The sequence below is a fragment of the Eucyclogobius newberryi genome, unplaced genomic scaffold (assembly GCF_026437365.1).
Source record: "Eucyclogobius newberryi isolate DKJ021-1_F unplaced genomic scaffold, fEucNew1.0.hap1 SCAF_14, whole genome shotgun sequence".
Taxonomy (NCBI): Eukaryota; Metazoa; Chordata; class Actinopteri; order Gobiiformes; family Gobiidae; genus Eucyclogobius; species Eucyclogobius newberryi.
The window spans coordinates 16,560,511-16,676,368 of record NW_027315768.1 but is presented as its reverse complement, the minus strand read 5'-3'; the positions used below and the strand labels follow the sequence as shown (position 1 = coordinate 16,676,368).

General features: G+C 42.2%; 6 protein-coding genes across 6 annotated transcripts; 1 reads left to right on the top strand and 5 right to left on the bottom strand.

Moving 5' to 3' along the window:
* Nucleotides 1–45,262: 45,262 nt before the first annotated feature.
* LOC140360079 (uncharacterized) lies at nucleotides 45,263–62,481 on the bottom strand. Its single transcript, XM_072445396.1, has 8 exons — nucleotides 62,352–62,481; nucleotides 62,130–62,189; nucleotides 61,495–61,674; nucleotides 61,210–61,413; nucleotides 57,733–57,903; nucleotides 47,296–47,463; nucleotides 46,966–47,136; nucleotides 45,263–45,771 (listed from the first exon to the last, which is right to left on the bottom strand). The coding sequence occupies exons 1-8, from the start codon at nucleotides 62,401–62,403 to the stop codon at nucleotides 45,650–45,652; spliced, it is 1,128 nt and encodes a 375-aa protein (XP_072301497.1). The 5' UTR covers nucleotides 62,404–62,481; the 3' UTR covers nucleotides 45,263–45,649.
* LOC140359263 (uncharacterized) lies at nucleotides 47,827–50,430 on the bottom strand. The gene is made up of 6 exons (XM_072444122.1): nucleotides 50,301–50,430; nucleotides 50,079–50,138; nucleotides 49,444–49,623; nucleotides 49,159–49,362; nucleotides 48,128–48,298; nucleotides 47,827–47,837 (listed from the first exon to the last, which is right to left on the bottom strand). The coding sequence occupies exons 1-6, from the start codon at nucleotides 50,350–50,352 to the stop codon at nucleotides 47,827–47,829; spliced, it is 678 nt and encodes a 225-aa protein (XP_072300223.1). The 5' UTR covers nucleotides 50,353–50,430.
* Nucleotides 50,755–53,245, bottom strand: LOC140359262 (lymphocyte function-associated antigen 3-like). Its single transcript, XM_072444121.1, has 4 exons — nucleotides 53,098–53,245; nucleotides 52,260–52,544; nucleotides 51,267–51,547; nucleotides 50,755–50,805 (listed from the first exon to the last, which is right to left on the bottom strand). Exons 1-4 carry the CDS (start codon nucleotides 53,144–53,146, stop codon nucleotides 50,755–50,757), a joined length of 666 nt encoding a protein of 221 aa, XP_072300222.1. The 5' UTR covers nucleotides 53,147–53,245.
* Nucleotides 62,482–62,805: 324 nt separating the features above from the next.
* LOC140360078 (lymphocyte function-associated antigen 3-like) lies at nucleotides 62,806–65,421 on the bottom strand. The gene is made up of 4 exons (XM_072445394.1): nucleotides 65,373–65,421; nucleotides 64,667–64,951; nucleotides 63,318–63,598; nucleotides 62,806–62,856 (listed from the first exon to the last, which is right to left on the bottom strand). Exons 1-4 carry the CDS (start codon nucleotides 65,419–65,421, stop codon nucleotides 62,806–62,808), a joined length of 666 nt encoding a protein of 221 aa, XP_072301495.1.
* A 1,769-nt stretch (nucleotides 65,422–67,190) lies between these two features.
* On the bottom strand, nucleotides 67,191–77,630 carry klhl6 (kelch-like family member 6). The gene is made up of 7 exons (XM_072444545.1): nucleotides 77,119–77,630; nucleotides 76,692–76,857; nucleotides 70,738–71,187; nucleotides 69,116–69,353; nucleotides 68,463–68,665; nucleotides 68,027–68,240; nucleotides 67,191–67,521 (listed from the first exon to the last, which is right to left on the bottom strand). The coding sequence occupies exons 1-7, from the start codon at nucleotides 77,382–77,384 to the stop codon at nucleotides 67,217–67,219; spliced, it is 1,842 nt and encodes a 613-aa protein (XP_072300646.1). The 5' UTR covers nucleotides 77,385–77,630; the 3' UTR covers nucleotides 67,191–67,216.
* Nucleotides 77,631–78,636: 1,006 nt separating this feature from the next.
* Nucleotides 78,637–84,717, top strand: LOC140359261 (immunoglobulin superfamily member 3-like). The gene is made up of 9 exons (XM_072444120.1): nucleotides 78,637–78,685; nucleotides 79,395–79,811; nucleotides 80,395–80,814; nucleotides 81,421–81,825; nucleotides 82,344–82,715; nucleotides 82,812–83,186; nucleotides 83,282–83,674; nucleotides 83,743–84,156; nucleotides 84,314–84,717. The coding sequence occupies exons 1-9, from the start codon at nucleotides 78,637–78,639 to the stop codon at nucleotides 84,715–84,717; spliced, it is 3,249 nt and encodes a 1,082-aa protein (XP_072300221.1).
* Nucleotides 84,718–115,858: the final 31,141 nt, after the last annotated feature.

The following is a 115,858-nucleotide window of genomic DNA, read 5'->3' as shown; positions in this document are numbered from 1 at the left end:
TTTTCTAAAATAAAAAAAATTGGCGCGTCAGCGCCCCCAAATGTACCAAAATTGCATTGAGAGATGGGAAATGACCCCAAAAAAATCTGATCGTAGAATCATGAAATTTGGCGCAGAGGTAGATGGTGACAAGAGAAGTAAAAAATATTATTACGGCAACGCCGTCCGCCCAACCAAATGTCGGCCATATTGCTTCAAAAATGGCTAAACATGACTTTGGAGTTTTTCCAAACTTTTACGAACTCCTCCCAGGGCGTTGGCCCTAAAAAGCTGAAATTTGGTGAAAATGCTACTGAGGAGTGGGACATCAAAAGTTATCCAAATTACATTGATACCTGTCACGGTGTCTGTGCGGCAAAGCCGCACATTTTGCCAAGAATTCAAAATAAAATTGCTTTTTGATGGTAAAACAAAGGGGAGAAGATGTGACAGCGTCACAGATTCAGCAGTAGGCGTAATAAAAGGAAAATTGGGGCGCGTCAGCGCCCCCTCCTCTTGCGGCGTGGCGGCGGCGTAGCGAGGGCCGATCATTGCCGCTTGCGGCTATATTTTGTCTTGTTCTTCTGCTTTTTGAGCTCTAATTTGACCCCCTGAACATGCTCAAAAACTCACCAAACTTTGCCCAAAATTCAGAATCGGCGAAAAATTTGATTTTTTTCTGGGCCATTTTTTTTTCGTCAAAAAATGGCGCGACAGCGCCACCGACAAAAGTCAAAATACATTGCGCCTATGGGAGACGCCCCGGGGTCAACTTTGCCGTAGAGCTACGAAATTCGGGACACGCATTCCTCTCTTGAGGACAATTTTTTTTTTTTATTGTGGCCACGCCCCCAGACTTACCCTATGCCCGCCATCTTCCTTTGAAAATGAAAACACGCTGTGTTAGCCATTTTGTTCACGTCAAACTTTGACGAACTCCTCCTAGGGCGTTTTGCCCACCAACTTCAAAATCGGCGGACGTCCTCTGGACAAGTGGGGCATCTAAAGTTATCCAATTTTTTTAGATACCTTTACCGGTCTGTGTGCGGCGCAGCCGCAAAGTTGGACAACTTATTTTGGGATATTGCAGATCTAAAAATTGCTCCCATTTGATCAAAACAAGTCCGATTAGGACCAAATTTGAATCAGTTGTTCAACTTTCTAGTTTGGACCAGTTTATGATGACAAAATTGAAATGGGCGCGATAGTGCCCCCTACAGAGTAACCTTTAAATTAACATTGAAGGTCAAAAATTTGTTTTACCAAAATGTTCTAAACTTTACCCAAAATTCTATTTTGCTGTCCCAATCAAAAAAGCCAATCAGAAAAATGCCTTAATTTTTACGGCGTAGTCGTAGCGATGACAGAAACCTCCCATGTAATCCCTATGGGAAAACCGCAAAATCTCTCAAATATCCACATTTTTATGTTTTACACTTTAACGAACTCCTCCTAGTGCGTTTTGCCCACCAACCTCAAAATCGGTGTATGTCCTCTAGACAAGTGGGGCATCTAAAGTTATCCAAATTTTAAGGATAGCTTTTACGGTCTCTGTGCGACGGAGCCGCAAACGTTTCCCAGAATTCTGACTATTTGGCCTTCAGAGTGGCCTATAAACAATAGAGTTTTTCCAAATGACATGATATTTTGAACAAAATTCTAATTTGCCATCCTGATCATAAAAGTATGAGAGCCAAAGTCATATTTTGTACGGCGTAACCGTAGCGATGACAGAAACATCCCATGTTATCCTTATGGGAAAATCGCAGAATCGCTCAAATCACCACATTTTTACGCTTCACACTTTAACGAACTCCTCCTAGGGCGATTGTCCGATCAAGTTCATATTTGGGGAATATCATCTACACAAGCGGGGCATCAAAATTTATCCATATTTATATTCTAAGTGCTACGGTCTCTGTGCCGCGGAGCAGCAAATATATGTCAGAAATGGGAAAACAGCGAAATCTCTGAAATGTTCACATTTACGCTTCACACTTCAACAAACTCCTCTAAGGGCAATAGCTCGATCAAGCTCATATTTGGGGAAAATCATCTACACAAGCGGGGCATCAAAAGTTATCCATATTTTTATTCCAAGTGTCACGGTCTCTGTGCGGCGGACCCGCACATTTGACCGACATTTGTGTTCATTTGCACTGGATTGGCCATGTCCAACGTGTCGCCGTCTGTCAAGTTCTTTTTTAATTCAACACACAATAAGGGCGCCATCTTTATCAAGTCGAAAGCGCAGAGTCGGAAGGCCGGCGGCCCGCGAGGGCCGTTGGATGCCGCTTGCGGCTTTAATGATATAGTTGTATTCGCATTGGAGTTCGCTTGAGAAATATGATGGATTCACAGTAAACGGTCTATACAGGTGTTCGTGTTCGTGTTTTTTTCTTCAATGTAATACAAACAAACAAAACAAAAGACAGAACAAGACCAGAGAGCAACAGACAAAACAAAAAGAACACAAATAGCACAGAACATCCACAGAAACAGAATCGCGACACATCAAACCCAAAATAGTGGTCACACTCAGTCCATTTTTATTCCCATCTTCCATGTGCCCATTATAATGTTTTTTTGTGATGGCCTTTTTCCCAGCTGCCAAAAGTACAAACAGAATTTGATACATATTATTAGCGTACTACATTATAACTTGTTTACAACAACATGTAATAAATATCTGGACTCAACTCTGCTAGTCCGGGTGAATTGTGTTTTCAAAAGCATAAAAAAATCTAGACACTAATTTGAACAAGACAAACAAGACAAACGTTTACTTTTCCTGAACACTTTTAGAATGATCTTTAGTGTTGTAGTGTTGTAGTGTTGCTAGTATGAGAGCACAAAGAAAGTGTTATTATTTTTTTTTTTAAATTTGCTGTCTTTTTGTCACCATTGTGGTTTCAAAATCGGTATAAACCCTGTTCCTTTTAGTGTCGTGACATCACTAGAGTCAGAGCCATCATATCATCATCAAATCACTATTTTGCGATGGTACAATCAAACACTATTGTTAACTTGAATGAACAGAAATGAAGGTTTTGTGATTTCTGTCATGTCTTTGTGATTTTAATGCAATTTCACCAACTCAGCATGTTTGAAATATATATATATATATATATATATATATATATGTATATATATGTATATATATATATATATATATATATATATATATATATACACTCCCTATGTTCTGCTGTGGACAGGACACCTTTGAGTGATGGGACTGCAAGTTATTTTTATACCACATTTTACAAGGCTAAGTAAAAATCTCCAGTCTCTGCAGCCCACTCTGTGATTGAAAAGTGGTTCGAATTGGATCAAAATAAAATAACACAACTGCCATAAATTTGTTTTACCGCCAATGTGTCTCCATGGAGAACTCAATTTTCTTTGTGCCTGGAAAAAGATTTGAAATGAAATGGTGCCATTGTGGGTTGTATGAGGTACAAGTCGGTAGAAGAGATAATAAACTACAGCCAAAGCAGAATCCTTCCATAGAACTGTCTTTATTTGGTACACCTGCACAATCAAATGCTAATCCAGTTTTCCAATAACTCTGAGCGCATAATGTGCATTTTATTTGGCGTCTGGTCCGAGCAGTGATTCAGCGCACTGATAATTTTGTGGTGGCGTTCAGTAGTTATGTTGTTGCAGAGAAAGATGACACCGCTTCATAGTCACTTTTGAATCCAACTCACTCCAAGACAAAAAGAGTCAAGGCCTTAGAGGCAATCTGGAAATACACTTCCTGAAGCCATAAAGGAAAAGTTGTTGAAAATGTAAAACGTGTAGTATACAGTCAGAAGTATCATGTAGTATCATGCCAGAAGCTAAACATTATGTGAAAGAAAGCTCCTTTGCAAATATTAGAAGTACAATATTTCAGTAAATGGTTAATTGAATGTATCCACATTGACTATATTTGAAAAAGTATAAAGTGAGGTAAGATAAGAAGAGGATGGGGAAGCTGATGTGTCTGTTGGAAAGTGGAAGAGGGCGTGGCTGAAAGGGTAGAAATAATTCTTAAAACAACTTTGTCTATGAAGCGTTTATCTTAAACTAACAATCTCTGGCTTCAGTTTAGTTCTGTGAAAATATATATAATACACAAATAATTCATGCAAAGCTACGTTTTTCTCTATCCAAGTCATAGCCTCATCTGTAGGAAAATGTAATCGTGATATGTGGGAATATATGATGAAACACAATGAAATATACATGCTGACAGATAAGACAGTAATGCTGCCTCCTTCTACCAGGAGAAAAGAAAGCACTTTCCCACACCCAATTAGTGGATGAGGATGAGAACTGAACAAGTTTTAAGGCTAAATGCTACTCCTACATTCTGGACACATTCTTATATCTTGTTTGGCACATAGAATATATAAAGACGATTCCCCCCCAGGTATTTAATGAAAAACTACGACATACATACAGATCCTTAATTTACATTTTGTTCATTTTACAAAGCAGTATTGATCTACAACACTATAATACCTGGTCAACACGTACTTTTTATACTGTGAAACCGAACATATTCAAGCACGTCACACTGTGCATCTCAAACGATTCACATGCAGCTCCATAACAACAGCAACACAACATTTGTTATACAACTCCAACTTCGATCAGTCAATCAATCAATCAATCAATCAATCAATCAATCAATCAATCAATCAATCGGACTCTATAAAGTGCTTTTCATCCTCCCACAAGCGCACATACACACACAAACACGCTAAAATACACGAGGCTGAGTACACATGAACCAGTTGAGAAAACACCAGGAGCTGGCTGCACTAGGAGCACAAACACTGGGCCCAGAGAAGAGATGAGGCAGACCCCAAACCTCCACCAGGGGCCCACGAGCCAGGCCCCAGCAGCCACAGCCGACCGCAGCACGCAAAGCCATGTACGAAAAAGGTGAAAGGTCCTTTGGCTCGTTTTCCCTTAAAAAATGCCTCGATGTTAACAATATACAAAAGGATTATGTAAAGAATTCCTCTCCCGTGTCTTCACAGCAGTATCAGCTCAGTAACCATCAACTGACCTCCATTTTGAGTATACATTTCTTTTTTGGCCTGGGTCAAAGGTAGTTGTGAGGTCCACTGTGTATATGTTTACATTACCAGCATCCTTATCCAGATGTGTCTTTCCCGACCAAACATCTTCCAGCCAGGATCACTCAGAAAGGACCAGCTGCATGGTCAGTAAAAGTCCTTATAATCCCCTATGATTAGTGTTAATCCTGCTATTCCCTTTCCCTGAGAATAAACACACTTTGCCCCATGTGACCCTCACTAATTAATGAAGTTAGGAAGTTTTCCCCAGACTTTGCTTTGATATTATCTTTACTGCGCGGTAGTTTCAAGGTTGACTTACAAAAGCAAAGGGTCGTAAGTGCCACTATGTAAAGCTAATAGGTCAGAACTTAACAGCTGACACATGTAAATTGGGTGGCTAAACAAAACAGCCCCCGGGGTACGGGCCGAGGTAGTGACTTTCCGTCTCGTGTTGAGCGCTCTCGTGTGAAGTTGAGCGCGCGGGGGCCTTGGGGGGGGTCGCCGGAGGTCGGAGGTCGGCGTGCACCCAGGAGGACGCACGGCAGCGGAGGAGGCCGGGACCCAAGGCCGCAGGGACAAGGGGAGGGTCAAAAGGTGGAGTTCAGACGGAATCCAAACTGAAGGAGGCTGAAACAGATATCACCAGGGGAGAGAAAACAGGATTTGGGACAGGCTTTTCCTGCCACTGAGGATGAAAGAAGCCTGGGATTTCAGCTAGTTTGACTTTTGAGGAAATGCCATGATTTCAATGTAAAATCAAAGGCAATATAGTTGTAACAATAATATAAAGTGTAATCTATTGCGCAATAGATGTAAAGTAAACAAGATTTGGGAATATGATATGCTATTTAGAGTGGATCTTAACTCTTGTGATTTAAAATGAACCCAATATTGTCAACATACATAAACTAGTTTGACTAACGAGTCTATGAAATATTACTGGAAGTCAAATAATTCAAGCAAAGTGAACATGAACCTGTTTTCAATTTTCTCACCATCTTATGCACATTTCCATTTTCCCATTATATCCTTTTGCACATTATAATTAAGTGCATAAGAGTGGGTGAGTGCTAATTTATGAGCTGGAATGTAAGTGGTGGCGGAGTTAAATATACAATTTATGACATTTATGCATCATTTTTATGTTTCTTAACAAATGGAACATAGCTATAGCCGTGACGCTACATTTAAACTACAAAAGATTCCGTAAATTTCACCTAACAAATGATAACATCCTTATTCTGAGCAAAGTCCTCTCACTATTGTTCCTTTTGAGCTCAAATCATCCATATGTCTGTCTGCCTCAAACATCTGCTTTGTCCCCGAGGTAAATAATGCATTTGAATTTTGACACTCTTGAAATTTAGAGTCCCAATTTGCACATGATCAAAGTGTGGAGTATTTTTCACATTCTTGTTAAATTGATTTGTTGTTCCATCAGGAGAAAATGTGCTGAAATAAGGGAGCCTGAAATGACTTTCTCAATGTGCATTCACTGGACCAAGAGGCAAAAGCTTTGGGAAAACACCACTTTATGGGAATGCAAATAAATGAAGAGGCTGGTGCTAAAAGTAAAGAGTATGCACAGACTTTAATTCAGTCCATTATTGCACTCTGAACGATCTGGGTTTGTTTAGGCACTAACTAACTTTCATGTTTTTGATAAATATATGAGACTTGATGGTGATGTTGGGGTCAGCTGGCTCTCATTAGAAAACATGAGTCAAGCAGAGGCCTGTGGTGGATCAGTCACGTCGAACCAGTCATACCGGACCAGTCATGTCGGACCAGTCATGTCGGACCACTCATGTCGGACCACTCATGTCGGACCAGTCACGTCGGACCAGTCAGCCTCACGAGCCTTTGACTTTACAGCAGCATCAACAATAACAAAGGCGGTGTGTCTATTGTCTTTCAGTCATGATACATTTGTTGTACATAGTCGTTTTCAAGTCACTTTACTCTTATGAAGTTACAACTGCCCCATGGCTTATTCCAAAATTGAATATTTTTATTATTTTCAAAATTCTACAACCAAACAAACTTCTTTAAACTAGGAATAAATTCACATTGAAATTGCGGCCTCTTTCTTTTTCTCATCTATCTGCTCATCGGCTGATAGAAAAGTAGCCAAGTATGTCATAGTGTATGGTTTTCATTAATTTAAAGCATTGGTTCTCAACTTGGGGGTCAGGACCCTTATGCGGGTCACAACATGTGGCGAACGTTCATATTCTATGCAATAGTCTTTAACAGCGTGACACATTCAAATTGATTGGTAAATGTAGATTCATATTTGTTGGGCTACTTCATCATTTTGTGAGTAGCCTATTTTGTGTGTTTGCGTGTCCTGAATGCCAAACCTTTTTAGAATGTGGGTTGCAAAAGATTGAGAAGCACTTTTTAAGGAATGGGGAAATCAGGGTCAAAAACAGACAATCATCTTTTGAGTCCCGGTCAAAAGCACTTGATGAATTTGAACAACTCACAGATGCTCATGACTGAAGGTCATGACTTTTGTCTGACTTCACAGTCAGGCACGACTGTTTCCTGTACCCCAGTTGTACCCCAGTTTGCTCAGAGGCACCCCCTGATCCCCCTAATTGACCCTAAATATAGTTACATCATTGCTCTGCTTGTGGCCCACTCCCTCTTCACCACCTCTGCAAAGTTATGAACTGGAATAGTACGTGTTAATATATTAAGACAGCATTTAACATTTGCAGAGCGGTCAAGCTTGAAACATCTTGATCGTAAATTCACTTTCTCTACTCGGCTGCTCGAAGGCCTATTCCAGTACGGCTAGTGCGGAGGTGCTGAGTGGAGGCGAGATTTAGGCGAGCCCTGGGACTGCTGCAATTCTTAGGACGTTTTGCCCAAGACTGGAAGACGTTTACTGCACTCTGAAGAAGCTAAACACATGGTACACATGTTAAAGAGGTTTACGCAGCCTGGTTAAACGAGAGGTGATCTGTCTTTCCGTGCGCTTTGATGCCGAGTGGCTGTGAGTGCCTTTTAAGCGTGTCCCGCCATCCAAATAAATAACATTATCAGCCACTTATCAGGTACTTGTTCAGTCTCGGTCCATCATCGTCAATGGCGGAAATATACTGCGGACAATTTGGATTCATATTGTGTTTCAGAATATGTACTGGAGTAGCCAGGGGAAAGGAAGATGTCCAAAGTAGCAATATACTTTTCGTTAATCAATCAAAGTACAAAGATTTGTTCAGGAAATGAAGATGTGAGGAAACAAGACAGGATTGGATGATGTTCCCCCAGTAATACTTCATGTGTAAAGTCTTTAAGTATTTTGAAAAGTGGCTTAGTATTAATGAGTTTGTTACATTAGTTTTAATCAATGTATCTGCCTTTTGAAATATCTCTAACCGTCATGTAATTACATCAGAAAACACCATCACCATTATCATTAAATCAAACATATCCTTTATTTTTTTTGCAGCAACCAAACATTGATAAAGATTGTAAGTTTGACCAGCAGACATATGCTGTGGTAAAATCCAGTTTTTATCATCTTCAGCTTTTATCCTGACTCAAATTGGTTTTATCCATTAGTTATCTGGAGTGGGTGCTCCATGCTTTTATCTGCTCATGTCTTAACTACTGTAATGCACTGGACACTGACATTTGGAGACGTTGTGTTGATAAGACTGTGCCAGACACATACACCTGGATTGGATTATACCATTTGTAGATGATGCTCAATTTAATACAAAAATAAATAAATCATACTCAGTGCTTACGAGAAGTATTCACACTTTTTCCACATTTTGTTATGTTACAGCCTTATTCCAAAATTGAACTAATTATTTATGTGTGAAAACGACGCCCATGAATAGATGTGCCAAGTTTGTAGCATTAGACTCAAAAAGACTTGAGACTGTGATTAGTGCTGAAGGTGCTTCAACAAAGTATTGAGCAAAGGCTGTGAATACTTAAGGCATTTTTAGTTTTATATAGTTTTTAATAAATATGCAAGAACTAAAACAACTTGGAGAAATTGAGTTGTTTGTAGAATTTTGATGCAAATAATGCATTTAATCAATTTGGAATACGGCTGTAACATGTAACAAAATGTGATAAAAGTGACTGTATATGCTCTTCACTTCACTGTCTCTCATGCCTTTCCACAATGTTTACAATATTGATCACATTTTTGTCTATTTAGAAGCAAACAGACCCTTGTTTTTCTTGAACATTAAACCTCAACATTTTCTGGGAGTTCCAAAAAGATCCTTAGCCCTTGAACTTCCCCTCTTTCCTATACGTGCTAATGCATACATACACATCCCCTCCTTTTTATTGAGTCACTCGTCAGCTGAATTCTTTTCCCTGACATCCGTGACTGTGATATTCCTGTGATGTCCATAAACTCATCTATCCGCTCGCTCCTTCAAAGCCGAGCTGTTGCAGACAGTGAAATATCGCCTGCATCTGATCTGAACCAGCTTTCTCCGTGCACAGCCTTATGTCATCCCTGCATTTCTCTCGATCAGCCTTTTGAAACATCGCAGTAATGTGATTAAAATGGATTGACGGGCCGCTGAGTTACTGTCAGTGGGCCAGAGTGGGGAAGATTGTGTGTGATTTCTCTGGAGTAGAATCCTTCACCTCCCCAGCTGCTCCGCTAGAACCAGGACGCAGTCTTTCATCTGCGCTTCCTAATGCGATGCAGATCCTCGCGTAGCGCCGGCGATATTTTACCATCATCATTAGTGCGCCGCCGTGGATTGGGTTTCAATTAATCTTTACAATACTAAAATGTGAACTTGTCTCAAACGCAGCCAGCTATTTTAAAAAAGAACAATGAAATAAAGATATGATTAGAAAGAGACATATTTCAAGTTTTTTTTGGACTCATGTTGCGGTAAAAGGATAATAAATTACAAGGTTGTTGTTTCATTGTTTCTCAGTGTTGCCAGAACAAGACTAATGGCCCACTAGAAAGTAATCAGAACACTTAGTATAATTAATGCACTCTCCTTTTTGTCAGTAATTTCATTTGAAGTTGTACTTGTAGTTTTTTTATGGAACTTGCTGACCCTCGCTGAACCCAATTAGAGCAAGAACAGGAAGTCATCACAGCCTGCGAGACAAAACATACAAGACTTTTTATCAACCAAAGAACTCTGAGCCCGATTTAGGTTTTTAAAGTTGTACTATGTAACTTTACAAGAGACAGAGGTCCATCTTCTGCATGTATAAATGGGATGTTGTTGCGGAAAAGCATAACATTGTTATTGTGAGCAAGCTCGCCTCCGCCACTGATCTGACTTGGTGGTGTCACCTGCTTGTCTCCATGGAGTTTAATGTCGTACAATTGAACATTCCAGGCAAAGCAATAACATCTCTATGGAAAGAAGTAGGTGGAGTACTCTTCATCAGAAAAGTAACACACCTTTAAGATTATATTTCCCTCTTTAATTTCAAAGTCTTGAGACGTCATCTTTTATGTCACACATCACAATGATCGGGGAGGACATTCACATTATGGATGTCTATCCTGATGAAGTATAATGAAAACGAGGACTCATCACCATGGTAACCAATAGTGACGTCCAGTTCATCTGTAATATTCGATGCAAGATCTCATGCAAACTAATTGATACTTTTCAAGTGCTTCAATCAACAGGAGGGTGATGCTGATGGGACGCATCGCTGTGTCAGAACGTTGGACCCTTTAATAAAAGAATATTCTAGCCCAGTTTCTACATTTTCTATTAGAATTTGACCATTTACTGCTTTTATAATCACAAGATGGCCACCGCAGTTGTCACATAATATAATCCATGATCTGTCTAGTTTTCATTATAACCTTTGGTCTGTCCACTCAGCCGTTTTAGCCTGAATATAATTTTTAAACAAAAGTTGATGCAAATTTTATCTCTACAAAACTTTAGCCAACCATATTTATATTTATATTTGCTGCAGGCACTTTTTTATTTACATTTGGCATCAGCTTCTTTTCATGTTTTTTGTTTTTTTCCCCTTTTCCTTTTTCATTTCAAACATCGTCATGACATTCTCAATTTGCTTGTGCTTTTTCTTGCACTTGCTGAACCTCTTGACCCACGTTGAACCCCTAGACTGTATATCACACCCAATTAGTGCATCCCGAACAGGGCGCCTTCACACATAGGATAATGCAGAACAAACTCCGCGTCAACTGTGGGCGCTGAGAATTCCCCGGAGCCGTCTTGAAGCCTGCTCTGTCTTTCATAGACTACCTGCGCGCTGCCAAGAATAGCAGTGGGCTGATGTGCCTGGCTCTCGTTAGCGCCGCAAAGGCTCGTGTCGGCCTCTGCGCGGGCCGACATGTTGATGTTGTTGTTGTGGCTGAAATGCTTTTAAATGGAGAAAGTTGAGCTCAGAGTGTGCAATCCATCACAGACAGAAAACATCAGCGCAGCTAAATGGCACACCTTGAGTCCAGCGATCTCCTGCCAGAGTGAGTCATCCCTCTTCGCTGGCCTCTTCGAGCAGGTGTCCGACGCTTGTAGTTGCGTCTTGTCTGTCAACGTCTAATCATTGTTTGTTTCGCTCTGATTTTTTTAAGGTGCAGTCATGGCTCACACAAGGTTAAGCGCTCATGGTCTTTCCCTCCTCTCACCATCATGTGTGTATGTAGCTCATCTAATTTATTATGCTAGTATTTAATTGTGATGCTACAAAACACTGCTATATTATTATTACTTTTGTGTGTTGGATTGTACATTTATCATGGAGCACTTGAATTAGGGTGCACGTCCATAAAAGGCGCTGTACCTGGACGGTGGGCGGAGTTAAAAGTAGGTCAGCCACGCCTATTCATTGTGGCCCAGGTGTGTTCTGGGTGTTGTGACCCTGCATGCCTCAAATGTGTGTATTTTGAACCAAGGACTTATTAAAAGTTGGAAAACGGAACGTGTCATCGTATAATTCGAGGGTGCAACATGTACCAAAGTTATTCTGAGATATGATGGAAGATGAATGTAAATATATAGTGTTAAGAGTGTTGGTCTGAGCTAGCAAACTGAAGGAACACACTGTCTCCTTTTGAGTGCATTGGATTTCTATTTCTGATTTTTTTTTTTTTTTGGGACTGGAACAATTTTCCATATTCCCTCAATTATCTCGAAATTGAAAGAACTGGGTCATATTGAAGTGTTGTGACAGAACCTGTACGTCTATTAGCTCTGCTTCTGACTCTTATTGGTTCTATATCGGGAAAATGTATGTTTGTGCCTTTCATAAAACATTTGTCGGACCCGTGACAGCAGCAGCAACAATATTATGTCAACCTGGAAAACTGTGATTTAAGAAGTGATGATGGAGAAGTTGAGGTGAGTTCTTTATTGCTGTGGAGAAGAGAAGAGAAGAGGTGCAGTTACATATCAACATGACGCCTGACCATTTACATAATCAATCGTTTTGGAAGGCAGGGTGTTATTGGACAGTGTATGTAAGGTGTTGAGTTTACACATACAGCTTGAAAATATAAATGTATGCATAAATTGACAGGTTTTTATAAAAGTGTAAAATCAATTTGTGAAGTGATAGAAAAATTATAGGAAGGAATAATGGTAGTATAGTGTAAATCGCATCGCTTTAAGAAGGCACTGTACCTGCTATAGTTGTACGAAACATTTTGCAGCTAAGACAGGCTGCAGTTCACGCTTAGCTGAAAACAGAATTGAATGACTCACTATGTTGAGTGTGCGTGTTATTTTCCATAAAACAGTGCTAAAGCATTACAGTTTCCATAAGTACAAGTGAAAGTATTACCTAAAGAATCTCCATAAATATTGCACAACAGCAACAACAATGTAATCCTCATTCTTCCACAACGCTCCATGTGAGTTTCTTGTTGCTAACGCCCCATGTAAAGTACTAAAATACCCTACCTGACCTCTTTGGTGTTCTTCCAATCATGTGAACTCTTGTGGTTTAAATCATTATGTCCAATGCCATGGGCGGATTTCTTCAGAACTTGTTGTCAGTTGAGCATTTCAGATCTTAAGCCAGTAATTGAGTAGATGGGCTTTTGATTGATGTTAAGAGGAAGTTTCTTACCTATTTAAATATTCATGGGTCTGTAGCCTGAAGCAGCGAGACAAGAATCCAAAGCAAACTCTATGAACAACAATAGTGGCTCAGAGTTAGCACTGTCTGTTTCCCATTACAGTAAGTGCAGTCTCATAGCAAGCATCCCGCTACAAATTCCTGCTCCACTGTGTGCCCCACCTAACAGCGGGATGTGGCCCTGCAAACTTTTATTGGTAAACAAACTAAAACAATGAGCTTAGAAAGCATGTATTTTCATTGACACGCTTCATCAAAAGATCACATTCATAATTGTAAATACTGACAATACTGACAATACCCTGCTTTTGCTTGGCATGGATCAAGTGCTTTTCATCTCATTATTCACTCACAGCACGGTGTGAGGTGGTGATGTTCTATCGCCACAGCTGCCCAGGGGCAAAGGGCCCGAAACAAGCCAATGACAGGCCCCTATTCTCTCATGCACGGTCCACATTCAGAAAGGTGAAGGAGGAGTCTTCAACATGTACTGGTCCAAGTTAGGATGGAACCATCCAACTTCAGATTAGTGGGCAAATGCATTTATCACTGAGCCACAGCTGCACACACACACACACACACACACACAAACACACACACACACACACAAACACACACACACACACACACACAAACACACACAAACACACACACACACACACAAACACACACAAACACACACACACACACACACACAAACACACACACACACACACACACACACACACACACACACGGTGTTCTCCTCTTATGTGACATGCCGCCAGCTTTTTCAGTGGTTTGTTGCCACTGACCCAAAATGTATGAGATTTGTTGCTCTCAGCAGGTTCTAGAGGATATATAATTTTTAAAGTTTTATTTCTGGCTCGAAGGCTCTACTGGTCAAGACAGATGTAACGACAAATTGAGAGAGAGGATGGAAATATTAGGCAAATGGTTGAGGCCGGGAAGCATTGAGCATGACGTCGACATGGTAACAACCACATATGTGCAAGCCTTTAACAAGTACACCACCAGCAAGTGCAAGGCATACTTGTCTTCAAAGCTGAGTATGTTATGAATATGAATACCGATATATGATTATAAAACATAGTTATTGTGGCTGTACTCCTGATTTTGGCCTTGGTCCTTCCAAACATAAATCACCTTAAATGTCGGGTCCGTGCTGGTGTCTTCCTCGGGCAGAGTCAAGAGGGAAGTGTGTGACCACTTGAATTAAACTGCACTGCTCGTGTTACAGGTGTTGCCGTTGGCCCTTGTTCCCTCTACGAGCACTTGTGGTCTGTGGGTCTGAGGAAATGCCACTTGAAACATGTCAATCACAGCTGGTTGTCATGGTGGCAGCGGTGGACACTTATGGTGGGCTCCTGCACAACAAACAATATTCCAAACCATAAACCATTTACAAGAAAGACATTCTGCTCTACAGCTCTGACCAGAGGAATGTCTTCAAGTTAATAAGGGTTTATTTGAGTTTAAATGTTTGGACTCTTGACCATAAATATAATGTGTAGCACACGACTATTGTCTTTGTCATTTTCATCGATGATCTTGGAAATTTGGTGCATTTAGAAGGGTCTGTTTCTTTAGAATGTCACAGTTTCTGTCTGGAAAAGGTTGATCTGTGCTGTGGGTGCACACAACATTAGACAGGCTTGTGTTTAGGCTTAAGGCTTCAGCTTAAGATTTTAATGAGTTTGAACTCAGCTCGCCTGGCACAAGATAATAATGTTACAAAATACACCGACTTCATATGTTTTAGGACAGAAAGGAATGTGCACCAAATGCCCATTGACGTGCTGGAGCGAGCTGTGCATTGTTCATCCAAAACATGTTTTTATTAGGTGATACACACTGTCCAAATGCAGAATGCTGGCTGTTTGTGGCTCATTATACTCAAATCCCATCACCAGTCGATGGTATGAAACACTTTAATAGCCTGGATGACCCCAGCGCTGTGTAACGGCTCGCTTACACCAGAGCTAAAGTACCACAGCAGTGTTGCAACACAATAAAAGAAAAAAGACAAGTGTGCTGGAGCTGGAAATAAATCCAGCCAGTTAAAAGCCAACAGACAGTGTAAGAGCTGGAGAGAGCGCTGAAGTCTCTGGGAAAACAAAGGCCCGCGAATCGTCTGCTAAAGTGTTTTCTGTGTGGGGTATCTTCTTTCTTTCCATAAACACACTTTTGGTGGAGGATTTAATTAACCAAGTGTGAGCGTTTGTTTGAGAGGACGCCATAATAAAATATCTGTTACAGCGCTGCACAGTGAAACAGCGTGTTGCTAAATACACAGCTCAAATGTCTGTCCTTTGAGTTTTTGCCATGTGAATAATTTGTCTACACGTTTTAATTTATGCATTCTGTCGGTCGGCACATTCCCTCTCCTCATGCAAAAGGAAGCCTCAAATCCACACATTCCCACCTATTACATATTGGACACGTTTACCACTAACAGAAAGGTAATTAAACACGCAACCATGGAGTTTACAAAGAGAGGGAAATATTCACTGAGTCAGAATGTTAAATCCAAACTAAATTAACTGACAAATTATTATATTTCCTTTTTTCTCTTCTTTTTTTTAAGGTTCTGTAGACCACGTACATGTGACGAGTTTGCTCAATGTGAAATATGTCATACAACGTGCAGCAGTTGCTTTGAAGTGTCAGACAAAGTTAAGTCCTAATATCCCCAGGGTCAAGTTTAGCATTTGTGAAAATAAACATTGGCCAAGTCGGATCTGGTTTGACAGACTCTGTTCATCTGGGAAACACGCCAGGCGAGTCTCAGCTATAGCATCAGTAACATAATATGGTATTTGTTTCCTTGACCATTTGTAAATGTTGACTTCATTATTCAGACTGACCTCCAGTTCATCCCTGTCTAAGTGTCCGAAGTCAAAGGTGACCAATGTGGACACTCCACTACTTAGGGGTTGATTAGAAGTCAAATGTAGCTAAACATTGTCCTTGGATGGAGCCTGTGTGATTAAAAGTCTAATCTCAAATGAAAATACTTGGATAATCACTGAATTATTGCATTATTTCCGATCACACAACGTCCAAGTTCTCACAGGTGTGGCAGTACGAGTATTTTGATATTGTTTGAATGGTAAGTTGTCCAACAACGCCACCCCAATTTAAACTGGGGAAAATTAGTAAGGCACGCAGATAAGGATTACTGATGAGACAGAGACAGTTCCATAAATTACAACATGTTTATTATTTAAATAGATAATGCTAACAATCTAAAACACATTTTAACCAAGACCATAATATTTTTAAACAATCTAACCTAAAAGCTAAAATGCTACCACTCAACACCACGCACACACACATACACATGAATAAACTCAATAAGACCGTTGGAGGGGGGGCTGAGGTTTAGCCGTGGAGGTAAACAAATCGGGCAGTAACCTAATAAGAAAACGCCAAAACAACAAAACAGTGCACCACAAACCAAAACGCGGGAACCACCACCAGGGGAATCCACCACGGTGTCAGACCATCAGCCCCTATAACACAGAAACATGTATTAAAAGCGGTACATAATTTGAGTCCAGTGTAGGCACGGCAAAGGGATATGCAGGTAGAGCAGCAGAAAAATGTCTATATCGCGCCCATGCGCGTTAGCGCGACACACCCAGCGCAGAGCTGGTACAGACCACGGGAGAGCACCATCGGGCAGCGTGGGGGCACAATCATGCGCCGGCCTGCGCCGTCAGTCCGACCAGGAGGGTGTTGGTCTGCGCAAAGCGGGTTACTCCGAGCACAGCGGCAGCAGCAAAGCGGCCAAGCGGAGCGGCAGCAGAGCGGAACGGCAGCGGCAAAGCGGAGCGGCAGCAAAGCGGCAGCTCTCTTTGGAGCGCGACTTAGAGCTCCGATGAGGGAGAGGCGAGAGCGAACAGCTACGTCAAAGCCTAAGCTTGCGGTAGTGAGTGACCCGCATCTGTGGTTACAGGTGACTGTCCGTGCTGCCGTGAGGCGCTGGAGGAACGCGGAAGTGTGACGCCGGTGGGCGGGCACAATGCGAGAGGCCAGAGGGAGCGTAAAAATCAGGGGGGGCATTTTTATGAATGGCGACCGGCATGAATGGCCAATGAGAACGCGGGCTCAGATCTAAGGGCGGCCCAAAATGCGATATGGCCACATCCACTCCCCCAATCTGCATCGGCGCCCCGCCGATGGCCTAAAACAGCCTAAAAGCTGGCACTTGTGGAAGGAGCCGGGGACTCTGACTCCCCTTGAGGCTGCCGACTCACCGGTCTTGGGAGATGATGGAGGTTCTGATGTTTGCCCGCTGTTGGCCTTGTGGACCTACGCACGGACCGCTCAGTTGGACTAGTCATGGTGGTAGTGACTGTCACAAACTGGGGCTGGTCGGCAAAGGAATCAGGTGGAACCAAAATGGGTCCAGCGGCATCTGGGGAAGGGCACCATATTGCCCCAGAGGGTGGTAAAGCCTGCGGAAGCAGAAACAAATCTCCCTCGTGGGACGACCCCTCTTCAGGGTTTCGCACCGTGGGCTCCACTGGAGGGACTGATGCTGGAGCGAGATCTGGAACCTCACTCTGGATCAGGCACTTCAACAGGGAGCGGTGCACCCTCTTGATTTTGGTTGGTTGTCCAACTGGGGCAACTGTGTACACAGTTCCACCCTCATGTGGAACTTGCACAACCACATGTTTAGTGGGGCACCACTGGTCATGAATTTTCTGGCGGCCTCTCACACCATAGTCCCGGAGCAACACGAGCTGGCCCTCATTAAGGGGTAACTCCTGGACATGTCGGTCGTGGGTTGCCTTTCTACGGGCAGCAGCTAAACGCAGTTTCTCTCTTGCCCCATCGAAAGCCATTTGCAGACGGGCCTGGTGCTCCTTAACCCACTCGTGTACAGTCCCGCCAAGTGGGTCCTGTACCTGTCCCAGCAAGAAGTCGATAGGGAGCCGCGGTTCCTGCCCAAACATCAAAAAGAATGGTGACTCCCCAGTCGACTGATGTGGGGTAGTGTTATAGGCAAAGAGCACCTGTGGCAAGCAAGCGCTCCAGTCCCTCTTACGGGACACAGGCAGAGCACGCAGCAAGTTGTGCAGCGTCCGATTGAAGCGCTCACACTGCCCATTACCAGCAGGGTGGTAAGGAGTAGTGCGCGACTTCACAATCCCATACAGACTGCACAACTGCTGGATCAGTTGGCTCTCAAAATTACGGCCCTGGTCAGAGTGGATGCGGGCCGGAACCCCAAACTTGCCAAACCACTCCGTTACCAGAACCTGTGCAACCGTGCTGGCACGTTGGTCGCGGGTTGGCACCGCCATTGTGTACTTGCTGAAGACATCAGTCATCACAAGAACATTTTCTAGGCCAGCTGCGGTTGGCTCCAACAGCGTAAAATCAATAGCCACAATTTCATTTGGTCTTGAAGAGAGTAGGTGGCCCATGAAGGCATGTGCCGCATGATCATTGTTCTTTGCGAACTGACACCTCTCACAAGCCTGGCACCACTGGGTGACCTCCTGGGACATACCTGGCCAATAACAGCGGGGGCGAAGCAGAGCCAATGTCCTCTCCACGCCTTGATGCCCATGGTCTTGATGGACCTGATTGAGGACCTCCCGAACCAAGGCCCTAGGCAGGACGAGTTGGCAAACTGCCCCACCGCCGTCGGAGCGAAACACCTGCCTGTACAACAAACCGCCCAGCTCCACCAGATGGTCCCACTGACTCACCAGAACTGAGGCCGGCTGTGAGAGGACACGCCGCTCTTCACGAGTGGGCCGGCGCTGTTCTACCCAGAAAGTCAGGACCTCCTGAATGACTGGGTCAGCCTGCTGGAGTGTATAAAGAGCAGCAGGGGAATGGTGGGGGAAGACTGTTACCACAGACTGAGTTGCCCCCGTCTGTACCCCCTGCAAGGCTTGCTGTAATGGCTGCGGTAGAGAGGTACTTGCTGCTACCCCGGACTCGTCCCTAGGTGAGGGCCATGGCTGACGGGACAAGGCATCAGCATTCCGGTTCGACTTACCCGATCGATACTTCAGTTCAAAATCAAACAACGCCAACTGGGCTGCCCAACGCTGCTCAACAGCACCCAGTTTAGCAGACGCGAGATAGCTCAGGGGGTTATTGTCTGTATAGACCACGCACTTGTGGCCCAAAAGATACTCTCTGAACTTCTCCGTCAATGCCCATTTAAGAGCCAATAGCTCCAGTTTCATGGAGCTATAATTGCACATATTCCGCTCTGTAAGTCGGAGTCCTCTGCTAGCATATGCGATGGGTCTGACTTTCCCTTCCTGCTCCTGGGAGAGAACTGCGCCTAAGCCCACATGGCTGGCGTCTACTTCCAGGATAAATGGAAGAGAAAAATCTGCATATGCCAGCACTGGGGCAGACGTGAGTTTGGCCTTCAAGGTCTCGAAGCTCTGCTGGCACTCCTCAGTCCAAGGGACTGCAGCACGCCGAGAGGTTCTCTTCCCCAACCGACTCCCGGTCAGCTCGGCCACTCTGCGATGTAAGGGAGCGGCCAGTTTAGCAAAGCCGTCGACAAAACGTCGGTAGTAGCTTGCAAACCCCAAGAAGGAGCGCAGGTCAGAAACCGTAGATGGGACAGGCCAGTTTGCTACTACGTCAATTTTGCCGGGATCAGTGGCCACTCCCTGGTCAGAAATCACGTGCCCCAAATAGTGCACCTCCCGCTGGAAGAACCGGCACTTGCTCTGCTTTGCCTTGAGCCCTTCCTTCTGCAACCTCCCAAGCACCACCTCCAGCCTCTCCAAGTGTTGCCTTACCGTAGATGAAAAAACCACAATATCATCCAGGTAGAGGAGGAGAGACTGGCACTGCTGGTCACCAAAAATGCGTTGCATAAGTCGTTGGAAGGTGCTGGGAGCATTGCAGAGCCCAAAAGGCATGCGATTCCACTCAAACAGACCAAAAGGTGTACAGAACGCCGTCTTGTGCCGATCGCCCTCTGCGACAGGGACCTGATTGTACCCGCTGGCCAGATCCAAAGTGGAAAACCAGCGGGCCCCCGTCAAAGCGTCGAGCGACTCTTCGATACGTGGGAGTGGAAAGGCATCCTTTCGGGTCTTTATGTTCAGTTGGCGATAGTCAACACATAGACGAAGGCTGCCGTCCTTCTTCCGGACCAAGACAATGGGTGATGCATAGGGGCTGGAGCTCTCTCTGATTATCTGCGCTTTCAAGAGCTGATGGATATGCTCTTTGACCAGCTCATACTCAGATGGTGGGATACGGCGGTAGCGCTGACGGACTGGGACATCATCCAGTAGTGGAATGTCATGGGTGATCAGGTTGGTACAACCCAAATCCTGATCATTCGCAGCAAACACAGAGGAATATTTCCAAAGTAATGCCCGCACCTCCACCTGCTCCTCAGGGGGCAGGGGGGATAGGTCAATGGCTGCGATGGGGTCCGTGGCGGAGGAAGCGACACTTTGAGAGGAGACACTCGCAGCCACTGCGGGAAATTCCGTCACTCCTGCAGGAAGACTCACCACATTGACATTGTCCAGAGTCCCTACTAGGGTACGCGGGTAAAGCAGCACATCGTTGTCACCGACATTGACAATAGGAATGTACGCCGTGCCACGGACTACCTGGACCAGAGCAGGGGATGCCAGCAGGCCTGCAGGCAATCCCCGCTCCAAAGGCTCAAACAAGACCGTGGCACCTGAATAATGTGTCGAACAGGTAGCAGGGACGATTTTCGTAACACCCCCCGGGATGCGAACAGCTCGTTTTCCCTGCAACTTGACCATACCTGGTTGTTTGGGGGTGGGCCGCAGGTCTGCAGCGTGGCACCTCTGAAACGCTTCCACCAATGGAGTTGGGCATGTGACCACAGGGGCTGTATCGAAAAGTGCAGGCCCATACTGTCCAAACAGTTCCTTGTAACATCTGCGGAGCACATTCATTCCCAAAACTCCAGGGACTTGGGGAGAGCATTGACCAGACGGGTCCCTCACTACTAACACTCCACAGTGGGGCATCACTTTACCACAGAGCTCAATAGGTAATTCTAAATATCCAATGTAAGGGATGGACAGACCATTGGCAGCTTTAAGCTGTAGCCAATGGCAAGCCTGCAAGCGTTCTTCCCCCCATGGCTCAAAATGCCTGCGGAAAAAGCTTTCTGTAATGGTAGACACCATCGACCCAGTGTCCACAAGACATGGCACAATTACGCCATCCATGTCTACATCAAGATGTGGACAGGATGCTATCAACTTTGGAACGTTCCCCCCTCCGTTAGTGGTTGAGCTAGTGGATGCCCCACCCGTGCGTTGGCTCCGCGACACGGTGGGCGCTAGTTTTCCGACGTTTGATTAAAGCGACGGCGGGTCGGCAAAGAGGGTTCGTGGCGACTGGGAACACGAGGGCCATCACAGTCTCTGGCAATATGGCCAGATTGCTGGCAACGATTACACACAATCGGGCCATAACGAGGGGAGCGACTACGCTGGTGTGCAGTTTGCGTGTTCTGCAATAATGCAATGCTTTGCGTCAACAGCTCAAGTTGTTCCTGTTGCTTTTTCAAAATCTCCTTCATTTCGCTAACCTCAGTCCGTGTAGGGGTGGCCTCAGGCCCCGGGTTTCCACGCATGGCATATTGTATACCAAAGGCCGAGGGCACTGAATTGCTTCGACCTCTCATGCCGGCCGGCAGACCTTCAAGCTCCCACCTGATTGCCTCTCCCCTGACCTCAAGCAGAGTCGCCCTAGGGTACCGGCGCACATACTGTTTCAACTCCCGACGCAAGGAACCATCACTCACGTGCTCAATAAACTGGTCGCGCATTAAATCCTCAGCATTTGGTATGTCTCCCGGGGCTTGCATTTTAACCCTTTCCATCAAGTTCAGCAGGGCCAGGGAGAACTCCTGCAATGTCTCACCTTCCTGCTGTCTCCTGGAGAAGAGGGCCTCCTGCAGAGCAACATAGGACTCTGTGCACCCGTATAATTCCTTAAGAATAGAGACTATCCTAGTCGGGTCCTGGCGCTCTACGGCAGATCGATATTTTAGTTCTTCCTTCGCCTCCCCCTCCAGGTGATCAAGAAGGAAGTATGCCTGGTCCGCCAGTGACAGGTGCCGCGCCCTCATACAGGCCTGTGCTTCCTCGGCCCACTCACCCACACTAATCCCTGTACTGCCCCTAAACATGGGACATTTTCGGTCCCTCGGAATAAATACCAACCGGTCTATGGCAGGGGTGGCGGGGGGCACAGGCACTGCAGAGCCACCAGCACCAGAACCAGCTGCAGCACGTCCCTGGCGCAGCTGTACATTATCTGCTTTTAGTTGAGTAATTTGGTTCCTTAATTCCTGCAGCTCTTCCTCCATGGCTGTTGCTCAAAAGAGAGACTTCCGCTTTGCCCTTTAAAAAACACACAAGTTACTTTTGCCGCTTGCCACAACAATCACAAAAATCAAATACACAAATAACTTTGGTGGAACTAGCCTCTGCCTCCAAAACAGCAAATCCTGCCAACCATACGCCAAAAATGTGGCAGTACGAGTATTTTGATATTGTTTGAATGGTAAGTTGTCCAACAACGCCACCCCAATTTAAACTGGGGAAAATTAGTAAGGCACGCAGATAAGGATTACTGATGAGACAGAGACAGTTCCATAAATTACAACATGTTTATTATTTAAATAGATAATGCTAACAATCTAAAACACATTTTAACCAAGACCATAATATTTTTAAACAATCTAACCTAAAAGCTAAAATGCTACCACTCAACACCACGCACACACACATACACATGAATAAACTCAATAAGACCGTTGGAGGGGGGGCTGAGGTTTAGCCGTGGAGGTAAACAAATCGGGCAGTAACCTAATAAGAAAACGCCAAAACAACAAAACAGTGCACCACAAACCAAAACGCGGGAACCACCACCAGGGGAATCCACCACGGTGTCAGACCATCAGCCCCTATAACACAGAAACATGTATTAAAAGCGGTACATAATTTGAGTCCAGTGTAGGCACGGCAAAGGGATATGCAGGTAGAGCAGCAGAAAAATGTCTATATCGCGCCCATGCGCGTTAGCGCGACACACCCAGCGCAGAGCTGGTACAGACCACGGGAGAGCACCATCGGGCAGCGTGGGGGCACAATCATGCGCCGGCCTGCGCCGTCAGTCCGACCAGGAGGGTGTTGGTCTGCGCAAAGCGGGTTACTCCGAGCACAGCGGCAGCAGCAAAGCGGCCAAGCGGAGCGGCAGCAGAGCGGAACGGCAGCGGCAAAGCGGAGCGGCAGCAAAGCGGCAGCTCTCTTTGGAGCGCGACTTAGAGCTCCGATGAGGGAGAGGCGAGAGCGAACAGCTACGTCAAAGCCTAAGCTTGCGGTAGTGAGTGACCCGCATCTGTGGTTACAGGTGACTGTCCGTGCTGCCGTGAGGCGCTGGAGGAACGCGGAAGTGTGACGCCGGTGGGCGGGCACAATGCGAGAGGCCAGAGGGAGCGTAAAAATCAGGGGGGGCATTTTTATGAATGGCGACCGGCATGAATGGCCAATGAGAACGCGGGCTCAGATCTAAGGGCGGCCCAAAATGCGATATGGCCACACAGGCAATGACGCAGCAGCAGCCAATAGCTTCCTAGCTTCTTGTTGCACTGATAAAGAGTTTAACATCTTTACATGCAATATTGTGGATGTTAACACAACTTTTATCCTTGAGGCAAACTGTGGTCTTCCCCAGACAATATCAGATATACATAGAACGACGCCCTGTAAATTACCATATGTCATGCTAAATGCCATGTAGATGTGAGGAGATATTTTCAGAATGACAACAAAGTCTAATCCTTAAGGAAGAGAATGCAAACAGACAGACTGAGATGTACTAAATGAACTCTTATCTGCAATTTTGTCAGGCGAGTTTAAAAAGAAAAAACAAGAAGAAAAAGAGAAAATAAAATTATTCATACGAGCACATATTTTCTATATTTCTCCACATCACACCAGCTAAATGTGCTGATTTATGACATCTGCACAATTTCACAACCTGGGGACAAATTGGCCCCCCAACAAAATGCAACATTGGCCCCTCACAGTGTGAAAATCTATTCCTCATGTGGCAATGAGAGTGTGGGCATGAGTGCGTCACTGCAGATCAGAAGCGATGCAGCGCCGTATGACCTGAAGAACTGTTCCTCATTTGGAGACATCTGATACGGTGCCATTTGTCACAGAGAGACACAAACAGGGCAAAAACATGAGGATGATTGTTCTCCCAGTTCTAACACTCTCACACAAAGTTTGCTCACACTCAGTCTTGGCAGATACTTGAACTCTTATAGGCCACGTTGTTCTATGCATACATTGTGGTAAATCAAAACGATGACCTTCGTTCTCAGGAAATGTGATACTCGTTATGCATATCAATCATCCCTATGAAATTCCTATCAAATTGTATTTTCTGGCTTATTTTAGGCTTACTATTTTTATATGTACTTGTGTATCAGTTTTCATTTGTCTATTTCTACCCCAAATTTGTATTGATGCCATTTTATATTCTGGTCCTGGGCCCTCTGCACCAGGAGCGGTGGTCAGTCGTGGCTGCCGGGGCCTGTCTCGTGGACACCCCGGTGGTGGTCTGCCTCCTCTCTTCTCTGGGGCCCACTGTCTGTGTCCTGTCCCTGCCGGGGCCTGTCTCGTGGACCCGCGGTGGTGGTCTGCCTCCTCTCTTCTCTGGGGCCCACTGTCTGTGTCCTGTGGCTGCAGGCGGCTCTCTTCATGGGGCACGTGGCTCCTCTGATGGTGCTTCCACAATTGTTTATCTTTTTAACTGTTAGATGGACGAAAGTGACAGAATAATAGAACGGGGGTGAAGAACTGGAAGTGCATTCAGCAAATGATCAGTAATAATTTCATGATGCTTGGAAATAAAACATAGTCTGTGCTGCCCCCGGTGGTGGAGGAGATAAAGCGGCAGCACACATCAGGCTACACATGCAACTGGCCACAGTTTGAATCCCGATTTTGACAATTTACTGCATGTCCTCCCTTCTCTCTCACCCCCATTTCTTGGTAGGTTAAGATAAGCTAATCTATTATTGTCCACACATGGGGAAATTTTGGTGTTACAACGCAGTAGATACAGGGGGAAAGGACAGATAACTTATAGGAAGTTTGAAGAACTCTTATAAACAAAACAAAAACCTCTTATTAACAAAACTCCTCTCATATCTTAATAGGGAATGGAGGGGGGAAAAAATAAAAAAATACAAAGATAAAGATAAAATATAATAATAATAATAATAATAATAATAATAATAATAATAATAATAATACGTTGTCCTGTTTAATAAAACATATGTGACAAAATGTAAGATGACATTTAAATTGTCAAAAAAAATTGTTTTGGATGTTACATTGTAATCTTGGTCTCAGTGTAATTAAAGAGTCTGAATGACCAATGGCATCCAATTTGACGAAAGATAATTATTCTGATATACAAATTGAAAAGACAACATTTGTGTTTCTTTAGGTGACAGAAGAAAGTGAGCCAAGCAAAAAACATGACCACAACTACAAAAAAGTATTTATTATGCCCTGGCAGCTCATGGCACATCTTGAGAAATGATCATTGCCTTCTGGTTCAGTTTATGAGAACAGGGGGTCTGGGCTGTGATGCTTCAATGATCTACACATAACAAGTCAAAAATATACTTCAAGCACTCCGGCCACTTATAAACCAAACACAATTCACTTTATCAGCATTATGAAAGCTGAGGATTTGAAATTAGGCGTAACACAATGCAAAGTTCATTTACTACAAAGATCGTTCTCCTATAAAGCATTGTTTGACTTACGTTTTCTCCAGATGTGCTTCAGATCCAACGCATGAAAACCATTTATCCTACTATAAGCTTATGTAAAGTCTGTAAAGAGACTGTTTGTCCCTTGGCACTGCATTTTTCAGATGAAGTTCTTAGTATGTGACTAAACTTAAATGTAAAAAAGCCGTTTTCTGATTCAAATAAATGGAGCCAAGGTTGGGGCCAAGGAGTCTGGACACGGCACTGCATGCAATCATGTCTCACAGCGAGAAGAAAAGCTACAGGGAACACGTGTTTAATAACAAGCCTGCAGCAAATTCATAATCTATTCAATTGACTGAATGTGCTGAAGGTATGAGGAGAAGAAAGGACAAGAAGCTGAAAAACAGGCGAGGTATGTTGTTCACAAGGTCACCAAGGTTTCTTTGAAAGGATGTGCCAGAGAGGTATTTTTCAAAAGAACTGCTGCGCACTTGGAGATGTACATGTGCAATAATGTGTATGCATGCTGGACCACTAGAAAGGTCTGTTTTTGCTTTTAAATGCAGTTTCTTAAATGTGTCTTGAAAACCAGTCAGCATCTGGTGTGACATTTTTTTGTCTGACGCAGTGCAACACATGTGTGCCTTAGGCTGGCCACTCTGAAATGTTCAGTTTTATTACACAGCACAATGCCACAGATGTCATGAGTTCTGAGGAAGCAGGTATGTCCACCAGAACGTTGGTCGACGTTGAAGGGTCATTTCTCTTCCAGAGTAGGCAAGGCAAGTTTATTTGTAGAGCACATTTCATACACAAGGCAATTCAGAGTAAGATAAGATAAGATAAGATAATCCTTTATTGTCCACACATGGTGCTTCACACAGCAGGTGGCTTCAAATCACAAAGAAATTTCAGACACATAAATACAATACAATTAACTAATTAAAAACAATTTAAGTCATAAAAGAGAAGAGTGAGTGAAAGAAGAATCCTTTCAGTCACATGCACAGCTAAACAAAACTGTTTTTACTATTGCTAAAAGTATATCTTTCTGACTCTGAAAATTTGCTGAATGTCTAGCCTGCTCTCACCTCCATTCCACATCCACTGTTTAGCCACTGTTTTGTCTAAAAAAGCCAATGGGCCAGAAAACCCCCCAAGTATAATATACACTAACTATGCTGTAAGAATGTTGGCGTTACTGTGATTTCACACAGTCAAAAGCTTCTGGGCGTAATGTTGTTGCATTAGTGAGAAACCAGAGGGAGCAGCACAAACATTGCAGCCAAATTGAAGAAATGACTGTTATTTATAACTTCTTAGGCTTAATGTTTTAATGTATAACAATAATGACTGCATAAAAGCCACACCATGGCAGTTTTGGAGAATAAGTGTGCTTATAATAATGTGAGACTCCCCAGTACATCACACTTAATATATCCTCCTCTGCAACCTGCTCGTCTCCATGGAGATAAGTCAATGACATAGTGTGGAACATTCCAGACAAGCATCAGAATTTACATCTCCAGGGAGACAGGCATTAGAGAAGTTTCACAGTGTACCTTTGACAAATAAATATCTCGATGAATCTGCATATTGTTGCCATAATAGATCATACATTTGCCCCGTACAAATGTAAAATCAATGTTACGGGTCTGTTTGTTTGATCATTTGTTAAACAGAGGTTTGGACGTTGCAAGCAGGGACTGTCCTTTTCTTTCAAGACTTGTGGAGCACGTAATCCTGTCGATATGTGGAGTGGAAGCCAGGCCTGACACTGTTTGTCAGAATCTCATTCATTACAGCCCAGCGATTCCAAACAGAATCTGACCCTTAACGTGTTTGTCTTAATCATTACATTTTGGCCGGTGAAAGATTTAAAATTCTACTCCATTCTGGAAGAGGGTTAAAACATGAAAGAGTTATTGAAACGTTATGGTTGCGACAGGGTTCATATTTTGGAGATGAATCGACTAACAGGATAAAGCCCGTCAAAACATTTCACTCAAGATTGTCCAAAACCGCAGTTTGTTGAAAAAGAGGAATCAATTTTTAAATGGCACACAATCTGACAATTTATTTAACTTTCAATGAGATTTGCATTTGTCAGAAGTGCCCAGCCCGTTTAGCCTCTTAAAAGAGTTGCATTAACCTCAGTCTGTGGATAGACAGCTTTATGCGTCTCTCAAAGCGCATTAAAACACAAAGGGAATGTCAAGGAAGGAGCATGAGGATATATTATTCCCCTTGGAACGTCGCACATTTTACAAGGAAATTCTCCATTCTTTTCCTAAGTGCCTATCAATAGTTTGTATAAAATATGAAGAGGATTAAACCTGGAATGTCATAAAACTTTCCTGGAACTCGACTCGGAAGTCAACTAGCTTCAGTCCAAAGTCCCTGTGCCACAAACGCTGCTACCTTCGCTTTGGAATCCCACACATTCGTAAATTATGATTTTTCCACCACAAATGACCTCAGTCGAGTGTATTAAATAGCAGTAACAAATAAATGATTTATACAAGCCAAAGTGGAGAGCGTTTAAGACTCCAGTGTAAGAGAGAACTGTTTCTTTACCTCGAGAATACATTCATTTTGAACAAATGTTATGAAATATCATCATTCAAAATGTAAAAAGTGTTATTCCCAGACATATTGAATATAATATGTTTAATGTTTTGCCTTTCACAAAATTGCTATTGCACGTTATTTACTTTTATAGAGGAATGTCACTGTAATGACATTTTGTTGAGATGGAAAGTAATATGGCTTTATATTGAATATATTTTTCATTTCAAGGCGTAATACTTTGAACAAGAATACACAGAATAACAATCATTCAGACATTGTAAACCTGGACACAACTTTCTCTCAAGCAAAGAATAAAGAAATGACTGCGACTATGAATAACACAAAAACACACGTTCCCTCTTTAATGTCAACTCATCCATATGCTCCGTGCAGACAGTGAAAGAGCCTCTTACTCAAGTACAAAGTATAGAGTATGTGATATTAGAGCACAGTGACTGTGAAATCTTAAATGTTCTTTCATTAGCACATTACTATGTCTCAACCAGCTTTATGAGATCAAACTTTAGGATGACAAAGTTAACGTGACAACAACAGCAAGATGAAGAACATACTTTACATTTACGGTCTATTTTTTAACTATAGATTTAATTATCCTCTTAAAATTGTCATGATGATTATATTTTAGTTCTTACTATTGAGACCTGAATAATCACAATTAACAATTTGATGTCTTTTTCTGAACGAACAGACTCAAAAGGTGTTGAAATGATCTTCCAAACAGCAGCCACTGGTCTGAGGCTTAATTTTGATGAGCCACAATTCGTCTGCTTCTTTCCATCAGAGCAAAGATAAAGACTTAGTGATGATCATTCTCTGGAAGACTGGCTGTATGATACTGATGTGATGGTGAGGTGTCCTTAGAGAAAAGAAAAATAGTCACGCTCCATTCACCTTAAAGGAGACTCAGGTGACACATAAAGGCTGGTCAGCTAAAGCCTTTTCTGCTCTTGTTTGTCGGGTCTTTGTGGAGTAAAGTTTGAATTCAACTTATGGCTTTTGCACAAAGACACAGAATCAAGACACAGACAGGGAGGAATTGTTCTATGGGAGAGAAGTTTGATTGTACATCTGGTTTGTTTTCACCATGAGCGCTGATTTAAAAAAAAAATAGCAAAATAAGAAAAATGGCCTATTAATCCTGTTTTAATTTCAGAGACAAAAATGTGCTGAAGAATGTACACATGCTTTTGTTGTTTTAGCAGAAGAAGCAAATGTCATGAAATTAAAAAACAATGACACACTCCAATGTTTCAGACTTCATTGATGGGACGTGTAACTCGCTGGAATGTCACGTCCAATCTCCCTGACAGGTCCGAACTTGGCGACAGGGCAACTCGACCTCCACCCCCAGCCCCTTGTAGCACCGCAGGTCGACTTCCTCTTATTACTTTCCCCATTTATCAGACGCACCCTTCCACACTCTGCACCGACATCCGCCCAACGTGAAAACTGGGACAACTTTGAAATGGAAACAACCCAATTTGTCACTTTGGGCTCGCCAGCGAAACGACATTGATTGTAATTGCTGGCTGTGTGATGGTGTTCCCTTGCGTTACATTTGATTTGACTTTGATCTGACTCTGTAGCCGTGATGACAAACAGGTCTGAAGGTTGCGCGGGGTATCTCTGGTTCTCATTTCTCACGGCGTTTGAATGTAGCTGGAAGGTGTGCGGAAGAGGAATGGCTGTAGTGGCTGCGACGGAGGCAACATCGATCACGAACTGTCCACATGCAAGATGGAACTGCCCTCTGCTCCGGGGCAAGGCAGCGGTGAACATGTGTAAAGCAGAGAGGAGGAAACTGAACGCCAGCCACTGCAAATTTATTGTATCAGGAGGAAAGTAGTGGATAACTGTCATCGGTTTGATCTTCTGTACGAAAACTATACAAGAGATTCAACAACTGAAAACCTTACATAGAAAAACAAGCAAACACAACATGAAAACTAAGATGATTTTGGTCAAATGTGTCAAAATCCATGTTGCGTAGAGGATGTTGTATGACCGGATTCATGTTTTTGTACGACATAATGTGTTATCTATCCATCTGGTCCTCAGGCGTGCTTGAAGGAAAAGGGCCTTAACCTCGATGGCAAGGAAGTGCCGAGCATGTGTAAGTAATTTGTCTGAAATAAATGACAGGATGATCTTATGACAGCCGCTGCCTAGGGCTTTGTTGTTGCCAGGAGAAGAAGCCGTTCTCCCCAGAGGACCAGCGGCACTCGCCTTTTGAGCCATCACCATTGAGAAGTGGTTGTGAAGCATCAGGGCCCCGAGCGAGCGATACGAACACAGAAAGGTCAAGACGTAACAAAAACCAGCAGCCGAGTCGCATCCTCCACAGTCAAGAGATTCCTGCTGTGTTCCCAACTCCTATGCCTGGATGTTATCTGGGCTTGAGATATGAGTAACCATACCAACAAGAGAGCTTTTACTGAAGGTGTGAGTATTACACACAAATGACTTCATATTCACACATGTGCGAAAGCTCTAGAAACGTCTAACAATGTGCGAGTAATGGGTCATATACTTTTGTGTAGTGCCTGCCTTTTTTCTTTTTGATGTATAGACAGTTACAGAATTTACTCTACATGAAAAACACTATGTATAGTCTGATCCCTGTGAGAGTTCAGCAAATGCCTCTTGTCAGATGAAGCGTGAAGTGGTGAGGTTTGATCATGTCATAAATAGCTTTGTTTAAGTCTTAAGGGACATTAATATGGGAATCAAGTATGTCGCACGCCACTTGAGTCAGTATTTTTAAGTATTTAGTATATTTTGCTTGTTCCTAAATATCAAAGAAAGATCAAACCTAATGCTAACACAGGTGTTTGTGTCGACTGTATTGCATTAGCATCTGTTCATTTCCTCGAGGTGAGCCAGAGAGCAGATGGATTACACATTAAAAAGATTTCTGAGCTGCCAACAACCATTTTTAAAAACTAAAGAAAGGGAAGAGGGGACGTGCTTTCAGGAAGGAGTATGATTTAAAGTGGCATGATTTCCCCATGGTCTCTGCAGATAAAAAAGACAGTTTGGGCCTAACAGTGAAACATAGCCTTCCTGCACTTGTCTTCCACGTAACGACTCAGACAAATGAAGAGTCGACGTAATAAAAAACAGAGCCGCTCAAGGTCAAGTTGCTCATTAGTTGGATGCTCATTAAATTACCCAAATCGCCGGGGAACTCAATCAGGTGGATGCACTAAGCAGTCATCAGCCCACATGCTGGAGATTGATACAGATGTACTTGTGTTTTCCGAGTCTTACTTTGGCTTGTTCGGTAGTGAGAGGACGCCACCTGGAGAGATTAAAAACAACCTCGGCTGCACATTTACATTTAGAGGATAATATGAGAGGCGCACATTTCTTATCAGTTCAACCTGCCTAAAAGTCACACACTTGGACCCGAAGCCCGCGCGCTCAACCAAATAATGTCACACGCTGCTACTAACGCTGCGCAGTGACTCGTGGTAAACCAAGGTCCAAGAATACCACATAAAAACCCGAATCATTCTCATAAAGCTGTGCTGTCCCCACCGCTCTGGGCTGCAAGCTTCAGAGCTTATAAAGGGCTTTGCAAAGTCCTTTAAGAGAATTTGTGGCCTCTACTTTGAGGTAACAGCTAATTGTTTATGGTGAGCTCATGAATCAAGCATGTGACTTATCCATCACGCCACGTCCTGTCATTCTCTCAACAAAGTGAGCAGCCGGTGATTTATAGCTGGACAGTGGCCTGCAGAGGTGTTGCGTTCAACGAAATACAAGGGAGAACATCTGGAAAAACTACTATAGGTCCAAATCGCAGCTTGGGTCCTTTTGATAGTGAGGTCTGACGCAAGGCTGGATTTGACATGCTCTTACGTCCACTTCTCGCTGGACGGACATCTTTGAAGCACATTTCTGAGTGGATCAATATTAACGCTTCGACTTGAGGTGAGCTAATAGGAGGCCTAAATCCAGCCTCTTCCTTCTATGTGTCCTAATGTCTACCATATGCCGAAGCACCTCACCGCTGTGTCCTTGGCTGAGAGCTAAAGCACAAACTCTGCAAAAGGCCTTGATAGGACAAAGCGCCCATTACAGAAGGCTGTTTGACACGGCCAGCATTACACAAGTCATCCTAGTCAAGGATAATTGTGTAAGAAAGAATATCGGAGGGGAGTGTCTCAACAAGGTACCTCTGACTGGATCTAGCTTCAGTAATAAGAGAACGGGGAGGTGTGCTGAAATACAAGCCCGCCACCATTCATCCTCGCCCCCTCGATGCAGCAGTGACTAGCATGTGGTCTGCTTTTCATTTAAGGGAATTACCTATGGGAGGCCGGACAGACGTCTCCTGACTTGCTCCGTGTGTGTTCCTCTCATCCCTGCAGAGCTGTCTCATTAACACGGGACCCATAATGCCTTGCTTTAAGCGTAGGCCTGTCTCTGTCCTGAATATAATGACTTGCACATCAGAGTCCCCTGATGCTCTGCTGCCACTCCCCAGGTAGCTCTGGCTCTACTAACAAGCTGACAGTAATGCTGAGGCCACTTAAGTTTAAAAAGTACCAGACTTTTATAAGGCAAATCAGGCTGGTGACACAAGGTACCTTAGTAGCACTAGAGCAGTTTCGATACGCTTGGGGCCTATTTTCCTAAAACTCCTGACAAAATGAGCCCCAATCAAAACTGAAGCTGTTCCTGAATCCTTTGGAGTACAAACAGCTGACCTATGTAATTTTGTATTCTGACCTTTGCTTTACTCTAATTAAGTAGAAAGAAAGAAGTATAGCTGGTCTGATATATACTAGATTGATCATTTGTTGGGTTTTGACTTTTTTGTTCCCCCAATAATTAAGAAACATAAGTAAACAAGTAAAAACGTTGCAGAATCCATATAAAATTACCATCATTTTTTTATTTTATCTTGGTTTATCGTGGGTTTGGAGAGCAAACTAACCTTGATTCTTTCCAGAATTTGACTGGAAATAAGTCATATTTTTACCTACAGCTAAGCAGTCCAACATCCCACACATGGGACATCATAAGCCTAAGGGTTCTGAACAATGTGCAGAAAATGCTCTTTAATCAGACAGATTACTAATACCGTATTTTCTGGACTATAAGTCACACCGGTAAAACCAAAAAATGCATAACAGAGAAGTTAATATATAAGTTGCACTGGAGAATTAAATGCGGTTGCAAGTGTGAAAATAACAAATAATATCACTTAAGTCGCTCCGGAGTATAAGTTTAAGTATATAAGTATAAATATAAGTATAAGTCGCACGCTGGCCAAAACTATGAAAAAAGGTGCGACTTATAGTCCGGAAAATACGGTAATTGGTTCATGGATGCATCCCATATGTTGTTCTGTCTCCTACATAGTTAAGTGGTTAAGATTCAAAACCAAATAGAGAGCATCAATATCATGTCAATAACAACAATATTTGGTTAGAGAGAATCTGTGGCATTATTTCCTCTTTCAAATAGAATGCAATTTTTCTTTTCCGGCGTAAACTTGCTCTCCTGCTCTGACTGTTCAATCAACATTGGCGTGGCATCTTCATATAGAGCACAGCACTTATGAGTTCAGGCGTCCTCCCTCCGGGGTGTGGCTCACATCATTTACATTTCATTAAAACACACTGTGAGACATCATTGATTCTCTGTGAACCAGGAGTTTCCATGATGCAAGCTAACAGGGCAGGAGGAGGGCGCGAGGGGGGCGCAGTGGACGTGCGGCACATCAGGAGCTGTCAGGAGTTGTCACGGGATTGGATCCAGAGCCTTGGCTCCAAAGGCCCGGCCCGCCAGCTGTCACCTCTCTGACACTGTCTGAGACCATCCATCTGGCTGAGAGAGGCCCACCGCGGGTGAGAGGAACAAGCCAGATCCTCCGTCCACAGGAACAAGGAGGCAGGAATGTGCGCTCACCGGCAGACGTGATGGAACAGCAAGAGCATACAAATAGATAGATGCCATTAGCTACGTGCTCACTTGCTCTTCCAAAAGCGCACATCGATTTCATTGCTTTAAACTTTGATCTCGGTCATGACATTTTTGTTTGTTTTTCACTCTCGCACACTTGAGTTATTCTGGTAAGTGAAACAAACAGTGCTGTTGCCTCTCTGAATCGCTCCATTGCACGTTGAGCTGGTGTACAGAAGAGACAAATAAAACAAACCTTTGAGCTCATTGTTCTTTGCTTTGTAATGTTCATGTGCATTAATCATATTCTACAGACAATGACAAGATACCTTTTTCCCAACCTTAACATGTCACAGTGGTGTCTTCATCTTCTCTTGGCAGGTTCTAGGGGAATTTGTACTGTAAACATGATCACGTACAGTAATGTAAAACAATAGCTTGCCTGGTATATCCCAATGAAGCAGGAGCGGTCAGCAGAGTTTCCAGACATATGGAGAGCATTTCGATACGTTCAAACTCAACAACGGCCACAACAAAGCGACGCACAGTGTTGTACATCTTGCTTTGGTAACGTCTCCTTTTCATAAAAATCCTAAACAGCCACAATCATACCTAAAAATTCTGGATCCATTTTGCTAAAAGAAACTGATCTAACACAATTACACAAATACAATCACGGCTCTTTTATAGTGATGACTACAGTTTGATTGATGGCTCCTTGATGTTGGCAACGTGCAGAAAATGACATATTGTAAAAGAGGTTTAACAGAAGCAGTTTCTACAAAAGATGTCTTTGTCTAATCTGCACTCCAACTGCATCATGGCCATGCTCCAGTAGTAAATGCTCAATACATGAAGCTACAAACTGGTCTATACCGCGACTAGTACTCAGAACTATGACATGCATTTAATTACATCTAACTTTGACCTTTATTTTGTGGCAACACAGTGGCACATCAGTTAGTCAGGGTCCAGAAAGTGGGTTTGACTCCCTGGTGGCCCTGGCCCTTTGTGCAGAGTTGGTTCTCCCAGTGTCTCCATAGTTTACCTCTGGGCACTCTATGTACTTCGATTTACTCCGAGTACTCAGGTTTCCCCTCTGAGGCCATGCAGGATTTTTGTAGTTAAATAAAAGGTCAAAAATTCTTCTTGAACAAACGGACAATCAATTTATACCAGTAAAAAGCATGATTTCCTTTAAAATACACATACGCCCAACTGGGTAGGTACACTTTTAAGCTTTACTTTACATTTACCCACCGTCTTCAATAAAAGTGAGACATTCATCACTTTTTTTGTACACCTCATTAAGATAATACGTTCTGAAAATGTGGCCAATTACCAAAACCAAACCATCTCGACACATGAGAGGACCAAATATCCTTGGACACATCGGCGCACTGGTAATTAACTAGATAGAGGCGTCCAGGGCTGCAGCGCATCAGCATCACCCTCATTATCAACGCTCTGAACATGTCCATGGTATTTATAAACAGGCGAGGTTCATCTTGGTGAACTCTAATGGAGCCAGCACAGAGAGGGACGGACACAAATGGAAAGTGCATAGAATTAGACAGATGGAGGTGTTATTATAAAGGTTCAAGGTTTCTTTATATGTCAGATGGGCCCGCTGCACACAAACAAACATTAGGTCAAGGCAGTTTAGTTGATAGTTTGCAGTATCAGTGGAGCATTGTTAAGAACCCAGATACGTTTTTGAATATGAATAAAAGGCAGACCTGGGCATTATGTGGCCGGCCCCTGGCATGTTTAAACCCGGCCCTCCTGTTTTTGATAATAATGATTAAGATTAAAGTGATACATTTGTATATTTAAATAATATTTCACTGGCCACCATTGAAGCTAAACATCTTATACTCCTTGCATTTTAGTTTATCCAAAACTGTTAGAATGACAGATAAGAAATAATGTGCATTTTTAGATCAGTGTGTTTACTTTGATAAAGAAGACATATTGTGCTTTTGTCTGTTTTAGTTTTATTCTATGGCATTTGTACTGATAAAAAACAACTGAAAAAAACAAACTACTGGCTTCCAATTGTGCTGCCTCTTTGCAGTACATCCTCGTAAACATCATCACAAAGAGTAGCCGCAGTATCGACTGCAGGTCATGGCAGAAAGCTGCAGAGCAGCAGCAAAAATGCCTGTGAAATACTGTTCAAACCTACGTGTATCAATGTATAAAAAATAAAAAAACTGAGAATGAAGAAAGTACAAATAGTGGGCCTGTACGGGGTGGGCCAGTGAAAAGCATTGAGCATTGACATCTTGAATGCAGGAGAGTACTTAATTACTCAAACATGCATAAATCACTCACTCATTAAATAATACAACTTCAGGTAAACGAGAAGACAGAAAATCCCCTCTGGTATTTGTTGGTATGAGTATCCTCCTTCAACAACGAACACAGTTAGCACTGAACACGTGTAACTGTCATACCCATGTGCAATACTGACTTTAACCATGTGCAATACTGTAACATTCATGTGCAATACTCAGACGCAATAATGTCATATTCATGTGCATAGAACTGCTGTAAATAAGAGTGTTTACTTTACCACTATGACTAGTATTATCTTGTCCTGTGTTAGCTTATTTTTATCTTTTTATTTTTATTTCTATCCTATTTATTTTTCAATTTATTTATTTATTTTCTTCTCTCTATTCCCTATTAAGAATATGAGAGGTTCTGTACATAGGAGCTTGGTTTATAAGAGTTTTTTTTTTTTTTTTTTTTTTCTATTAAGAGTGTTATCTGTTCCTTTCTTCTTTATCTACTTGTGTTGCAGCACCGGAATTTCCCCATGTGTGGGCAAATAAAGCCTTATCTTATCTTACTAAGACAAAGACGGTTGGATTTCAAAATGTGCGTAATTATGCATTATTCTCTCTGTGTTTTGACTGGTTACTTAAAAAAGACAAACAAAAACACATTCAAAGCATTACTCAAACTTTTACCACATAACAATGCCAACAAGTATTAATCTAAAAGTACTATGCCTTTTGAGATAAACTGGAACACTTTGATTTGAGAGCTGAATGAGCGGTTGGTGGTCTCTTAATAGACAACATTGGAGAAAAGTGAGTGAAACGTTTTGCCACCAGAGATCGTGCCGTCAGGTTTTGAGCGCGCACAGATACGTCAGCGTGGCAGTGACAGGCAGCTTGTTTGAATAAAGACCTCACAGGGTTTGAACGCACACACTTGGCTCACGTAGAGTGTTGTGAAAGTATTTACAATAACATCTATGCACACAAAACAACAACTTTAGTATCATCTAATTATCAGTTCAAGAATAAAGACACGTTTACTGCGGGAAAATACTGAAAATAGAATCTGTGTTTTAAGATCTATCGTGTAACTTTTTTGGTAGAGGGTGCGCATGCTTGTCACCATGGAGATGCAGTTTTTGTTTTTTTACTGGATTGTTTCACGGAAATGTATTAAACTTGTTGTTCTCTATTGAGACAAACAGGTGACACAAGCCAAGTTACAGGTCAGATCTGTGGAGCCCATTCACATTAAAAATACATGTTTTTCAAGGTCGTTTTAAATCATAAAAACATTTTTTTTTTTATAAACGCAACACACTATGACCTCAAATAAATTTAAGGTCATAATGTGAAATATTGCAAAGGGAAATATGACTGTCCAGCTGACGAACACCAAAAAGCATCTGTACAGAAATGTCCAGAGGAAAAATGTTTAAATCTGGAAAGACTCAAACCGAAGGTGATATTTATGATCATATTGATTATGATATGCTGGTATATTAGAATAGATTTTGGGCACTTACACCTGGCAGAAGAATATTGTACCACACATACAGGAGGACGTAGAATAAAGATTATGGAGATGATGAAAAGCTGAAGTGATAAAGTGATGATGTTGAAGAGAGAATGTCCAGTGTGTGTGTGTGTGTGTGTGTGTGTGTGTGTGTGTGTGTGTGTGTGTGTGTGTGTATTTTGCTGAAGATGCTGATGAGGCTTTTGATGAAGGGTGACATTAGCATTCCCTTCTCATATTTTGGACAACAACATCTGTTGTTGGTTGATATAATATGATAAAGAAAGATTTTGTCACTACGTTGTGCAATATACAACAGTTTGGAAGAACGTCAACTAATGTGAGTGTGAAACTAGAGGGTGAGTCCAAATAACTGTGCAAATCAAATAAAATCACGCAAACGTCATCCAAATGACTCTAAATTAATCCCTGAGAGCATTCTGAGGCTGCATGGAGGTTTGTTTTCCTGAAGATCTCTTTGGATTAAAAAAGGTTTACATAGTGCTCCAAATAGTGTAAAAGAAATGGCCCCTACAGTAGTGTTGTGACCCCATGGGTGTTTGTTTCTGAGGTTGCTAAATCTATGAGGGATTTGAAAATGATGCACAGATTTACAGCTGATGCCATCTTTTGATGAAGTTCTGATGTTTACTTAAATAATTAAAGCATATGTCATTTTAGTCTAGTGAGTCTAAAGCAAAGAACAGAAAAACATGCTAAAATTGGTTGAAATGATGTCTACCATGATATTGTTTGACAGATGGAGTGTATGGTGGAGGCATCGGGATGTGACTGCTAACTCAAAGCAGGCTACAGAGACACAGCAGAGCAGCAGCTCCTGTCCTCACGTTGTAGAATGATACTCACGTTATCAGCTGCCACAGCCACACCTTCAGTCCTCCAGCCCGCGGCTTTGATAATACTGTTTACACATTAGGGCTACAAAATGTCAACTTGGAGGCAGCAGTGTGTACAATACTTCAATTAAAATCCCCTAACAGTCAAGGAATAAAAACATGAATCTAAGTTATTTGATACTGTCTTCTTGGCACATTTACAGTATATACATCATAACAAACATGAGTCATGGGCCGGTAGTAGCTACTTGAATGGTCTTGAACTTAACTCCTGTCCAACAGTTTACCGTAAACCTATTTTATCTTCCCCAACTGGGTAATCTAAAGCTGTACAAGCACTTCATTAAGAGTTTCCACCTCACTGGTGGCTTCCATGGGTATAATAATATTAAGCCCAGGGCATATTGGATATTACATGGCATTAAAACTGGGAGAGCAATATACAGTCATAAAATACAAGGCTCATAGGAGAATCTGGTTTGTAAAATAATCAACAATTGACCACAATGTTAGGTCATAAAGGTCATCACAAAAGAGCATATAGAACAGATATTTCAGTGTATCCACTGATCATAAATACAAAAGGTATTTGTGATCTTGCTGCAGATGGATTTGGGTCGTTCTGCAATGCTTGCAGCCATATTCTTTAGAGACTTTAAAGGTCAGAGGTGAACCGATACACTTCCTCTTCCTGAGCAGGCCTGAGCATATGGTGGTTTCTGGAGAGCCAAACTATTTAAACCTTTATCATGTTTTGAGAAAAATACTAATTTGTATTTTTCTCCCCAGCTTAACTAATTCATCTCAACTTAACTTTCAATTGTTTTCTATTGTATGTAAGAGCTGCCTTAAGGCGGTTGGAGCAGCACTGACGGACTTTGTTATTAGAACATGCTTGCCAATCTTGAACACCATCTAGTGTTACATTTGGTGTTGCCGATGGAATAAAGCAGTCAGTGCGTGGTGGTTTTTCTATTTTTTTTCTTTAATATTCAAAATATAAAAAAAAAATTAGAATTAGTTTATACATGACTATATGAAACGGCAATCTGCACAGATGATTGGAGAGACCTACTGCTCCCGATCTACAGTCGAGTCGACAGAGAAGTCTCCAGAGACTGTTTAGTGTTCATTTTCATTTTAATGACTGTTGTAGAGGATCAGTTGCAAGTGATACATGACCAATTAAGAACTTTACAAGCTGAAAATGAGCAGTGAAGGACTATTGCCAATCCCCCAGCTGTAAACCGAAGGGTGGATCGAACTGTGTATATTCCACGAGAAAGAAAGTGTTCCAAGTTCTACGGCTGTCAAGACTCACCAGATAATGATCGTCTTGAGGATTGGATTGAAGTGGAAGCTTCTCTGGAGGTCAGACACCTCTCAGACAAGGAAAAGGCCATTTTCATTCTAGATCACTTGTTAGGAGAACTTCGTAATGAGATCAAACATCGCCCACCCCCGGAGAAGAGGCACAATTGTGGCCATTTTAAAAACTCTGAAAAGAAAAACTGGCAGCAAGATGGTGAGTCACAAAGGCAATTTTCTCATGCTCTAATGACTTTAATGGACTCTGTATTTGACAGTGCCACGATGCAATCTCTTATCCACAAACTGTGCTGAGGGACCAGTTTGTGTGTGAAGGATGGAATGCTGCGATGACACCTTAAAGATGCGGTGAGAAGAGACCCAACAATATCTTTGACAGCCTTTTGAGAGGGGAGGGGGCCATGAAGTGGGCAGAAAGTATAAATGGAAATTATCACTCACTTATGGCTGTAAAGTGGCCAGAGGTGATGTGAAAATTACTCCACTCTTGTTTAAATATTTGTCACCTGCTAGAGTTTCAAACAATCACAGAACTTTTAAAACAGCAAAATCTACTTTCTCTAACTGCCGCATTCTTATCATGGCTACGTAGAGATGGATGTCAATATTCTAGGACGGACATTGCATTGAGTGTTAATTGTAAAAGACCCTGAAGGGCCTACTTCCTTTTTGCTACACAAGCAGAACACCCCAGGACTCTTGGAAATGAATATTATACTGCAACTCCTGAAGTGACCAGGCTGGAGAGAAGCCCTTCAACAGTGTCACCTGATGGAAAGAAAGATGAAAGGGACATTGTTGGTCAGTTGCGGGTACAAGCCTCCGGGCCACTTCTGCTTCCTGCTGGTACAACTATTATAGTCACAACCACTGGTCCTAAAGCATCTACAGGGACTGGAGATGGTTCTGAGCGATTTACAGACGGAGAATCTCAAGATCAAGTTGAGCAAGTTCTGTTTTTTCCAAGTATTTCAGCCATGTTTCAGCAGAAGGGGTGGCAACACACCCTGCCAAAATCTCGACTGTGGCTAATTGGAAGTGCCCAGAGACCGTCCAACTGAAGTATTTTTTCAGCTTTACAGGCGTTTTGTCCCTGAATTCTCACAAATCACAGCACCATTAAACAACTTGGCTGCTGTGCTTGCTTCAAAGCACAAGAACAGTAAGAAGACAACTGTCAAACATCTTTTGACTGAGACTGAAGATCATATAATACTGGTAAGTGAATTCTGTGCCTTTTGGACTAGATGTCAACGACCAAACCTGGAAGAAAGAATTGCACTACCTCAAGTGGTCCTAAAACTGTTGAGGCAATGGGACAGACACCACCCGAAGGAGGACCTCTGCGATATCAACTGTTCCCACAATGCCTGCAGCGGGAGGTACTTCAGTCTTTTCATGACTTACATGGCCATCAGGGAGTAGACCAAACTTTACACCTTCTTAGAAAAGTCTGCTATTGGCCAGGTATGGATAAAACAGTTCAGGACTATTGCATAGATTGCGAACGTTGTATATTGTCAAAACATGGAAACTCGCACCCACGCAGCTTTATGGGACATTTAATGGCTAATAAACCTAATGACATCATGGCCATTTACTTTACTGTCCAAGATGCATCGTCAAATGGCCCAGAAAATGTTCTCATAATGACTGCATTTTCTAAATACACACAAGCAATCCCAACGAGAGACCAGTAATGTGTAGTCAGTAGGTTATAGCGTACAAATAGATGTATTAGTAGAAGCTTGAGTCATTTCCACATACTTTATACTTCTATAATCAAAGTAAAAGAATCCTCACTCCTCCTGCTCTGCTTCTATTTTTGGAACTGAACGATTTATCCTCTTAATTAAAATGTAGCAGGCACCCTGGTTGTACCATCGCAGTAAAGCATGTTCCTGAAACAGCTCACTACTTTTACTGCTCACAAGAATTGATCCGTCCTGACCTCCTGACACCCCAAGGCCAAGCCTCTGTCCCAGCTCTGCATAAAAATAAATGAGAAGCTATGGGGCTACTCGCTAAAGCCGGGGGATATTGTTCGATTTCACGTCAGCGCTCCAGGAGGCAATTTAAACCAGCCAGCATGCTAATCAACCTGCTATTAAAGAGACTACTTTCTCTCACTGTTATTGCAACAAGAAGGCCCAAAGGACAAGCAAGGTTTTGTGCAACTGGACAAATGTGACAATTATCTCAGAGTTAAAAATGAAAGGGCTAAAACAAATCTATGGTCTATTCTTTACATTTTTGTTACACAACATAACTATGGGCATTAAAAGACGGTATAGAAAGCACAGTAAACTTACCATGTGGCACAGAGAGTCAGATGAAGGAGCTGCTCAAATTGACCCAGTTCATAGTGAGAGGAAGGGGTCACACTCACGCATTATTGCAGTGTGTAAAGGGCAAGTAGCCATAGCAACAATGACTGTTGCCAATAGGTTAAATAATATATCGTAATGTGAAGCATCAGTGGTCAACTCCCGTCTTAGAGGTCATTATTATTATTATAGAGGTCATTATTTTTTAATATTACAGTATTAAAGTAGACTGGCTGGGCACAGGTGGTCACTGGAACATGAGCCAGAGGCAGACAGGAGAGTGAGAGTAGGGCAGCAGTATTCTTTGATATCGTTTTTAAAACAGCATTTTACATCTCTGCAGCCTTAATGGAGCAGGATTCACTTCACATTCCATGAGACAATTAAACAAATATCATGTTAGAAGTGAAAGTCTGTGGAATTGTCAGTGCATGATTGGACAGAGCGCCCTCCTGCTGCCATCCACTTGTCTGACTGAACGAACCACAATGTGACCCCAAAGTCTAAAAGCCTGCTCATAATTCAATACTCCTAATATCCCCTTGGTACTGGCTGAAACCACAGAAATGTGATAGCTTTCCTTCCCTGGGCCCGCAGGTCAGGTGGAAGTGGAGCACAGACTGCTGCTGTGAACTAATCAGGCATGACTTTCTCCCATGGTCCCTGCACTGGCCTCAGCTGTGGGAGAATAGGATTGTATCACATGGGCTGGATGTAAATCGGAGTGCACTAGAGGGCACTGGTCATAACAGTAAAAATACGATTTTCAAATTTGGTTTAAAATTCAGCAGACAGGCTTTAGTAGGCCTATAGGCCATTTGAGATTGTGAAATTGTTTTCAAAGCCTATCCAGTATAAAAAGCTGTGACAAACTTGTGTTGGCCTACCAAGGCCAACACTGGCCTACCGATGTGAATATGAGTTAAAGATTTATAAAACAATTTATACTTTTCCTTCTTGGTAATAATGTAACTGTTAAATATTCCCCACTGGGATGCATATAGTAACTATATTATAGCCTATTGGATCTGTACTCACATGGGCAAGAAAGACAATGATCCACACAGTGTGTGTTGTAAATAACTGAATTACCTGAAATCAATTTAGGGAAATGCAAAAATGACAGCGTCCCAATAATCTTCTTGTACATCAGCCCTGCTCTTCTAGTGGACAGATGAATCTGCACAATATTTATTAATTTCAAGCTTACAGAAAGGACTGTAGTATTTTAAGTAATAAGTACCTGCTTGGAATATTCTACACTAAAGGCAATAAACTTACTGACTTAAAGGCCAAATTACAGGTCAAATCTGTGGAGGGAGAACCCTAACCTTGTTGTTCAAGTTTCTGCTTTGGTTTTTCAACCCAATAAATAAACTAGCCAACACGCCTTTATATCAAAGCACAGTGGACTGAAAGTTTCCCTTTTGGTTATCATCATGTTGTATGGCAGCTGATTAAATACTCTGAAAAGGGGAAATTAAGTCACACAAATTCCATTCAGAGATGCTAGTCAATCGGAAAAGATTTTATGATGTTCTGTTTTTACCTTGAAACTGGTGTTTATGATGTGTGCATCTGAACTAAAGCTATGCTCACCACACTGATATTTATCATCCTAACCAGGGATGGAAAATGTAAACTAATTCTCCTCTAGCAGAGGAGAGGTCATAAAAGCTGACAAACACTGCCCCCTACAGAAGAAAGATGTTCTTGCATCACACGTCAGTCTCAAGCACAGATCTACTTCCATTTCAAGTATTGAATTACATTTAAGAGCTCATATTTTGCCTGATAAATGTCATCTTCTGGATTTCCCCAAATAATTTTGGCCTTTATTCTTCTATGGATTGCAAAAGTGTGTTTTAGAGCAAAACTTGAATACAACAATGCTAATAAGAAACTGTGGTCATGAATTATAAACACTTTTACTGGAAATTAAACAAAATATTCATAATTTACAAGATTTAAAAAAACAAAACAAAGGTACATAAAACAAGATATTGCATAAGCACCAATCAACAGTGGAAAGTTATTAAAACACAGAGCTTAAAATGATCTCAATGATTTACATAGTAAAAAGTGGAAGGCTAAAATACTGTTAATGTTAAAAAAGAAGTATTTTAAAGCAGCTTTTGTATGGGCAGTTAATAATGACAATATATACATATATTTACTTCAGACATCCATCAATCATTTGTTAAAAATATAATGTTAGTTAGTATGTTATGTTAAAGTACTCTTACATTAATTAGTTATTAGAAATAACTGATACGTTGCACACATATATCAATAATGGCCTATATATTATATAGTCTATATCAGGGGGTCGCAAAATGATTCCAGGGGGTCCCCAGATGATATGAGGTAAACATTTTGAATTGACACAATAGTTTTAAAACAAGGCTTGGCCTACCAAATAATTAATTTAGATCTATACCTTCAAAATAAAATCAAACACTAGACATGAAGCTACTTTATGAACTTTTTATGTTTGGGGGTCGCAAATGCCAACGGTTGTTATTATCAGGGTCATGGCTGAAAAAAGTTGTGAACCACTGGTCTATATAATGTGCACTTTGGTGCAACAGCGTCGATTTAAATGGGCCATATAAATTGGCTTGGCTTGATTATCTTGTGGTTCTTCAAAACTATTTACCATTACCAAGACCCAAATAATAACATCAAATGACCAACCAAGTCTTTAACACGACTAAAGCTGCTTCTCTTGTACCACGTGTGACATCCACAGCGCTCAGCTTTGACCCGGTCATGCTTTATTGTTTTCATTGTCCCCCGTCGCGTCCGGCTGCTCCACTTTGGACTCACCTACTACATTTCTTTCTTGAGTCAGATTCTTTGTCAGTCTCGTCTTTCGTCTCAGTCATGCAGTGGGTTGTCCTCCTCTGTGAGATCACCATCAGTGCCCTTGGTTTGCTTGTTCTGTTGGCTCCAAGAGGAAGCAGGTGGGTGTGTGGACTCATCGGCTCGCTCCCCTGACCCTGAAAACAGTACAGAGAATAAATAGGTTGTGTATCTAAGAAACTGGTGAGATCTGATCAAAAAAGCATTGTCTCCGATTCATAAAACTGAATTTATGTATTAAGTGTGTCAGGAAATGACTTTTGTCTTTTAAATGACTTATTGCAGTCAAAAGTCATAGGGCTGTCACGTACTGTAGATAGTTTAATTATTAATCCAGAACTTGATACGATTACATTTTCTATTAAATACAAAAACAATCAAAGATTTGTAGTAAGTAGCTGTGGCAAAAATGTGTTTCCATTTATGGAATCAATGTTTCAATAAAGGTAATTTCAAGCTTACAGAAAGGAGTGTAGTATTTTAAGTAATAAGTACCTGCTTGGAATATTCTACACTAAATGCAATAAACTTACTGACTTAAAGGCCTAATTACAGGTCAAATCTGTGGAGGGAGAACCCTAACCTTGTTCAAGTTTCTGCTTTGGTTTTTCAACCCAATAAATAAACTTGTATTTTAATAAATGCAACATTTTAAGTTTAATGCCATCCTGCCATGCCAAGCAAAGCAATAAGAGCTCCATGGAGTGAAGCAGTTAGCGGACCCTCCACCAGAAATGTTACATTGTGCGCCTTAAAAATAAAGGTATTTCACTAGTGTTAAATACAATTTAAAACTGAATGAAAGTATAAATTGAAATAGTCAAACCTGTCTGTTCAGAAGCTGCGGTTGGTGGCATTAAAACAGGCTCATCTGAGTCTTTCTGTGGGTCCTTATCCACTTCATGGTCTGGTGTTGCTTGTTCAGTTAATCCAGTTTGCTCTTCATTTGTAGGTTGCACATTTTCATCACTGCTCTGCTTGTGTCGTTGGGGCTCCAAAACTGTATACAAAATGTTAAGAATACTATCACTTAAATGAATTCTATCAAACGAACATTCAAATAACATTGTCCAGGCAAAACAATAAGAGCTCCATGGAGTGAAGCAGTTACATTGTGCACATTAAAAATAAAGGTATTTCACCAGTGTTATATACAATTTAAAACTGAATGATAGTATAAAGAATGATGATATGAAATAAACAAGTACATGGTTCACTGATGATCGCATGGTTTTGACAGTCAAACACAGCTTATCGTACAGAACATAACATAAGATAAATCTCTCTGTAACACACATGGTGGTGATGAAATCCAAAGTAAATGCTCAAACCTGGCTGTTGTGGAGCTTTGGTGGTCTCATCTGGACCTGACTCAATAGAACTTGAAAGATCATCCTTTTCCTGTTCATCGTCCTCATGGTCTTTGTGAGGCTCATCTGACTTCTTCTCTGAATCCGGCGGCTCACTGCTCTCTTCAGACTCACTCTTTGGAGACTCTTGTTCTGTTGACAATTTACTGATTCATTAAACATTTTACACATGAATATTACTCTTTATTTGTTTTGAAATATGAGGAGGAAATAGTCCAGGAGCAATGCCCAGTATAGATCAGTAAAGTGTATAAACAATGATTTCATTATTATAGCATATCACTTTCATACCTCGTGATTGTGACATGTGTGAATCATTGGACTGTCCAGATTCTTCCACTTCTTTATTGTCTGAGGTCACACTCTCATGGTTTAAAGTGTCGCTTGATGAAACCCTTTTCTCTGTGTCAGTGTTTGATTCTTCATCAGGATTGGTCTGTTCTTTGCTCTCAGGTTCAGCTGCATGAACAGGAGATGCACTGCTCTGAGGAGAGGACTCTGCTCATAGAAAGGTGAGGAAATTATACACTATGTAGTATTTCCTGGTAAAAATGTACTTTATATTGCAAACACATGTTTTATTTACTTTTGACAGTCTAAATATTGAAATAGTCAAACCTGTCTGTTCAGAAGCTGCGGTTGGTGGCATTAAAACAGGCTCATCTGAGTCTTTCTGTGGGTCCTTATCCACTTCATGGTCTGGTGTTGCTTGTTCAGTTAATCCAGTTTGCTCTTCATTTGTAGGTTGCACATTTTCATCACTGCTCTGCTTGTGTCGTTGGGGCTCCAAAACTGTATACAAAATGTTAAGAATACTATCACTTAAATGAATTCTATCAAACGAACATTCAAATAACATTGTCCAGGCAAAACAATAAGAGCTCCATGGAGTGAAGCAGTTACATTGTGCACATTAAAAATAAAGGTATTTCACCAGTGTTATATACAATTTAAAACTGACTGATAGTATTAAGAATGATGATATGAAATAAACAAGTACATGGTTCACTGATGATCGCATGGTTTTGACAGTCAAACACAGCTTATCGTACAGAACATAACATAAGATAAATCTCTCTGTAACACACATGGTGGTGATGAAATCCAAAGTAAATGCTCAAACCTGGCTGTTGTGGAGCTTTGGTGGTCTCATCTGGATCTGACTCAATAGAACTTGAAAGATCATCCTTTTCCTGTTCATCGTCCTCATGGTCTTTGTGAGGCTCATCTGACTTCTTCTCTGAATCCGGCGGCTCACTGCTCTCTTCAGACTCACTCTTTGGAGACTCTTGTTCTGTTGACAATTTACTGATTCATTAAACATTGTACACATGAATATCAATGACTAATATTTCTACAAAACAAAGCATAAAAAACAAATTGCAAGCAATTATTTTTACATTTTGTTGTTTACTTCTGTTGTCTCCTTGAGCTTTTCCATTATGTATTTTGTATTCATTTTACATACATTTTCAATTGAGTATTTTGAAATGCTACAACTTTTCCTCTGTGCATTCTTTCCTGTGTCTCAATCAAATGCTCGTGCTGAGGCAGTATGTGTGCTGCTGGATATCATTTTCTACTAATGGATCACGTCCATCTTTAACTTAGTCAGCCAAGAATTAGCTGTGTAAGAATACTATGACTTTATTGAATTCTATCAAACGTACATTCAAATAACATTATCTACAAAGGAGTGATCTATTACTATTAACTCTGAAGTTACTCACATGTTGCATTTACACTGTGAATAGTGTTTAAGCGACCTGCATCTGACCTCAGAACTTTAAGAGAACTAGAGGAAGTGTCAACACACAGACCACTACAATATTCTTTAACAAGCAGAGACTTGCTTTGGAAGTTGGAATAATGTATAATAAATGTTTTTTAATGAATGAATTTAGATATTTGATTTGATAAAGGTAACTGCCTAAAAAGGCTGGTGCCCCACATAATTCTTTATATATATTATACTAAATAAACATACCTCCCATGTGTGTGGCATGTTTGAACTCTTGATCCAATTATTTAATCAATATCAACTTTGAATGTCACCCTCTTTCTTAAGTGGGAGGACATCAAACTACAGTACTTGGACGAGTAAAAATACTACAATAGAACTAATAAAACATTTTAAACGATCAGGACACAAACCTATTTGTTCTGGACCTTCTATGGACATATCTAGATCTGCCTCTCTAGAGTGTGAAAGACCAGCCACACCCTTTCCCTGTTCATCATCCTCCTCCTCCTCATGGTCGTGATGCTCGTCTGAATCCATCGTCCTGCTGCTCTCCTGCTTCTCTGGCGTAGGCTCTAAATCCTGGTTAACTTCAGTCTCACTGCTTGGAGACGGTTCTATTCACAAATGTACAAACAATGTCTTTTACTTCTTCATTATCAGACTACATGTGTTGAGCAGTTCTTTCATTGTCAAACCTTCTTGAGCATCTTTGTATTCATCCTCATTAGAATGATTAGGGTTTGCATCTCCAGCTTCCTCTAAGTTAGAAACATTATTAGGCTCTTGATTGGGCAGATTTCGCTCTCCTCTTGACACACTCGGCCCTGGACAATGTGCTGGCTTTGGCTCACGTCTGCTTGGAAATGCCGGTCCACCTGTTAACGTCAATATTATCGACTATTTCTTCAGCATGTAATAGTAGAGTAAAGGGTTGTGGTCATGTGACAACACAGGATTCAAGAGCTCCTGTAGTCTAACATTGAGGCGAGACGGGTCAGAATTCGATGGTGGAATTTACTGTTTAACAGATTTGTTGACCTGGTTTATGGTTAAGAACTCTGTAATTACTGAGCTTTTCCAAACTTTCCAACAAAAACTGACACAAAGTTCAATGTCTTCCATGTCAGCATAAATAAATACATCTGTTATTATTTTAAATTGCACTTCAAGATGAAATGTCTGTTCTTGGTCTTGGATTTAATCAAATAAATTTCCCCAAAAATGCGATTTATACTTCAGTGCGACTTATAGGGGTTTTTTTGGCTACCGGAAAATACAGTATCATATTATTTCATGTTGGTGGAAGTTGGAGGTGGGAAAAAGGACTGACCTGTGCGCGTCCCTGTATTTCCGTTGTTTTCAAATACTTTCCGTACATCCTCGACTTTTCCTAGGGACAAAGTATAAATAACTCATAGCATCGATTCTTTTTGCTGCTTGAGCCCTTAAATAATGTATTTTGTGTCAATTTATCACATACAGTACTCAATATGGTGGAATAAAATAGAATTAAATGACTTTAAAACTGAATGAAACAACGGTGTCTCTTTACCTTGAGGAGTCTCATCCACATATTGTTGTTTGGGAAGTCTTTGCGGAGACATAATCGTTTCCTGTCTGTGGATATCACTTTCTATGAATGGAACGCGTTCTTCATCTTCATTTTTGACAACGTTAGCTCTGTTTTGACCTAAAAAAGAATTAGAAAATAGTAGTAATAATAATAATAATAATAATAATGATAATGATAGTGAAATGTTTGGTAAATCACATTTTTGTAAGTAATCAAAACCAACCTGCTGCAATCGGCTGTTTTTTAATGCAGTCATTCGTGCATATTTGTGTACATCCTTCACAAAATGAGGACACAACTATTATGACTTTACTACGATTTAAAATATTTATAAAGAAAAAGTAATATGGTCAACAAAAACGACAGGTACCTCTCTTTAATTCATTTCGAAACTTGAAGCAAAGAAAGCAAACTACCAGAAGGATGACAAGGCTTATGAGTACGAGTACAGGTACAAGTACATCCTGAGTCTGAGCAGTTCTTTCTGCAAAATAAAGAATCAAAAGGTAATGACAGAATGAATAAACAATACATTAGAGTAAAGCGTGTTAAATAAGATAATGAAAGCCACTGACCCATTATGTAATTTAATACTAGAACTGCACAATATGAAAACATGTGATAAAATATTTCTATATTTTGACACAGATAGTTTGCTTGAATGAAACTAACAAGTAAAAATGTGATTTACTAAAGAATAAACTAACGACAAAAAAGGCTGAATTAAGACAAATCAGAAGAAAATCTTGTCTCGTCTTTTTTACATTTTCACTTCTCAGATGAAGAGAACCTTAGTGTTATTATTACAATATAGTTTATTTCAAGCAATCTTGGGTTTTTACTAAATTGCTTTGATATTTGTGCAACATATTGTTATGTAGCCCTGGTGAATACATATCTACGAGACGATCAAGCGATGAAATGATTTAGATTTTTTTCTATAACAGAAGTAGTAGAACCTGTGTAGCAGTCTTTGGCCATGAAGCTGCTGGTTTCCTGTAGCAGGGGGTTATTTGCGGTGCAGCTGTATGTGATGTCGTCCTGCTTGTTGCCCAGGGCGATGGGTAAGGTCTGGCCCTGGTGACTTTCACCGTCCACGTTCCATTTAATCGTCAGAGCTTCAGGAGTGTCGGACTCCGAAGAGCAGAGCAGTGTGGCAGAACGATTATGACCGTCACCGCTCTCTTCGCTCATCTCACATCTTATCACGGGAACGGAAACTTTGTCTGCGCAAGATCAAATCAACAAAGGACTAATAATCATAATAGTCTTTACAATTCAAACAGAACGTTGTAGAGGTGGTGACAAATAGTTATTTTTTATATTTATTTTCAATGAAAATCAAAACTGAAACGGTCTCTGTATGTGTGCAACCACCATGTCAATTCAAGTCAAGTCAATAATGGCATTAATTTAAGTAATAAGAAGGACTAAATTAAAAAATAAGCATTATAAAAAAGGGTACAAGTAAAACGTTTAATTAAAAAAAAAAAAAATCTGGTTGTTTTATTGATATAATTGAAAAAATACTAAAAATATTAAAAACCCCAACATTTTGAACAGTCTCACGCTGTATCAATACAGCTTCTAAAACTAGTATCAGAAAAATAAATATTAACAAAAAGATTTCCTTAGTATTAGTATCAGAAGATTTAGAACTAGTATGAGATCAGATAATTATAATAATAAAATACATAAACAACTTGATCACACTGGTCTTGAACTTTGGATTGCGTATCAACCTTTTTCCTTAGTATTGAAATCAAATTTGATATTTTAGAATTGTAACAATACAATCTGATAACCTCTATTTATCAACCCAAACGTTATGCAACAAAAGATTAAAACTAGGCTTGTCACAACATGAATATTTGCTAGATATAAAGGATTCCGTGTACAATGATTGGAAATAAAGACTCCGCATGACCTTTTACTGACCTAGGACCTTGAGCATGAACTGTGATTGGTGAGGCCGGTCTCCGATGAAGGCTTCCAGCTCGTACTCTCCACTGTCCTCATATCTGACGTCTGCGATGGAGAGTTCAGCTGTGGTCCAGGCCAGCGTGACCCGTCCTTCATACGAGCCAAACACACACTCCTCTGCAGTGTTAAACGTGATGACTTTATCCCCATTGTGCTTCCACAGAATGTCATCAGGAGCTTTGGGGAGGGACGGAGTCAGGATGGCCTCTCTACCTTTAAGGACATAATACTGACCTGCAACTGCACAACAGATTATTACAACATTATTACATAAACAAGTTAGTTCATTTTAATTAAGATGCTACATTGGGATTTGGAATACTTTAGTGCGAGTGAGATGATGACATAAACTCAATTCATTTCAGTTCCACTTGACAAAATGACTAAACATGTCCTAATTGTTTACAGTCTTACAATATATCTATACAATTTGTTGTAGGCAATCTAGTAAAATGTATGTTAAACCTTTTCTTTAGCACCTCTTATAATCATACTAACATTAGATCTACTTATTTTCTTGTTTCCCAATTAGATTTTGAATAAAAGTCAATTGCTTGATTTATATGTTTTGCCATCGGAAGTGTTATAGGCTAGAAAAAGAATGGAGAAACCGAAAGTTAGGCGTAATAAAGCCTTAAAGGCATTTACCATAAGGGGACACAGGGGACAGGTTCTCGCTTCCCAGCAGTCTCAGAAAACAAGTGCAGTTTTATCTCACGGGAGTGCAGTTCTCACGCCTCCTCCAAACACACTTTACTCACAGAAAACCGACAGTGAAGATTCAAAAACTCACCCAAAGTTAGATTCAGGATGAACCACCAGTGGAAATACAGCAGAGCCATTGCGCACGGTCTGGAGACGCGACGCACGTTTAATCCAACTTTCACTTCCACATTCAGACTTCTGATCCAAGAGGACAGTGACCAGCAGCAAACGATGTAAACAGAGCAATGCAAACGGAAATGAGTGGTAAAGTGAGAGGACTAAAGACGTCCCAAACTAATCCGTGCGTAAAAGCGTTTGGGAGAAACTCTGGACCGACACCTGCAGCAGCACCTGTGACTTCCGGTGTGCGTCGGAAATGCCCTTTGGAAAGAGGGCGGGGTTTATGGCACTACTTTACGCACGCGTGTGTCATATTCACTGTGCTGTCCCATGGATCTAGGATTATCTGTCCTTAAAGCCGCTCGATGGCAGAGTGGATAGCACACATGCCAGGATCCTGTGTGCAGTGTGCAGGTCGCAGCGTCAGTTTGAATCCAGCTTCGACAATTTGCCGAATGTCTTTCCCTCTCTCTCATCGCCATTTCACGCAATACTATCACATCTAATAAAGCTTACTGGTCATTTTTTAACTTAAAAAGAGAAAAAATAACTTAAGCTAGTAAAAATCAATCAATGTTTTAATCAATATAGCTATTTTTTTATGTAAATTTTAAATTAACGATAGAATTTTGTGCAACTTTTAAATTAAATTTTTGTAGATGCAAATGGAATTTTAGATGACACATGACACCAATACACAGATTTCCCAAAGAAGTTTTTTAAAATACTTTATTCAGCAGTTTGTAATGAGTCAGTTCAATGAATAATCCTTTTTACTTGTCGTAAAATGTCAACTATAATTCTCTCATTTCTGGTTCTCTGCAGGCGCCTGTGCCACCCTGTGTATATGTGTGTAGGACTTCATGAGAGTGACGCTGCCGTGGTGGGACACCCCCATGGGTGCATATATATACAAGTGTTGAGTTTAATTTCCTCTCCAGATGGTGAAAAGGCATTGCCTTGTAAGAGTTTCTACGTTGATGGCGACAGATAGCAATCAGACTGCTGGCCTTTCCATGTGTATATATATGTATATGTGTGTATATATATGTGTGTGTGTATATATATATATATATATATATATATATATACATATATATACACACATACACATATATATATACACATGGAAAGGCCAGCAGTCTGATTGCTATCTGTCGCCATCAACGTAGAAGCTCTTACAAGGCAATGTCTTTTCACCATCTGGAGAGGAAATTAAACTCAACAAAACGTCCGCTGTGGTCCTGGTCCTTCTTTAATGGTTTAACTTGGTGTCATATCGATGACATTACAAACACCTTTAATGGAAATTATACAAAATATTCACAATTTACAAGATTTGAAAAATCCCAAAAGGTACATATAACAAGATATTGCATAAGCACCAATCAACAGAGGAAAGTTATAAAAACACAGAGCTTAAAATTATCTCAATGATTTACGTTATGTTAATGTTAAAAAAGGAGTATTTTAAAGCAGCTTTTGTATGGGCAGTTAATAATGACAATATATACATATATTTACTTCAGACATCCATCAATCATTTGTTAAAAATATAATGTTAGTTAGTATGTTATGTTAAAGTACTCTTACATTAATTAGTTATTAGAAATAACTGATACATTGCACACATATATCAATAATGGCCTATATATTATATAGTCTATATCAGGGGGTCGCAAAATGATTCCAGGGGGTCCCCAGATGATATGAGGTAAAAAATAGTTTTAAACAAGGCTTGGCCTACCAAATAATTCATATAGGTCTATATCTTCAAAATAAAATAAAATACTAGACATTAAGATACTTTATCAACTTTTTTATGTTTGGGGGTCGCGAATTTTTCGTGATTGAAAAAAGTTGCACATAATGTGCACTTTGGTGCAACAGCTGTCGTTTTAAATGTGTCATATAAATTGTCTTGACTTAATTATCTTGTGGTTCTTCAAAACTATTTACCATTACCAAGACCCAAATAATCACATCAAATGACCAACCAAGTCTTTAGGGATCATCTCAAAATGGGTTGAAGCTGAAAAGAAGTAAAAAAATTTCGTCTCTCTCTGGACCCCCTCCCCCCCTCAAAAGACGAAAGACTGGCTTGACATAAAATTGTATGCGTTGATAAAACGATAGTAGCTTGATAGACCCTGCTTACCTATAGTGAACATCTCTGAACATCCTTTGGTATGTTTATCAGTAGAAGTTATGAATTCTCCAAATAATGTCACCTGTTGCGCATGTTTGTTTACTCAATCCACATGGTCCTCGGCACGCCGTGGCGAGCGCAGGGAGCGGGGCGGGTGCTCCCTCGCACTGGCCACGGCGCGGGGAGCGGGGCGGGTGCTCCCTCGCACAGGCCACTGCGCGGGGAGCGGGGCGGGTGCTCCCTCGCACAGGCCACTGCGCGCCGTAATCACAACGCACCATGCGCACGGTGCTCTTTGCTGAGAGAGTTTTTTAGCATTTCAAAACAATTACTGCCACAACGATGTATTGAAGCTTCAAAGCAACAAAAAGAAGAAATGTAGGTGACGAAAAATATTAAGTCTTTTCAGCTTCAACCCATTTTGAGATGATCCCTTAACACGACTAAAGCCTCTTCTCTTGTACCACGTGTGACATCCACAGCGCTCAGCTTTGACCCGGTCATGCTTTATTGTTTTCATTGTCCCCTGTCGCGTCCGGCTGCTCCACTTTGGACTCACCTACTACATTTCTTTCTTGAGTCAGATTCTTTGTCAGTCTCGTCTTTCGTCTCAGTCATGCAGTGGGTTGTCCTCCTCTGTGAGATCACCATCAGTGCCCTTGGTTTGCTTGTTCTGTTGGCTCCAAGAGGAAGCAGGTGGGTGTGTGGACTCATCGGCTCGCTCCCCTGACCCTGAAAACAGTACAGAGAATAAATAGGTTGTGTATCTAAGAAACTGGTGAGATCTGATCAAAAATGGTCTCTGATTCGTAAAATTTAATTAATGTGTTAAGTGTGTCAGGAAATGACTTTTGTCTTTTAAATGACTCATTGCAGTCAAAGGTCACAGGGCTGTCACGTACAGTAGATAGTTTAATTATTAATCCAGAACTTGATACAATTAAATATTCTATTAAATACAAACACAATCAAAGATTTGTAGTAAGTAGCTGTGGCAAAAACGTGTCTCCATTTATGGAATCAATGTTTCAATATAATAATTTCAAGCTTACAAAAAAGGAGTGTAGTATTTTAAGTAAAGTATCTGCCTAAAGGCAATAAACCTACTGACTTAAAGGTCAAATAACAAGGCCCAATTACTATGTAGAACAATAGAAACTTATTTCTCAGAAATAATTGGAAATAGTAATAAAAACTTCCGCATTCTGTTTGCGACAGTAAACAGATTGACAAACCCTCCAGCTCAAATGCAGTTGGAACTCATTTCCACGTTTAAGTGCAATGAGTTTGCCACATTCTTCAAGGACAAGGTCAATCCTTGGACCCCTTCTGTTCAATCTGTACATGCTGCCATTGGGACAGCTGATAAAAAACAGTGCTGTGTCCTATCACAATTATGCTGACGACACTCAGATCTATGTCTCACTGACAGTCAATTCACTGTCATTGCCTTCAACAAATCAGTGACTGAATGCAAAACAACTTTCTCCAGCTGAACTCAGACAAGACTGAAATCATCGTCTTTGGCCCACAGAAAAAGATAAAGTGTTAGCAATTACCTCCAGTCTCTCTCTAAAACTTGTAAACAAGGTAAAAAATGTAGGAGTAATAATGGACTCAGGACCTGAATTTATACAGCTACATCAATTCAATAACATCAGTAGCTTTCTTCCATCTGAAAAACATTGCCAAAATTTAAAATATAGTGTCCCAACCAGACATGGAGAGACTTATTCATGCGTTTGTCTCCAGTAGATTAGACTACTGTAACGGCTCAGTGGCCTCTCCAAACGAGCTGTAAAACAGCTGCAGTTCATCCAGAACGCTGCTGCTCGGGTCCTGACTAGAACCAGGAAGTATGATCACATTAGTCCTGTTCTCAGGTCTCTGCACTGCCCCCTGTGGCTCAGAGAATAGACTTTAAAGCAGCTCTGCTTGTGTAAAAGTCTCTCCATGGCCTAGCACCAAAGTACATCCCAGACATGTTAGTGCCATATAAACCATTTCGGACTCTGAGGACCTCAGGGACCGGCCTCCTGCTGGTGCCAGAGTCAAGACCAGACAGAGAATCTGCATTCCAGTTCTATGGGGCAAAGGTCTGGAATAGCCTTGAGACAGGCCCCCACCCCGGCTGTGTTTAAATCTAAGCTAAAGACTGTTCTGTTTAGCCGCACCTATGACGGAAATACTTTTACCTGGGTATTAATAAGAGCTCCATGGAGTGAAGCAGTTACATTGTGCACATTAAAAATAAAGGTATTTCACCAGTGTTATATACAATTTAAAACTGACTGATAGTATTAAGAATGATGATATGAAATAAACAAGTACATGGTTCACTGATGATCGCATGGTTTTGACAGTCAAACACAGCTTATCGTACAGAACATAACATAAGATAAATCTCTCTGTAACACACATGGTGGTGATGAAATCCAAAGCAAATGCTCAAACCTGGCTGTTGTGGAGCTTTGGTGGTCTCATCTGGACCTGACTCAATAGAACTTGAAAGATCATCCTTTTCCTGTTCATCGTCCTCATGGTCTTTGTGAGGCTCGTCTGACTTCTTCTCTGAATCCGGCGGCTCACTGCTCTCTTCAGACTCACTCTTTGGAGACTCTTGTTCTGTTGACAATTTACTGATTCATTAAACATTTTACACATGAATATCAATGACTAATATTTCTACAAAACAAACCATAAAAAACAAATTGCATGCAATGAATCATTTTTACATTTCTTTTGTCTCCTTGAGCTTTTCAATTATGTATTTTGTTGTCGGTGTAATCCCTCATTCGTCCAGGCGTGTTCCATTGTAGAAAAAGCTTCAGTTGTAGTCAGAATTTAGGTCAAGAACTCGAAAGTATAAATATCGGAGTTCTCGATCTAAATTCTTTTATTGACAATGACTCTTGGATGAGAGTCGAAACGTCTATTTTTTCTAACTGAGTCCAGATGACTACAACTGAAGCTTTTTCTACTATGTATTTTGTATTCATTTTACACACAATTTTTACTGTTGACTAAATGTTCAACAGTGTATTTAGTGAGAAGTCTCAATCAAATGCTCGTGCTGAGGCAGTATGTGTGCTGCTGGATATCATTTTCTACTAATGGATCACGTCCATCTTTAACTTAGTCAACCAAGAATTAGCTGTGTAAGAATACTATGACTTTATTGAATTCTATCAAACGTACATTCAAATAACATTATCCAGGCAGGAGTAATCTATTACTATTAACTCTGAAGTTACTCACATGTTGCATTTACACTGTGAATAGTGTTTAAGCGATCTGCATCTGACCTCAGAACTTTAACACAACTGGAGCTGAAGCGTCAACACACAGACCACTGTTTTTACAATATTCTTTAACAAGCAGAGACTTGCTTTGGAAGTTGGAATAAACCTTTTCAAAAATAACTGCTATCAATTTGAAACTGGATTAAAATTAATTATCTGAAGATTTTGTCCACATGATCAATTTATTGTGTAAAATGCCAATATTGTCAATATTGTTTGCATTGATATGTAAATGTGGATGTTTTCATTTGTGTCATTTGGTAATATGGTGATCAGCAAACATTTCATCAGGAGGTTACAATGGCTGCTGCTGACTACGTGCACTAGGATGTATTCTGATTGGTTGAACATTAAACAAAACCCAGGGAGCTCGATAAGCCAAACCACCAGGTCAGTTCCATCCAGGTCTTGAAGGACTAAAGACCCGTGACCAGAGAGAAGAGGTAAAGAGATTCTAGAGGAACAAGGAAGCTAACTTCACCCCATAATTTAGCCAGTGCCCATCAGCATGATCTGATTTGGACTGAAACAAACTCAAACAAGATACTTTTTGCAATTTTTTCAAGTCTACAACAATTTGGATCCAGGACTTCAAATTGGCCTCATCTGTGGATCAGTGCAACTGCTTTCTGGTCACGGGAGATCGCCGTAGTATCATCTTTAACCCATAGATAGATCTAGAACATTTGTATCTAGAATCTCCTCCTGTTAATGACTCATTTACAAATTCCATATTCATATTTATCGATTTAGGTGTTTGGTCAGTGTGTTCATTCGTTTCTAAGGGGTCAATGTCACTGTTACGTTCTCACAAACCTTCAGATGATCGAACTATTCATGTTTTTTAATGAATTAATTTAGATATTTGATTTGATAAAGGTAACTGCCTTAAAAGGCTGGTGCCCCACATAACTCTTTATATATTATACTAAATAAACATAGTAGAAAAAGCTTCAGTTGTAGTCATCTGGACTCAGTTTGAAAAAGTAGACGTTTCGACTCTCATCCAAGAGTCATTGTCAATAACAGAATTTAGGTCGAGAACTCCGATATTAATACTGTTCTGTGGTAAGACCCGCCCATTGGGAGGAGCCTTCCTGAAGTAGAAAGAGTTGTTTGTTTCAACAGAAACTCCCCCCTTGTATCTACCGAGCCTATTCAGAATTTTAATGGGCTGTTAAAACCTCTTTGTCTTAGTGAGACCCTGGCTCAACCACCCTGAGTACCTGATTAGCATTTGAATTCCCTGGTCCTGGTCCTCTACCTTTCCAGGGGTTCAGTAACCCATTATAGATAACAGGAAGATTAAACCTAAGCCCTCCATTTCTGTTTAAAGAAGGTCTTTCTTTTTTAACAAAAATAGCTTCCTTGACTCCTCTTTCAAACCATCTCTTCTCCCTGCTTAAAACCTTCACCTCACCGTCTTCAAACGAGTGATTAGAGGCTTCAAGATGGAGATGCACGGCGCTCTGTGGACCTGAACTAGTATTTCTTCTGTGCTGATAAAGCCTCTTGTGTAGAGGCTGTTTCGTCTCACCTATGTAACGTTCTTTACAGCTTTCTTCACTGCATTGGATCGAATAAACTACATTGCTCTGTTTTTGAGTCGGCAATTTGTCCTTTGGGTGAACCAGTTTTTGTCTTAAAGTGTTGCCTGGTTTAAAATAAACAGGGACTTCGTGTTGTCTAAAAATTCTCTGCAGTTTTTCCGACAGGCCAGACACATAAGGGATAGCCGACTCAAAAACAGAGCAATGTAGTTTATTCGATCCAATGCAGTGAAGAAAGCTGTAAAGAACGGTACATAGGTGAGACAAAACAGCCTCTACACAAGAGGCTTTATCAGCACAGAAGAAATACAAGTTCAGGACCTCAGAGCGCCGTGCATCTCCATCTTGAAGCCTCTAATCACTCGTTTGAAGACGGTGAGGTGAAGGTTTTAAGCAGGGAGAAAAGATGGTTTGAAAGAGGAGTCAAGGAAGCTATTTTTGTTAAAAAAGAAAGACCTTCTTTAAACAGAAATGGAGGGCTTAGGTTTAATCTTCCTGTTATCTATAATGGGTTACTGAACCCCTGGAAAGGTAGAGGACCAGGACCAGGGAATTCAAATGCTAATCAGGTACTCAGGGTGGTTGAGCCAGGGTCTCACTAAGACAAAGAGGTTTTAACAGCCCATTAAGATTCTGAATAGGCTAGCTCGGTAGATACAAGGGGGGAGTTTCTGTTGAAACAAACAACTCTTTCTACTTCAGGAAGGCTCCTCCCAATGGGCGGGTCTTACCACAGAACAGTATTAATATCGGAGTTCTCGACCTAAATTCTGTTATTGACAATGACTCTTGGATGAGAGTCGAAACGTCTACTTTTTCAAACTGAGTCCAGATGACTACAACTGAAGCTTTTTCTACTATGGAACACGCCTGGACGAATGAGGGATTACACCGACTAAATAAACATACCTCCCATGTGTGTGGCATGTTTGAAATCTTGATCCAATTCTTTAATCAATATCAACTTTGAATGTCACCCTCTTTCTTAAGTGGGAGGACATCAAACTACAGTACTTGGACGAGTAAAAATACTACAATAGAACTAATAAAACATTTTAAACGATCAGGAGGACACAAACCTATTTGTTCTGGACCTTCTATGGACATATCTAGATCTGCCTCTCTAGAGTGTGAAAGACCAGCCACACCCTTTCCCTGTTCATCATCCTCCTCCTCCTCATGGTCGTGATGCTCGTCTGAATCCATCGTCCTGCTGCTCTCCTGCTTCTCTGGCGTAGGCTCTAAATCCTGGTTAACTTCAGTCTCACTGCTTGGAGACGGTTCTATTCACAAATGTACAAACAATGTCTTTTACTTCTTCATTATCAGACTACATGTGTTGAGCAGTTCTTTCATTGTCAAACCTTCTTGAGCATCTTTGTATTCATCCTCATTAGAATGATTAGGGTTTGCATCTCCAGCTTCCTCTAAGTTAGAAACATTATTAGGCTCTTGATTGGGCAGATTTCGCTCTCCTCTTGACACACTCGGCCCTGGACAATGTGCTGGCTTTGGCTCACGTCTGCTTGGAAATGCCGGTCCACCTGTTAACGTCAATATTATCGACTATTTCTTCAGCATGTAATAGTAGAGTAAAGGGTTGTGGTCATGTGACAACACAGGATTCAAGAGCTCCTGTAGTCTAACATTGAGGCGAGACGGGTCAGAATTCGATGGTGGAATTTACTGTTTAACAGATTTGTTGACCTGGTTTATGGTTAAGAACTCTGTAATTACTGAGCTTTTCCAAACTTTCCAACAAAAACTGACACAAAGTTCAATGTCTTCCATGTCAGCATAAATAAATACATCTGTTATTATTTTAAATTGCACTTCAAGATGAAATGTCTGTTCTTGGTCTTGGATTTAATCAAATAAATTTCCCCAAAAATGCGATTTATACTTCAGTGCGACTTATAGGGGTTTTTTTGGCTACCGGAAAATACAGTATCATATTATTTCATGTTGGTGGAAGTTGGAGGTGGGAAAAAGGACTGACCTGTGCGCGTCCCTGTATTTCCGTTGTTTTCAAATACTTTCCGTACATCCTCGACTTTTCCTAGGGACAAAGTATAAATAACTCATAGCATCGATTCTTTTTGCTGCTTGAGCCCTTAAATAATGTATTTTGTGTCAATTTATCACATACAGTACTCAATATGGTGGAATAAAATAGAATTAAATGACTTTAAAACTGAATGAAACAACGGTGTCTCTTTACCTTGAGGAGTCTCATCCACATATTGTTGTTTGGGAAGTCTTTGCGGAGACATAATCGTTTCCTGTCTGTGGATATCACTTTCTATGAATGGAACGCGTTCTTCATCTTCATTTTTGACAACGTTAGCTCTGTTTTGACCTAAAAAATAATTAGAAAATAGTAGTAATAATAATAATAATAATAATAATGATAATGATAGTGAAATGTTTGGTAAATCACATTTTTGTAAGTAATCAAAACCAACCTGCTGCAATCGGCTGTTTTTTAATGCAGTCATTCGTGCATATTTGTGTACATCCTTCACAAAATGAGGACACAACTATTATGACTTTACTACGATTTAAAATATTTATAAAGAAAAAGTAATATGGTCAACAAAAACGACAGGTACCTCTCTTTAATTCATTTCGAAACTTGAAGTAAAGAAAGCAAACTACCAGAAGGATGACAAGGCTTATGAGTACGAGTACAGGTACAAGTACATCCTGAGTCTGAGCAGTTCTTTCTGCAAAATAAAGAATCAAAAGGTAATGACAGAATGAATAAACAATACATTAGAGTAAAGCGTGTTAAATAAGATAATGAAAGCCACTGACCCATTATGTAATTTAATACTAGAACTGCACAATATGAAAACATGTGATAAAATATTTCTATATTTTGACACAGATAGTTTGCTTGAATGAAACTAACAAGTAAAAATGTGATTTACTAAAGAATAAACTAACGACAAAAAAGGCTGAATTAAGACAAATCAGAAGAAAATCTTGTCTCGTCTTTTTTACATTTTCACTTCTCAGATGAAGAGAACCTTAGTGTTATTATTACAATATAGTTTATTTCAAGCAATCTTGGGTTTTTACTAAATTGCTTTGATATTTGTGCAACATATTGTTATGTAGCCCTGGTGAATACATATCTACGAGACGATCAAGCGATGAAATGATTTAGATTTTTTTCTATAACAGAAGTAGTAGAACCTGTGTAGCAGTCTTTGGCCATGAAGCTGCTGGTTTCCTGTAGCAGGGGGTTATTTGCGGTGCAGCTGTATGTGATGTCGTCCTGCTTGTTGCCCAGGGCGATGGGTAAGGTCTGGCCCTGGTGACTTTCACCGTCCACGTTCCATTTAATCGTCAGAGCTTCAGGAGTGTCGGACTCCGAAGAGCAGAGCAGTGTGGCAGAACGATTATGACCGTCACCGCTCTCTTCGCTCATCTCACATCTTATCACGGGAACGGAAACTTTGTCTGCGCAAGATCAAATCAACAAAGGACTAATAATCATAATAGTCTTTACAATTCAAACAGAACGTTGTAGAGGTGGTGACAAATAGTTTTTTTTTTTGTTTTTTTTTCAATGAAAATCTCGCTGAAAGACTGAAACTGAAACGGTCTCTGTCTGTGTGCAACCACCAAGTCAATAATGGCATTCATTTAAGTAATAAGAAGGACTAAATTAAAAAGAAGCATTATAAAAAGGGTACAAGTAAAATGTTTAGATGGTGGCAAAGGTGGTTAGCGCTCTTGCCTCCCAAGAAAGAGATCATGGGTTTGATTCCCAGACCAGTCCAACATCACATGATCTCTCTGGGTCTGCATCTTCTCCCTGTGTTACTGTGGGTTCTCTCCAGGCTCATCCCACCGTCCAAAGACATGCATGTGTTAGGTCAAATTGGCAACTCTAAATTGGCTCTATGGACAGGTGTTGAAAATTAGCATATTCTGCTATAACACTTAAAACATTGCATCTGGTTCGTCCAATGAATGTAAATAAAAAATTATATATTTCAAAAAAAAATATCTGGTTGTTTTATTGATATAATTGAAAAACAAATACTTTCTAAATGATTAAAAAACCCTAATTTTGAATAAACAGTCTAACGCTGATACTAGGGTTATCAAAAGTATCAATACCGCTTCTAAAACTAGTATCAATAAAATAAATATTAACGAGAAGATTTCCTATTTCAATTAATATCAGAAGATTTAGAACTAGTATGAGATCAGATAAATATAATAATTAAATACATAACCTACTTATGGTTTGTGTTGAAAATTACATTCTAGAATCTAAAATACATTTTTAAAAAGAGCATAAAAAATTATCACACTGGTCTTGAACTTTGCATTGCGTATCAAACTTTTAGTATTGAGATCAAATTTTAGAATTGTAACAATACAACCTGATAAAATCAACCCAAACGTTATGCAACAAAAGATTAAAACTAGGCTTGTCACAACATGAATATTTGCTAGATATAAAGGATTCCGTGTACAATGATTGGAAATAAAGACTCCGCATGACCTTTTACTGACCTAGGACCTTGAGCATGAACTGTGATTGGTGAGGCCGGTCTCCGATGAAGGCTTCCAGCTCGTACTCTCCACTGTCCTCATATCTGACGTCTGCGATGGAGAGTTCAGCTGTGGTCCAGGCCAGCGTGACCCGTCCTTCATACGAGCCAAACACACACTCCTCTGCAGTGTTAAACGTGATGACTTTATCCCCATTGTGCTTCCACAGAATGTCATCAGGAGCTTTGGGGAGGGACGGAGTCAGGATGGCCTCTCTGCCTTTAAGGACATAATACTGACCTGCAACTGCACAACAGATTATTACAACATTATTACATAAACAAGTTAGTTCATTTTAACTAAGGTGCTACATTGGGATTTGGAAAACTTTTGTTTGTTTTTTATGAGATGATGTCATAAACAACTCAATTCATTTCAGTTCCACTTGACAAAATGACTAAACATGTCCTAATTGTTTACAGTCTTACAATATATCTATACAATTTGTTGTAGACAATCTAGTAAAATGTATGTTAAACCTTTTCTTTAGCACACCTTATGATCATAGTAAAATTAGATATACTTATTTTCTTGTTTCCCAATTAGATTTTGAACAAAGGGCTTTTGCTTAAGATAAGATACAATAAGATTTTATATGTTTTGCCTCACGCCTCCTCCAAACACACTTTACTCACAGAAAACCGACAGGGAAGATCTGAAAACTCACCCAAAGTTAGATTCAGGATGAACCACCAGTGGAAATACAGCAGAGCCATTGAGCACGGTCTGGAGACGCGACGCACCTTTAATCCAACTTTCACTTTCACATTCAGACTTCTGAAGGATCCTTCGCCTGACACGCCAGCCCCGCCCACATTCTGTTGGGAATGGCTGGTCAGGCAAAGGATCCAGGACAGTGACCAGCAGCAAACGATGTAAACAGAGCAACGCAAACGGAAATGAGTTGTAAAGTGAGAGGACTAAAGACGTCCCAAACTAATCCGTGCGTAAAAGCGTTTGGGAGAAACTCTGGACCGACACCTGCAGCAGCCCCGGGGGGCCGACTCTATAGCTTTTATATAGTGCCCATGCTCGTACACAGGTTTGAAAAAACACCCCTAATCACTGACCTCATCACCCCCAAAAAAGTACCCCTTTTCACTGACCACAACCAAAATGTACCCCTTTTCATTGACAAAGCCTGAAAATATACCCTTTTTCACTTTAAAAGTTAGAAAAGTGCACTGAAACATATTACCATAGTATTGTGATACAAATTTACAATTCAATAACATGAAAATTCTCAGAAATTACTTTATTTCAAACATATATACAAGTACACAATGATAGTTATAGCAATGAGTTGTCAAAAAAACAGGTTCAGATCAAGATAGCTCACTGTATGTTCAAGCACATGAACATAACTCACATGCAAGGCAGACATTTTATGTACAGATAGTTATTTAGCACATATAACAGTTTTTTTTTTAATGTACACAAGTTTCATAGCACAAAACTCAGCACTCTATTTATAAGCAAAATGTATTTTCATTATCAGCCTCGGCCCAGAGGAGCAGCAGCAGTAGGTGAGTGTGGTGCGTAGTCTGCACGAACGCTTTACAGCGGGGAAAAGTGTCCGGGCAGTGGGGAAACAGTTCAGGGAAGTGAAGGTTCATGATTCATCTAACTGGGCGCTCCGCAAACACGAAGAGCGCACCGCGCGCGCCGCGTGCGCGCTCCGCTCGGCCGCTCTGTGTGCGCGGCACTCTCGGGCCGTGAGAGAGCCGGGCACGCACGCCGGGGAGAAGAGATGACTGGGCGGTTAGGGCGCACCGTCACAGTCAACAAACAAAAAAAATCACCAAGATTGCTTGAAAAAGTACCCCTATTTACAGAAAAAAGGTTAAAAAAAAGACCCCTAATCACGGATCCGCGCGGATCCGCGGAAACGGCCGGAAACCCCCCCTTTTCCGCGATGTTTTGTACGAGCATGGCATGGACACACCTTTCCACAGAGTCGGCCCCCCAGGGCAGCAGCACCTGTGACTTCCGGTGTGCGTGACGTGCCCTTGGAAAGAGAGCGGGGTTTATGGTACTACTTTACTCACGCGTGTGTCATATTCACTGTGCTGTCCCATGGATCTAGTATATTATCTGTCCTTAAAGCCGCTCGATGGCCGAGTGGATAGCACACATGCCAGGATCCTGTGTTTGAATCCAGCTTCAACAATTTGCCAAATGTCCTTCCCTCTCTCTCATCGCCATTTCACGCAATACTGTCGCCTCCAATAAAGCTTACTGGTCATTTTTTGACTTAAAAAGAGGAAAAATAACCAATCAATGTTTTAATCAATATAGCTATTTTTTATGTAAATTTTAAATTAACGATAGAATTTTGTGCAACTTTTAAATACATTTTTTGTAGATGCAAATGGAATTTTAGATGACACATGACACCAATACACAGATTTCCCAAAGATGTTTTTTAAAATACTTTATTCAGCAGTTTGTAATGAGTCAGTTCAATGAATAATCCTTTTTACTTGTCGTAAAATCTCAACTATAATTCTCTCATTTCTGGTTCTCTGCAGGCGCCTGTGCCACCCTGTGTATATGTGTGTAGGACTTCATGAGAGTGACGCTGCCGTGGTGGGACACCCCCATGGGTAAGACACACTCCTCAGTCAGCAGTCCTTTGCTCACGTCCCAGCACATCACTGCAGAGATGACTTGGTTCTTGTTGTCCCGCCCCCCAGTGATGAACATCTTGTTGTTACAGGCGGCGATGGCACAGCTCGCCCGCTCCCCCAGACGAGTGACCAGGGTCCAGGCGTCTGACCGGGGGCAGTAGCAGTACATCGCATGCATCGCACCACCTGAGGACAGAGAAAGGAGTGAACTTTGTACCAAGGCCAAATACACACTGTCAAAAGTAATTTATAAGTAACTCTTTGAAAGGGGTTTTGCCAAAATAATATAATTATAAGACATTATCACTCTATTGCTCTTTATTTTTAATTTTATTTATTTAGATGAGTATATTTAGTCTATTTTGTATAAAAGAATGCATCTGCTTATACATGATAATAACTAATAGCTTCCTGTAACATGCAACATTTTGAGGACTTTTTCCAATTCAAAAGATATAATACTTTGTTTTAAACTGTTCATCACTATGACAACTATCCTAATTTGTCATTGTTCTGAAACCCATGTAATATTCACCTTCACATTCTTATTTCACTCTTTCTTTATGGTATGTTCAAAAGAAATGCTGTTTTTTCCCAACACAATTTCCTGTAAATTCATAAATTCCATCACAGGAGCTGAATATATTTCTGATGAAGAATAGTTGCAAGCCCTGGAATGTCTCTTTCTTACCCACGACGTAGATGCAGTCCCTGAACGTGACCGCATTAGTGCACTTGGTCTCCACGGGGATGGGAGCCCTCGTCTCCCAGCTGTCAGTCCCAGGTTCCCAGCACTGGACCTTGTCTGTCGCCAGTTTTCCATTCGGACCTCCACCAATCACATAAATCCTCCGATCAAAACTGGCAGCAGCAAAAGAGCTTACCCCCTCAGCAAGAGGCGTCACCTGTGCAACACAAAGAAGATCACATGATGTTCTTCTATGAGCCAACATGCAGCCACATTATCTAGATGCTTCTAAATGTAAATACATGTCCTCTATCTATATAATACATGTATTAGTATAGGGATTTGTCTAAATACTGAGTTAAATTAGACTGGTTTGCATGTAGAAACCATTACATCAGAAGTAGCTCATAATGTGGCCGGTCTGCGTACTGTTTATTACCTGTGTCCAGCGATTATGAAAGGGGTCATAGGCCTCAACACTACAAAGTCTTTGGTTTCCATCAAAGCCTCCGATCACGTAGACTTTGCCCTGGTGGACGGCCATCTTGTGCCTCCAGCGAGCTATTGACAGCGACTCAATCTGTATCCATTTGTCCAGGGCGCCGTTATATTTCCACACATCATTCTGTGTCTCTTTACCTCCTGAATGGAAAGAAAAGAAAGCATTGAAGGCCGCTGTTTATTCAGAAACAATGATGTGAGAAGCAGAACATCTCTACAATAAATCAATACAGCTCTTGGGGAAATTTCTGTGGACGTGTGGGTGAGCAAACAACAACTCAAGTGGCAGTTCCTCGGAGGGGAAACGGCTTAAACCACCCGCGTACAAGACCAAGCATGCTGCTGATGTCGTGATAGGGTTGATCTTGTACTCGACTGGAAAGCAACAGCAAAATTAGCTGTCAGGGCAAGACAGAACACGTATAACCATAACTGTTTTCAATGAAGAAATTTTGGCCATGCTGAAACTGCTTTTGTTAACTTGTATGTATATAAACATGAGATTACATACAGTACATACATCCAATTACCCTGAACTCTTCAAGCAGCATCACATTTTATACTTTTACCATGTTCTTGTTGTAACTTCACCTGAAATGTAGACTTCATTTCGAAACGTGATGCAGGCAAACTCCACCCATTTCTTGTTGTGGGTCTCGTCCTCCAGCTCGGTGAAGGGGAGCCGTGCGACCTCGAGCCGGCTGCGCCTCAGCGGGTCCAGGCAGGTGACAGTGGAGATGAAGCGCTCGTCTTTCGTGCACCCCCCGATAATCAGGAACACCTCGGACAGGAAGTGAGACACCCGCGGTTTGGTCCTCTCACACACCACCTGAGTCAAAGAGGAGCACAGTGTGGATCAAGGGTTTCTGTAAACCGTTGTGACCAAGCCGGTGGTGTTGTGTAAATATGTAAAAGTACAGAGACAAAGGCAAAAAAGAGTAAAAGAAAAAGTCAAACTATGTAAAATAGATTTTGAGAACTTTTAATATGTTAAATGCAGTGACTCAAACTGAGTCCAGATGACTACAACTGAAGCTTTTTCTACTATGGAACACGCCTGGACGAATGAGGGATTACACCGACATATGTAGAATTGTGCATTTCTTTGTCAAGAGCAGCAATTTTATGTATACAGTATATTTTTGTTGGCTCAAAGCCCTCACTTGAACTCAAAACCTTTACAAAGAATGTCACCCTGAATGAAGTTTTATCTGTTTTGCAGGGACAGTGCATTCAGACATACTGTAGTCACAACAAAGATTGTTGCCGATGCCCATCAAGTTTTTAGCCAGTGCTAATTTTAACTTTACAATCCAAAAGGGAGTGTCTACAGAGCCGCGGCGCGCACCCGAAACTGCCATGTTATTTTGTGCTGCGGCTCCTGAAACTGCTGCGCTATTTGACCGCACCGTTTTAGGGTCAGGGTCAGGATTAGGGTTAGGGTTAGGGTTAGGGTTAGGGTTAGGGTTAAGGTTAGGGTTAGGGTTAGGGTTAGGGTTAAGGTTAGGGTTAGGGTTAAGGTTAGGGTTAGGGTTAGCCATGAGGCTATATGGCAGTGCCGCGGTTCCTGAAACTGCTGGGCCATTTGACCGCGCCGCGGCTCTGCAGCCACGGCCAATACAAAATACTTAAAAACACGTTTCCATTATTAGCATTATTTTAACTATCAAATATATTTTTATACTATATTCTATACTTTCCTAACATTTTAAATTCAGAAATACTCTTAATTCCAGTGGATAGTGATTTCCCCAGTTTAAAGCTCTTATAGGAAACAGCTCACCCAGCCGCTTTGTTTCTGAGTAAATGAGTGGTTAAGGAGCAAATTATGAATATATTTGAAAGATAATTGAGAAAATGTCTGAAGCTATCAAAATGTAATAAATGATAATTTTGAAGCATGTGACAGTGATGAAAGCGGATGTGTTTTGGCTGCTTGGTTGTGCGGTGAACAAATGTGTTTTGCGGCTGTGCCTGGGACCATGCTGTAATTCCACATAATCATTCATGTTCTCAAAATCAGTTATCAATCCTTTTCAATCAAAACCCGAATCTTAGAAGGCCAAGCCAGCATTCCACTTGTTTTGTGTGGAAGGAAAGGAACTGTGTTGAAATAATAACCGCTGATGCCCATGGGAGCTGTCACATAAGAAATAACACAGACAAAACAGTGGTGTGTGTAAGTCTGCTCAGCGTGTGTTCAATCCACTCACCTCTCGGCCGGACAGGTGAAAGTTGCGTGCCTCTTGCAGCAGTGGAAAGGCCTCTTTACACTGCCTTATCAGTTCATCGCACTCCACATTGTTCACAAAGTACGCTGGCTCGAGCAGTGGCAGCCGCACGTGAGCCAGTAACCTCCCCAGTAAAGGACTGCGCTCCTTCGGCTTTGCTCGCACCCAGCGCATCAGTGCATCGAAAACATACTCCTCAAAGGTCACGCTGAGGTCGTCGCTTTGCAGGACCGTTTCCAGAGAGCCTGCAGGAAGCTCCAGGTAGTGCGTCTGAGTCACCACTTTAGCGAAGTTGGAGATGATGAAGTTCCGGGCTGTGGTTTTGAGGGAGGGGATGGCGTGACTCTCAGCCAAGTTAAGAATCTCAACACAGCTGTCCAAATGTAAAGACTTGCTCAGAAAGGCTGCACAGGCGTCAACCACACGCAGGAACTAGAGTGAGAGAGCAAAGGAAATGAGAGGAAATAGTTGCACAATACTGGCTTCCTTGATATAGCTTCTGAAAGATATTTAAACGTAGTGGAATTTTGAGCCACTTAATTATTGTTTGTTTATATGTAAAAGATAGCCCCCCTAGTACTATTTCTGTAGTCACATCACACAGATGGAAAAACAAAATGCGAGTCAGGTTTATTTCTTCTTATAATCTTGATTTTATGTTTTTAACTGAAACATGGCTTGACAAAAACACAGGAAATGTAGTTCTGATAGAATCTGCCCCACCTAACTTTAAGTTTGAATCTGAAACACAAGAAAACAAAAAAGGGGGTGGAGTTTGTGCTATCTTTAGAGATGAAATAATTACCCGCAGGTTGTCTTTTGAGGTGTTTTCATCATTTGAGTATGTGGGACAATAAAGGATTATCTTATCTTATCTTATGTATCCTTTAAAATGGAGCTAAAACAGTCTCCATCCATTCTCTTCATTGTTTTATACAAGCCTCCCCAACACTGCCAAAGTTTTATTGATGATTTCACCGAGATGCTTTCAGTTGTATGCACAGACTTTGATGGTTTTGTCATTACAGGTGATTTCAATGTGCATGTTGATAATATTTGTGACAGAAATGCTAAAGAGCTTGATGCTGTCCTTTCAGTCTTACTCAGCATGTGAGAGGCCCCACCCACAGCAGAGGACACACTCTAGATCTCATAATTACAAAGGGGGTAAATATTTCAAATGTTAATGTGATCGATGCTGCTCTGTCCGATCATTTCTGTGTCTTCTTTGACCTGTCTGTTTTTCCCAAACCGCAGGCTGGTCCTGCAGCTGTTCAAAGGAGACACATAAATGATGGCACAGGTGCACTGTTTATGATAATGATAAACTTTGAAAATATCTCATGTTCTAATATAAATGATTTGTTGAACTCTGTTACATCTAGTGTTTTGAATGTTCTGGACACCATCGTCCCTATGAAGGCTAAAATGGTTAAAAATAAGCAGAAGGCACCGCAGAGAAAATTTCTCTGCGGTGCCTTCTGCTTATTCGGTCAGGGCACAGAAAAGGGAGTGCCGCAGGGCCGAACGGAAAGGGTGCAAGTCAAAGCTCAAGGTTCAAAAAGAGATTTACAAAGAGAAGCTCAACATGTACAACCTCATTTTATGTAGAACTAGGGAAAGATATTTCTCTGAAATAATTGGAAGCTGCAGTAACAACTCGCGTGTCCTGTTTGCCACAGTAAACAGATGAACAAACCCTCCAGCTCAGCTGCCGTTAGAACTCATTTCCACATCCAAGTGTAATGAGTTTGCATTATTCTTTAATGACAACGTTTATGGCATTAAAAATGCTATAAATCCCACAATGCAAAAAAATTACCCTAAAACTACCAAGGCACTTAGAGCTGACTCCCTTTGCATCAGTAACTGACAAAACTGTCCATGAAATCATCACCAGTCTGAGTTCATCTACATGCTGCCTTGATGTGTTACCCACCAGATTTCTAAAGTCTGTGCTGAACAGTTTATTAGCACCACTCACTCACAAAGTTAACATGTCGCTTCAATCTGGAACATTCCCAATGTCTTTGAAAACTGCGGTCATAAAGCCTCTCCTAAAGAAGAGCAGTCTGGATGCCGCAGTACTGAGTAATTACCTTAAATCTTTAATCTGCCATTTTGGGGCAAAGTCCTTGAAAAGGTTGTCTACCAACAGCTCACAGATTTCCTCTTAATAAACAACTCATTTGATGTTTTTCAGTCAGGTTTTAGACCTCATCACAGCACTGAGACTGCTCTTGTCAAGGTGACAAATGACATCCGCCTGAACACTGACACGGGCAAAGCCTCAGTCTTAATTCTGTTAGATCTGAGTGCTGCTTTCGACACTGTTGATCATGGGATCCTCTTACAGAGACTAGAGGACTGGGTGGGCATTACTGGCACTGCCCTAAACTGGTTAAGGTCCTATCTGGAAGGCAGGAAGTACTTTGTTGAAATAGGTAGCTGTGATCACCACATAACCCTGACCTGTGGAGTGCACCAAGGGTCAGTCCTGGGTCCCCTTCTGTTCAACCTCTACATGCTGCCGTTGGGTCAGTTGATACGCAGTGAAAATGTGTCCTATCACAATTATGCAGACGACACACACTCAGATCTATGTTTCACTGTCGCAGGTGAATATGGACCAGAGGATTCACTCTGTCACTGCGTCCAGATCAGTTTGTGGATGCAAAACAACTTTCTCCAACTGAACTCAGACAAGACTGAAATAATCGTTTTTGGCCCACAGAAACAAAGAGAAAGTGTTAGCGGTCACCTCCAGAGTCTCGCTCTAAAACCTACAAACCAAGTTAGAAATCTGGGGGTAATAATGGACTCAGACTTGAACTTTAACAGCCACATCAAATCAATAACATCAGCAGCTTTTTACCATCTAAAAAACATTGCCAAAATCAAAAGTATAGTGTCCAAACCAGATTTAGAGAGACTTATCCATGCGTTTGTCTCCAGTAGATTAGACTGTAACGGCCTGCTCACTGACCTCTCAAAACGAGCTGTAAAGCAGCTGCAGTTCATCCAGAACGCTGCTGCTCGGGTCCTGACTAGAACCAGGAAGTATGATCACATTAGTCCTGTTCTCAGGTCTCTGCACTGGCTCCTGTGGCTCAGAGAATAGACTTTAAAGCAGCTCTGCTTGTGTACAAGTCTCTCCATGGCCTAGCACCAAAGTACATCTTGGACATGTTAGTGCCATATGAACCATCTCAGACTCTGAGGACCTCAGGGACCGGTCTCCTGCTGGTGCCCAGAGTCAGGACAAAACATGGGGAATCTGCGTTTCAGTTTTATGCAGCTAAAATCTGGAACATTCTTCCTGAAGATGTGAGACAGGTTCTACTCTGACAATGTTCAAATCTAAGCTAAAAACAGTTTTGTTTAAATATGATTTATTTTTTATTTTTGACATTTTTAATACTAAAATATGTATCTGGGACTATTTTGAGGTAGTACCCTGCACCTTTAAATTTTAGCTTAAAAATAGCACCTTTTAAATGTATTCAAATTAAAAGGTCTTTCTTTAGAGAAATTCTCTACAATTCTAAAACTACTATTTAGATACAATTGCATAAGGAGAATGCCTGCCAATGTGGTCCGATAAATTTGGATTTGGCTAGGTGTTTTTTTTTATATTTTATTTAGTTAATTTATTGTATTTCTGTTTTCTGTAATTTCTTTGTGATTTTAACGCATTTTTCCTGTTGTGTGAAGCACTTTGAATTGCCTTGTATATGAAATGTGCTCTACAAATAAACTTGCCTTGCCTTGCATATATTTATTGATTCATTCATCAGTTAGTTAGTCACAAGCATCAGTTTGTTTTTGTCATGGTCACTATCTGGTGTTTTGTCATGTTTTACACAGTCTTCTATCTCCGCTCCTCTTCGTTTCCCTCCTCCCTTCTTGTTCTCCCTCTGGTTACCGCCCCTTTTGTCCCTCAGCTCATCACAGTTGTATCTCATTGTTAATCACTGGGTGTAGTATTTTAGGTGTTGGTTTTCCTCTGTTCAGTGCGAGATTGTCTGCGAAGCCCTGTTAGCCCCAGCATTCGAGTGTTCTGAGAGTTTGATCACTATTCTGACCCTGACTCTGATCTTTTTGCCTGCTCCTCGTGATTCTGTTTGCCGTCATCAACCCTGGAGTTTCCCTTCTGCTTTACCTCTGATATTCCTGTTTGCCCGTGTACCAAACCTGGAATGGATTAACGACTACGACTTTCGTCTACTCTCTGACACCGCTGAATGCCGGCTCTGACCACCGCTGGAAGGACCTCCCCTTGTCGTACCAGTGACATTATACTTTACTGTTCGTGCTATACATGCGTTTGCACATCCGGGAACTTGTGCAGTGGCAACCGAGTCCGCCATTTTGAAAGGGGCACAATAGCACGTCTACTACATAAAAAATCCAGGAAATATGAGGCCAAAATGCCAAAAAACTGCGTTCTGTTAGGACATTGCTCTGTTGACTGACCAAGAAATGATAGCTTTGTCGTGTACCTTAGTTTGCCGTTATCGTCTAAAGAATCAAAGTATTCGTAGCTCATTATGCCGTAGAAAAGGATGCAGTCGTGTTGCTTTTTATAAATCGCGTGCCCCTTTTAAAATGGCCGCTATGGGGAAGTCCCGGCTGTATCACGTCATCGCGAACGCATGTATTAAAGACTGTTTCGTAATTGGCTCTGTTCTGCTGTTCGTGACAGTTTTTATCTTATAACTATATTCAAGTGTATGATCATGAAGATAAAGATTCTAGTCTCTGGTCTCTGATCTCAGTTGACAAAACGTTTGAACACTTTTGTAAATGTCACTACTTTTACACCACAAAAACTCGGCTCATTGCTTTGTGCAGCTGTGAAGCTATTCTGGAAGCACACGGAAAACAAATCTTAAGAGTGAACATGTTTGCACTTTCACTTCCCTTATGAGGTAGAGAGTCATTTGTTTAATTTCTAAAAATCAAACTGAAACTTATGTAGGAAAGAAATGATGACTATATACATCAAATAAACATGTACCAGCAATTTGTCCTGATACATTGTACAGCAGTCAATTTGTCAATAGAGCATTATAACAATTTTAACAGAATACATGTTTCTTACTTGTATTTATTTATTCATGAGTACCCTGTTATTCACGAAACACACATAAAACAAACACAAACTATCAAGATAGACCAATCCATAAATGATCAATAGAAATTCACTGGCATTGTGTGTAATCTTCAAAAAGAGCTTTAAATGAATGAAAAGGCATTAGATTGACTACATTAAATAGTCTGTCTTGTTCCAAACACAAGGAGCAACACAATGTGATTGTAACATGAAAACATCCTGAGATCTCAACTGATGAAGCCTGATCTTCAGCATACTTGTGAAGTAATCAGGCAAAATACTAATGAGACTCTTTCATTAGCACAAAAAATGCAGTGCTGTTCTCTTCTCGTTTATTGCCATCGTACATTAGAGTATACGTGACAGTGGTGGATTAACTGTTTTCTACCATTGAGAGGAAAACACGTTTCTATTCATAAAGAAGATGACAATTTGTCAGCTCTCTTCACATGTTGAAAGAGAGATGATCTTCAAACCAGATGATCAAGTATTTCTAGTATGTTTTACTTGTTCAATCATTCTCCCATCAAGGGTCGGAATAGATAGTTTTGAGTCATTAGAGTGCCTTTTGGAGAACAGCATGCACTTTGTTTTACTCGATTCTTTAGTAATTCATCAGTTATTGCGTGATACTATTAGCTCTTGAAGATCTTTATTATTATTAATCTTATTATAGAAACATTTCTTATCAGATTTTCATCATTCAAGGTTCTTATTGTAGATGTTTTTGTGTTATTCCTGCTGTTGCTTTTTATGATCATGACAAATGTCCAAAGCTACTAGAACGACTGTAGATACAACTATATTCATATTTTCTTACCTGAAACTGACTGGCCGCTTCAACAATCCTCTGGACATTTGTCTCTGTGATCAGAGCCCGGCCTGTGTAAGTGTAGTCCAGGAGAATCCTCATGGTGGCGCTGTCCAGTCCTTTCATGTCCACTCGCTCTTCCCGGCTCTCCCTCAGACCACTGCAGAACATTGCCCTGTGAGAAAACACAACATTTACAACAATTCATTCATATATTAAAGGTGCACTCTGTAACTTTTCTGGTGGAAGGTGCAGTCTGTGGAAAGCTGACGCCGCTCTCAGTAAAAATGCTTGTTTTTTTTTTAAGTATTCTTGAGCAGTTAAAACGCCTGCAATTTAATGAACACAAAATAGATACGTTTAATGTAACATCATCATGAAGACAAACTCCCACCTGAAAAGTCACTCAGTGCATCTTTAACCTGAACGTTTGTACCTGAAGTAGTGACTGGCAGCAGCGAGGATGGCTCTATGACAGGGGAAGTCGTCTCCTTGCACACTCAGTATCACATCGGTCAGTTCTCTGTTCAGCCGTAGGTTTTCCATTCCTTTCTGGAGCTCCATGGGAAGACCAGCATCTTCCCAGCACAGGTCAGTGGTACCAGTAACCGACTGTCCATCCCCATCTGGACCACTGTCAGCTCCAGAAGCAGCCGCAGACAGGGCCGGGGTGTCTGTGGTGGTCTCCAAAGTATCACTCATCACCGTTGCTGCTACTGTAAACTTGTAGGAAATGGTAAACCGTTACACTGGGTTATGCTGCAACTTCTAACTGTCAAAAGTCAGCTCCGAAGTTGCCATCGTGGCCGTGCAGTCTTTGATATGTTGATATGTTTTTTCCTGCCCTCATTAGACTTCCTTCTTTTGCTTCAGGGGAACTTGAAGCAACACTTGTTACTAAGCACTTCTTCTTGCGATGACTGTAAAGTTCCGTCTAAGGACTATTCATGTTTGAATAATACTTACATATATACACACATATGACTATGTTCACATTTTTATAATTGTGTATGGAAATGCATTTTGAAGGCACAAAATGTCTTCAATTTGACATTTATATTCACTGCAGAACTTTTTATTTCATTCTTTGAATATCCACTGTGTAATTAAAACAAATTTCTACTCGTTGTCTTATACATTTCAGATCTATAATATTTATTCTCTACTATGTTATTTATTGTGATCTAACATGTAGTAAGTAGAAGTAATGAAGAGTGAGACATTGTTTTATCCACTAGGGGGCACTGTTGCCTAATTTGTTTCAGTCCCATTTCAGTTGTTATCTCCTGCTTCAACGCTTAAGAATTAGTTAATGTAAAACTATTTATTCTTCTTATTCTTTGGTGTTTTATGGCGGTTGAGTGTTTCATTCCCGCCACCCACTGTATTTGGACTTTAGACTTTATTCTCCAGACTTTAGACTTTATTCTTTAGACTTAAAATATATTGCAATTAATCAATCACTGTGTTTATGTTCCACTGGCTTCATCGTCCACGGGATTTAATGTGACGATATCAAGTTTAGGGAGTGTCTACAGAGCCGGGTAATTCATCAATAATTTATGAATGTGTGGATTTCAATAACGCGTTTATTGTCGAAAACGATGCGCATGCGTGTGTGAAATGATCGCCTTCTAAAATGAGGAAGGAGTGATTGTAACAATGATGTTTGACGGCTTTTACCTGTCCATCCAAAGTCCTCACATCCCACAGGCTCACGTCACGTTTTGACAGTGATTTGATCCAAACTGTGCCACATGAGTGCCACCGGAAGCAGAGAGGCGTTAAAGAGGAGGACGTTAAACTGCAACAATGCTGTGCAACTGTAATATGCAGGAAATATAAGACTTCCTCTTCGTGCACCTACAGGAAGAGCAGTTTGTACAAGTGTCTGAAGTGACAGCGTGATTTGTGCAGATGAAGCTGCGTGAGCAGGTCGTGTGTGGTCATCACCATGAGCTGCTCTACAAGAGGAAGAACACTGGCTCTGCTGCTCAACTGTGGTAAGTATCAGCTACTTCTCTCAACAAATATTGTATTTGTATTTATTTTGCTCTTAATTTAGGCATATTAATGCACAGAAATGTGTTATTTTAACCAATAAAAGGCTAATTGAAATGCAATTACAATATGTTATTAAAATACACATATTGAATATATATATATATATATATAAAATATTAAATGTACATCAGAGACATAGGCTGTACTAAAAATGTATAGATTATTTATCAATGACCCATTCCCCCGCTGCCTGTGATTGGTGGTTTATTTCTTGCCCATCCAATTCACATCCTTGATTTGTCTTTTATTAAAGTTACAGTATGTAACTTTCTGGAGGTGGTACTCACCTGCAAGATTCCATGGAAACAGAAAGACCTTAGCGCTTACTTCTGGACATTCCTCATGGTTTTATGCCATAATGTGGAATAATCTAGCCAAAGAAACAATATTTCCATTTAAAAAGCTGGAGGAGTCTTCTCCAGGCCAAGTACGAGTCAGGTTTGTACAATGCACGTTTTTCCCCCCAACGGTGTCATCCGAAACGAAAAAACAAACTTTTATTTTAGTATATTATTCATCCCAAAAGTTACATACTGGGACTTTAAGTATTGAAACCAAATGTGTTTGAATGATTCTCTTGTCTTCTGTGTCAGTGTGTTTAAGGTCAGGTCTTCACGTGCAGTACAGTAATCACATATGACATATGAGCTAACTGTGCCATCTGTGTGCTCGCAGTGCTGCTCTCAAGAGGGGATAAAGTGCAGACAGAGGCTCAGGCCGGGCCCTTGTATCGGGTCGAGGGCTCCAAGCTCTCCATCTCCTGCAGTGTGAGCGGCCTTCCTCCGCTCATCGGTGGCAGAAACGATTTTGAGTTCCGAGTCAAGAAGCCCTCAAACCCAACTTTGGATCTCAATATCATAAGCACCAATTCCGAAGATTTTAGCTACGCATTATATGGAGGACGCGTGAGAAGTGGGGAGATCGCAGTCAGATACGTGGACCCAAACTCAGTGGTCTTTGAAATTCGACACCTTCAGAAGACAGATGAAGGGGAATACGAGTGCACTGTGGTCAACACCAAAGGCAACTACTACGGGACGTACAGTGCAATGACCACAGTCAACGGTAAGCTCTGTTTTTTGTACAAATGAAGATGCGAGAAACCCAGTGAAAACTGTGACTGTATCATCACCAGTCAATACAGTAGATCCAACCCATGGGTTTCAGGCAAATCATTCCTTCCTGTTTTGAAGATTTTGTGAGGATCTTTTCCCAATTCAAAAGAAATCCTATGTTGATTTAAAGTGCCCGATTGTGACAAAAAAGATTTGGCATGACCGTGTAGGAACGCTGTCATGCCAAATCGTTCAAATCGAGAAGAAATCCTTATGCCTGAAAACCATTTCTTCATTATTTTTTCTGGCTGAGCTCCTGTTGTCCAAAATTACAGCCCCTGCATTTTCAAAATTATACCAAACACGCATTTATTTCCGACGAATAAAGCAATTGGGGTGTTTATTTTTTCATTCTTACCCTTTTCCCAATGTCATTTGAGCTATTTTATTTGAATGAAAATGACATTTCCCTGAACTCAAAGATATTTTGCGTCATTACAGTTCCCAGATTTTTCCAATTTTAGAACACTTACAAAACTGACTGACTGCCATTTTCAGTCCTTTTTAACTGACTTGCATTTTTGTATCCATAGTGATTGACAACTCCCTAAGCGTCTCATCGTCAGCGCCGGCTTCACTTGCCCAGACAGAGGGAGACGGTTTGGAGTTAAGCTGCGACGTGTCCAGCAACACCATCCAACACACGCATCTGTCCTTGGGCTGGTTCCTCCGTGGAAACGCAGAAAATCTCATCTCTCGTCCACTTCTGTCACTGGACAGAGATTTTGTATTGATCCCAGGGCCGGACTTTGAGGGGCGATACAAAGCAGAACTGATCAGGTTAGATAAAATTGGGGCGGTAACCTATAGACTTAAAATGTCCCACTTGAAGCTGTCGGATCAAGGGACACTGTATTGTGAGGCTCAGGAGTGGATTCAGGACCCCGACCGCACGTGGATCGCCATAGCAACGAAAAAGGCAACGGAGACAAACCTCACTGTGCAAGCTAAAGGTAAACCTCATTTGAGAACACTGCGGTTGTGACACTTCCTTTATATTTTCTACTCACAATAAAGCCTAAATGATTGTAGAATAAAAGCATTCATTTCAATCTTAATAACTGCTTTATAAACCCAGAGGAAAAGAGGAGTTTGCAAAAAGTTAAATCATTAAATACTTACAAAACATTTAGTTGAAGTAACTTGTTTTGCAGCACTGAAAATTAGTTTTGAGCTTAATTTGATGGTGTAACTTCAACTCCAGAATAACACAGTGCCAATTAGGGGCCCAAACATATTGTATTATAACGCTAAAAATAGTCAAAGTGATTTTGTTTTTGTACTCTCTTGTTTTTCTTTTCTTTTTTGAAGATTTTTTCAGTTGAATTGAAAGTGAGATATTATTGTCAGTGTGAAAGAACCCACGGCAGACATTTTTCTCAACAGTATCAAAGTGACTGACAATGGCAAAGCCGACCTAAAGTTTTCATAGAGCCCAAAGTCAACGTGTCATTAAACTTGCTGCAACAGAGTGAACAGTTGAACGTAATCGTAATCCTTTGTTCACAGGATGTCTGCGAACGACGTTTCATTGTGGTTCTTGTCTCTCCACTTTGCAGAGGTGCTGTCTGATTCCGCCTCCGTGGCGGTCGCCGTCTCTATCCCGCACTCGTCCCTGCAGGAGGGGCAGCGGCTCTCCATGTCCTGCGCCGTGGACTCCCAGAATCTAAAGCAGACGTTCTTCTCCGTGGCCTGGCTGCGTGGAGGAGTGGAGCTGGCTCGCGTCGGCCCCACTGGAGTTCTGTCTGTCGGGCCCGATTACAGCGAAAGGGAGAGAGAGGGAGAGCTGCGGGCCGCCAGGACTGGGCACGGGGATTATAGTTTGATCCTGCAGCCGGTCAGGACCAGCGATCAGGGAGAGTTTGTGTGCAGAGCGTGGCCCGAGGAGCGGAGCAGCACTGGTGATTTTGTGCAGGGTGCAGCTCAGGACTCTAAAGCCCACACAGTCACCATCGCAGCTATAGGTTAGTGAACACAGAGACTGACAAGTGTAATACTGTACTGTGGAACGTTCTAGGCAAAGCAATAACGGTGCACCTTTATTTAAGTATTTTATCGCTCAAAAATACCCAAAAAAAACACTTCTTTACTATGAGTTATTTACTAATGACTCATAGCTGGGGTGCACGGTGGCAAAGGCGGCTAGCGCTCTTGCCTCCCAAGAAGGAGATCATGGGTTTGATTCCCAGACCAGACATCATGTGATCTCTCTGGGTAGAGTCTGTATGTCCTCCCTGTGTTACTGTGGGTTCTCTCCGGGTTCTCTGGCTCCTCCCACCGTCCAAAGACATCCAGGCAAAATTGGCAACTTTAAATTGGCCCTGTGTGGTGTTGAAAATTAGCATATTCTGCTATAACACTTAAAACATTGCATCTGGTTCGTCCTTAAATAAATAAAATAAAGGAATACGTTAAATTTTCTGTATTCACGCATGTATATAACGTGAGCTTTTCGCACATAAACCGTTTGTTGTCTGTGCAGAAAGTGGCCTCTCAGTTGAAATGCCCACCAGTGTGCGTGTGAATGAGGGGGACAAGCTGGAGCTGGCCTGCAGAGTGTCCGGATTCACTGGCCAGCTCTCTGTGACCTGGCAGCGCAAGTCAGCCTCACCAAGTGCCCCCTTCTCCAGTCTGGTCAGCATAAACATGGACGGGGTCATGGCCAAAGCTGAGGGGAGTGTGGATGTGAGAGTAAAAGCCCTGCGCCCTGCCACAGGCCTCTTCACTCTGGAGCTGGAAGAGGCCACACAGGCGGCTGCCGGGTTTTACCAGTGTGTGGTGTCAGAATGGAAAAGCACAAACAACAAGGCCAGCAGCAAAGAGGCAACAGCCAATGTGATTGTCGCTCCTTTAGGTACAGAATGTTTGCCAACACTTTCAAAATATGTTGAGGAAACTGATTGTTTTATCAAATAATTAACTGTGGTGTGTGTCTGCTCTGTTGTCACAGAGTCGTTTGCCAATGTGATTCTAATGAACCGAAACAACAGAGCCACAGAAGGGCAGGAGGTGGAGTTGATTTGTCGGGTCAAAAGGTTGAAGCTGCCTCGAACTTTGACCTTGAGTGTCCGTCGTGGCTCCACAACTCCAAACAACATCCTGACACTGTACTCCAACGGCGCCATCAGTTGGTTTGGAGACCATCAACGATACCACCTGAAAATAGACAACAAAATCGAACAGAATGAAATGTGGTATCACCTGATCATAAACAGTGCCAGTAAAAAAGAAGCTGGAAACTACCAGTGCAGTGTCTCTGTGGTCCTGGAGAAGGCACCAAGGAAGTTGTTTTCCTCTGAACTTGCTGTTAGTGTGGAAAGCCCAGGTAAATAGTATTTTGTTCTCAGACAAAGTTTTGTCCCTGACAGTCCTAACAAGGTTTTAAAATCTCACCTCGTGTTGTTTATCTTTCTTTTACAGCAAGTGATTTAGCTCTGACCTTGGCCCCGTCCATCAGAGCAAATATCAACGCTGATATAGAAATCAAATGTTCTGTTTCCTCAAATAGGCTTGCATTGTCTCGCTATGCTGTCACCTGGTTGCTAAAGCAACCAACAGAAAATAAGACAATCGTTAGATCAGACCAGGATGCCTTTGTAACATTTGGAAGTGATGTGGAGCTGAATCTGAGGCAGCGCCTCAGTGTGAGCCGAACTGAGGGCCCCAACTTTGTTCTGACCATCCGTAACTCCCGTTCCTCCGACAAAGGGCTCTACATTTGTGAGGTGGTGCAGTGGCAACAGGACCCGAGCCAAGAGTGGCATCAGTTCCCTCCTGTCTCCAGAACAACACAGCTTACTGTTATTGAACCTTGTGAGTATGAGACTTAGCCTGGAAACAGTGATCACCAGTTTCACTAATGACTTACTTTACTGTTCCAGCCAGTGATCTGCGTTTGAACACTACCACACCTGTGCTGAAAGTGAAAGAGGGAGAAGATGTGGAGCTGGAGTGTAAACTGATCTCTGCAGGAGATAGTCCATCTATTTTCTACAAAGTCATTTGGCTCTACTCTGAGCACAGCAGGTCCATTAATAATGTTCCGCTGGTAGAGCTGGATCAAACAGGAATACTGACGTACCCTTTGGACCAGGCTGTCCCAGGCCGGCAGGAGAGGCTGCAGCTGCTGAGGCCCACACAGAGCAGCTTTGACCTGGGCATTCACACTGTCCATGAGGAAGACAGTGGGACGTATGTGTGCCACGTGGAGCAGTACCAGCTGGACCGGGACGGGCAGTGGCAACAAATGGCCTCAAACAAGACCAACCCTATGAGACTGATTGTTAAAGTTACAGGTATGGTCACCGCCTCATACTACATCATAGGACTGATTCTTGTGAACACTTTTGTTTTGAATACTACTGCTAACAAGGAGAATGACCAACATTAAATACATAAAATACTTGAATGGAAACAATACAAAATATTGAAAAAATGAATTTGTTTTTACAGAAAGCAATCTCTTCATTGAAAATATCGAGGCAGAGTTCAACATCAGCACCATGGAGAGCCTCACGGTCCCCTGCAACATCAGCGCACAGTCCAGCCCCCTGTCGGAGTTCCAGATCACATGGTTCTGGCAGAAGGACACGGACACCAACCCACGCCCTCTCTTCACAGCTTACCGTAACTCCACCTTTCATTACTGGTCCGCGAAGAGCCATGAGCAACTAAGGTTTGGCCACCCGCTGCCCAATCAGTTCAGCCTAAGCATAACGAGGCCCAGTCCTGCAGACAGCGGGGTGTACTTTTGTGAAGTGGAAGAATGGGTGCCATCTCTGTCCAGTGGGTGGAGAAAGCTCGAAGTGAGAAGGTCGGGAAATCTAACAGCAAATGTGAACACAGAAGGTGAGTAGATCTGGGGAAATCTGCTTTCTATTGAGTCATTTAGGGTCATTTAGGTCATTATTACAGTCAGTCAAGTTAACATGTTTGGTCAGCGTTGAAATGATGCAAATGCAGGTTATTGTTTGATTGTCTGATTCATAGTTTGATTGTAATTACTTCAAAATCAATGTTGTTTTGTCCACGCAGCAGGAACAAGAGCCTTGTCAGAGCCAGCGTGCGACTCGCCCATCTGGATCGGAGCTTTCTTCGGTGCGACGCTTTTATTGTTGCTGGTGATTCTGCTGTTGGTGCTGAGGATGTGTCGAGCCAACAGAACAGCAAAGATGGAGACGACTTTATGGACTGAGAATCACCAACTGAACCCAAAAGACTGAATTTTGAATTTACTATGAGGGTAAAACCTGAAGAATACATTTCATGAAAACATAGAATAAATGTTTATGTTGTTTTTAATACTATGTTTATAATGCTGCCAGTTCTGGATTTTACATTCCATATATTTTTTTAAAAATGATTAAAAGTTGAACTAAATTAAATATTCTTGTTGAGGATTTTGTCTCCACGCATGAAATAAAAAAAGGCTTTTTAGTTAGAGCTTTGTGCAAAATCCCCAGCTTCTTAGTGTTCACGATGGGCAGTTACACAGTGAAGCAGATCTCCTCTCAGATTACCATTTTAAGGCAACACAGTGTGACTGACAGAATCCTGTTTTGTTCAGCCGTGATAGTGTGTCTGCAGAGTGGAAAAAGTCAATGTGATGCATGTGTTGGAGAGAAGCCAGTACCAGGAAGTGGCTTGTGGTTCAGTTAGCGTGCACAGAGGGCGAAAATGTGCGCGGTTAACAAATGTGTCGATTAACAAGAAAATGTGTAGCTTGAAAAGAGGCAAAGTGCTTCTATACCAAATTAAGCAAGTTCATGTTCATGCAACTCAGAGGAAGTGTGGTAATTTAAACAGAGACCACAAAGAACTAAGAGATTTACTAAGAGATCACTATGGAAACCAATCATCTCAAAGTTAAATACCAGCTTTACTGAAAATAACTCATTGCTTCTTGAAGAATAGGTTCAGTCTACAAAGGTTAAGTCTGACTCATAGTATTGGCTGCTATACTAGCCTCTTTAGAATACCAATATATGTCATGTAGTTCATGTTTTTAAAAGGGAACTATGGACTACATTGTCTTCTAACCCCGGCATATACTATGTCACCAGACATGACATTTTTATTCACTCAGCAAAATTTCAATCTGACTTTGTCTTAGAACAACATCTATTTTGCTACACTTCTCCTTTTGTGCCTGTGTCGTTCCTATCAATGTTTAACACTCCATCTGTGGTGTGCGACTAGAATAGAATCCATTTCCTCCAAACCGGTCCAGGCCCAGACGATGTGCTTTACACCCGGACAGAGAAAGCCTTTTGTCTTGTGCTTGTATCGCACTTGAGTTCAAAAACTTGAGCTAAACCTTATCCTTGCGTTACACAGAGGACTTGGGAGATGGGGCATTTTTTCCACACAGATGCTGCCGGAGCTTCCACTTAACAACATTGCTTTTAACTTTACCATCTTTCCACTCCCCTGTGTTTTCATGGCGATGCCTGTCAGAGCATACAAAGAAACACTCAATATGGGAGGCAAACAACAAGAGTGGAATGGCTTCGCTCTGGAGGTGCTTCGGCCTTCCTCTTGCCCTTGTTAACAGCTGCTGTGGACTGACAGTCACAGCGGTGCTCAAACTGAAAGACTTTTTTATTTTAGGGGAAGTAGTTAGTGTTGTATCTCGTGATCCACATAAGCGCTGACTCTATCATCTTTTCATGTTTGTAAGGAAGATACAAGACTTTTTGGAGAATTTCAAAGTGCGGCCGTAAACCACTAATCCCAATGAGAAAACTAACAAGGCAAAAACTTATGTTTCATGAATAAAAAAATATTGGATGAATCATGTGTGTTTCCATCCTATTTGCCCAAGGCCAGACCTGGGCAAACTACGGCCCGCGGGCCACATAATCCGGCCCCACCAAACATGCCAGGTAATATAAATTTTATATATATATATACATATATATATATATATATATATATATATATATATATATATGAACACTCGCAATACTGACCTAACCATGTGCAATTTTGTCATATGTGCAATTGCTGTTGGAATTCATGTGCAATCTATGTGCTGTCGTGACACATATTCATGTGCAATTACTGTCAGGATCACATGCTATGGTATTTATGTATTTATTTATTTGTCTATGGGAGTTTTTTATTTATTTATAGGAGATCTTCTACTGAAAGTGTTTTTCAGACTTCCTATAAGTGATCTGTTCTTCTGTATCTACCTCTGTATCTACCTGCGTTACACCAATGAAATTTCCCCATGTGGGACAATAAAGGAATATCTTATCTTATATATATATATATATATATATAGAAAGAAAGATTTTAGCTTATTTTTTGTAACTGTAACATCTGATCTGTCTGCACTTGTATCCTTAATAAAGATGACATGAAATGAATTAAATAATAGATTCAATAGCCTATATTTTACAGAAAAGTGATATTTTATTTTATATATATAATTTTTTATTTTCACACCAATGATCCGCTACTTGCCTGGATTCAAACATGGCCCTCGGAGGAAAATAACCCCTGCCACCCCTGCCCTAGGCTATAATCAGTACTTCCTGTTCTTACTCTGGTGACGTTATCACTAAGATTGTTAAAAACATTCTCATGAAATTTGGCAACATGCATTTCAAAAAGATATTCATAATTTAATATTATTTAAACCATGTTTAGATTAAACTAATAACAACTTTGTGTTATGCATAGTCACATACACTTATGACCATGTATTTTCTTTACCAACAACTAAACAATAGTGTAGACGGTTCATGCTTTAGCTTTTATTTGAATGACACTGTTGCCACCTAAGCCAAGAATGTAGCCTGTGTGGACACACCTAGATGTAAGTATGTAGTCACTGTTTCGATTACAACTACTCTGAATACAGGAGGAGACAAAGTATTTTAAAAGGGTTAGAACTGCTTTGGCCCAGTTTTTATTCATCTTAGTTCAGTCAGCAAGTGCTAAGGAAATGGTGGCCATGACAACAGTTTTACACAAAATCTCATGATTTGGGCTTGAATTGTTCAATATCTTCATATATATGAAAATGTGCAAAATCAGCAACAAATAAATAGATTAGCAGATTATGTCTAATGAAAGCAACAAGATAATACTTAGACAATAGTAAAAGGCAGATTTGATTAAAAAGCCCACATTCCTAAGATAAAAACATGACACAAATAAAAAGGCTTAAAACCAAACCGCAGCATGTTTCTAGTCTAAATGCCCCCCCTCTATGCGGTTAAGGGGGTGAAAGAGGGTGAAAGGTGCACTGACTCCTCTTTGGTGTATTATATATAACTGTCTCTCCCTGTGAAGTTGTTCTGTGCCTGTTCGCTCTTCCTGAATGTGCAGTGCTTAAATCCTAGTTTGGCTCGGAGCTCGCTCACGGCACGTCTTGCTTTTGACGCGTCTTTCCCACGCACGAGGAGGACTCTGACTCTGCCTCTGCCCCTGACCCTGACTCTGACTCTGCCTCTGCCCCTGACCCTGACCCTGACCCTGACTCTGACTCTGCCTCTGCCTCTGCCCCTGACCCTGACCCTGCCTCTGCCCCTGACCCTGACCCTGACCCTGACCCTGACTCTGCCTCTGCCCCTGACCCTGACCCTGACTCTGACTCTGACTCTGCCTCTGCCTCTGCCCCTGACCCTGACCCTGCCTCTGCCCCTGACCCTGACCCTGACCCTGACTCTGACTCTGCCTCTGCCTCTGCCCCTGACCCTGACCCTGACCCTGCCCCTGACCCTGACCCTGACTCTGCCCCTGACCCTGACCCTGACCCTGACCCTGACCCTGACTCTGACTCTGCCTCTGCCCCTGACCCTGACTCTGCCTCTGCCCCTGACCCTGACTCTGACTCTGCCTCTGCCCCTGACCCTGACCCTGACTCTGACTCTGACTCTGCCTCTGCCTCTGCCCCTGCCCCTGACCCTGCCTCTGCCTCTGCCCCTGACCCTGACCCTGCCTCTGACTCTGCCTCTGCCTCTGCCTCTGCCCCTGACCCTGCCCCTGCCTCTGCCTCTGACTCTGCCCCTGCCCCTGCCTCTGCCTCTGCCCCTGCCCCTGCCTCTGACTCTGCCCCTGCCTCTGCCTCTGCCCCTGCCCCTGCCTCTGCCTCTGCCTCTGCCCCTGCCTCTGCCCCTGCCTCTGACTCTGCCTCTGCCCCTGCCCCTGCCTCTGCCTCTGCCCCTGCCTCTGCCCCTGCCCCTGACCCTGACCCTGACTCTGACTCTGACTCTGCCTCTGCCTCTGCCCCTGCCCCTGACCCTGCCTCTGCCTCTGCCCCTGACCCTGACCCTGACCCTGACTCTGACTCTGCCTCTGCCTCTGCCCCTGACCCTGACCCTGACCCTGACTCTGACTCTGCCTCTGCCCCTGACCCTGACCCTGACCCTGACTCTGACTCTGACTCTGCCTCTGCCTCTGCCCCTGCCCCTGACCCTGCCTCTGCCTCTGCCCCTGACCCTGACCCTGCCTCTGACCCTGCCCCTGCCTCTGCCTCTGACTCTGACTCTGCCCCTGCCCCTGCCTCTGCCTCTGCCCCTGCCCCTGCCTCTGACTCTGCCCCTGCCTCTGCCTCTGCCCCTGCCCCTGCCTCTGCCCCTGCCTCTGCCCCTGCCTCTGACTCTGCCTCTGCCCCTGCCCCTGCCTCTGCCTCTGCCCCTGCCTCTGCCCCTGCCCCTGCCTCTGCCTCTGCCCCTGCCTCTGACTCTGCCTCTGCCCCTGCCCCTGCCTCTGCCTCTGACTCTGCCCCTGCCTCTGCCCCTGCCTCTGACTCTGCCTCTGACTCTGCCTCTGCCTCTGCCCCTGCCTCTGCCCCTGCCTCTGCCCCTGCGTCTGCGTCTGCCTCTGCCCCTGCCTCTGCCCCTGCCTCTGCCTCTGCCCGTGCCTCTGCCTCTGCCTCTGACTCTGCCTCTGCCTCTGCCTCTGCCCCTGCCCCTGCCTCTGCCCCTGCGTCTGCGTCTGCGTCTGCCCCTGCGTCTGCGTCTGCCTCTGCCCCTGCCTCTGCCCCTGCCTCTGCCCGTGCCTCTGCCTCTGCCTCTGCCTCTGACTCTGCCTCTGACTCTGCCTCTGCCTCTGCCCCTGCCCCTGCCTCTGCCCCTGCCCCTGCCCCTGCCTCTGCCTCTGCCTCTGCCCCTGCCCCTGCCTCTGCCTCTGCCCCTGCCCCTGCCTCTGCCCCTGCCTCTGCCTCTGACTCTGCCTCTGACTCTGCCTCTGACTCTGCCCCTGCGTCTGCCTCTGCCCCTGCCTCTGCCTCTGCCCGTGCCTCTGCCTCTGCCCGTGCCTCTGCCCCTGCCTCTGTCTCTGCCCCTGCCCCTGCCTCTGCCTCTGCCCCTGCCCCTGCCTCTGCCTCTGCCTCTGCCCCTGCCTCTGCCTCTGACTCTGCCTCTGACTCTGCCTCTGACTCTGCCTCTGACTCTGCCTCTGCCCCTGCCCCTGCCTCTGCCTCTGCCCCTGCCTCTGACTCTGCCTCTGACTCTGCCTCTGACTCTGCCCCTGCGTCTGCCTCTGCCCCTGCCTCTGCCCCTGCCTCTGCCTCTGCCCGTGCCTCTGCCTCTGCCCGTGCCTCTGCCCCTGCCTCTGCCCCTGCCCCTGCCTCTGCCCCTGCCCCTGCGTCTGCGTCTGCCTCTGCCCCTGCCCCTGCCTCTGCCCCTGCCCCTGCCCCTGCCTCTGCCTCTGCCTCTGCCCGTGCCTCTGCCCCTGCCTCTGTCTCTGCCCCTGCCCCTGCCTCTGCCCCTGCCCCTGCCTCTGCCTCTGCCCCTGCCTCTGACTCTGACTCTGCCTCTGACTCTGCCCCTGCCTCTGCCTCTGCCCCTGCCTCTGCCTCTGCCCGTGCCTCTGACTCTGCCCCTGCGTCTGCCTCTGCCCCTGCCTCTGCCTCTGACTCTGACTCTGCCTCTGCCCCTGCCTCTGCCTCTGACTCTGCCTCTGACTCTGCCTCTGCCTCTGACTCTGACTCTGCCTCTGACTCTGCCTCTGACTCTGCCTCTGCCCCTGCCCCTGCCTCTGCCCCTGCCTCTGACTCTGCCTCTGACTCTGCCTCTGACTCTGCCCCTGCGTCTGCCTCTGCCCCTGCCTCTGCCCCTGCCTCTGCCTCTGCCCGTGCCTCTGCCTCTGCCCGTGCCTCTGCCCCTGCCTCTGCCTCTGCCCCTGCCCCTGCCCCTGCCTCTGCCCCTGCCTCTGCCCCTGCGTCTGCGTCTGCCTCTGCCCCTGCCTCTGCCCCTGCCTCTGCCTCTGCCCGTGCCTCTGCCTCTGCCTCTGACTCTGCCTCTGACTCTGCCTCTGCCTCTGCCCCTGCCCCTGCGTCTGCGTCTGCCTCTGCCCCTGCCTCTGCCCCTGCCTCTGCCTCTGCCCCTGCCTCTGCCTCTGCCCGTGCCTCTGCCTCTGCCTCTGCCTCTGACTCTGACTCTGCCTCTGCCTCTGCCCCTGCCTCTGCCTCTGCCCCTGCCCCTTCCTCTGCCTCTGCCTCTGCCTCTGCCCCTGCCCCTGCCCCTGCCTCTGCCTCTGCCCCTGCCCCTGCCTCTGCCTCTGCCCCTGCCTCTGCCTCTGACTCTGCCTCTGACTCTGCCTCTGACTCTGCCCCTGCGTCTGCCCCTGCCTCTGCCCCTGCCTCTGCCTCTGCCCGTGCCTCTGCCTCTGCCCCTGCCTCTGTCTCTGCCCCTGCCCCTGCCTCTGCCCCTGCCCCTGCCTCTGCCTCTGCCCCTGCCTCTGCCTCTGACTCTGCCTCTGACTCTGCCTCTGACTCTGCCCCTGCGTCTGCCTCTGCCCCTGCCTCTGCCTCTGCCCGTGCCTCTGACTCTGCCCCTGCGTCTGCCTCTGCCCCTGCCTCTGCCTCTGACTCTGCCTCTGCCCCTGCCCCTGCCTCTGCCTCTGCCTCTGCCCCTGCCTCTGCCTCTGCCCGTGCCTCTGACTCTGCCCCTGCGTCTGCCTCTGCCCCTGCCTCTGCCTCTGCCTCTGACTCTGCCTCTGCCCCTGCCCCTGCCTCTGCCTCTGCCTCTGCCCCTGCCTCTGACTCTGCCTCTGACTCTGCCTCTGACTCTGCCCCTGCGTCTGCCTCTGCCCCTGCCTCTGCCCCTGCCTCTGCCCGTGCCTCTGCCTCTGCCCGTGCCTCTGCCCCTGCCTCTGCCTCTGCCCCTGCCCCTGCCTCTGCCCCTGCCTCTGCCTCTGCCCCTGCCTCTGACTCTGCCTCTGCCTCTGCCCCTGCCTCTGACTCTGCCCCTGCCTCTGCCTCTGCCTCTGCCTCTGACTCTGCCTCTGACTCTGCCCCTGCCCCTGCGTCTGCCTCTGCCCCTGCCTCTGCCCCTGCCTCTGCCTCTGCCCGTGCCTCTGCCTCTGCCTCTGCCTCTGACTCTGCCTCTGCCTCTGCCCCTGCCCCTGCCTCTGCCTCTGCCCCTGCCTCTGCCCCTGCGTCTGCGTCTGCCTCTGCCCCTGCCTCTGCCCCTGCCTCTGCCTCTGCCCGTGCCTCTGCCTCTGCCTCTGCCTCTGCCTCTGACTCTGCCTCTGACTCTGCCTCTGACTCTGCCTCTGCCCCTGCCCCTGCCCCTGCCTCTGCCCCTGCCCCTGCCTCTGCCTCTGCCCCTGCCCCTGCCTCTGCCCCTGCCTCTGCCTCTGACTCTGCCTCTGACTCTGCCTCTGACTCTGCCCCTGCGTCTGCCTCTGCCCCTGCCTCTGCCCCTGCCTCTGCCTCTGCCCGTGCCTCTGCCTCTGCCCGTGCCTCTGCCCCTGCCTCTGTCTCTGCCCCTGCCTCTGCCTCTGCCCCTGCCCCTGCCTCTGCCTCTGTCCCTGCCTCTGCCTCTGACTCTGCCTCTGACTCTGCCTCTGCCTCTGACTCTGCCCCTGCGTCTGCCTCTGCCCCTGCCTCTGCCTCTGCCCGTGCCTCTGACTCTGCCCCTGCGTCTGCCTCTGCCTCTGCCCCTGCCTCTGCCTCTGCCTCTGCCTCTGACTCTGCCTCTGACTCTGCCTCTGCCCCTGCCTCTGCCTCTGCCCCTGCCTCTGACTCTGCCTCTGACTCTGCCTCTGACTCTGCCCCTGCGTCTGCCTCTGCCCCTGCCTCTGCCCCTGCCTCTGCCCGTGCCTCTGCCCGTGCCTCTGCCCCTGCCTCTGCCTCTGCCCCTGCCCCTGCCTCTGCCTCTGCCCCTGCCTCTGACTCTGCCTCTGACTCTGCCTCTGCCTCTGCCCCTGCCTCTGCCTCTGCCTCTGACTCTGCCTCTGACTCTGCCCCTGCCCCTGCCCCTGCCTCTGCCTCTGCCCCTGCCCCTGCCTCTGCCTCTGCCCCTGCGTCTGCCTCTGCCCCTGCCTCTGCCTCTGCCCGTGCCCCTGCCTCTGCCTCTGCCCCTGCCTCTGACTCTGCCTCTGCCTCTGCCCCTGCCTCTGACTCTGCCTCTGACTCTGCCTCTGCCTCTGACTCTGCCTCTGACTGCCTCGGCCTCCGCCTGCAGCCTCCACAGCGCCGCCGCTAGAGGGCGCTGACGTTCCTCCAGATGCGCACGGCCGCGTCAACAGGTGCTGGGTGAGTCACGAGTCCGGGTTGTCATGGTGAAACTTGACATCTTTCTCTCCGATTTAGTGTTTATTAAGCCTTTCAAAGTGTGACGTATGTGGAATGATCGCGAGCGCGGGCGTCAACAGATTGAACCGGTCTCATTAGAACGTACACGGGACGATTGCAACATAAAGGTCGCGTTTATACAATGCAAGTTTTCTATGTTCAGTTGAGGGCCATTGTTCTCCTGAGAGACTGGGAGCACAAGAAGGCGCACAGTCCAAAATAAAAACAGTTTAAATGGTGCAATATGAAGTAATAGTCCGTTCCTCTCGCTGTCAGGGGAACGCTCAACACACTAACCAGATTTCTCCTTCATTTGCTGCCACACATCATCCTATAGGTGCTCACATTCTGGTAAAAAAGAAATGTTTTTTTGCCCTAGAGAGAAATAACTTGATGTTTCTCCCTCTCAGTGTTTTATTTATGAGAAATTGGCATAAAGGATATATTTTCAGGGAGGAAAAAAAAAAGGTTTAATCTCAGACCCATCGGAAAGATGTTGTAGCTGACTTTTTATGTAAATGAGTGAGTTGTGGTTTCCCCCGGAGTGTCTTGTAAAAGCAGCACTTTGTGACAAGATGAGACCACTCTGCATTGTCTGCACCTAATATTAAAGAACTTGTACCCAATAGTTTTGTATATACTAAAGTAAAATCTGTTTTCCCACAGCTCAGATTGTAAAGGCATCTATTTGGATGAAAATGAGACCACAGAGTCTTTTCTGCCTCTAAGTACAGAGCGTTTTCTGCTAAGCAGAAAGTGCACCATTAGCATGCTAATGTTTATTAGCTTTACCGACGGCAAAACTGGCTTTTGTCTCAGAGAGATATGAAAAGCACTTTAAAACTCATCGCGGTGAATATTTCAAATGCTGGGAATACAATAGGAAAGTGAGTGAAAAAAATAACAACTGTTTTTCATGTTGTTTACACTAAAAGTCCGGTCATATGTCACCTGAGCGGTGATACAAATTGTAAAAAATGTAATCGTTTTGCTCCAAATACAACTACATTAATACTGGCGACACATCAACCATGGATGGAAAAGTTGGTGAATATTTTAATTAAATGTATCGTTATAAGAAAAAAATACAGGTGACATGCCCATTTAGCTCACCAGAAACCTTTTGGCCAAATTACCCCACACAGAGGCCGGGGATGTCATTTAGTATGACCGGAGGGAGACATTTATAGTTATATACATTCTTTAAAGTATAAAGTAAGGTGAAGGTGAATGCAGCGTCCCATGGATGCATGAGTGACCCAGCTGTATTTTACTATCTGAAAAAAGCAGTTTTAAAGCCAAGCAATCACCTGAAAATAATGCATGGGAATAACAATGTGTCAAGGGCGTGTGAGAGCAGAGGGTGAGTTAGATAGATTTAAACTACTTCCTCCTTTCGAGGCGTGAAAACCAGGTACCCCAGCGTTAAGGGAAGGACTCAGAATTTAAATCTGGAGTTTAGAAGGAGTCTGTACCAGACAGTATTGAGTAGACAGGACAACATTTAAGTTTCATGCAACATTTTATGCAAGACCCTGTCATTGACTTATCTGTGTATATGACTAAAATGCAGTAGGCCTAATACGTGTTGACTTAACTTTTAAGTAACAGCACTTTTGTACGAATTCAGATTGTCTTCTTCCACCGTTAATAATGTTTGTTGTTGACTCTCTTTGGAGATGGTGATAAGAATGCAGCATAGTTCACTTTGGGGGGTATTGATTGATATGTTAAAAACAAATAGCTCTCTCATTCCCGTTTGTGTATTATTTGTCTGTTTGCAGTGTCAGTACAGTTCCTTTGTTGGCATCCATCTTCCTCGACTTCATCTAAGAGTGAACTCATATCTAAATGAAAAACAACACATTAATTTTGCCATATTTGATATATCTGTAAAAGCAAAACATAGTGACGGGACAATAGTTCTCCTTGACACAGATAAACATCACCAGTCATTCATAGAGATTGCATTTATACCATTACTGTTTCCGAGTACATTTTGAACGTGTGTTATTAAAGTTGGCTGTGGTAGTTTGAGGAAATATAACGCAAATATTTTCAGTACATTAAAAATGTGAATGTAAAATGTCAAAATATGTACTTTTAAGAATGTTTTCCTTCTGTTCTTTCACATTATGTGTCTGGGACTGGAATCTTGTGAGGGAAAGATGGAACATGAGATTGACAGGCGGATCGGTGCGGCGGCTGCAGTGATGCGGCCACTGCATCGGACTGTTGTGGTGAAGAAGGAGCTGAGTCGAAAGACAAAGCTCTTGATTCACCGTCGTTCCCACCCTCACCTATGGTCGTGAGCTTTGGGTAATGTCCAAAAGGACAAGATCGCGATACAAGCTATTGTTCCTCCATAAGGTGGCTGGGTGCTCCCTTAGAGATAGGGTGAGGAGCTCAGTCACACGGGGGGAGCTCGGAGTAGAGCCGCTGCTCTTCCAGCTGAGGTGGCTCGGCATCTGTTCCGGATGCCTCCTGGGCGCCTCCCTGGAGAGGTGTTTCAAGTATGTCCCACCGGGAAAAGGACCTGGGGAAGACCCAGGACACGCTGGAGGGTCTATGTTTCTCTCACTGGCCTGGGAACATCTCGGGATCCCCCCGGAGGAGCTGGAGGAAGTGTCTGGGCAGGGGGAAGTTTGGGAGTCCCTGCTTAGGCTGCTGCCTCCCCCACCCGGCCCCGGATAAGCGCAAGAAGATAGATGGATGGACTGTAATCCTGAAATTCTAAGTGGAGCAAACCCTGGATATAGAGACACTCAACTAACATTCAGATACATTTGTGCAAAGGTGTCGCACAAAATGAATTGTCTGATTTATGTGGCGTCAGTATATTCTTTGAAAGTTAGTATTAATGTGGAAACCCTGAAGTGTAAAGCTGAAGTCATTGAGTTGATTATCTTTTAGTAGATGTTGTTAAATAAGATCCATAGGCTTCTGTATTGTGCCTATTACCAGCGATCATTCAACTCTGCTATCTGGGAATTATTATACTACATAGTCTACTTTGCTAAACGGACAAGGACAACATAAATCAAGCTTTCTCAAGGAGACACAAGTCGTTTCAAATCCACGGTGTCAGCTAAAGTTTGACTACATTTTTATTCTCAGTTGCCCAAATTTGTTCCTCTCACTTGTGAACATCATAGACCCTCATCTTCTCTCTGCATTCGAACAAAAGCTTTCGTAGAGTCATGGATATTTTCCATAATTGTCAGCTGTGTTCCACATTAAGAATTGCAAAGCCATGAGTTTCAAAGTGACATGATGATGATCATTGACTGTAAAGCTAAGATACAATAACTTTTAAAATACAATAATCGTCACCACAAAGAGACACTTGTCAGCCAAGTTTTGAAATGGTTATTAGAAAACATGGTGTGTTCTGTTATGTAATGATGACATAAGTAAGCTTTGATTACTGAATACAGACAATTGTTCCAGGTCATTCTACTCTCTCTTCTACGCTTTTTTAAGCATAACATGACTCCAAATCAGTTTTAGTACTGTAGATAGGGTTATGTGTTAGGTGTTAATCATGTATACAGGCTTTGATCGTTTGGAGCTGTTGGCTGGGCTCAGGTGTGGACCAGACCCTCTGCGGATATAAAGTCCATCTGACTGTAACAGCTCAAGCCTCAGATGTCTCATTTGTTTTAAAGGGGAAGTAGAGGACAGAGGATGAGGCCACATTACCCGTAATACCATAACCCAAAATATATTCATTGGCATATGGGTCTTTGCTATGAATCTGTTTACTGTGTTTACTGATAGAAAGAGGGACACAAGTTCAGAACAGTGCAATACAGCCCACAGCATTACATGTCTACATTTGTGTGTGTGTGTATGTGTGTGTGTGTATGTGTGTGTGTGTGTGTGTGTGTATGTGTGTGTGTGTGTGTGTGTGTGTGTGTGTGTGTGTGTGTATATTTCTTTCTGTTGTTCGGAGGAGACCTATAAATGATAACACATGTGCACAGTTTATGGAAATGAAAAACTTCTTATGTTCTAATGCAAATGATTTGTTGAACTCTGTTACATCTAGTGTTTTGAATGTTCTGGACACCATTGCCCCTATGAAGGCTAAAATGTTTTTTTTTAAAAAGTAGAGTGTGCCAAGGGCACAGAAAAGGGAGTCCCGCCGGGCTGAACGGAAATGTCAAAGCTCCAGGTTCAAAAAGAGATTTACAGAAATGTGTGGTACTTGTACAACCTCATTTTATGTAGAACTAGGGAAGGATATTTTTCTGCAGTAACAACTTGCGTGTCCTGTTTGCCGCAGTAAACAAATTACCAAACCCTCCATCTCAGCTGCTGTTAGAACTCATTTCTACATCTAAGTGTAATGAGATTATTAGTATTATTATTGCATTGTTGTTATGATTGCATTATTATATTTATATGACAAATTTCAGGGCATTTAAAATGCTATAAATTCCACAATGCAAAAAATAACCATAAAACCACCTAGACACTTAGAGCTGACTCACTTTGCACCTGTAACTGACACAACTGTCCAGGAGACCATCACCAGTCTAAGTTCATCTACATGCTGCCTCCATGTGTTACCCACCAGATTTCTAAAGTCTGTGCTGAACAGTTTGTTAGCACCATCACTCACATATTTAACACGTCGCTTCAATCTGGAACATTCCCAAGGGATTTTAAAACTGCGGTAAGGAGAGCAGTCTTGATAACGCAGTACTGAGTAATTACCGGCCCATCTCTAATCTGCCATTTTGGGGCAACGTCCTTGAAAAGCTCACAGATTTACTTTTAATGAACAACTCATTTGATGTTTTTCAGTCAGGTTCTAGACCTCATCACAGCACTGAGACTGCTCTTGTCAAGGTGACAAATGACATCCGCCTGAACACTGACACGGGCAAAGCCTCAGTCTTAATTCTGTTAGATCTGAGTGCTGCTTTTGACACTGTAGATCATGGGATCCTCTCACAGAGACTAGAGGACTGGGTGGGCATCACTGGCACTGCCCTAAACTGGTTAAGGTCCTATCTGAAAGACAGGAAGCACTTTGTTGAAATTGGTAACTGTGTCTCAGACCACATGACCCTGACCTGTGGAGTGCCCCAAGGGTCAGTCCTGGGTCCCCTTCTGTTCAACCTCTACATGCTAAGGTTGGTTATGTTAGGTCAGTCGATACGCAGAGAAAATGTGTCCTATCACAATTATGCAGATGACACTCAGATCTATGTTTCACTAATGGCAGGTGAATATGGACCAGTGAATTCAGTGTGTGGATAGAAAATAACTTTCTCCAGCTGAACTCTGATACCATCGTCTTTGGCCCACAAAGAGAAAGTGTTAGTAGTCACCTTCAGAGTCTCGCTCTAAAATCTACAAATCAAGTTAGAAATCTTGGGGTAATAATGGACTCAGACTTGAGCTTTAACAGCCACATCAAATCAATAACATCAACAGCTTTAAGATAAGATAAGCTAAGATATTCCTTTATTGTCCCACATGGGGAAATTTCATTGATGCAACGCAGGTAAATACAGAAGAACAGAACAGATCACTTATAGGAAGTTTGAAAAAACACTTTCAGTAGAAGATCTCCTATAAAACAAAAACTCCCATAGACAAAACCCAACAAGGGATGGAGGGGAAAAAATTATAAAGATAAAAATAAATACAGAAATACAGAAATACAGAAATACATAAGTACATAAATACATAAATACCATTGCACGTGATCACGACAGTAATTGCACATGAATATGTGTCACGACGGCACATGGATTGCAGATGAATTTCACAGTAATTGCACATGAATCACGACAGCAATTGCACATATGACGGAAATGCACATGGTTTGGTCAGTATTGCGAGTGTTCAGGACTAACAGTGTTTGTTATAAAGTCTGAAAGCAGCAGGAAGGAAAGACCTGCGAAACCTCTCCTTCACACAGCGAGGGTGGATCAGTCTCTCACTGAAGCTGCTCTCCAGAGTGGACAGAGTGTCCTGCAGGGGGCGACACTCATGGTCAAGCATAGCTGTGAATCTAGCCAGGACCCTTCTGTCCCCCACCTCCTGCACCGAGTCCAGAGCACAGCCCAGGAAGGAGCTGGACTTCTTGATGACTTTGTCCAGCCTCTTCCTCTCCCTCTCTGTGATGCTGCTGCTCCAGCAGGCCACACCGTACAGGAGGGCTGATGCCACCACAGAGTCGTAGAAGGTCTTCAGGAGTGGCCCTGTCACTCCAAAAGACCTGAGTCTCCTCAGGAGGTAGAGCCGACTCTGGCTCTTCCTGTACAGTGCGTCTATGTTGTGAGTCCAGTCCAGTTTGTGGTTCAGATGAGCACCCAGGTACTTGTATGAGTCCACTCTCTCAATGTCCCGTCCCTGGATGTTCACTGGTGAGGGGGCAGTGGGGTGGCATCTGCGGAAATCCACCACCACCATCTAAAAAACGTTGTCAAAAATCCATGCGTTTGTCTCCAGTAGATTAGACTGTAACGGCCTGCTCACTGGCCTCTCCAAACGAGCTGTAAAACAGCTGCAGTACATCCAGAACGCTGCTGCTCGGGTCTTGACTAGAACCAGGAAGTACCATCACATTAGTCCTGTTCTCAGGTCTCTGCACTGCCCCCTGTGGCTCAGAGAATAGACTTTAAAGCAGTTCTGCTTGTGTACGTAAGTCTCTTACGAGCCAGGGACCGGCCTCCTGTTGGTGCAAAAGTCAAGACTAAACATTGACCGGCCTCCTGTTGGTGCCCAGCATCAGAACTATACATGGGGAATCTGTGTTTCAGTTTTATGCAACTAAAATCTGTAACAGTCTTTCTGAAGCTGTGAAACAGGCCTCTACTCTGACCATCTTCAAATCTTACACAAGGCTGTGCATATGCATTGCTTATGAATTTGCCCTGCAGATAAACTTGCCTTGCTCTTGTCTTGCCTGTATTGTGCAAGGTAATTCTATAACATTGTTATCACATCTCAAATCTCTTGATGAAGTTTATTAAATTTGGCTTCCTGAAACAAAACCCATATGCTCTTTTTGTGTGCTACAGACATCTAATTGAAGATATATCAATATAAGGTACTTGAACAAAATAGTAAATTATTTCCATTCCACTTCACATTATGTTTCTTGAGAGAATGAGTCTGTAATTGTAAAAACAAAACTCCAGTTTCCAGTAATGATTCCAGACTAAAGTGGCAGAACTTTTGAAGTGTAAACATAGAAAACAACAGTTAAGCCGCTCTGAGTCCGTTCAACTTCAGTGTTGTCAGAAAGTGATGGGGCATCATTGGGGAAGAGGCCTGTTAGCTGAGGGATGAGCGAGAGCCAAAATGTCAGCCACTTCCAAAACATTGGCTCATTGATGTCTGTGCTGGGGAACAAATATGGCTCTGCCGCTATCGGGAAACTCTATCAGCCGAGGCCATACGAGAGGATCATCAGCCAATACATCAGCCTGCTGCACTTAAGGCCGTCCACACCACAAATGCTGTCTGGATTCAAGAAATAGTTTACTGGAAAAATACTGCAAGAGAAACGTTTTGTTTTTTTCAGTTTTTGCAGTTATTTTTAACGTTTTACAGAAAAATGGGAAAAAGATTATATTATGACCACTGACAACATTTGTTAACAAGTTTGTGAATATTTGCTAAGAGTTGTCAAATATGGTTAGTTGCAGTAGTAGTAGCAGCAGTAGTAGTAGTATCATAGCAGACTTACTATAACGTTCAATTGTTGTTGTTAAGATAAGATAAGATAAACCTTTAATGTCCACACATGGGAAAATTTATTTGATACAACGCAGTAGAAACAGAGGAAAGGACAGATTATATCTCTTAATAGAAGAACTCTTATGAACAAAACAAAACAAAAAACTCTTATTAACAAAACTCCTCTCCTATCTTAATAGGGAATGGAGGGGGAAAAAAATAAAACTACATAAATAAAATAAAAAGATAAAGATAAAAATAAGATAATAAGAAAATAATAATAAGAAAGTAAAGTAAAAATAGTTAGCATAAGACTAAATAATACTAATAGTAAGTAAGTAAACAAAATAAAACAGTCTTATTTACATCAGTTGTTGTTGTTTTATTTACCTAGTTTTTAGCCTTTACTGTTTGGAGGTAGTTTGATGGTAAATGTGTTGAGGGGAATAGCCACAGAAAATAACTGCAGTGATGAAGAGCCGTTTATCAGCTGATGACTGCACAGTAAAAGTCACAGAAGCTAAAAAGTAAGTTGTGGAGAAATCTTATGGTCAGTTTGCCATTTTTTCCCACTTTCTTTGGCTCTGACGTATTGACTGGGAGAAGAATGGTCCTCAAAGTGAGATGCTGTCACTGCTCCAAAGCTAATGGAACGGCAGCAGCAACCTGACAAACTACCAACCGAATGTATGTTCTTTTTCCACCCCGCCGCCTTCAAGTCGCCATGGAAACGCCATACAATGACAGTAGCCTTTGCAAAAATCAAATCTTTCAGCTCACTTTGTTACGCCGCCACTCAAAACCTGGTCCCTGGTGGATTGTTATAGCTGCATGCGCACGCAAATGAGGCAGGGAGATCGTAAGAGATGGAAGACGGGCAAATCAAATAGATCCATCGTACAAACACAGACAGTCCCGATAATATTTGCAGTTTGCTTGTGCTCGGGTTTGGAGCATTTGACTAGCTGTTAGTGCAATCAGGACATAGCCATCCACCAGTGCACTGCAAAAGTACAGAGAATGGAATGTTCCCGCTCTTTTCCAATGGAATAATAACTTTTGTTTTGAAAATTGAAAATTCACAGTAGCATCAGGTCTGTCAAGATTACTAGTTTAAATGATAATAAGGAAAATTAGGTAAGTTTTAGGGTAAATTTGCAGTGCTGTTAAATGTGAAGTACTTGTGTTAACGACAGAGGGAATTAAAAAGGGGAAAATGAAATATTTAATTTTGTTAAATCGTGTTTTTTCTTACAATAATTGTGGGACCTTGTGTATCAAGACAGATGACTTTAGCGTGCAACATCAGGCTTAGGAACTTTGTAAAATACTGAGAGTGTTTCCAGTTTTCTCAAGATTATTATATATTTATTTCAGTCTCTTACATAAATTTACAGTAGTAGTTCTATTGTTTGAATTATGTTACTAAATACAGCAGAATATTGCCAATTGTTGCTACCAGTACTTATTCCATATATTGTGTTCAAAAAAGTTAAATACTGTATTGACTAGTGTTGTCCCATGACAAACCGATTTTCATATCACAGTTATAATAAAAACACAAACTGACATTTTCAACACTAAATAATCTTACTTTCTTTACGCTGCCATAAAGTTCTAATAAAGCTGAAAACCATCTCAAAACTGTTCAGAAAAGGTCACATTGTGTCTTGTTTTTTTAGTATTGTTCATTGTCAGATTTGTATACTTTTCACAACCTTAATATACCGAAGACACAAGCAACTGTTTATAGATTCATGGAACCGTTGCTCAACTCATCCGCAAACTTATTCTAAAACTTCACAATAAAAGAATCTAAATACTTTGCGTTGCGACAACTGACTGATTTGGGGCAATCTTTCAACCCATTTTAGAGCTAACTTGTTGTGTTTTACAGTGTGGGGTTGATGATATTCTTTACATCCCGCCAGTGTCGCACATCTGACAGTGTTTTTGTCACTGTTTATTCATGCCAGAACTCCTCTCCTGTCAGTTTTCCTGTGATTTAGCTGGTGATGCTTGTGCGCTCATGTCTTCATTAGCAGTGGTTTGGATGTCTCTCCCCCCTCTCTCTCCCCCACAGTCCCTATAGTCTCCCTGCGCCGTGCTCTGCTGGGCCCATCAGCCTCCATCAGGGTGTGTGGCGTGTGTGGCGCTCCCCCAACTGCTGTCTACAAACTCATGTCGCTAATTAGCTGACAAACATCCTACAGCGAGAGCCTGGCACATTTCAAAATTAGGCTTAAATACACTACATTCGCAAGGACACGTACCGAATATGGGCTTTATTTGAAAGTACTAAAGGCCATAAGGTGTACTTGTCACTACTGTATCGATGGGAATGCGGGCTCATGTGTCCGAGGCTCCGTAGCTTAGAGGATTTTCAACAATGACGTCCCTACGGTTTTGGTGAAGGGAAGACAATGCAGAGAAAGTGACTACGGTGCATAAAGGTGGAAGCTGTGCAGGTGAATCAAAAGTGGAAAATGGAGAATACTATAAGTGGTTATAAGTAAAGTCTGCAGGATTCTTTGCAATCACATCCAAATTTGAGGGATTAAATGTGGAGGTTTTGTGTTTGGTTTTGTCCATTTGGGAATAGTAAAACACATGATGGGTTGAGGTTTCATGTTCTAGTAATGGGGGAAGTTTATTTAATGTATTCAAGTAGCGGATGGTTTTAAAGTACGTTCAAATTAGCTGCTAACTGCTGGTCATTTTTTATAATTTTCACAATTTTGTTTCTTCATTTTTAATCACAAACCATATTCACAAGAGGATTGTGGATCTGGCGACATACTTATGGGGAAAATGTTTTATTATTGAGATTCAATGCCTTTTTAAAAAATGGTTTACTTTGGTTTATTTGATTATCTGATTATCTAAAAAGGACTGGCTTGATCACAGTTGCAAGAGCATGTAGTTGAATCATAAAACTTTTTTTCCTTGAGATACTATGGCTTCAGCTATAATTTAATATATACTTTATCGTGACTATGAGATAATATTTGCGTAGATCAGACAAATCATCTCAGTTTTTCTGGCTGCTGCTGCTCGATCTTATGGAAAGCATTTGCAACTCACTATTCACTTCAAATCTCTACACCCGACAGCTATTTGAATGCCACGTTTGAACAAGACAAGAGAAAGTAAATTAGATCTAATGTTATTTTGACACATTTCCAAAGTGATGGATTTTCTGTCTTTCAGAGCTTTGTATAAATCAAGCCTCCCAGTGTGCGCCTTAAGTGCATTACCAGTAAAAAGGAAAGTAAGAATGTAAATGGAGCCATTATGATAGATAATAATCTCTATTAAGTCTAATTTATGACCCTTGTTAGCGTACTTAATGTGAGAGAGTTCCATCACAGCTCACATGGCATGCAGTCCACATCAAAGAAAGCCGCTCTGGACAATACTGTTTGGGACTCGTTTGGTGATGTAATGTTCATTTAAATTTGAAAATGTAACTTCTGTATTGGACTTATCCTTCCCTTCAGTGTCCCTGGGAGCAATGGTAATGCTTATATACCCTTCTCCAGCTCTTGAGCTACATTAGGACTAAAATATTCCTGTTGTGCATGTTTCAGATTGGTGAGGAAATCGGAGGAGCACTCAGAAAAAACCAGTCCAGATCCAGGACGAACAAACTATACGCTCTAGAAATCCAAGAAAAAACTTTCAAGACTATTAAGAGGTTATTCTACAATAAACAAGAGTGAACAGAGTGGCGCTTTATTGTATTTTTATTTAGTTATTTATTTATGTTATATGTGTGTGTACATGTAGGGTGTTTTACGAATGTATTCATGATCTTTCATTCATGTATTGTTTTTGTTTTGTTTTTTCTTGTTATTGCCTCGAGCCATTCCATGGAATGGAATGCGACGAGTCTTTGTTCTTGCCATGGTTTCTTATTATTATTATTATGGTTTTATTATAGTATCTATCTGAGTTGCATCAATGAAATTGCCCCATGTGGGACAATAAAGGAATATCTTATCTTATCTTATCTTAAAATTTGCCACAACTCAGGCATTTTTGACCCCCTGAACATTGATGAATGTCCCACATGGGGACATAGACGCGATCGGCTCGGCCCGAACTCCAATAAAATGGAGGTTGCGAGAACGCCCGTCGCAACAGTGCCGACTAGTTCAAAAAAGAAAAAACATGAAACGCTTCATCTTTGGCCTAGGCACATGAGACTTGGGCCAGTGATAGAGCTACCTTTGACCTCTGACCTTTGACGAGTAAAACACACCTGGCAGCATCTACGCTCTATGATAAACAGGAAGTCAGCCACGTTGAATCAAAGTGGCACCGCCATGCTTGACTTTTTTTTTTTCAAAATCGTACTTGTCCTCGGTTTTTTGTCCGATCGAGCTCAAAACAACACCTTTTGCATCTAAAGACATTGAAATTTAAGGGATCATCTCAAAATGGGTTGAAGCTGAAAAGCTACATTTCGTCTTTTTGTTGCTTTGAAGCTTCAATACATCGTTGTGGCAGTAATTGTTTTGAAATGCTAAAAAACTCTCAGCAACGAGCATTAGGCCAACATTAGGCGGCGGGTGCGGCGCGGAGCACGGGAAGTGCGTACGGGGAGCACGGCGCACCGCGGCCCGTGCGCACGGTGCGTTGTGATTACGGCGTGCAGTGGCCTGTGCGAGGGAGCACCCGCCCCGCTCCCTGCGCCGTGGCCAGCGCGAGGGAGCACCCGCCCCGCTCCCCGCGCTGGCCACGGCGCGCTGTGGACCATGTGGATTGAGTAAACAAACATGCGCAACAGGTGACATTATTTGGAGAATTCATAACTTCTACTGATAAACATACCAAAGGATGTTCAGGGACTAAAGGTGAGCAGGGTCTATCAAGCTACTATCGTTTTATCAACGCGTTAACATTTTATAAGAAGCCAGTCTTTCGTCTTTTGAGGGGGGGAGGGGGTCCAGAGAGAGACGGAAAAAAAATACGTCTTTTCAGCTTCAACCCATTTTGAGATGATCCCTAATACATATTCAAAAGAATGTTGATATTCCTTACGGTCTCTGCGTAACACACCCTCAAAAAAGGCTTAATTTTCTGTTTTTCAAGGACAAGTCACGCGGCGCCTATTGGAATTGATCTACGAAGCTCATATTTCACTTACTAATGTGTTTTTATGTCTGATTGGAAATAATAAATATCCATGTAACAAATTTACTCTATAGCGCCCCCTACCCATTGTGTGAAAAACTCAACATTGTCTGATTTGTTTGAAACTCATGGATTATATTGTACTCGAGACGCCATGAAAAAAGTGCATTGCAGATATTGTGTATTTTCACAATTGGCCAGCAGAGGCGCAATGAATGCCTTCACTTCCTCTTCCTCTTTTATTTTGATGGGACATTTCCTCTCGTGCCGTGGGCTTAGCATTAGCATCAGAGTTAGCGTTAGCATTAGCGGCGGGTCTTTGTTGCTAGGTGACGGAGGTACAGGGAGGAAGGGGTGCAGCCAGGTCACCGAGGCTCTCTCTCCCTTTTTCCCTGCTCAGGTCAGTGCAGAAGGACCTGGATCGCCTGTGACACTTACAAAATAAAGGCCTCTGTGTTTTACAGATACAGAAGGAGTTTTATTTTGACAGTGACAATTGATCATAAGAATAAAGCCTAAAGAATAAAGAATAAAGTCTAAAGAATAAAGAATAAAGTCTAAAGAATAAAGCCTAAAGAATAAAGTCTAAAGAATAAAGCCTAAAGAATAAAGCCTAAAGAATAAAGTCTAAAGAATAAAGCCTAAAGAATAAAGCCTAAAGAATAAAGTCTAAAGAATAAAGTCTAAAGAATAAAGTCTAAAGAATAAAGTCTAAAGAATAAAGCCTAAAGAATAAAGTCTAATGAATAAAGTCCAAACAATAAAGTCTAAACCATAAAGTCTTTACTACACACATGTTCTACACACACACATCAAGAATGCAGACACTACGGGCCCCTCTTGAAGCTGTTTCATGAGTGACTAGACTAAACATTTCCTTTTTTTGGAGTAAACCAGTTGCAACTGAGATCTGGACATAATTTGGGAGACAGAAAGGTGAGACATGCTTTTTTCTCGTTCTTATTATTCTTGTTATAGTTCTTGCATGGTAATTTTGCCACAACTCAGGCATTTTTGACCCCCTGACATTGATGAATGTCCCACATGGGGACATAGACGCGATCGGCTCGGCCCCAACTCCAATAAAATGGAGGTTGTGAGAACGCCCGTCGCAACAGTGCCAACTAGTTCAAAAAGAAAAAACATGAAACGCTTCATCTTTGGCCTAGGCACATGAGACTTGGGCCAGTGATAGAGCTACCTTTGACCTCTGACCTTTGACGAGTAAAACACACCTGGCAGCATCTACGCTCTATGATAAACAGGAAGTCAGCCATGTCGAATCAAAGTGGCGCCGCCATGCTTGACTTTTTTTTTTCTAAATCGTACTTGTCCTAGGTTTTTTGTCCGATCGAGATCAAAACAACACTTTTTGCATCTAAAGACATTGAAATGTAATAAATATTCAAAAGAATGTTGATATTAAGATAAGATAATCCTTTATTGTTCCTTACGGTCTCTGCGTAACACGCCTTCAAAAAAGGCTAAATTTTCAGTTTTTTCAAGGACAAGTCACGCCTATTGGAACTGATCTGCGGAGCTCATATTTCACTCACTAATGCGTTTTTATGTCTGATTGGAAATAAATACCCATGTAACAAATTTACTCTATAACGCCCCCTACCCATTGTGTGAAAAACTCAACATTGTCTGATTTGTTTGAAACTCATGGTTTATATTCTCCTCGAGACGCCTTGAAAAAAGTGCATTACAAATATTGTGTATTTTCACAATTGGCCAGCAGAGGCGCAATGAATGCCTTCACTTCCTCTTCCGCTTTTATTTTGATGGGACATTTCCTCTCGTGCCGCACTATTGTTCTTTAGGCTTTATTCTTTAGACTTAATTCTTTTGACTTTATTCTTTTGACTTTATTCTTTAGGCTTTATTCTTTAGACTTTATTCTTTCTGCCACAACTCGAGAGAGAGAGAGAGAGAGAGAGAGGGAGGGGGAGGGGGAGGGGGAGGGAGGGGGAGAGGGAGGGAGAGAGGGAGGGAGAGAGAGAGAGGGGGAGGGGGAGGGAGAGAGGGAGAGAGGGAGAGAGATTGTAGGATTTTTGACGCGTTTCCACTCTGTAGCCCGGGTCATTTTGTAGTCTCACTCCATCTTTGTAGTTCCTCCTCTTTATTTTCCTGCCTCTAGACAGGCGGGAAGGCGGTCGCGCGGGAAGGCGGTCGCGCGTGAGGCGGTCGCCATCATCGCCACTGCCGCGGCTTTAATTGTTGTTATTGTTGCTGTTCTTGTTTATTGTCTTTGTTGTACAGTATATGTAAAATAAAATAAAAAAATATATATAAGAAAAAAAAGAGGTTATTTTACAAAGACAATCTTCCTCTTTTTTGCACACTGCCGTACAATAGCCTAATATACTATACACGTTTGTTGTCTTGACCATTATACTACTATTATTGCTATCTCACCGTACAGTAAATTCTCATGTGATTGCTTTCCAAACCAGAATTACTCTGTAAGGTGCATGTTAGTACAGGTTTAACAATAAAAAGCAAATATTGTTGAAAAAAGCTGATCATTTGTATTTTTCTAGCAAGGAAAAAAAATCATCTGGAAAGCTGCCAATTCCCTGGAGGAAATGGAGGCAATGAAAGCTCCTTCAGAGCACATTCTGTTTTATTCATCATCTGCCTTCTCAGACTAATTACACACTCGCATAACATAATATCACTGCCCTGCTCTTTTTATGCCTACTTTAAAAAATGGTGAAGTAGGCGATGACCCTGCACCAACAGAAACACGCTTTCTGGAACTGTTTTTGAGCATTTTAATTACGAGATCATGATCCACACTGGGCCTCTCCGTGATGACTGAATACTATTATCAATTAGGCCACCGTCTATGGATTTTGTTGTCTTGTTAAATCAAAATAAAAAAATAAATAAATTATTGTGTATGTGCATATTTAGAGTGTGGATTATTTTCTATTTGTCTGTGGACATGAAGCTTCTCTGATTAGGGGTGTGGCCATGAGGAGCGCTGGTACCTAGTAATTTAGAAAGTGTTTTCTCTGAGCTAGTTTTGTGGTTTCTGCAACTGATTTTTGTGTTTCGAGTTAACGTGCAATTATAGTTGTCTATCAACGTTTATAGAACTAAGATTATTATAATTACTATAAAACATAGTGGGTAACCCTGTATTTCTTTTGGTGTATTTTAAACCATTAGCATGTTCAACCAACCACATTTTATTAGTTTATTAGTGGAGTTTATTAAGTCCAGCTAAACAAAGAAGGTTTTTCATTGACTTAATTGTTTTGGAGTCTGTGTGATGAAAAGCATCCTGCACCTCCCCCTGTTGTAGGAGGTGTCAGACCAAAAAACAACAAGAACATGTAATATATGAATCTATCTCTATCTTTATCTATCTGTCTATCTCTATATATAAATATCTAATATTTTTTATACATATTTTTGAGGGATTATCACCAGTCACCTTTATTTGAACTCACAAAATCCTCTCTTTAGTTCGTAAATATCCAAACATCAGCAGATCTTATCTACCACGGGTTGGGCTAGATTCTAAAATACTAGTATTAGCATCAGCCGTAGCCCCAGGCCACAACCATAGGTCGATCTCTATAGGGATGGGTTTAGATTTGAAATGTAGTCAAATGCAAATGAGTTGATTGTGTATAAAAGCAGTGAGCACTTATTCACCAAAGCAAATGAATGTCCAAAGCAAAACTGACACAAAAATCTAAAGGAAATTAATCTTTATATAAGACAACATCGATGGAAGGGATCTAGAAATGCCCAGAATCTAAATAAATCCAGTAGACCAGGAGTAAATACACTTCTGAGCCGATAATATATTTAAAGCTTACATATTTCAAAGCTAACATGAAAGGCCACCCTAATCCATTAAAGTGTTGTTCCCCTAAAGCTCATTTCCACTCTTTACAACCATTGCTACAATCCCCATGCTACATACTTACCGATGCATTTACGCTATAGGCGCCATCTTATCGCTTTAACCTTCACCCGGGCGTAAGCAGCAGGTCATCCACACTAACGGCCTTGAAAGTGTTACTCGGGCGCTCCTAGTGCCTCAGCAGGACCATTAGCCTCGTGCTGTAATTGGGGTTTCTGCTGGTATGATGCTTTCGCTGCCTTATTCGCATGCTGTGCAAAAACGGTCAGGTATCAGCTCGGTGAAAACCTGTTAAACGTCCAGCAGATATTGGCATCAAATCTTTTACAGAAGGACAGAGCCACAATTTAGGCCAACAAAATGTACTTTTTTAAAAATTATTCCTTATTGATCCCTGTATAAAGATCAGTACACTGGAATTGACCAATCCACTACTGCTGCTGGGAATCCAAAACACTTTTTTATATATATATATCTTTACTGTCCTGTTATGTTTCTGTATTAGCATAACACGCTAACCTTCTGCCCCACAGGCTAATGGCTAATAATGCCATACTCTGTGGACTGACCCCAAAGTAGCAGCTAAAGGGGAGTTCACACATTAGCCTAGATTGAAAATGTATTCTAAATGCTGCATGTCATCAAAAAACGGCAGCTCACTTTGCACAAATGGCGAGAGGGCGCTGGTCCCTTTGATGTGCTAATAAAGTGTTTTGATTTCTGTGTGTCAAGCATGTTTTAACGGTTAGAGAGGCATTCCCAACAGCTACCACTTGAAAATCAATTAAAACCCTATCGCCAACAGCCCCCTCAGTTCTAAAGGGGGGGAAAACAAATTCTTCCACTCGGAATCATTTGACAAAATTGAGAGAAACAAAAATGAGAAGATGCAGTGCCCTCAGGGAGCTGTATGTGATACGCTGCATCCAGATTGCTTTGGTGCAAATATTCTTCCCTTGATGTGTCCTGGCGCAATTTTGGTAAGAGACACATCAACTGGGCCATTAAAATGCAATGTTGACAATCGATTGCATGTACAGTTATATCGCACAAAGGGATAACATAATAGCCTGCTGTATTTTAAGTCATGCTGAAGCTAATGCGAATTAGTGGTGCGATCGCTGCCAAATCTGTCAAAACCTTGTATGGCAGCGGCACTTTGAGATGAAAATATCTTCCGCTGTATTGTCTTAGCACCATAAGATCTCTAATTGGAATGTTAAACCTCCACTTTTTGTTTTAGAAGAGAAAACGTTCAAAACTTAAGCAAAAGATAGCTAAACAATTACAGATAAAAGCTCCTCAGAGGGAAAAACAATAAGGGCAAAGATCCAATTTCGATTAATGCAGAACGCAAACCTGGCAAAACTTGTTCAGATGCTTTACAGTTTGAACATCCCAAAAATATTGTTGCATCATTTCACAGCGGCTACAGTTACAGATTTGGTATTGATTATGAATTGCCAAACCATGCCGCTTTAGTATATACCATCCAAACAAATCCCTAAGTCAATAAACAGCGTTGCGTTTATTTCTGGCTTCTTGCTGTAAATTGAGAACGCTGAAACTTGAACGACTTTCACTGTTCTGATCCCGGCTGTTGCAGGAGCCTTTCTAGAGCTTTCAGCCCTGTGTTTGACATGTAGTTTGTTTAGGCACGATTTCTTTCTGTGCCCTACTTACAGTTCAGAATCCGTGCATGTATAAGTAAGCAGGTCCATGCATGTTTTTCTGACTTTCACATATATGGATATTTTGTACCTCTCAGAAAAACAGACTTTAAGCAAGAGCTATTCACAAAGAGCAAAAGAAAACTGATTTGTTTTTAGAAGCTGGAGGGCAAGAAGAAGAAGGAAGCAGATTCAAAGGCATTTAGTGAGAGTGTTTCAAAGTGGGTTTGCATGCCTCGCTTAAATAGTGTCTCTATCTCTATATAGCCTCTTTTCCACGGGTTCGCTTTGGGGCTGATCGTCTGAAAGTGCTTCCACTGTCTCAAATGAACTGTATCGGGCCCTAACCCTGTTTAGCTCCACGTCCTTTTGCTGAAGAGGACGTACAAACTGGAAGATGATTGGATAAGAAAGAATGCTGACTCAGGTGAAAACAAGCAGATATAGCCAGAAAATGATCATTTCTCACTAAACACTGACTTGATCTTGTGGTCTTTAGCCGACATGCTTAGCCAACAAAGCTAGCGCACATTTGCGTCAGCAGTTTCCTGTTTATTGACACACAACTCTCGCTTCAAGACCCAAAATATTACATTTCCAGTGCATAATGCATCTGACACTATCCAAAGCCAACACATTTCATAAAGAGTTGTTCAAATGTGGCGTAGAGTGGCAGAGGAGTGAGATATATCTGGAAAAAACTGGTGACATAACAAAAGTACTTTTACTTTTACTGTTTACTCAAGCTTTAGCCATGTCTTACTGTGCTATAAACTTGGAATTATTGAAGAAAAGTGAAGTGCTGAGATTGGCCTTATGATTAATATAATACAAGTATGATTTTCATTTTAGCATTCATGTGAACAGTTGCCTCCGAAGCAGACCCCTGGACCAGGAGCCATGCCTGGTTGCATAGAAACACATTCCATCATTAGAAATAATAGTACCAAAGCGCTCCAAGACAAACCAGTCAGGATACTGGTGGAAATGTGTCTTTTGTGTGTTCTTGTGGATAAATATGCAAGGGTGTTTGTCTAAGGGAGCGCGGTGCATGACTCAGCCCGGGGTGGGCAGGCAGCTCGTGTTTCGCAACTTGGCAGGAAAAAAATCTAAGATCTGAGTGACCCCATCATCACAGGAGGTTCCAAGTGCTGCCTCTGCCAAAACAACACGAGCCAGACTAAAATGTCTATCTGTCACACTAAACTTCCATTTGACTGCTTTTATCAAATGGGACAGAATACGCAGGACAGGATTTGACAACTAATGCCTACTGAGGAAACACTGACATTAGCCAAGGCATATCTTATAATTTATGATAATAATCAGAACTGGACTCAAATGACGTCCAGGTTGAGCTGTGCAAAAAGTCCAGGATAATGAGTAAAAGTCTGTTTCGTTGTGTTTATGTTAGGATATTAATGTAAAAAGCTATTTTCTAAAACAAAACAAGCGATACATCTGCATTTCTTTGGCCAGCCCTGTTTTCTGGTGTGCAGCTATAGGCTCACATAAATCCAATGCACTCTCTTATCCATAGAGAATATTACCTTTGAATTCAAGTTGTGACTATTTTGGAATAGTGCTGAATATAAAACCTATCACACCATAACATTGTCCTTTATGGAACGGCTTTGGTGTTGCAACTGCAGATGTAGAGAGTGAAAAGCAAAGGTTGTCTTGCTAACAGACGAGCTGATTGGAACACCATCACCGCTAACTCACTCTCAGGCCCTTCAGAACCACTTACTGCGCTCCACATTTACTGTGTGACTTCTTCCTTCACTGGCATCAATACCTCAATGTCACCTTTGGTTGGATTTAGTGCCCAGGCAGCCTCATTTGTCCCGTATATGGTTTCACTGTCAGCGATGAAGTTACATCTTTCTCAGTGCGACTGTTCTGACACCAGAGCTGAGCATGTTGGACATACTTAACAATGATAAAGACAATATGGCATCAGTCAAACATGGTGTATGAGCTACTTTAATTTTCTAAAAGAGCATTTATTCTGATCAGAATTCCCAGAATTGCCTGGATGACTTCTGTTGTCTTGATTGGATTTTCAGGTCGGAAAACACACTTATTCTAATGGTGCTGCACCTGACTTTTACTGAGTTTCTACTGAGTTAATTTGAAGTGTTTGCAGCAGTCTTTGTGTATTTCTCACCTACTTGGCCTTCTGACCATCCTTTAAAAATGCTTTTCGCAACTTTCTAAGTCCAGAGCTTTTGGCATCCGGATAAACACACATTAGCATGCTAACGGCACATTTCCTGCATTGTGGAGAACAAAATGCTCTATAATTAGATGTCAAAAAACCACTGCGGTTTTCACCCAGACAGATTCTTTTATATATCAGTATTGTGGAAACAGCGGATACAGGTCGTTTAATGCAACTATACTGTAATCTTTGTTAGCATCTTCTAATACTTTCTACCGGTCAAATCTTGTCGTGTTTGGTCACTCAGCCATAAGCTTAACTATCCGTTGAGTGGAATAGAATTGAATGGTGAAATGTCCTCAAAACGTTGCCAATAAACAGGAAGTTGGAAACCATGAATAGGGCTTTGAATTCATTTGGAGTTTTTGATCGGAATCTTTCTGAAAATGACTTTATAATATTTGATTTTTTGGTACCTTGAGTCCACTTCTTTGCTGGTGATTGGTTTGGTTCAATTTCCTCCAAAGTTCAAAAGGTTCAAAGTTTTCTTAACGGCAAACGTGAGGCACTGAGACTGAAATAACCTTAAACTAACACCACCATCCCACTCAATTTCAGAACTATGTATTTGGGCCTCAAAACCCCTGCCATGGACACAATAAATGGATACCTTTATGGACACTTCTGCTTGCTGGGGAAAAGGCCATCACAAAAAAATGAATGACACAAACTGACACACCGACAATTTAGGACTGACTTTCAGAAAATGAATTAGTGAATGATTTCCTTGTGATAAATTCAATGCTTCTCATAACCTGATTCAAGCGTTTATTAACTAATTCTGACTTGACTGAACCCATCGACACTGTTGGTTCTCTACACAGGTTCTGACACTTGAATTAATTGTATTTTTGAACTTGAAACAAACCTCATCTGCTCCACTGCAGCAAAACTCCACAAAATGTCTCACTAATTTCCCACTGAACTATAATGACAAATACTCAAGATCACATCAAGGCCAAAACTGTTTATGCTGACAGTCTTGTTCTCATTATAATTTGACTCAATAGAAAGTGTTACTATACCATGCACTTATTATTCATGCATTGCACAATTATATTTCCTGACTGGCCCCTGGTGTAATAATAACTCTGTATGCCGCTTTGATTAAAAATATTCATAAAACACCAATAAACAGAATCAGAATGTAATTTCCTCTGTGCAAATACAGCTATTGTTTTAAGTTGGTTTTTAATTTCCGTGCAGTGGAATGAGGCATCTGTTTATGGACATCGCTGACACACATTACTGTGGTGACAAAGGCTATATTTAAGCTGCCTGACCCATTTAGACTGCTATTATCACTCACATGTTGTTCACGGCCACACTGTCTCAAGAGTTGGTCAGACTTAAATGTGTGGAACAGTGGTGGACTGTACAAATAGTTCAAAGTAGCAATCACAACTTATACTTCAATTGAAGGTCCTGCATTGGGTAACATTTTACTTACTTAAAGTTTTGAGCAATTCCATTCACATTTTATCATGTTTAGGGTTAGTGCCATTTTAAATAATCATCAGAGGTTTCAGTTCACCCTCCTTGAAATCCTCTGAACATTATTTTATTTTATGTAATTTTTTAAAGGTAATAAATAATACAAATACTGCATCAATCTTTTTTTAAACTGCGACATATGTTAATGCAATTGAACTCTAGTAGGACTTTATAAATGTACATGAAACCAGGATGTGCTTCTACATTGTCTTTGCAGTCACATTGCAAGCACTTAGCAGTAAGCGCCACATTAGCATCACATTTCTAGGAAGTAGACATATTTTACATACGTAATCAAGTTCAAGGGAAATGTGTCCTCTACATTTGACCCATCCTTCAAATC

Excerpts from the sequence above, each read along its gene's own strand:
- LOC140359263 (XM_072444122.1), bottom strand. The coding sequence starts at position 50,352 with ATGTCTCCGCAAAGACTTCCCAAACAACAATATGTGGATGAGACTCCT. Across the intron at positions 49,363-49,443 it reads ATACAAAGATGCTCAAGAAG|AACCGTCTCCAAGCAGTGAG; the intron begins GTTTGACAATGA and ends ATTTGTGAATAG. Across the intron at positions 48,299-49,158 it reads AGAAGGTCCAGAACAAATAG|AACAAGAGTCTCCAAAGAGT; the intron begins GTTTGTGTCCTG and ends AATTGTCAACAG.
- LOC140359262 (XM_072444121.1), bottom strand. The coding sequence starts at position 53,146 with ATGGCTCTGCTGTATTTCCACTGGTGGTTCATCCTGAATCTAACTTTG. Across the intron at positions 51,548-52,259 it reads GTTCATGCTCAAGGTCCTAG|ACAAAGTTTCCGTTCCCGTG; the intron begins GTCAGTAAAAGG and ends GATCTTGCGCAG. Across the intron at positions 50,806-51,266 it reads ACACAGGTTCTACTACTTCT|AAAGAACTGCTCAGACTCAG; the intron begins GTTATAGAAAAA and ends TTTATTTTGCAG.
- LOC140360079 (XM_072445396.1), bottom strand. The coding sequence starts at position 62,403 with ATGTCTCCGCAAAGACTTCCCAAACAACAATATGTGGATGAGACTCCT. Across the intron at positions 62,190-62,351 it reads TGTGGATGAGACTCCTCAAG|GAAAAGTCGAGGATGTACGG; the intron begins GTAAAGAGACAC and ends CTTTGTCCCTAG. Across the intron at positions 61,414-61,494 it reads ATACAAAGATGCTCAAGAAG|AACCGTCTCCAAGCAGTGAG; the intron begins GTTTGACAATGA and ends ATTTGTGAATAG.
- LOC140360078 (XM_072445394.1), bottom strand. The coding sequence starts at position 65,421 with ATGGCTCTGCTGTATTTCCACTGGTGGTTCATCCTGAATCTAACTTTG. Across the intron at positions 63,599-64,666 it reads GTTCATGCTCAAGGTCCTAG|ACAAAGTTTCCGTTCCCGTG; the intron begins GTCAGTAAAAGG and ends GATCTTGCGCAG. Across the intron at positions 62,857-63,317 it reads ACACAGGTTCTACTACTTCT|AAAGAACTGCTCAGACTCAG; the intron begins GTTATAGAAAAA and ends TTTATTTTGCAG.
- klhl6 (XM_072444545.1), bottom strand. The coding sequence starts at position 77,384 with ATGAGTGATACTTTGGAGACCACCACAGACACCCCGGCCCTGTCTGCG. Across the intron at positions 71,188-76,691 it reads AAGCGGCCAGTCAGTTTCAG|TTCCTGCGTGTGGTTGACGC; the intron begins GTAAGAAAATAT and ends CTCTCACTCTAG. Across the intron at positions 68,241-68,462 it reads TTCATAATCGCTGGACACAG|GTGACGCCTCTTGCTGAGGG; the intron begins GTAATAAACAGT and ends TGTGTTGCACAG.
- LOC140359261 (XM_072444120.1), top strand. The coding sequence starts at position 78,637 with ATGAGCTGCTCTACAAGAGGAAGAACACTGGCTCTGCTGCTCAACTGT. Across the intron at positions 83,187-83,281 it reads TGTTAGTGTGGAAAGCCCAG|CAAGTGATTTAGCTCTGACC; the intron begins GTAAATAGTATT and ends TTTCTTTTACAG. Across the intron at positions 84,157-84,313 it reads ACTGATTGTTAAAGTTACAG|AAAGCAATCTCTTCATTGAA; the intron begins GTATGGTCACCG and ends TTGTTTTTACAG.